Source organism: Typopeltis vanoorti, chromosome 6 (assembly GCF_054136105.1).
Source record: "Typopeltis vanoorti isolate ZY-2024b chromosome 6, IOZ_Tvanoo_1.0, whole genome shotgun sequence".
Classification (NCBI taxonomy): domain Eukaryota; kingdom Metazoa; phylum Arthropoda; class Arachnida; order Uropygi; family Thelyphonidae; genus Typopeltis; species Typopeltis vanoorti.
The window spans coordinates 89186438-89330616 of NC_143554.1; the positions used below are offsets into that span (position 1 = coordinate 89186438).

The 144179-nt window shown below is 36.2% G+C and overlaps 1 protein-coding gene and 1 pseudogene across 1 annotated transcript; one reads left to right on the forward strand and one right to left on the reverse strand.

Annotated features, from left to right (window-relative positions):
* Positions 1-17888: 17888 nt before the first annotated feature.
* On the reverse strand, positions 17889-113908 carry LOC150105683 (zeta-sarcoglycan-like). Its single transcript, XM_090395009.1, has 8 exons — positions 113249-113908; positions 35974-36220; positions 34068-34169; positions 28440-28527; positions 28092-28211; positions 20853-20925; positions 20317-20440; positions 17889-18582 (listed from the first exon to the last, which is right to left on the reverse strand). The coding sequence occupies exons 2-8, from the start codon at positions 36139-36141 to the stop codon at positions 18406-18408; spliced, it is 852 nt and encodes a 283-aa protein (XP_090251135.1). The 5' UTR covers positions 36142-36220; positions 113249-113908; the 3' UTR covers positions 17889-18405.
* A 5089-nt stretch (positions 113909-118997) lies between these two features.
* Positions 118998-119076, forward strand: LOC150105684 (U2 spliceosomal RNA; annotated as a pseudogene).
* The last annotated feature ends 25103 nt before the right edge of the window (positions 119077-144179 follow it).

Sequence of the window (144179 nt, forward strand, 5' to 3'; positions counted from 1 at the left end):
TTCTTTCCATCGTGTGAGAAAGTATGAAGAGTTGAGACGCAAGAGAAATATAGAAGTGGAGAAAGACGAAAGTTGCAGGGGGTGGTTTAGCGTGTGGTTTGTAATACATGGACACTCACCGAACGATCCGCTACAGAATTGCCGATCGGTGACGGAGGAGTCCAGAGGATAGTTAAACGGATAGGCACTTTGGTGACACACGGAAATGAAGAGGGCCGTGGATGGGTCCAAGCTCGTTCTATAACAGCAGATGTATCCAACTTAATCTGCTCCGAAGACTTTATTTCCGTCGTCGAGCCTTCGAGTGCGAAGTGACGCCACATCAGTCCCACGTTATCGCCAGCACCAGAATAGCTCGCGGCAATAAGACAACCTCTACAGTCCCGCTGCACTCCATCAAAATAGCAATGAAGAGACAGCTTAATAAATTTGCCGTCTTCATTGAACCCAGTGCTATATCTCTTCTCATCCATTCCTTTTCCGTCGCTACCGAAAGTGTCATCCTCCTATCTTAACATTTGCAGAAAGTCGACTGTGTGATCCACCAGCGTTTAGGATGCCAATGCAGTCGTAGATTGGAACTGTGTCAGTGGATGGAATATTAAGTATTCCTAACGGAATCTCGCCATCATACGGTAATGAATGTCATGCTGACTAGGAAGGGAGGAAGCTGAATAAATGTAATGTTTAGAAAAAATCGCTTGATAAAAGCCTAAAACCCCCTAATAAGTAGATTATTTCTGTTCAGTTTTACTCGTCTTCTGTCAGCAACTTCCATTCTTTTTGCGACTATTAACTTGTTTATTTATTGTTTGCTATGGAGTTATCAACATTCAACACACTTGTGCTTCGCGTAATGTTGCTTGATGGTTATCCAAATGACGATATTTCACAGCACTTCTGAGCAGTCCTCCAAATAGGCTTAGTCCGACAGGGCAAGGGCGGGACTATAATGGAGAAGTTTGTAATAAGTGCGCGTTTTTGTTTTTTTTTTTTTCCATACCATGTTAGTCACTGATGAGTTTCTATACTTGTTATATATTCATCCTCTCAAAGAAAGAAGATTAAAAAAAATCACCTTCTTTGTGTATGCAATCAGCAGATCGGTTAAGTTTAAGCATCAGAACGTTACTGGGTTGATGGGTGAAGCATAAATGCATTTCATATTCCCCTTTGTCTGTGAGGGAAGTTCTTTGAGTGGAGTGTTATTGAGCTTTAAGCTCGCCCTGTGAAGGCAGTGAGGTTAGCTGTTTTCGACTAGACGTAGGATTGACTTGGGTCTTTTGTATTTGCAGCATTCTGCTTCATTGTAGTCTGAAACTTGCTGGATCAGCGGGTTTGGATGATTGCTTGTCTTGGTGAAGAACTTTTCTGCTAGATCACGAAGAAGGGAGGAGATGTAAGGAATGTTGACTTCTCTGTGGATTTGAGTTTCTAATAAACCAACGGGCATCCAGAATCACCCTCAGGCATTGGTTCTGTATTCTCTGCAATTTTTGAACGTTTGTGTCCGAGGTATGGCTCCATGCGGGGGGGGGGGATGCGTAAGTGATGACCGTGCGTATTATCATCTTGTAGATAAGTAACTTGTTTGCTTCTGCGGTTGATCATGAGGTAGAGTTGAGCAATTACTTTGGATGTCTTCGAGCCTATGTGTTTTATATGATTGCTGAATTGGAGTTTTTTTATCTAGTTACACTCCGACATATTTGACTTCTGTCTGTCATGGAACCTTGACTCCTAAGAGATGGATGTCCTCCTTGCTGTAGACCTTCTTTCTGGAAAATATAATGGCTGAGCTTTTTTTTTTTTTTTTGAAGTGGGGGGGGGTTACTTGGATCCTCCAGTCCGCTAGCAACTTCTCCAATATGTGAATACTGCTTTGAAGTCTTCTGATTGCCAGTTGGGGACTGAGAGAGCTTGCTAGTAGAGCAGTATCATCTGCATATAATATGCAGTGATGGTTGTACTTGGGTTTTATGGGATGTCAGCTACGTAGATTAAAAATAGAAGAGGGACCAAAAGTGAGCCCTGTGGCACACCTGCCAGATTTTGCGTCTGGATGATACAGTTTCATTTGCATATATCTGTCTTTGAGGTATGCATTGATTATTTTCATTAGCTTTATTGGTATAAATTTACGCAGCTAACTAATAAACTATGATTCAGGCCACATAGATCCACTATAGACCACATCATCACCATTAATAATATAGCAGAAAAATATTGGAAATACAACCTGTCCATATACAGTTGTTTTATAGATTTCAAGCAAGCCTTTGATTCAGTTAATAGAAACAAATTGATCACCATTTTAAAGAATGTAAGAATGGATTCGGATATTTTAACATTTATTACAAATTATTATGGAGACACTAAAGCTTTTTTTTAAAACGAACAACATTAAAACCAAGGATTTCAAAGTTGCGAAAGGTGTAATGCAGGGATGCCCTCTTTCGCCTCAACTCTATCATCTTCCTAGAAGAAGTCTGTAAAACCATAGCTGATGAACCAGGTGTAAAAATCAATGGCACTAACAGTAATCACATCAAATACGCTGATGATATCATTATCCTAGCATATTCTAAACCACAGTTAGAAAACACTATTAATATCTTAAATGACTCCTGTAAAACCTATGGTATGAAAATAAATCTTCATAAAACAAAAATAATGAAGATAGGTAGAGAAGAAGAAGAAGAAAATATTTCTATAAATCTCGAAAATCATCCATTGGAACAATTGAATAAATATGTTTATCTTGGCAGTCTCATTCTCAGTAACCTCAACAACATGGAAACAGTAAAACACAGGCTAAACCTTGGTTGGACCAGTATCTATCCCAATGGCTTTAACAGGCCTTTAAGGCCCACAGCCTTCCAAGCATGCTTGGATTTCGTAACCGAAATACGAGGATAGAATGGTCACTCCTATGCCTCAAGGTATTCTTGGCTGTATCTCTGTGTGTTCACGGGGCCGGTTTGCCTGCTTGCGGGAAGAAAAACCCCAGATAAACTAAGAGGGAAAAACCCTGCAGTCCACGCCCAAGACCTGCTAACTTGGCTATGGCTGAGGAAGATCCTTAAGCTCCTCACGTCTTCGACGGGAATCGAACCTAGGACATTCCTTCCCCAGGCATATGGTTGGACCAGTATGAATAAACTAAATAAAATATGGAAAAATAAAAAAATCCTAACAAGTCTAAAACTAAAATTATATAAAACAATTATCATCCCCTCAGCTACCTATGCTTCAGAAGCCTGGAGATTAACTCAACGGCCAATCAAGAAACTTCATGCATTTGAAATGAAATGCCTCAGAAAAATCCACAACACCCACTGGATGCAACACAAGACCAATGATCAAGTCAGAATGGAATTAAACTTCCCAGATGATATAATGGATATAACCATTAAGCATCAGTTGAGATGGTTTGGTCACATTCAGAGAATGGCCCCTCATAGATTGCCATATTTAGCTCTGAATGGATATATAGGAGGTAAAAGACCCCGAGGCAGACCAAGAAGATAAAGACCAACTTGGATAAAGTTGCTGCAAGAACATTCCCATTTGCCCAGCTATAGAGTCATGACCGAGATGGCCAAAGATCGCGATAAGTGGAGAATCTTTCTTCTTAGTAGACTCAACCAGTTACCAAGCGGATGAGATGATGATGAACCATCATCGTATATACATCTTTGTATATTTGACTATAAAATATAGATACATCCATAATGCCCTCTATTTTAATATATTGAATATACCTTCTTCTGATCTACAGTCTCGTAACCATTGGAAAGTCAAAAATATTTCATTTTGTGTTACGTTGGCAAAATAACGATTTGCAGGTTAAACTCTTAAAAAAGTCTAAATTGAAAACTATCGGTCATGTGTTTTACCTTCTAATCCTATTCCTGATTGTAAAATAAATAAACAAACAAACATAGAAGGAAAGGATTACCGAAAAAAAAAAAAAAGGATGGTTAGAAAGAAGAAGAAGTAAATATAAATCTGCGTGGTTGCACATATTTGGTAATGGATGGGGCAAGGCGCGAGACTTATTCCAAGTCGGCCATAATTGTTATGAAACTGAGGGGAGGAAGAGTAAACCTGGGGGGGGGGATAGAAGAAGAAGAAGCTATTATGAAGGTATTTCGGGAGCTATTAAAAAGATACACAGAACCCATTAAAAGCAGGTTGTAAAAAGATGTAAGGAGTTTGAGCCATGAAAGGGTTGCCATACAAAAGGGGTGGAAATTACCTGGGTTTTTGTGAACGTACAGAAAACGTGTGTTAAAATCAACAGCAAAGAATGAGACAGTTTTTAATCTCGTGGTGGCAACACGGAGCTCGAGCACACAACAAAAGGGTGCGCCAACTTCGTCAGAATAGAGGGGAAGAAATAGCAGACGCTTGGGGGGGTGGAACAGAAATGGGGAGGGGGTAGTAAAGAGGCCAGTTTTAACACGAGTTTTTTTTTCTTCGTTGTTCTTTCGTAACGGTGTCAGATGTAATGGCGTCTGCAATTTATCGGCTTTTATTCGTCCGTTAATTACCCCTGGTGGCAGGAATGGACATTACTGCTTGTATTAAAATCATGATGCTGGAAAAAAAAAAAACCATGTCTGCATTGTTACTTGTCCCGTTTTCTTTCATTAAAAGCACCCTCCCTAGGGCCATTTATCTGTGGGTGTCACAGGGAGTGGAGGCCGCATCAGCTCGACAGGATGATGGAGAATTTTCATTGAGACTTTTTGTTCTTATCAGACAATGTCATTATGCTTCTTAGACAGCGAAAGATTGTGACAGACTGTTGCTTCCCTCTTCTGTCTTTCACGGATCATTTTTCACTTCTTTCTGTCATTCGCTTTATTTATTCCTTCTCTTCCTTTTCTTTACGATCCTTCAATGAATAGCATTCGTGTGAATTCCTACGCTTCGTTTCGTATTCAACTCACGCGTGATTCAATTCTCATTAGAATCCAAAACAAAACACGAAATATAAATAAAGCATTCGAAAAGACCCTTTTGATATTCTCCAACGATCCTTATTTGAGAAAGTGCATTACGTTAAACTCACACGTCTCAAAGTTGACGCGAGCGCCCCCTACGATTCTGGAGTAATAAAAAGGAAGCATTGCTTGGCCTCATTATGTTTAAAATCGTCTATGGAATGCGTAATTTCCTTCATCAACGGCTTTTGAAACCTGCTTAATGATACGGTCGCATGTTGGTCTTAACCCACTTACACTTTTCTCTCATTCAACCGATTTTTAGTGGCACCTCTGCAACGATCTCTCTCTCTCTGTGTGTGTGAGATTCGCATAAAGATTCTTTTCTGGCTTCTATAGAAGAAGACCCCTGCTTTTAAGAGGAAGAATTGCATTAGTCGAGGTGCCTATAGAAGTTAGGCCGCATTTTATCATGAATAAACTCATCAATCTTCTTTTGAAAGACGCCATTTTTACCGCGATGTAGTCTTTTGAGAATCCACAAACGTTTGAAAGCCGACAGCCATAGGGCATGTGAACGGAAATGGCAAATCTCTCTCTGCTAAAACGGGAGTAATTATATCCGCATTTCCATCTTAGCTTCTTCTCACATTTGCAGTTTGCCTTTTAAGGAAGAGGGATTAAAGACGTAAAAAAAAATATATATTTTTTTAATTCCCCATTTAATGGTTAATGTTTCAAGACTGATGGGATAATAAGAATGCAATATTTAGAATGCCAAATTTCATCTTTTTTTAAAATAAAAAATAAAAGGTGTTTTATTATTAAATATTTTTATTTAATTTTAAAATTAACTATATAATAACTAATTTTTATTTTCAAATACTGTTTTTCAATTACAATAAAATAATAAATAATTTATTTATGTATTTTCCATCCGCAACCAAATTTCTCGAATTTGTAGTCCCCCCCCCCTCCACCTCCAATAAGACGCTTTTAATGTTTGGCTCGAACAGTAACCAGCAGATTAATGTTAACGAAATATGGTTCCTTATCCATATTTGGTTACTGTAAATTTCTGTTGCATTTTTAATTCATGTTTGTCTCATTTAACAGGATTTTTCTGTTTTTTAGAATTTTGTCCTTCAATACAGGAAAAAAAAAGAAGAAGGAAAATAATGCAATCCCTTGGGATATTGCATATTATTATAACCTCCGCTGTTACAACTAATATTCCATGCTTTTTTTTTTTTTGTGAGATAAGATATTTCCTGGAATTTTGAATATTATTCCAGCAAATTGGTGTGATGCTATTTATCCCTTTTTAAATAAAAAAACATTCAAACTTTTAATTACCGTATTTGCCGGCGTATAAGACGCATCGGCGTATGGGACGCACTCCCTTTTTTTGTACACATTTTTTAGGAAAAAACTGTATCACTGAATATTATAATGAATTTACAGGATTTCAAATATAAAGTAATAAGTAGGTCTACTTTCAACAAATACCTAATCTAACTAGGAAAGAGTACCCACCTTTTAATCGTCAAAACCCAGAAATTCATCTCCAGAGCTAACTGAAGAGACATTTGAAACCTCTTCTAAATCAGAATCTGAGTCCTCATACAACAAATTGTCCTCTGTACCATCCAGTGCATTACTAATTCCACACTTCTTAAATGATTTAACCACTGTCTCAGTTTTCACAGCGTCCCACGAAGCTTTGACCCACTCACAAACTTGCGAAATGCTAGGCCTCTTCCTTCTTCCTGATGGAGTAACCTCAAAATCTGAAGACTGCATCCAGCTGTTCCACTTCTCTTTCATAAATCCCTTAAATGGTTTATTAATACAAACATCTAAAGGTTGAAGCTGACTAGTTAGACCTCCTGGAATTACAACTAACCGACTTTTCAATTCCTTGAGTTTATTTGTAACATCGTCTGTTCTGTGAGAACGAAACTGATCCCATACTAGCATGGCAAGCTTCTTCAACAGTCCACCAGGGCGCCTAAACCAAATTTTATTTATCCATAACTTCATTCCTCCTCAATCCATCCAGCCTTTTGCGTGAACATGTACAAACACTCCTTTAAGCAGTTTTTCTTTGGGTAGCGTCTTCCTTTTAAAAATCAATAGTGGCGGCAATTTTGTCCCATCAGCACAGCAGGATAAAACAATCGTGTAGCGAGTTTTTTCGTGCCCCGAAGTTTTAATAGTAACACTTTTAGTACCCTTGGAATCTACAGTTTTGTTTGACGGCACATCAAAAGTCAGCGGAACCTCGTCCATGTTTCCTATTTGCGCAAGTTCAAAATTTTCTCGTTTCCTTGCGTTAATGACGAATCGATGAAATTCAATCATTTTTTCTTCATATTCGGCTCGCATCTTTTGTGATATTTTTGTTTTAGTCAGCATACATAGCTAGTTTCTCTCCATGAATCTTGACCATCATGATGTTGATTCAGTAAAGTTGGCGATCCCTCTGTTAGTGGCTATCGCTTGATGAATAATCATTTTTGTAGACACTGAAAGTCCTGCTTTTCTGTGGTCTAAAATCCAAGTATTCAGTTCTGCCTCAAGTTCTGGCCATTTTGCAGTTCCACTTCGTAGGTTATGTTTACCGTGAGTTGCTTTTTTTTAAATCCTCTTCCTGATTCCGCCAAGTTATCATTTTCTCAGTTGGGGGTGGTCCGAAATGCCTCTCTGCAGCCCTGTTTCCATGTTCTTTATCATACGCAATCACACGTAGCTTGTATGCAATATTGTAACAATGCCGACGTTTTTCAGCCATAATTTTCCAAGAAATTTAGAGAAAATTTAACGGCAGAAATTTATCACCGTTCACAACAGCGACAACAACTGGAAAGTTTAAACGAACAGGACACAGCTGTGATTATCGATGACAGCGCATGCGCATCCACTGAACTCACGTCAGTGTTTCTCAAAGTGTGGCACGCGTGACCCCCCGGGGGGGTACGCGTTCCGCACTTTGAAAGGTCTTCACGGGGTCCATGGCAATTTTCGGCTATGCATCATTAACGCATAGAATAACATTCAATGTTTCCGTGAAGTTCGAGATCGTAAAACGTTCCTATTGTATCACTGAATAAGGTACAGAGATCTGCAGGCTGTGCAATATGTTTCTCAACAAACAGTGCAATTAGAGACAACTGGGATAAAAACGGCACTAACTAATGGGTCTCATGTCCTCCCTCCCACAGAAAATGCTGTATGACTCAAGCAAAACCATAGGTTGCCGGTGCAACCTATGGTTTTGTTTGAGTGAACGTGTTAAAACGAAGAAATATATAGTGAATGTGTTTCAGATATTATATAAGGAATTCGGTTGAAGAGAATTAGCATTTCAACTCACCTGTCGGCTTGTCTTTGTCATTTAGTAGCACGATCTTTTGTTAATACCGCACCAATCATATGAACGCGGATGTCTGAAGTTTGAGAAACACTGCTCTACGTAACTGGGATGCTCTCGCACACACCGCAAGGAAACAAAGAAATCGCGTAACTCGGAATTTCCAGAAATGAAAAAAAAAAAAAAAACTGAGCATCGGCGTATAAGACGCACCCTGTTTTTCAGACCTATTTCCAAAGAAAAAAAGTGCGTCTCATACGCCTGCAAATACAGTATTTCTTTGTTTACTTAAAATATATTTTATTTTCTTTCGTTTTCATTAACTATTATAAATAGTTTATCAAAACTTTATAAGAATATAGCTCTCAGGAGGTCAACTCTTCCGCATCACGGGATTTACTTAAATAGGTTTTATAGATGATGTATAAAAAATAAACAATAAAAGCGTGATAATCAGAATAAAAATTTAGAGGAAAAAACCAACTAACAGAAGAAAATGATTACTTTTTAGAAAAATATTCTGGTTATCAGTGGTTTATTATACTTGCCAAGAAAGTATATTCTTATTTAGTTCTTTATCCAAATGTAAGGAAACAAAGTGTGCACCTGAAGAGTATCTTCACAACTAAACTACTTCTATATAGGAGAGAGGGAAACGAAATGTGCTTTGCATAAAGTTCAGTTAAGGATTAAATAAGAATGTAATTCCTTGTGAATTATAATTTTCTTTCTAAGTAAATAAAAATAAAATTCTATATATATATATTTTTTTTTTAAGTTCAGGATAATTTAATAATAGGTTTCTACACCTTTTTATTAATTAGATATAGAAAATATATGAAAATTATTGTGGTTATCTTTGAAGACATTAAAAATAAGTTTTTGTTTTTTTCAAAAAAAAAAAAAAAAAGACAATTCTGTGAAAGAAAAAATTAATTGTAGTCTATCATGTTCACTTTGGATTTATGGCTGTAGCAGCGATGGCCAATAAGGCCAATGTGTTATGTCTATAAAGTGCGCTTGATGAAATGCCAAGTCGATATTCTGTGAGGAATTATTTTACCGCCACGTGTTTGACTGGATAACACACCTTCAAGTGAAAAGCACTCATGAAGGTTCTTTGCATCTTTTGTAGCATGTAATTTAAGTACTGAATATTCAAAAAAACTGTGAAATTAACTGAAAACGAACTCAGTTTTGATTACAATTAACAGACATTGCACTTTATACTAAAATGCAAACAACTGAAGATGATCACATTTCGAACAAATTAGGAACTTCCATAAGATAAGGTTGAATTTCAGTTATTTGTGTAAAGTTCATATGAGCCTCCGTAGCTCAGTCGGTATAGACACAGTGGCCTAAAGACGAATTTTTAGGCCTAAATTAAGATAACAGTTGACCTTAAGAAAATGTTATTTTTTATTTATTTTGTAGGAAAATGTAACTCGACATCCCTCTGGCCAACTATCTTCGAAGTCTCATTTACTAATGAAGGGGGAGGGGGGGGGTTCATATGGTTTGTTTATTTCTTTTTAGTTTAGTTTCTCCGTAGGATTTCATATTTTTCGGATTGTTGCTAATTCTACTTTAAAAGTTTTTTTTTTTTTTTTTTTTTTTTTTTTTTTTTTAAGATAGTAACGGATTAGATGTTTCTGTTGTATTTCACTTCTGCCATGATTATCTTTGGACGGTTAGCAACACGACTTTCCTGTGCATGCGTTTACAGTTAACCAGAATTAGTAGGGAAAAGACCGGGGTTTGAAGTTGTTTGCTTCGGTGCTCCTGCTGACTCCTGACGTCATTTGGATGCAACCTATCATTAAAAATGTACTTCCTGTCTTCCCTTTTAGACTTTTCTCTCGCTAGATTTTCAAAGGTGTCACCGCAATATTTCTGTCGTGAAAGAACTGCATTAAGCCAGTGTCGATGGATTGTGATTAAATATTACTCCGAAATATTAATTGTGGACTAAAAAATGTATGTTGGAAATGGGAACGGAATTCTGTTTAAATAATTCACAGGAATCTTAATGAGTGTACACTTCTATAACTTTAGAATAATAAAAATGAGTTTATTTTCTTAATAGTTATGAAAAAAAAAACTTTAATAATTCAAACCGAGAATAGCTCTTTGGTAGTCTATCTTGAAGCTAATAAATAATAATAATAATAATAATAATAATAATAATAATAATAATAATAATAATAATAATGGCCTCTTTTATAGATCGCGGATGCTGATAAACTCATCTGTCATAGAATGGCACACATCATAACCAACAAGTGAATTTTATTCACCCCAGGAGAAAAAAAAAAAATACTAGTATAGACCCACCGTTGTAAACAGCGAATAATAATAAAAAGTGTAAGTCCAAAGCTACAAAACGGAACCAAGTGGTCTCACGAAAAGCAATTTCTCATTTCATTGGCCATATTCTCGTCATAATGAGTTTCCACATAGTTCTCTGTTTTCGAGGTTAATCAGATTCGGAATAACGCTGCCATGAATCGAATACCAGTAGTCGTGATGGTGGTTGGTGTCTAGAACACATCTGAACAGTCGGCGTCGTTGAAAACGCGATACCGATCGATGTCATCCCGTTTCAAACATTCCTAGTTCGGCAAATGTCCAGAAGCCCAACCAGAAGAGAATGCGTAATATACGGCATTCCTCGGTGATGGAAGCAGGAAGGGGGAGGAAACGCATCGTCTGTATGTACTATCCCCCCCCCCCCTTACCGGTCTGTGTCGAATGACGGAAGGGAGAAACTCGGCGATGGGGGGGTTTGTGAGGGAAAAGGAGGGTGACAGTAAGGTCACCGATGCGCTACCGCGCCGATCGCATGTAGAATTTTAAACACGAAAGAATAAAGCCACTTTTATGTTCTTTGGCGTCTTTTGCAGTTTATGATAATGTGATGAACCACGCCGGTGAAGATCCCTCTTTTTCCAGGCCTCCTCTTTCATCGTTTAGTTCGGTGCTGTTGTAACCTTGGCAGTGTTGTTCAGCTTACGGTGTTGACAATTTCGCCGTGTAACAGCTATGCAGGCAATTTAACTAATGTATTTGTTGCAGTTGTTGCTTGCGAGAGGTGTTTAAATTACGAAAAACCTCTCCTAAGAATCATTTAAAAAAACTACCTTTTCTGGTAGCTAAGCCTAAAATAAATATATTGGCTTAAGCCTACAATAAATGTATTAGGCCTATGCCTAACATAAGTAGCCAAACTTACGTTTATAAATTTATTTTATTTTATGCTTTATTTATTAACGGATTGTTATTATGTGATATTATCAGTTGCGCACCCAGTGGGAGGCAGGGGACCCGTGCCCCTGCTCCCCTCCCCCCCCCCAAAAAAAAAAGAAAAAGGAAAAAAACACTACAAAATTTTCCAAAAATCTTTTCCCAATTAAAATTAATTTTTTTATTTATGTTGTGTCTTGTATTCTATTTCTATACTACTTATGAATTAGCTCTCAGGAATCACGGTTACTGTGAACGCAAGGCGAACGAGGTAGTGCTCGGGTGGACCGAGCGTACTTCGTTTGGCCGAGCAGGGCCAGAAGAGATCACGGGTATCATGTATTGGCGATCATTGCAGATGCTGTCATAGGTCGTATGCAATGCGTAGTGTGTATTCTCAAATCATTTACTTAACTTTGCCCTCCTCCCCCTCCCAAGATTAAATCCTGAGTTTTTTTTTTTTTTTTTTTGGATGCAGTAAGTTTACAATAAATATATTTATCTTAAATCTATTGTTAAAAATTTTTTAGACACGTGGCGGAAGAACACACACACGCGTAATTTACAATCACAATACACTGGCCTCATAGCTCTCTTACAAAACGGACAAGTTAACCTTTAAGTCGCACACTTGACTTCTATTCCCAGATGCATTGTAGTTTTGTTTTCTTACTCTGCATAAATCCGTTAACACATGAAGAAACGTAATAAATAGTAAGAAAGAAAACAAAAATTGCATTTTTTTTTTTTTTTTTGAGATTATAAGTAGATTTTCTTTAAATTTCAGTTGTCAGTACTATTTAATGCACTTTTATTTCGTCATTCGCATTTCTCTTTACACATTGAAGAATACTCGACTCGAGAAAATAAGCAGAGAACTTTCTTACCACAAACTTCGGGGGAGTGTGGGGGGGGATGCATGACCACAGGGTGCCGCCATGTGCATTACATTAGGCTTCTACTTTTTTTATTTATTTTTTCCTTCATTTTCTCTGCCTATCCCGGAAATCCGAAAATACGACAGTTATTTCCGGCATTACTCTCTTTCTCTCTCTCTCTCTCTGTCGTACTATTACGTCACTGTCGTAATATCGTCTTACGAAGAGCAGCTGCAGGCGAAAGGATGAAAAGAAGAAAGGAGTGAATGGGACTGACAGTATTGAAAAAAAAAAAAAAAAACTAAGAGATGAAACCATACTCAGTTTTTTTTTTTTTTTTTTTTTTTTTTTTTTTTCCCTTGAAAATGATATTCGAGAGGAACAGTTTTGGTCGCCGGCATGAAATAATAACATCAGTCACAATAAAGGAATGTCTTGTTTGAATAAAAACTTCCTCATTTTTTTTTTATTTTTAATTTTATGCTAATTATGATGCCGTTTCATTGATGTTTATATGTCAATGTAATTTTAGTAATATATATTAAAGCATTGGATGAACTGATTGCAAATATTAAAATACAAAAAATCTTCGAAAGCAATTGAGATCATTTTAAAATAAAATTTTGTGTTTGTTGTCAAAATTAAATTTTAAAAAATCCCCCTCCCCCGTGAATTATATACACCATCTTGTTTTTTCCCTAATCACTAAGGATATCTTACGTTTTGTTTCATCATTATGATGTAGGATAACAATGACGCATCTAAACATTGATCCTCAGAAAAATAGCGGTGACTTTTAGTTTGAATAAAATTTTCGGATATTTGATTTTGAAAAGAGTGAGGCGAAAGGCCTCGTGCGTGTTTGCTCTACGTAATTGAAGAGTAATCCAAATACACACATATATTTGTGTTGCACACGATTTCGGAAATTGGGGATGTGAAGGTAGCGATAATAACGAGATTTTGGTGACTGTTGTCAGCCTCTTATATCTGTCATCCGCTTCTTTTCAGGGAAAAAAAAAACCCTATCTTAGAGGAAAATTCCAAGTTTACTGGCGGGGGGGGGATCCACGTTTGTTTATGAATGAACTTATCCTGTTTTCTTGTTATTTTTTTTAATTTTAGGTGAATTCCACTCACGTAAGGTTGTAACGCTATTGTACATTAGCGCACCGTAAACCCTTTTCTAAAGACCCAAACAGAACTTTCATCTCCCAATCAAAGACATTCATATATCGGATTCGAACTTCCGATTTCTTGTAATAAAAGAGCTACCGACCCGGTACCAAAACTATTAATCTCACAGAACAGATTCGAATCTAAATTTACAGATTACAATACACGACCAAAAAAGGATAATTCGTAATAATAATAATTAATAATAAAACTTATGTTAACAGCAGACTTGCCATCACATTGTATTAGCAAAGCTCATCGCAGTAAACAACATTCTTACTGTTTGAAAGTATTAGTGTAATCTCTAAAGTGATCTGCGACTTGACATTTGACTTTATATTCGATACGTGATGCATAACAGTTCACTTAATTCTTGCCTATATAAGCAGTCTTCGGAAACAAAAAGACAGAGACGTGGAAAATAAAATAACCACTCTAGCTACAGCCAGATTATTGCGAAATAGCATCCTATATATAGAACACAGAAAGTAAAAGTTATACAAAACCTGACAAAATACAAAATTTGTTAAAAGCTATATTCATTTGTTAATTAACATATCACTTAATTGATATATTAATAATAAAACTTCGTGAAATTATTCCGAAAGTAGGATTGGTAACCTGATATAATTTATGGTTTTTATTTCCATACTGTTTTGTTTATAATTAAATGAAATACAAACTGTAAAGGCATATTTAGTCGATGTTTTCTTCATTTGTTTTTTTCACCCTTCCTTACAGAGTAGTTCCACTGTATCACGATAGATGGCGCGTAAAGTAGTAGTGAGTGCCTGTAGATTAAACAAAGTGCTTCACTGTAAAGTAGTTTTCCGCAATAGTAGTTATCAAAAAAGCTCCCAGACTTTATACGAAAACCACACGAAGCCTACCGCTGTTTCTTATTGAGATGATGGATCGCGGCCGTCATTATGTTGTCCTAGATAGCGTTTTATAATAAAGACACTAATCCCCCCTATACACATATTTTGCTTTCTTGCAATCACGAAGGATTAAGAAACGTTTTTGGCTAGTCATTAACATGTCAAAAGACAAACCAGCGGCAGCAGCGACATCTATAATTAGCTGGGGCAGCAAAAAGTGCTTGTTATGCACCAGTTTGGATCTCGTAGCCATTAGCCAGCGAAAGAGAAAGAGCTTTATACACAAGATTTCATAAAGTAATTTAAACAAAGCGATATTTTAAACTCGAGTGAAGGCAATGTTCAGGCCAAAGAGATAAAGTTAACTGAGGGAGGGTGCTTGTAAGGCAACATTAATCCTTTGTCAAAATAAAGAAGAAAAACACGACGAGCGGAATGACAGAAAAATTCAGAAACAGTTCTGTGTTGCAATAGAAATACAAGTATCCCTCGATTAACGCGGTTAATTAATCCCTCGATGTTACCGCGTATATCAAAATCGCGTTAATCAAATCTAATAATCAATGGTAAAAATTACAATTCGTCCATGATCGATTACTGTATTAATAATTCGTTTTATGTGGTACTCTTTTAGTAAAGATAAAAAATGAATGCAAAGTAAATGTTTAATAAATGTTTGTACCTACATTAATTACCGCAATTTTTTTTATCAAAAGAAGTTATCAAGAGTCGTTTGAACAGTTTTAGTTTTTTTTCTTATTGGCATAAATTCTACGATAACAAGCAAAATGACTCTCCAGACGTCGGCAAACAAGCAATAAAACATAAAGAAAAACCACTGCAAATATAATCCATGATGGTACAAATTAAGTGGATATTGAATCCAACATTATTTCATAGCCAAATATAGAAACTACAAGAATTTCGTGCCGAATATATAGAAACTAAAAGTTTCGGCAGATGCAAGCATAAGCAGCCTTATGGGCAACTCGTAGTAAAGGCGGAGTAAGCTCCAGATCACTTTCCTTAGTATTTTCCATAATGAAAAGCACATCTCCTAGAGGAGGTGTATGATAAATAAACCTTTGGCTCTCTATTTCAGTAATACATGATGGTTTATTTATTTTCAGTACAATCTAGAAATTATTGAACAAAGAATAAAAAAATAAATAAATAAATAAACCATACCATAGCGACATCGGAGGTCGCGGTATCTCTCAGATACAATTTATTGTAAAATATCACAAACCAGCTACTCATGACCTCCAAGCTCTACACTGAATTGTGTAAGAAATTGATATTAAACATTTCGCATGTACATGTCAGATTAGCTGCGAGCTCCGCGTTAATCAAAACTCTTGCCGCGTATATCAAGGGATTGCCGCAATTAATTTCGCCGCGTTAATCAAATCCCGCATTAAGCAAGGGATACCTGTACTTCAAGGACACAAAAAGGGCAAAAGAAACCTTGATTTTCTCGTCATAAACACACTTATTAAAGACTAAATACCTCATTGTTATAAGCCTTTTTATTGTTTAAATCCAATTACAATTCATTTTTTATTTTTAAATCGATATTTTTAATTAATTCCTTATTTCTTTTAATTACTTCCTCTTTTCTTTTAATTAATTTCTTTCTTTTTTAATTAATTTCTTTCTTTTTTAATCAATTTCTTTCCTTGTTTTTTTTTCTTTTAATTAATTTCATTTTCTTCTTTTTTTTTTTTATTGTTTATACCAAGCATCGTTCATCCAAGTCAAATCCATTCGTTGTTTAAAACCGTCAACCAAGTTCATTGTCGAAATCAGTGAATGGGAATGGGATTCTTAAAACGCTCTCCGACATCAATTCTTAAGTCATTATCTTGTTTGGCCACGCTATAAAATCATAAAACAGAAAATAAAAATAAAATATAGAAATTAACTCGAAACATCGAAGATTGAACTTGCTTTTGCTCGACGGGGGTGTCATGTGGAATGCATTGGTTTTTGTTTACAACGTACCCATGGAGCCGCCCCCCCCACCCCATGAACTACGACGGTAAGGTCGTATTCGTAGAGCTGAAATGACAACTGCAGATACAATGATTCATATAAAACCGAACTAAAAAGTCCGTTATAGACTAGAACTAGCGACGCCAATTAGTCTAAGCACTTGTGAATTGCAAAGAAATTAAGGAAAGTCTCATGGAACGAAAACTTTGAGGTCGGTTCTATATGAATCATTCCATTCATTGTTACCCTCAGATTTGCTGTTTTTTTTTATTGTTTTAATGCATGTATTAAAATAACAGAAAAGTAACATTCTCACAATAAAATATCAATTTCATTTATATCCATTGTTTAAATGTATTGACATTGTTTCGTCTCCACTCTCTGTTTACATTTTTATTGTTAGAATTCCAAGTGATTGTTCGAAGCCATTTTAATTGTATAAAAAATTCATTTTTAGAACAACTCTATTTTTGATAAGCGTCTTTAATCTATTTTATTGATGTTTCCTACATTCAACACCTTCGTGGTCTCATTGAAGTTTATTTAAAGATTCATTTTCCAGTGTATTCGCGGACCGACAAGGAGAAACTGTAAGAAAGTGATCATTACCTTCTACAAATAGTTCCAAGTAAATTACTTCTAAATGGTTGGAAAGGTGTGGCTCCAGCAAACCGTGTGAGTAATCACTGTCTTGGGAAGGTTAATGTGATTGTAAGATGTTTCCTTTGCATGCCACGTATTCATTTGAAGACAAATCATCGTGTAAACATTATTTGGTAATTATATACAGTGATATTTAGTGTCTACCATTGCACTGTGATCACATGACAAACAGTTTGTTGGAATTCACTCGTTTACTAAAAATACACTTTAAAAAAATAATAATAAAATTATTTTTTAATCCATTTTTAAAAGTGCCTTCCCATGAAATTGCTTTTGTTATCTTCCAACTGCTGTCAGAAAAATGGACATTTTTAATCTCTGTGAAATATTACTGTGGTGGGTTCCCTACGAAGCACTGTTTCTGGTGAATATTGTTTGTCTTCGTCAAAGAGTTTGAAGTTCGAGAGAATAAAAAAAAAAAAAAAAAAAGTATTTACCTTGTAAAATGTTTTTCATTTTTCTGATGGCTAGCAGATGAAACTGGAACGTGCTAACAATGAAAACAATTTAGATTTCAAAGGTTTTTATCCTATAAAATGTTTTTTCATTGTTCAGATAAGAAACTATGAAAAGTAAATGTTCTAACAATTGCATTTAATAACAATATACATATTGTTGTTAAATGTAATAGTAGAGATAGGTCTATACATTTCATTTTTATTGAGTTAAAATCGTAAGGTTGTACATTTCATTTACATTTAGTTGTAAATTCTGATTTGTGCATTTCGTTTGGATTGAGTTGTAAATTTCAATTCATTTCATTTGCATTCAGTTGAAATCCTAATTAGAAATAAAAACAGAAACTGACACATTTTTTTCTCACTATAAAAATATTGTTTTACTGTCCGCTGTTAGGATACACAATTTCTTGCAGTAGTGGTTTTGCTACTGTTCACTGCTATCAGAAGCAATGGGAAGAAGGGGGAGGGAAGATGTCGATTTGTATTAACATTTGCAAACGGACTGTCCTAGGATGCTATTGTTCAATGCGGATGAGTCATTTGGCCGTAAATACAGAACTAACAATCCAAAAAGAGAAATATTTTGATACAAAATAACACGAAAACTCATCTAACTTAGCCACCAGGAAGCACAGTTCAACCTCCACAGTCTGTTTCTTTCCTAAAAGGTTGTTACCAACCGCATTTCGATTTGATTTTCACGCACACACACACCGAACAATGGTTACACCCGAGAGTGGTAACCAGAACAGAAGCTTTTTTTAATCAGAACACTCCACGTTACCTACATACGATGTTATCCGCTTGGCAGTGACCCTCGGGAGGGGAGAGAAATAATCGTCCGTTTTTACATGCACACAGTTGATAAATGCCCGGATAGGAAAGCGAACGCTCTCTGGCTAACGGAATGGCGACGGGGATATTTTTCAGTTCTATTTTGTCCGAATCGAGGCAGATCTGAAAGAGAAAGCGATGGAGAGTTATTAGCTTTCGTTAAACTATAAACAACAAATAAGAACATTAATAATCACCGGAAGTGAAGTAATTGTGTACTTCGCTTCCATCACCCTAAGCGTGACGTCATCCTACTAAGCAGCTGGTGGTGGGTGGAGAGGGATGTTAGCCACCCACAAGGAGAATATTTTACGATTGTTTTGTCCAAAATACTTTTTTTTTTTTTTTTGCCTGAAAAGAAGCGTCAGAGATGTCACACATACTACTTTTAAACTCTTTTGAATATCTCTCAGGAAATTTCGTTTATTTTTTATAAAATGAAAATATAATATATTTTTTATTTAAAATAAATTTTATTTTTTAATTATATTTTAAAGATTTTAGTAATTAAATTTTATATCTTTAAAATATAATACAACTTTAAAAATTTTAAATGACAATATTTAATTAACTAATAGCAAGTAATGAATGTAAGAACTCCGTGTGGTGGCCGGGCTAAGAATAGCGCCGCCGCTGTAACCCATGTATGTCGTAAAAGGCGACTAAAATGGACGCAGAGTTTTCAGAGTTTCGCTCTCTTAGGTTTCTTCCGAAATTTTGCTCCCGGTGAGGGAGGCTTAGATTTCGGGGGGTTTGCCATGAGAGATCATTTTGAGTCTCTGGTGAGGGCGTGACCCGTGTGGGGGGGTCTTGTCGTTGGACGCTTTTCCCTAGAATATGAGTGGCTCTGCTCGGTAGTAGGGTGAGCCTGTCACTGAGTGGGCCAACGCTGAGTTGAACGATCTTTCGGCCACTATCGAGTGGTCTAGAGATCGTTCTAATTTTTAAACAGGGCTTTACTTCACCGCTGTAACCCATGCATGTCGTAAGTGGCGACTAAAATGGGATGCAGAGTTTCGCTCTCTTAGTTTTCTTCCGGAATTTTGCTCTCTGTGAGAGAGGGGGAGGCTTAGATTTCGGGGGATTTGCCCCGAGAGAGCATTTTGAGTATCTTGTTTGAGCAGTTTGTTTTCCCTAGAATATGAGCGGTTCTTCTCAGTGGCGGGGGGGGGGGGGTCACTGAGTGGAACCAACGCTGAGTTGAACGATCTTTTGGTCCCTATGGAGAGCGATCCAGGGATCGTTCTAATTTTTAGAAAGTGCTTTACTTAAAAATCACCACTGTAAAATATACTAACATAAAAACGTATTTTTATATAATTATTCGTGTGTATATAGCTGTCGTGCTTTCTTGTTAAAATTCAGTCATTTTAGTGATATTTTTCAGCACTACAAACCATTCTGACGTCTTTTAGTGCTTTGTTGTAATATGCGACAGAAAAGATTTATTAATAATATGGTTCAAGCGTCAAAAATTCGTTTCCTATAAGCGACTACGTCATTAAATATTGAAAATCATCATTCCATTTATCGTATTGTTTTGCAATTCATTACTAGAAAACGCATTCCCATCAGATTCCAGAAATATTACGAGTAATAATTCACAGCTACGAGAGGCAGGTTTTAGTACTGGAAGCTCTGAATTGATTAGCTTGAGCGAAAATTGCAACAGCGAAATGCTAAATCATAGTCATAAGTACTTCATCTTTTCTCATGCTATATTGCTGTTCTCATTTCCCTCATCTTAGACACATACCCAAGGAAATAGCTAGAACGTATAAGAAAATGCAAATTGAGGTCATAATTTTTTTTTTTTTTTTTAGATTTATCTCCCAAATAGCAAAAAACAATCCTTACCGTTCCTTCTTTTGATTGAAGCTTTAGGTCCTTTAAACTGGTAGCGCTAATATCTCCCGCCCTGGACTCGACACTGACGCCTTTTGGGGCTTTGACGTGAAGGGTACGGGCAGGCGACTCTAATCTGGAATATAATAATAATAATAATAATCAGAGTAATAGGAGTTACAGAAGAGGAAAGGAAATCAAAACAGAATTCTCTGTGTGTGTGTGTGCGTGCGCGCGCGCGCTTGAATATGAAAGACTTCAGTTCACTTTTGTAGATTATTTGAAGTGAGGTTTCATTTACTAGTCTTCTTCTAAGATGGTGGAATGATTATCTTATTGAAATTCGTTCGTTTTTTTTTTATTTTTATTTTATGGACTTTTGTCCATAAAAAAAAAATTCAATCTCAGTCAATCCATAAAAGATAAGTCCATCTCCATCTCAGAACCATAACTAATCAGTAAGCAGTGCGGGAGGGAAACACACACACACACACACACACACACACAGAGAGAGAGAGAGAGAGAGAGAGAGAGAGAAATTGTCATACCTGAGTTGATGGAAGGGTTCGGCTGTGACAAGACGAGTCTGGACTGAGCCTTTAAACTGTACACCACCCTCTCCTGTAAAATATAACAAATTTGCTTTTCGAAAGATAATATACATAAATTACACAAATAAAATGCACTAAAATCAAACTTTTTTACTCATCCTCTATAATAATTCTAGTAAACATAGTTAAAAAGCAGTGTTTTAAATTAGATTAAAAGCATTTCTATTCAATGCATATTTTTGTGATAAACAATATCAATAAAATGTAATATTTATTTCGTGTACTTTATTTATCCTCACCAATGTCCCCCAAAAGATTTGTGTGTGCGTATTGACTACATTTTTTGTATGCTAAGATGAGCCCATGTTCAATTACAACACCAGTCACTAGACTAGATGAATAGTGTAGCGCATGCGCATTAATATCATCTTTGTACCCAGTTCGCAAAATTTACATTTTTTTTTTTTTTGCAGTTGCGTCATAGTAGCCTCCAACCAGTGAAAAAAAAAACTGAGAATAAAAGTCTTTATGACCATAAGGGAACTGTAAACTAGTTACTTTATATGTGGACTACAAGTTACCAATATTCTTTAATTATTTTATAAAATATATATGTAATTATAATGAAAGATATATATTCTTAATTTATGAATTAAATTCTAAATATTATAACATAAAATTTCTAAAATTTTGAAAAGAATAAATACACCTGTATAATTTTACTATTATAATGTTACAATTAATTTATGACAAATATCCCGTGCCGCTGCTAGCCTGACTGTGTGGTGTTAGTCTAATTAGTGTGATAAAGGCTGTAATATAATAATATTTTTTAAACGCTCAAACCACCTAGCACTAACGTACGTTGAATTCTTCATGTTTCCATACTGATGGCCCTTTCTTTCCAGATTACAAAGAGAATGCTTTTGATTTAATAAGGCCAGTGTTTAGCGGGATCCGTTTTTGGTTACAATCTTCGATCCATGTAAAAAGGAGTCTCTCTAATTCAATCGTTATAATACTTTGATTTCGAGTGCATGCATGATCAACTTGAAGCAGCCTTACCTTTCTCTTTATTCAGCAGTTGATTCACCTATCTTTGCTCTGGACTCGCCTTGTTCATTTTTCTTTATCATTTCAAGTTTTTCTTCCAATCAGATTACTTTTCGAATCATTTTCACACTTCTATTTTTTGCTCACTAATTCTTTTACTCGTGATTAAAGGTTAGGAAAATAATTTAAAATTAAAAAGTAAGGAAAACAATATTGTACGAGTTATGATCAGCAAAATGATCATAGTGTACATGGAAATAGCGTAGTATGCCATTAAAAAATAACTTCGTAAAATGTTTCAAGTCGGTAACTAAATTATTTCATCCTGGTGAGTGATTTTTTAAATAGTTAGCCACAAAAATGTATAGATCGAAAAATTTTTAAATCGGTAACATTTATTTTTAAGTGTATATAGGCGCACTAATCGAATTTGGGTATCGAAAACGCACTAATCGGGGGCGCATTAATCGAGGGATTGCTGTATATATATATATTTTCTAGAAATTTACTCAATCACATCTTTGAATTGAGACCTCAAGCTCGAAAGAATAATATTAAAGAATCAAAATTAACTGAGAAGGATTCGCGGTCCTTTTTAATGTATACATTAAAATGCAACCGCGAATTCGGTTGCATATTTATGAATGTGGTTCTCCATTTTTACAAACTAACAGTGATTTATTGGGTACTTTCCTACCATACTACACTTTAGTATGGCTCAGCATATTAGTGGAACAGCAAATAGCTGTTTAATGACCAGTTAAAACAGAAACATAAAAATGTACGATGATTTAGGAAAGAGAACTAATTACACCCATTAAGCCTTTACGTCATAAACACTTTTAGAGTCATTGTTGCATGATGTCTCAACACAGGCGTGATTGGTGATGGGTTGATTTCAAATCAGTTTTCTCCTTTATTTCACTTCATTGTTAAATTATAACAATAAGCTAATTGTCATTAGATCTTGTTATAGGAACTGGGACAACAGTTAATGCCAACAGAGGTCATCATTACCTGATGTAGTATTGTAATTTCGTTTAATGGTAAAGAACTCGTGAAGATTAAAAACAAAACTGGAATGTGGGCTCATTTGCTTGTATCGCTCAGCTGTTGAATGCCTTCCATCTGATAAAGAATGCAGATTAGAAATAATACTACTTGAATCTTTGAGCTAATATTTAAGGATTATGTTGGGATAGCCACCGTAAAATCAAAAAAGTTTACTATTTTTTTAATGAAAATTATAATATCAAGTTGAGTATGTGTTGAATATTTGTTTGTCTTTATTTTGTAAATTGTAGCACGATAAACAAACTTAGCACATTCGACAAAGAGAGAAAGAAAGTACAAGACCGCAGTGATGGTACTGTCGCTCACTTTGAACAATGCCTATTCATCAAAGACTGCCATCGGCTATCCGTCCAAATATCAACAGCGACGCAGACACACACACAGAGAGACGGTGTCGTTGGTGATGGCAATATTCAGCCACTGTAATTTCCTGGTAGAAGGACAGATCGGTGTCACTAGCTCCCGACATGAAAGCACCGTATGACGTGCGCGCGCCATTACCTTCATCTGTACGATGACTCGAACTTAAATATTTGGCCTGCGTAGTCAAGTCATCTAATCCGAGGCAGTTGGGGGGAGAGGAGTGCGCTTGTACCGTTGTCATCTGATAAATAGGATACGTCAGACACAACCCCATGAGATATATAACGGAACCCAATGAAAAAAGTATTTGCACTTTTTTTTTTTTTTTTTTTTTTTTTTTTTTAATAGTGGAGTTATCTGAGGTTGTTTGCTATGATGCCTTCGAATATGTCCAGTTTTACTCAGAAAGCTAACCGAATTTTTTTTTTTTTTTTTTTTTTTTTCGTGTTGAAAAGTAATCATTTGTCACTTTCAGTTGCTAGGATGTGTTTGAGTTATCCCTTTACGCAATGTGTTTTCATTTCCTAAGTCATTTAAACAGTGTAATAATTTTAAAAAATAATAATAAGGATATGGGCTCATTGCAACGGTTTTGGCATCTCTATAATTTCTGTGTCAATCCCCAGTCCAATTGAAGCTATGAGCATAATGATGCTATTTTATAACATTGCGACATCCTCGTTAGCTAAAATTATTTTTCACATTCTTAGAAATGAACTACTCTTTTAAAAGAAACACTTGGGATCTTTTAAGTGCCTTATTATTTTTAATACTGCAATTAGTTATTAAGAATATACTATTATTATTTTACCATTATAACTAATATACCATTATTATATCACTATCATTGTTATATATCATTCATACACTAGACATTGAAAATATATTTGTATATGCATTTAAAAATACGCATTTAATAGTATTCAATTATTTTGTGTTTGAAATGACCTCAAATGTTTTGTAAGTTGAATAGAAGAAAAACGAAGTGTTTTGTGTAAAATGCTCTTTATGAGAAGAGATACGTGGTTATACAGAGGAGAGGGGTAATATGGACAGAATCCATATTACCCCTTTAATTTTTCAAGAATTTTTTCCAGTACATGATTAGTGTAGAGAAAACTCGGGGTCATCTCTAGAAATTAAAGAAGTGTGGTTAGCAAGGGTATCATGTATTTTTTTTCTTTTTCTTCTTGCTTGGAGAGTGGTGAATGAGTGGAACGGGCCTCCCAGAGTTAGCTGTGAGTTGTTTGTCAGTGAATGAGTTCCAAGCCAAATCTGACAGATATTATACAAATGATGGTTAGGTTTAGATGCTAATGGTCTTCCAGCGATACGTCTACAGACTCCATGAAGGTTCCCTTATAGAATTATAATAATCATGATAATAATATATTAAGCAGATAACTTCGCTTAAAACTACCGAAAGCAAAAAAAGAATATTCTTAGACATAAAAAGGAATATATATGATAATACTTTGGAGATTTAAACGCTGGAATTGACAATATAAATATTCCTGGTATATCTCAAAGATATGATGAAGAAATAATTAATGAAAATGGAACGAATCCCCTAAATTGTTGTGCAATTATTGAATGGATTGAAGACGAAATAATATATATTTCAATCACAAAAGGGAACACAAAAAATTATATTGGCAAATATATGAAAAGAGGAATCTGTAATTCGTTACATTATAATTAATAGAGAAATTATAACACGATGAAAAGTAAGCTGATTGCACTAAATAAGATTGTTAAATGCGAACAAATGTCAACCAAAGTAGGAGAACAAACTAATCGAAGATGGATACAGCGGTAAAAGAAGACTTAAAAAAATAAATAAATAAAAAAGCAATTCAATAGCAACCTACAAGGAGTTCAAATACATCAATATATGAATAATATGAAATTATACAAAATAAAATAAACAGCAAGACATGCTCAAAGAAATTAAAGTTGGTTTTAGTGAGGGATGAAATAGAGGGATTGTAAATAAAAGGAACTAGCACTCTATTAAATAAATGGCAATATTATTTTAAATATTATTATAAATGATAATGTGCACACTTAAATATAATGATGCGTATGGCGAACATAATATGGCATTTGGAATAACCGCAAAGATATAATAAAAATCATAACAATATCTAATGACAGTTGCTAGACATTCCGAAAGATGTCAATTAGAAATCAAAGCAATAAATAACCGAAGAAGATAAAATATTTACGAATATAACTAAATTAGATAGAATAAAAAGCCATTTTTATCAGAGTTAATTATGTTATTATCTCGTTATAGAAAAAAACGTCTTGTTTGAGCGAAGTTCTTCTTACTATTTTCACATTTAAGGACGGGAAGAACCTTTTAACGATCACGGCTTTTCGACTGGAGATGAGTAAACCTGTCTCAGGAGGAGGTGTTTCTTTCGCCTATAAACTCGGGTTTGTCATCTCGCAAACAGGCAAAGCAGCCCCCATGAACACACACACACACACGAAATATTTACTGTTGGGATAGCAATGTCACTAGTAAAGTGACATTGCTATCCCATCAACTATCATGAAGAAACTATAAGGAATATTTTTATTTTTATTTAATATAAGAGTGTAACTCATATTATGCTTATCATTCATATCTTCGTTTTCAATACTGTTTAGATGATTCTAAAAGTCAAATAAACAGCTTTAAATATTTCACATTATCTTATGTACTGATAGTATACAGGGTGGTTCAAAATTCCACGTACAAACTTTGAGGGGAGGTAGAGAACATCAAAATCAACCCTATTCACATAGGAAAGCACGACCGGAAACGCCACCCGAAAGTGATAGATGGCGCTGTTCGCGAGCGCTCCAGGTGAGCAATTGGGACTTCCTCATTCAAGCTTTCGACGTCGTACGAAGAACATGCGTCGTTTTACGAACGCTGAGATGGCAGACATGCGCCTCGTTTACCATATTATGTATCGAACTGTTCAGTTACGCCTAATAAAGTTTTTTACACTACTTACTGCCTTGTGTTATTTCTGTATCTTTGTGTCCCTGTTAGTACCTTCCGGTGGCGTTTCCGGTCATGCTTTCCTATATGAACATGGTTGAGTTTGATGTTCTCTACCTCCCCTCAAAGTTTGTACGTGGAATTTTGAACCACTGTATAGTTTTGTAGTACTTTATATTGTATTATATTGAGTATTAGTATATTATACCATAACAACCTTCTTTTAGTCTTGTTTTATTATTTTGTGTGTGTGATGACTCCCATGTACGAAAGGATGTAAGTCCATAATAGTACATTAGTAGCGTGGGCAAGCTAAGATTTTTTTTTTGTTGTTTATTTTTATTATATTGCCTATTTTTTGCATATTTATTTATTTATTACATATTTCGAAAACCTTGCCCTCTACAGACCAAACAGATTTCATGCCTCTTCAGGCTTCCAATAAGCGGGGGTGGCGGCCTCACATCTGGTGATAAAATTTGACTAATTAAAAATTAATAGGAAAAATATAAGACTTAATTAAATATAAAGGAAGACGTAAAGATTAATTAATAAAGTTCTTTAAAGAATTTACAATTTCAGCCAGGAGTGCAAGTTTAGTAATAATAAATGTAAAGATTTATTTAAATTAATTAAAGAATTTTTTTCAACAAATTTTGGTTTAAATTTTTAATCTGGAGTATTCATAAGTTAGCGAATGTGACATCGGTTTGTGAGGGGAGAATTCAAAGTAGGGGACGTTACATTGTGTAAAACAGTGATTGTAATCGTTACGGTTACACACGGAGATCGCTCGTGGACCTCATGAAAGGTGAATCGGTATTATTAATGACTAACGAATTTCCGCTAAAAGCTACGTTGCTGAGATTTTTATTTATTTATTTTAATGCATTTGACGACTTTTGATCGAACAGACGGTTCACAGAGGATGGAGCACAGTCATAACGAAGATTTGAGGCGTCGTGGGGCAAAGATACAAAATTTGGTCTTCCTCAGTCATTTATTACCAATATGATTTTTGTAGTCACGTAAGTAGAAAAATTACCGGAATTCATTTTTCCACCAATCGATGACACTGAGGTGTTTTTTTTCCCTAACTGAATTTCATTTTAGTACATATTATATAAATAAAGAAGAAATTATAATTAAACCCAACTGACTAAATGTGGGTGTGCTTGTGTCTGCTATGTATATTAGAGGCGTATGCAGATTCTTTCGAAAAAGTTGGGAACTTTGGGCATCTATCTTTTTGGCTTAGTAGGAGAAGGAATACAAATTAAACTCATAAAGATAACTTACAAATGCTTTTTTTTTTTTACTTTTTCAACTCAATCAAAAAACGAATATCCAAATACTTAATGCATATAAACAAATATTATTCATATACAAAAATAAAAAAGGTGTATTTACTTTTTAAAATTTTGAAATAGAAAAATTAATAGATTTTTCATTTAATTATAATATCTGATAAGAAATTATATACTTCTTTATTTACCTTATATGTTTCTAATATTAACCAGTACAAACAAATGTATTCACTTAGTAAATGCTTATTAATAGCAGTCTTTCTGATGTGAGTATTTGCCTCTAATATTCATCTGGAAAGTAAAATTTTTTTTTATCACTTTTCGCTGTAGATTTTACTGCATTCTGAGCATGAACTATCAATAAAAAGAAGCAATTTTAATCAGTGGAAGTGTTAAAAAATAAGCGAGATTATAGTAGCAATATAAAGTACCTTTTCTTACCTGTGACCCTTAACCTTTCTGCCGACACCACAACTTCTTTATTGTCTACTTGGAAGAGGAGCCCACCTTGGGGACTTCTTACTATAAATTGTTCGCCTATCGATTCCACAAAAGATCGACCTAAGTATTAGAGAGAGAGAGAAGAGATTACGATAAGAGTAAAAGTGGGTCTTCAGAGTGATTAAAATTTCGCTATCAGGCAATTTCGGTTAAAGTTTTATCACTTTATTCGTATTTCATTTTAAAATCCTTGCATATAGATTATTTAAAAATTACAGATTATTTTTTTTTAAGTCTCTGCGTTGTCTAAATGGGTGGTAAGATTAAAAAGGAGGAACAGTGACTTACCTATAAACAATCTGTTTGTGATATTGCCTTCCCGATTTCTAGCACTGATTGTAACATTATCAGAGGATTCTACTTTTAGAGGCTCCTCCTAAAATAAAAAATAAATATTTGTAGAATAATTTGCGTATGGATGCATCTAAATACATGTTATAATTGTACTCTGTCGAACGAAATATTCCATTCGCAGCAAATGTTCCATTAGTGACATCTAGCGGTAGTGACTAAAATTTTCTACTAAAAATGCTTTATGTGGATAAACTTATACGTTGGTGATACATAACTGTTATTTTTTTCAGGGAAAGACAACGTATACTATTATATTAATTAAACAACTTTAATTAATACTTCCAATATTTCGGTGATGTTACATTACCATCTTCAGGGAACATAAAAATAATGATATGTGCACGCAGGCACTAACGCTGAACAAATATGGCTGAAGACAACAACTGAAGTTGGTCTTAAAAGGTGCCACCTAGTGGGCTAAATTGGGTCCCCCAAAGACCAGCTACTTCCCCTAGACCTACCTGGAGTATACCGGGTCCCTTGTAGTTGCAAACTGTCTTACTACGGCCAAACAGCTATTATCAGGATATCTGAATATAAGGATTATATCCGATTTTTTCCACCAAAACAGCCACTCAGGACTTGCTGACCATGCTTTGGACACCCGCCATAAAATACGCTGGAAGAAAGCCACCTTACTACACCGCAGCAAGTTTAAATATGACAGATTATTCCTGGAATCAGCCTCAGCTCTAAAAAAACTCCCCAAATCTCAACAAATTTGGATGCATGAGACTGCCCAAATATGGGAAACTTGCATTCTTAGAACATCAGCCCAACAGCCAATTAAGCTCACTTGGCGGCACCTTTTAGGACTCTGGGATCGACTTCAGTCGTCTTCACCCATATTTGTCCAGTGTTAGTGCCTGCGTGCACATATCATTATTTTTTATGTTCCTTGAAGATGGTCATGTAACATCACCGAAATATAGGAAGTATTAATTAAAGTTGTTTAATGAATATAATAGTATACGTTGTCTTTTCTTAAGTCCGCGAGGTTAGCCTAGTGGCTTTCTGCTTCGCAGCCATATGCCTGGGGAAGGAGTGTCCTAGGTTCGATTCCCGTCCACGACGTGAGGAGCTTAAGGATCTTCCTCAGCCATAGCCAAGTTAACATAAAAATAATGATATAATGCACGCAGGCCGGTCTTGGGCGCGGACAGTAGGGTTTTTTCCGCCAGTTTATCTGGGGTTTTTCATCCCGCAAGCAGGCAAACCGACCCCGTGAACACACAGGTTACAGTCATAAATACTTACGGCAAGGAAGGAAACGGGAAACCACCTTGCTCATAATCATCTCCCTAGTATGGTAGCATATAGCTACCCCCCCCCCGGCCGTATGGCAGAAGGGAATAGATAGATAGAGTCTTTTCTTAAAAATTAACAGTTAAAATGCTTCACTGACAAATTTCACGCATTTGTTCTTTCCGTTTTAAGGTCCTGACATCACACCTAAGCTTTTGCAGCTAGATATCCTAACTCTACTCTAAAAAAATAAATAAAAATAAAACCAACGGGGGGGGGGTTATTCTTCACATCCCAGGTATGATTCTCTAGCCTAAAGTAACAATATCGTAATATTCATAAATTTCACACACGAAGCACGAGTCCATGTGGCACGCATTTTATTCTCTATGACTTTTCATTAATAATTTTATTTTTTTAGAAATAATAATGTAATTTATATTTTAGTTTAAATATTTTATTTAAAATAATAAATATTTAAAAATTCTATTAAAATTTTAATACACCTTTAAATATTTTATAACAGAAAATATTATACCATACATAATATATATATATATATATATATATATATGTGTGTGTGTGTGTTATGTTATGGAGCGGTGATTAATACCCTTGAAGGGTAATGGATGGCAATGTTGTAGCCAATGAAGTTCTAACTGAGGCTCGGCAATTGCTGTTACCCTTCTGCCATGATCAGAGCTTTAATAGCTCAATAACACCTTATCCCTACACTGTCCTCTACAGATAACGGGGAAGATGAAAAGCATTCTTGCTTCGCCCCTTTAAGCCAGTCCTTATAAGGATAAGCTGAATTATTACAATTTAGTATGTAACTCTGTGAAATATAATGTATTGTTACAATTTAGTCTCTGAGTGAGCACAATAGTATTCTATGGCTGTATTACTCTATTAGCTCTAGAATTAGCAGAGTTATTCAAGTAAAAAAAAAAAGACAATCTAACAAATCGCGACTGTTTTCATTAAGGTTTCACCTTACACTTCTTTGAGGCAAGCATGAGACTATTGATATTGATAGGATCAATCAGGTAATTTCTTCATGTTAATTTTTTAAAAAAATAATCTTCTAACGCCTTTTTATACCCCAAAGAGTGCAGATACAGCTTCTTTATCCTTAACCAACTTTTGGAAATCAGTGGATAGCTGGCCATCAATTATGATTGAGACTTTCATTTAGAAAAAAAAAAAAAAAAAACATCGGGGGGGGGGTAGAGCACAACAGCTTCTGTCATCACATTAAAATTAATTTGAATTTTTTTAGAAATAATAATGTAATTTATATTTTAGTTTAAATATTTTATTTAAAAGAACAAATAATTGAAAATTCTTTAAAATTTTAAATAAATTAAAATACACCTTTAAATATTTTATAAGAGAAAATTATAATTATTATTGTAATAAAATTATAATAATTATAATAAGGAATCAATCGACCGTGAGATGCGGTCGATTGGTTCATTAATGCCCTTGGGGGTGATGGATAGCAACGCGAAGCTGTACCAATGAAGTTTAACTGAGGTTCGGCTGTTGCTGCTACCCCTTTGGGCGAGGAGTTTTTGAGTCCGCTCTCTTAAGGTTTTTACCTTAAGGGAGCACTTTGAGTCTCCGGGGAAGGTGTTCTCCGGCACGGCCCGCTGAGGGGCTTTGTCGGTGAATTATTTTCCTCGGAATTTGAGCGGTTCTGCTCGGTAATCGAGTTTCACTGAGTAGAACCAACGCTGAGATTTGGACGGTCTTTCGCCCACGAATGAGTGGCCTAGAGATCGTCCGTATTTTTGAGATAGAACCTTTACTTACATAGTCGATTGGTTCATTAATGCCCTTGGGGGTGATGGATAGCAACGCAAAGCTGTACCAATGAAGTTTAACTGAGGTTCGGCTGTTGCTCTTACCCACTTGGGCGATGAGTTTTTGAGTTCGCTCTCTTAAGGTTTTTGCCTTAAGGGAGCACTTTGAGTCTCCGGGGAAGGTGTTCTCCGGCACGGCCCGCTGAGGGGCTTTGTCGGTGAATTATTTTCCTCGGAATTTGAGCGGTTCTGCTCAGTGGTCGGGGAGCCCGTCAGTGAGTGGAACCAACGCTGAGATTAGGACGGTCTTTCGCCCACTATGGAGTGGCCTAGAGATCGTCCGTATATTTTTGAGATTTCACCTTTACTTACATAGTCGGTGATTGAATCATTCAATCCAATATCCTTGGAGGGTAATGGATGGCAATTCTGTAGCCAATGAAGTCCTAGCTGAGGCCCAGCTATTGCTGTTACCCTTCTGCCATGATCAGAGCTTTAATAGCTCATTAACACCTTATCCCTACACTGTCCTCAATAGATAACGGGGAAGATGAAAAGCATTCTTGCTTCGCCCCTTTAAGCCAGTCCTTATAAGGATTATAATTATAATAATTAAATAATTATTTGAGTCTCCCCGGAGATTCAAATTGCTCCCTTAAAGGCAAAATGTGCTTGTTGGGATAAGAATAGCACCAATGTAAATCCAAGCATGTCGTAAGAGGCGATTAATTGGACGCTGAGATTCGAGAGTTTGAGTTCGCTCTCTTAAGGGAGCAATTTGAGTCTCCGGGAAAGGTGTTTTCCGGCACCGCCCGGTGAGGGCTTTGTCGGTGAATGCTTTTCTCCGGAATTTGAGCGGTTCTGCTCGGTGGTGGTGGTGGTGGTGGTGGGTGGAAGGCCATCATTGAGCGGAGCCAACGCTGAGATGAACTGTCTTTCGGCCTGTATTGAGTGGTCTAGGGATCGTCTTAATTTTTAGAGATTGGCTTTACTTAAGTATCACCAAATTATTACATTTATTTAGTATGTAATCCTCTGAGTGGACACAGTAGTATTCACTAATAAAATGAAACACTCATATTTCTGTTTATAATAGTGTGTTTTATTTATACGAGTTTTACGGTCGATTTTTTATGCAATCCTGCATTAAAAAACCGAGTTTCCTGAAGAGAAAAATGCCTGTTAGAGCTCGATTAACTAGAAAACGGGCTGAAAAAAAAAAGTTCTCATGGGTGACTAGAATCGAACCTAGAACAGTATTCCTTTTGGTGGTTGCGTTATGAAATTAAGAACGTTACTACAAAGTTACACAGCCACCGACTTAAAAATATATGGTAATAACATAGAATGTATATTGACAAATTCACCATTTCGATTTCCTGATATGTCTCTCAAGTTTTGATAGGATGGTAGGAAAGTATCACGTGATTAAGTTTACATTATTACTCATTTTTTCTCCAGATTGGTCTATCATTATTCCAATACTGTCAGATCTTATAGAATTCTCCCTTCTCTGACTGAATCAATTCACCCAGACAGTCTTCCTCTGGGTTGCTTAAAGATCAAAGCCAGATAACTGACCTTTAAAGAATGCGCAAAAACGACCAGGGCCTCTGACCTTATGTTCAATCCTCACCTTCACGTGATGGGCACCGTTAGTAGGTATCCACTGGATAGCGAACATACACGCGGTCTCTCTCTGCTAGTTTAAACCAAAAATAAACATGATGGTAAAACAGGATGGTCTTAAACTTAACCTCAAAAAGACAAACGTTATGGCAACATGTGAACTTGATGATTTTGAAGTAGATGGGGAGAAAATGGAAGCAGTTAACAATTTTGTGATCCTAGGATCCCGAATTTATAAAGATGGTTATTGTACTGAAGATCTTTAAAGATAAAGATATTAGCCTCGCAACAAAAATCAGAATCATGAAAGCAACGGTATTCCCTTTGGTGCTGTATGGATGTGAAAGTTGGACCCTGAGAAAGAGTGAAAGAAGGAAGATTAGATGCATTTGAATTATGGGTTTGGAGGCGCTTACTAAGAATACCACGGACTGCAAAGCAAACCAATAAAGCAGTGATAGACAGAATAAAGCCAGATTGCTCCCTCGAAGCTATGATCATCAAGCAAAAATTGTCATACTTGGGACATATTATGCGAGCAAATGACAGTCTGGAGAAGATGATGATGATTGCTAAAGTTGATGGAAGCAGGAGAAGAGAAAGATCAGGAATTAGATGGAGGCTAAAGAAGCAACCGGAATGCGCTTGGAAATTCTGAAGGACATGACCAGGGACAGATCTGAATGGAGAATGTATGTTCGTGGAGTCGTAAACGACTCGATGGAACATAACACACAAAACAGGATGAGATTAATGCAATTTATATTTAATTCTACTGAATAACATCTTTGTCATATAACCATAATTTATTCGTATCAGTTAAATAGATATTTTTCAACTTAAAAAAAAAAAAATTGAAAACTTTTTTTTTTTTACTTACCTTTCTGGATCGAATTTCCTTTGCATAGAGACCATGTAAGAATTGTGCTTCTCCGTCTAGCCTCATCCCGTTTGTCACAATACGGAGTTTTCCCATTCCATGCTGAATACAAAGCAACATAATTAGAATCTGCGGGTGTACAGCAGATAATAATGAATTCTTATTTACAAAAAAGGAAAAAAAAAGCGAAGTGAGTGGGAGGGATTAGGTTAGGACGTTGGATGAATGATACTAAACTGCTAAGAAAGTCTATTTCTTTTCCGCAGTTTTAAGGTCGTAGGGCCTGGGGGGGAGAGAGAAGGTGGGGGCACTGTTAGTAACCCAGATTTTGTGGTTCATTGCATTTAATCCGATGCATGAGGGAGACGTAAGATATTCCTGTCAGTTCGCCCGAAGACAGCGTCCATGCGGAATTCTAGTATTCACTTGACTCAGATTTTATCCGAAATCTCTGCCAAGTCTCACGTATCCCTGGCCTTACTTTGATATTACAAAGACTTCTGTCCGTTTTGTGCTCTCCTCCAGGGACGATCGTGGTTTAAATAAAACATAAGCTATAGCCTAGTAAGACTTTCCATTCACGTACTGCTAAAGCAAGGAAAGCTTTGTGCAGAATGACAAATTTTAACATTCTTTTTCAAGAGAAACGGTGCATGTCGGGATAAAAATGTTACTGGATTTACTAATCTTACCACTTTAGAGGTACTAAAACCACTTTACTAGATTATTGCACGCAACAGATTGGTTATGAGACGGTGATGTTTTCAATTATAGTACCTATATTTTTGTATTGGCAGTATAGATAAAAAAAACTGTACTTTTAAAACAAGTTATTGTCAGTTGATGTGTAGTTATCTTGCTTAATTGGAGTATATAATACTTAATACAAAATTGTTCATTTTTTTATTGTTCATGTTTCCAAGGAAACATACGTTTTTTTTTTTTTTCTTTTTTTAAATGTTGATGAGCTCAACAATGCAGGCAGATTTAATTGGATGTGATCTTATTATGACGTGTCAGTACTAGACTCCCAGTTTTTACGTTTTTTTTAACTTTTAACTATTTCTTTATCAATAGAGATTTTTAAGTAAATTTAGATATTAGTTCATAACAATTGTAATTATACAATCTGGAATGTGATAACACGCTGTTGGTTTAAAGATAAATAATGACATAAAGATATCGGCAAGCTTTTTTTTCTTTAAGTGCTAAATGTATATATATAAAGTTTTTGTTTGTTTGTTGATTAAGAGGTGGGGGTTGTTACGTCATGTTCTCAAGGCAACAATAATTTTAATCAACTCGTGTTTCTATTACCTTTCGAAAATATCGATAAATACTATTTTTTTTTTTTTTTAGTTCATTACTTAAGAAATCATATTTTTGTTTCAATAGAATAAAGAATTGTATTCATTGAGTTTTGATTCATTAAATGTAAATGAAATACCCCTTTGAATGAAAATTAATTTATTAATTTTAAAATAATTTTAATTAGTTTAAAACTGTTTAACTATTTGAGATTAAAATATTTTTTATTGCAACTCAGCTCGTTTTTTTTTTTTAGATGCATTTATCCCATTTTAACATTAGGATTCATCCATTTATTTTCTAAGGTTCAATTGCACTGGGTTTCATAATGAAATATAATAACAATCGATTATTACCATATCTACTTTGCAAATATTTATCTATTGTTGATTTATAGGATAAGTTCGATTGTTGAAATCATGTACAACAATTCACTAAAATAACAATAGATAAAGATTATAATATCATACATAAAACAATTAAACAACTGATAGATCTGGTACTTGAGTGATAGTATAATCTAAATGAGAAAAAAAAAAACTTGGTTATATCAGCGAGCATCTCTTAAAATACTATAGATGTGTGTGTGTGTGCTTACTATAGAGAAGTCCATCACCCTCATGATCCAAATAGTTAAGGCTAGATTGATTATGACCATGGTCATCAATAAAATGACCAGAACGTACAGGCAGCGCTTTCTCCATCCATAAATTCCTATTTTATAGAGATGCTGGTTGTGATAGTGATCAAACTGGCCACCATCCATACCCTCTTTTAGGATTTGATGCTCTCCGATGTTGGCGTCTGGGATCAGTTGTCATTAGAATCTACCATCTTTCCATTCACTAAGAAGAGAAACAGAATAGAAAAGTTAATTTTTTTAAAAATTAAATAGATGACATTTAAATACAGATGGAATAGATTTAATTTTAATTTTTAAACGGATTAAGACATTAATCTACGCCAAGAAATTAAAAAAAAAAACTTTAAATTACGAAAAGTCTCGATTATCCGAAGTATCCAGCGTTCGCTTTACTTCGGTTAATCGAGACTATGATTTACTAGAGTGCGAAAGTGACTCCAGAGACTCGCCTAATCCTATTCATCCTCAAAATATTTTGCTCGCGATACAAAGATCGAATGCTAAGAAAGTGAAAGTTATTTTTAGCAAATATTTAGGCAGAATTCTTGTACTAATGAAGAAATCATCGCGTAGAGTTTGCTGAGCAGAAGTGTTCTGTTTATGTGCATATCTTTTCGTTCGCAATTGTTATTTGGACTTTAATGAGTTTCCTATAAGTTTTATGGAAAAGCTCGATGTGTCACTTTTCTCTCTTGTAATGTTTTTGGACATCTCTGCTAGAAATTAAATATTCAGAATGAGAGAAGAGATAATGAACAGCGTCAAATGATAGTTTAATTAAAATAGCGTAATTAAAAATCGTAAAACTAATTAAAATTTTCGTACCTTTCCCCCCATTGAAAAATAAAATTCTTTTACTTTGGCGTTAATTGGAACTTTCTAATTTATATAAGTTAATCATTTCTTTTTATTATTATTAAGTGTAATAAGAAACTTCATTTTGTCGAACGAAACAACAACAAACACACAAATAAAAAAAAAAAACAATAACTTGAAGCTTAACAATGGCTGTTGTAGCTTCGTGTTAGTTTTCATTATCCACGTGGTCGATGCACGTTTCTCGAGTTCAACAATGAATTTCACGTTTGTTGACAGGTGAACAGTTAAAATGGAGGTAGTGGTGTTGTTAACAGACTTGTAGTAACGGATGTATCGCGAAACTCTACAATGCAGAGACCCGAGAGTTTAAGAGTACACGAAAAAAAAAAAAATAATAATCAAAAATCCTCTGGATAAGAATGGGCTCAAAATAGGAATTGTGTTACATCTGTATCGTAATATACATATTTATACACTATCATCTGTTGCTATTTCTTCGGGATATCTAATGTGCATTTAACCGAAGGTGTATAACTTGAATAAGCGACGAATCTCTTTTAGTGATTTGCAGGAACCTCCGGGTCTTGTTCGTAATTTAATGTACCTACAATTTATTATATTTTATCAAAGATAGGGAAAAGAGTAGCTAGGCTATATTTGGACTACGGGGCACTCCTAAACGAAAGCAGGCAAAATAGCCGTAAAAATAATAATTTTTAAGAAGAGTAACATGGGAATTTTCCCAGAAATAATACCTACAATTCTTTTTATTTTGATATCGTATTTTAATATAATGCATGCTTTTTCGATCACGGTTATTTATTATTATTATTAAACAAATCATTTACTAAATTAGGTAGAAATCTTAAAGATGGCGGATCCAGACTTTAGTTTTAGGGAGCAAATGAAAGATTGCGAAGACAATCGACAAATACTTATTAGATTTTCGACATTTCTAGTTTTAGTAATTAACCTCAGTTCGTTCACTATGTGTCATGGGAGGGCGGCTTTCTCTTTTGTATTTCCTCAGGTGTCCGAGGAATCTATACATTCGCCCGCAGTCATCCTCCTGTACGACCTCTCCTCAAGAAGTCATAGTTTGGTTGATGAAAGTGCAAGGCAATCTTGTTCATTTGACAATACAAGAGATCTCACTTCACCTCCCCCCCCCTCCGGCTTTGCCTTTGATGACACCTAGATTGCCAGGCAACATCAGATCAGATCCCTCTCCTTTGACCGACATTTACTTCTAATGTTTTCTCTCAAGCTTCTCACATTTCCTCAGACTCCGAAATGGTCAAAACGGCGTTTTTTACCTGATCTAGCTGCTCGCTTCGTATCAAACCCAAAACGTTTTCCTAAAAATTCTTGACGCGGTCCAGAAGACAGTTCGACTCATATCGCCCCCCCCCCCCCTTGTCTTTCTCCGCCTTTCACACGCACTCATTATTTCATTGTTCAGCCTCCGCAGCTCGGTCGGTATATACAAAGCCCTTTGTTCGGAAAGACCTGAGTTCGATTCCCGTCAGTGACGTGAGGAACCATTATCGTCTCTTTCGACTAAAGGTGAGTTAGCCGGTCTCATACGGAGGTAGGGGTTTTTTTTTCACCCGCAAACTCGAGTTTTTCGTCCCCAGAACAGGCAAACCGGCCCCGTGAACACACACACACACACACACACACATGCGGATTACAGTCAAGAATACTCTTAAGACCCAGCCATAGGCCTGATTCGTCAGTTATGCCGGTCCCGAGCTCGGATAAAATTAAGGGGAGGGGGAGAATGAGATAGTGCCGCACTTCCCCATAAAAGGGGGATTCACGGACTTTGTATCATCATACGTTAAATAAATTTCATTGTTCATTATTTCCTTAATTTTCGCTAAGTTTGTTTTGATTATTAGAAGCTGCCCAACATTCATTCACAGTCCAATTACAAGAGAATTAAGAAGAAAAAAAAGAGGAAAAAGCAAGTTGATTGTCTCCCTCCTCTTTCGTCTGTCTACCCCCATTCTGGGAAGCATTTAATTGTCTTTTTAACGAAGTATAACTTCCAGCTAATCAAAAAAAAAAAAAAAAAAAAAAAAAAAAAGCCCCCTTCTTTCCTAACCATTGTTTGTCCACGGTATAATGTGCTACAAATTCTACAACCGCTCTCTCTGTGTGTATGTGTGTGTGTGTGTGTAATCTTTAAAATTCAAATTTTCATCAATAAATTCGTAATTTTAAAATAATAATTTTATTTTATTTTATTTGAATTTTTGCAGTTTTTTTTTTTCGCTCTTATTTTTTGAGGAAGAAATAATCGTACATCTTTTTGGATTGATTACGCGAGTGAAGGTTTTCCCCAATTATACGATGAATTCCCCAACTTTCTCATCATCTATTTATACAGCATTCAAAATTATGCCTAAAAAAAAAACGATTTTTTTTTCTTTGTTACTTCATGGCACTTGTGTGATCAGGTCATCTGTGAAAACCAGACTATGTTGCATCTCTAAGAACTTTACAGACTTCGCAAACCATTGCTTGCCTGCCTCTATCACACTCTCTCGTTCAACGGGAGAAAAAAAGATTGAGCTTCCACTTGTCTCATTTCTGTCTTTTTTTTTTTTTCTTTCTTGCCTTCTTGTAAACTGCATTTTCTACAGTGCAGCTAAAACATTTTTAGTAATAACAAATAGATTTGAAACAGAGTTAGAAGATAAACGTAGGAAACTATGGAGACAAGCACAAGGACCAAAACTATGTGTGTGTGTGTGTGTGTAGGGGTGGGAAGAAACTTGAGAAGGATGGGGATGAAGAAATGGAAAGAGGGGAAGATAAAGAGAAAAAAAAAGAGAAAGAGAGAATAGAATACCTGCAAGTACCGTTAAGAGAGTAAAATACTGGTGAAAGGCGAAGCGTAGACTTGGCGAATATTCGGGCCACCAACTGTCTAGTCTTATTTTAAGAGAGAGAGAGAGAGAGAAAAAAAAAATTTAATCTTCTATAATGGCTTCTTCTTGGAAAAAGAAAAGCCTGAATAAAAGGGAAACGTTTCTAAAGCTGTGGTGGTAGCGGATCGTTCAAAGAGAAAGAAATCATTTTCATTGTGGAAGTGGCCTACGCCGGACTTATTAAAGGCTTTCCGAATGGTACGTAAGCGAGAAAGAAAGTTGCACTTTTGAGACGATGGGAAATTGTTTATGAAAGAAATATTCTTGTAGTTTGGGCGGACAGCATTCCTAATAACAACACACCTACTGGCAAAGTAGATGGCAGAATTCCGACTACCGTTTAAAAATTGCTTCACATATTGAACAAGTCATGGAATCTTTCAAAGGAAAAAAAAAAGACAAATGTCTTTTCTCTTCTTTCTCTTAATAAAATTGTCCAATTGCCTTGAGATAAAGTGTAAGAGAAAATGCAAGATATTTTCTATAAGTGTAACGTGTAAATACAATCAATTTTTTCCTGAACACATTCTTGTAAAACAAACTTCTACTCCAACTGCGCATGTCACGATACTTAACAATTAACTTTGTTCATTTAATTGAAAGTTGACAGCGAAACATTCGCCACTAGACGGCAGCACCGTAGTCATAGACATTAGAGGCATTAGTAACAGAACAGAAAAGTGTCATGAATGCCGGTTAACTTATTTTAAAGTTATTACACGGAGACAAGTAGAATAAATATTCAACTTATAGAAGGTACGTTAATGACATTGGTTAAACACCACTCAAGAATAGGAATCGAGGTTACTGTTCTATGCGGTAAATATAACAAAATCGTAAAATGATAAGTTTCATTTTTATTTCTTTTTCTTCTAAACTCATTGTAGGTTAAAATAGAGAATGTTATAGATCCATTCTTATTTTATAGCCAAATATAAAAATAATATTAAAAAAGTTTCGAAATTATATCAGCGTGCCTATGAGAAGATGACCTTCGCCATTTTTAAGTTGTGCACACTACATATTAAATGGAAACGAATAGAATATGAATTAAGTATTATATATTATATTTCCAACATTTTATTAAGTATTACTGAAAAATCGTATAAAATATTTATCTTTTAAATGTCATGTTTATTTTCAAAGTGTTGAGTGCTATACAGAATTTTTTTATTTGTACACTCACGACAGGTTGTTCTTTATTAATTCCAAATGCGCCATATTGATTAGTTTAATTAATTTTTAATTATCCTAAATACTTGCAAATACTAATATCATTAGTTTACAAAGTAATAAAGCATTAATGGTTTGGAGAATTTGGATGGCGATGCTATAGCCAATCACTATGTTCATTACTTTGTGTTCATTTGATGTAGACGATGAATTAATTTTATTTTTAGGTGTGAGAATATCAATCTGTTTATTAGAGGCTAAATACAATTATAAAAGCTGTTTCTTTAAAATCTAGATAAGTATTTTTATGTCATAAGTAAATATATAAAATTATCAAAAATAGAGAAAACATCGTTAGCCTCACTATTATAATGTATTATAGATTTATACAAAAACCTTTCACAGGTGGAAGCCACGTAGTTCTATAGTCTTTAAAAAATGGAATATTTTGAAGGCCTCCATTGACTCGACAAAATTCCATGTTTGATCTCTAGAATAGAGTTTTCAGACTACATTAAAAATAAATTTAAAAAAGTAGAAAAATGAAAAAAATATATAAAAAAATTCCAAAGCTTAACCACGGTATTGATGTACTCTAGGTTTGTAACTATTCGTGGGCAAGACAAAAATTTTTCCGAGAAATAAAATTATATTTTGGCTTTAAAATAGGCAGAAATTAAACATATGAATCTGAAAAAAACAAAACAAAAAAACTTTCGTATCTCTTTACAAGTTTTATTTTAAAATACATTTTTGAGTTCGAAAGCTTCCAGATCATATCATCCCCTCCCACTTCCTATCCCTCAACGAAACTTAACCAAATACCCCCTATCAAATACATCCTTTCCGCCCGCTGCCCCTTAAAGATGACTAGCCCTGCAGGAATCAATAAGATCTTCGAGTGTCGACTGATGCTGTGCAGCAGTTTCTCTGCCTGCCTGCCGTCAGAAATCCTACCACCATCTTTCCGTTCACCGCCCGTAATTAGAATTTTAGATGATTACCGATGTGTCCTGTAAGAGTCGCTTTGTACGACAGCTGCTGGTGCGTCGTTTGAGTGTTAATGGCAAACGCAGCAGCTGGGGGATATGGAGATAAACGCCAGAAGACGGACCACAGCATGTGTTTGGTGGCCAGGTAATGCTGTAGTATGCGCTGCTTTGCAACGAGAGTGCAGTTTGATCCCTTCTTACGTTAATAGCGCATTTGGTGCACGCTTTAGAACTAATTCCCATCCTGCACTTTCATTGACATTCGGGAGAAATGACAGTGTGCATATTTAGTTGGAAAAAAACCAAGTTTTAATATAAATAAGTATATAAATAGCGTATTAAAGCTAAACAGACAATAATAAAAGAAAGAATTCTAATAATGAACCGTTTTTTCATTGTTACCGAAAGAATTAACAGCAACAATGTTCTTTTTTTTTTTGTTTGTTTGTTTTCTTGTCGTTTTCTAGTATTGTTCATTTAATTAGATGACAACAAAAACGTTTGATACTTGTTTCATTCAGAAACCACTAGAGGGCGAGCTAATCATTTATGAAACAAAACAAAAATTTTAATTAGATGATATTGTGATCGTTTGGTACGTATTTCATTCGGAAACCACTAGAGGGCGACTTAATCATTTATGAAACAACACAAAAAAATCGGTTTTTTTTTTTTTTTTTTGCTCTTTCTATATATTTTTTGAAAAATTTGAATTAAGAAGTGGGGATGTGTTGGGAATTATCTCTTTATAAAGAGATTCCTTAATTATAGTTCATAAATAGTCGGTTTAAAGTAGAATTATTTTTGCAGAGTTTAAAAGGGATTTTTTTTTTCATATGTAAAAAACCATTTGAGTTTTAAGTATTGATAGTGTAGAGAGCATAAACGGTAGTTTAATGAACCTCAAGTTAATTAATGTAAACATTTGCATAATCACCTTCAATTAACTAAAGGCTAAATTTCCTTGATCAAATATGTGAGTAGCTAACTTTTTTCCCTTTAATTTCTATCATTTAATTCACCTGCATCTCTCTCTCTCTCTCTCTCTCTCTCTCTCTCTCTCTCTCATTCACACTCACACACACACACAGATTTCTTTCAATGTGTTGCTCTTGAATTATTTTAATAACTTCAGAATTTAGTTTTCTTTTTTCATTATTTTTATAACAATTTGAATTACTTTATCTCTCATTTAACTATTCATATATTTCTTTTATTACGAAAAAAATTGCTTATTGCTGTTCTGTGATATTTTCTAGTTATTGATGCACCTACCTGGTAATATGTTTCAAGAATATATTGCTTTTTTCTTAACCTGTTGGACTAATTTTACATAACTGAAAACCGATATTTGCATTTTTTTCTCTCTTTCTTCCCCCGTTATTCAATTTCAAAGCCAGCCTTCATGAAATCTACGAAGTATATTGCATTATTTAAAATCTGACTATTTATTTCATTATCTAAAATCCACTACATACCTCATTGTTTAAAAATCAACAACATATCCCTCATTAATAAAAAAAAAATGTACAAGATATCTCTCCTTGTTTAAAAATCAACATTCTGTAGAAATTTACAGCAGATCTCAATTGTGTAGAAATCTACAACATATATCTCATTATTTAAAATATCTATGTGTGTGTGTGTAGAAATCTACAATTTATTTCTCATTGTTTTAAATCTGCAACTTATTTCTCATTGTTTTAAATCTGAAACTTATTTCTCATTGTTTTAAATCTGCAACTTATTTCTCATTGTTTTAAATCTGCAACTTATTTCTCATTGTTTTACAAATCCACTTCTTATTTTTAAGTGTTTAATGTGTACTGGTTTATTCAAATACTGAAACATGAATAATGACATTACAAGATGCAATAGCCAACTGATATGTCCTGTATCTAGTAGCCATTAAAATGTTGTATTTTTGAGATCTCGATGGGAAATAAATTACTTTAGGAGAACAACAGACAGAAGGTGAGTTGACAGAGGTTAAAGTAACATGAAGTAAGAAAACAAACGTGTCAAGCACCAGGTTAGACGGATATATTTAGACAGCAAGTTTATACCGCATTCTGAGCAAACAAGACAGTATTATACGGACGAATAAAAAATAACTAAAAATGAGAATCCGAAAATCCAGTCGAGGTCGATTTTCATGAGTACACTTCGATCTTTTTGAAAGCTTCCAGAAGTCGAACGTGCTTCATTTCCGTCAAGCCACCGTGCTCCGTCCACTAACAAAAGATCGACACGTCAACAAGGATATGAAAGCCCATCAGTCTGTCATGGCTAGAACTGATCCCTTTGCCGATAAATCGACGCTCTTCTGTCTATTCCATCCCCCCTTCAACCTCGTCCCAACCCCCCCCTAGACAGTCATTGTTCGCTGTCAACTCCACGGTACCCATCCAGAAAATAACCGTGCTGGGAGGTGACGGACACAGAACGGCGAAGAGATGACAGTAGAAAAAGAAAAAGAAGGAAAAAAAAAAAAGAAGAAGAACCACGTCGTGTTGTCAACTAGATCCACACACACACACAGACGCGAGCGCGCACTTACAACCGCCTCTTTTACACCCGTGTAAGATAAGAGACTCAAAGCGCCTTCTTACAATTTTCTTTGGATATTATTTTGCATGTTTAGCGTGGTTGATGTTCGCCGAGTGTGTAACTGATATATCGATCTGCTATTTATTGTGTCTAGAAAACTTTACTGTAGAATTAAATTCCTAGATTCGAGCTTAAAAATAAAATGATTTTTTTTTTTTTTTTTAATGAAAGATTGAAATAATTTTTCGTCTCCGTTGGAAATTAGTGACACCAAAGATGGTATTGATTTTCCGTTTAATATTTCTGGATATTTTGTTCCTTACTTTGGAAAGAAATATAAATGGTTACTAGTGCAGATATATTGATAACATTCCTAAACCAACGTATTTCAGATTTATTATGACAATTTTACTAATTATAAAAACATGTTTCGTTATTTTAATATTTATTGTTTTCATTGTCTAGGAGAATAGCAATATTCATTGTTTAAAACCCTGTCTATTCCTCATTGTTTAGAACATAGACCATCTCGCATTGTTTAAAATCACCGAGATGCTTTTAATCGAATTCTATTTCATAGTATATATAATAGTTTATTTAAATGTTTGAATCAACAAACGGCTTTGCAATAATTACCACCCATCTTTCTACATTGTCGTAAATTACGACAAAAAATTCAACTTTTTTTTTTTTTTTTCGTTTTAGAAAGAGCGATCGTAGTCTTTTGTCAGGGTGGAGATCCCCCCCTTTAAGATAATATAAAATTTTACATTACTCTGCTGATTACAGACGCCTAGTTTAAAGTGAAGTTTACCAAAATCGTTTTGGTAATGGCGAGATTTACTGGGTGACTCATATTCGATATGTGAGTTTGTGCGATGCTATCAATCATCCTTACAAACGTAACTACTACTACTGCAACACGAGAAAATTGTTAGTAGGTGCATGATGCCATTAACCGAACTGTGTGCTCTCGCTAGGGAGAATTGCCTCTAACAGCAACTTTCAACTGATATCAGTTGTTGCCATTGAAAATTACAACTCATAACTTTTTTTTTTTTTTTTGCTAACGTAATCGTTCTTTAAAAGCAGAAACGTTTAAAAAAAAACTGTTTAAATCCCACTATGATTTAAAGGTACATAAACGTATAGCTTATTTGAAAAACATCGCGGTATTCGCAGAAATGCTTTTCATATTCCTCTTTGTCTGTGAGGGAGGTTCTTTGAGTGGAGTGTTATTGAGCTCTAGGGCTCGCCCTGTGAGGGCGTTGAGATTAGCTACAGGTTAGCTAACCAACCTCCTGTGTATGGGCTCAACATAAAAAAAAAAAAAAATTCGCTTCGTTGTAGTCCGAAGCTTGTTTGATCAGCGGATTTCGTTGATTACTTGCCTTAATGAAGAACTTTTCTGCTAGATCGTGCAGGAAGAAGGAAATATAAGGAATATTCGCTTCTCTATGAGTTTCTTATGAACCATGGGGGCATCCATGGTTCATAAGAAATCATCCTCAGTTCTGTATCCTCTTCAGTTTTTGAATATTTGTATTCGAGGTTATGGCTCCAAGCAGGAGATGCGTAAGTGATGACTGGGCGTATTACCATCTTATATATAAGTGGGTTGTTACGTACATCCAGCTTGCTTCTTCTGTTGATCATGAGGGTAGAGTTGCGCGATTGCCTTAGATGTCTTCGAGCCAATGGGTTTTATATGATTGTCGAATTTAAGTTTTTTGTCAAGTATCACGCCTAGGTATTTAACTTCGGTCTGCCATGGAATCTTGACTCCGAATAGGTGAATGTCCTACTTGTTCTGGACCGTCTTTTTAGAAAACATTATAGCTGTACTTTATTGGGGGTTTACTTGAATCCTCCAGTCCGTCAGCCGCTTTTCTAGAATATGAATACTGCTTTGGAGTATACTGATTGCTAGTAGAGCGGTGTCATATGCATATAATGCAGTGATGGTAGTACTAGGGTTTTGGAGAATATCAGCTATGTAAATTGAATATGTAAATTTTGAAAATAATAATAAAGGGAGCTCATACGTAAGTAAAGCCCTGTATAAAAATTAGAACGATCCTTAGACCACTCAATAGTGGCCGAAAGATCGTCCAACTCACCGTTGGCTCCGCTCAGTGACGCCCCCACCACCGAGCGGAACCGCTCATATTCCAGGGAAAAGCGTCCACCGACGAGGCCCCTCACGGGCCACGCCGGAGAACACCCACCCGAGAGACTCCACCGAGATAAGCCCCCCCCCCCGGAGGGAAGAAACCTGAGAGAGCGAACTCTCGAAACTCAGCGTCCATTTCAGTCGCCTTTTATGACATGCATGGATTTACATTGTTGGGACTATTCTTACCCAGGCCAAGGTGAAGAAGAGAGAGCCTTAGGCATACCAGCAAGGTTATCATCACGGTATTAGAGGGTTTTCAATCTTTATAATTTATTATGTATTTATTTGTAATGTGTTATAATAAAACATTTTAATACTAAAAAAATTTAGAAAAAGTTATACATTTTTAAAAGATTTAAATTTTTTTTTAAGAATTATATATATTTTTAAATAAATGATTCAGTTTTTTGCAATTTACATTTGATAAAAGAAAATTATTTCCCTTCCAATGTTATAGAAATAAGTTATACAGAAAAAACAGAATTGGACTTATAGTGCAAGGTTAAGCCACTAGAGGTCACAAATAGTCTGGAAAAATGTCTTCCGCTGGCTTGCGAATTTTGACCATTTTTATAACTCTGACATAAAAAAAAAAAAAAGCCAGAAAAAGTGGTTTAATTCCAACTGTCGACTCCGTCTACTTATCTAGATTTATTTTCGTATCTTTTATAAATAGAACTTTTATTTTTTATTTATTTATTTTATTTATTTATTTTTTTCAAATCGCGCTGTCTGCTCTAGGTTCAGTTTAACCAACAGGCAGCCCAAGCAAGCAAGAGTGATGGACGATTATATCTTCTGATCAATATTGCATTATGGGGTCGATTATTAGACAGTGCCACCTATTGTTGATGTCATGTCATAAATGTCAGCAGAGAAATATTTTCTTAGTTGGAAAACCTTGCTGGAGAATTGTACAGACGTCCGTTTTCGTTGCGAGGCTTTATCACGTGTGATGCATGTGGAAGCATGCACATAAAACATCTGTTAAGTAGAACGATGTCCAGAGAAACAACGCTACGGTTCATTTTTAGGGGTGGGGGAAAGGGGGGGGAAGAGGGGAAAGTGGGAAAAGGTAGATACTGCAGAAGTCTGGAGATAAATGTCTCGGGGGTCGCTTAAACGCATGGGTTTTGCTCACGCGAGTATAGTAGCATTGTTCGTAAAATCGACACTTAGAGGGGACCTCCCGGGAACTGGGCAAAGTTCTATTGGTTTGTTGCACGTTAATACGGTCTTGTACGTAATTGCCCGTCATCTATTTTGCCCTCCGATTTTCTCTCTCGGAGTCATCAGCGAATTTCTGGTTTTGTCCGGACCGCTGGACTTACAGACATTTACGGCCTATCAGCCAGTACGTCAGCCTCGCTATCTCTTCAAGAGCAAAATGGAAGAGATGCTTACGGCTGTCTGCATTGATTGACCGAGTCATTAAATGAATTTTGTGTGTGTGCCTAAATGGATTTGCAGGTTATGGGGCTTGAAATCAAAGCTAAGGAGAAATATAAAGTTTGCGCCGTTTTTACATCGCAGAGGATCGTCTGATCCTCTGCGATGTTCTTTCCGTAGGATATTATCGCAAGATCAGATGATCCTTGATCTTTTCAGAATCGTATTTTCTAGGATCAACGATTACCGGAAAAAAAAAAAATTCTTGATATCAAGGATTAAGGATTATTCAATCTTTTCGAAGTCTTAATCAGGAGATTTTTAATATTTCGAAATGACATTCTCTAGGATCAAGGATTGTCATAAAAATCAGGTGATTCTTGATCTTTCGGAATTTCATTCGCTAGGATCAAGGATTGTTGTAAGATTAACTGATCGTTTATATTTCAAAATGGTACTCACTACGATCAAGGAAAGGATTAACGCAAATCAGGTGATCCTTAATGATTCAGAATTGCAGTCTCACGGATTAAGGATTGTATTTCAGAATTACATTCTCTGCGATCAAGGATTACCTGAAGATAAATAATCCTTGATATTTCTGAACTACATTCTCAAGGATGAAGCATTACCTGATCTTTGGAATTTTGGATCTGGTAATCCTTGATCTTTCAGACTGCATTCTCCAGGATCAAGAATGATCAGATAATAAAGTGAACCTTGATCTCAGAACTACATTCCCTTGGATCAAGATTACCTGAAGATAAAATATTTCTGAAGTATATTACAAAAGAGTCCGCGCTGTTAGCCTAGTGGCTTTGCGCTTCGCAACCATATGCCGGCGGGGGAAGTAGTGTCCTAGGTTCGATTACCGTCGACGACGTGAGGAGCTTAAGAATCTTCCTCCATAGCCAAGTTAGCCGGTCTTGGGCGTGGACAGTAGGGTTCCCCCCCCCCTTCCAGTTTATCTGGGGTTTTTCATCCCGCAAGCAGGCAAACCGGACTCGTGAACACACAGGCTACAGTCATAGGATATAGTACAGCAAGGAGGGCAACGGGGAAACCACCTTGCTCCTAGTCACTTCCCTAGTATGGTAGCCTAGCTACCCCCTAGGCATCTATGCATACCTGACATCCGTATGGATAAAAGGAAACTAATCATCATCATTACAAAATATTGCCTAATCTCTCGGATTTTTGATCCTTAATATTTCAAAAATGCATTCTATAGGATCAAGGATTGTTAGAAGATTAAGCAATCCTTATCTTACAGAATTATTTATTTCAGGAATTCTTGATCTTGAGTCAAGGATTACTTTATCTTAATTCTAGAGAATGCAATTCTGAAAGATCAGGTTTATAGAATCATTCTATAGGATCAAGGATTATCAGAAGATAAGGTAATCCTTGATCTCAGAATTGCATTCCTCACGATTAAGGATTACTGAAGATAAATTATTCTTGATATTTCTGAGCTCAAATTTCAAGGATCGAGGATTACCTAATCTTTCGAATTCTTGATCTTTTGGGATTACATTCCGAAAGATTGTGGATTTTCACCATGTTCATTGACGTCACGGATGATGTCATCTCGCGACTGTTTTTTTAATAATAAAAAAACTGAACAACGAGTCGTTAGGCGGTGTCCTTTTCCATTTATAATTACTGAAGAAATAGTTGCTTTTGTGCATGATGCAAACCATAAAGTAAAAGTGCATTAATTGAAAAGAATTCAATTAATTAGGCAAGGAAAATGCGGATACTTGATAATGACAGGAAAAATAGATGATCGAATTCCTTATTTCGTTTCTGTCAAAGGAAGAAAGCAAGTAAAGGAAAAAGAAAAAAAAAATCCGCGATCAAAGAAGAAGAAGAATGGAATCGTAAAAGAAAGTGCTACAAATTGCTCTGACAATGTTTAGAGGCTTTTCCGGTGAACTAAGTAATTAAGTTTTAATTAATTTCTTAAGGGGGAAAAAAACGAATAAGAAAGGGCAGTGAAGTAAGTAAAAAAACAAAAAAAAAAACATTGAGGTGAGGTTCGAGCCTTACAACAAGACAGAATACCTGAGTGTACACGGTAAACCAGTGAGATCACTAGACTTCCTTTTAATTAAAGAGGAGTGTCTACATTCTCGAGAATATGTATCGATCTTATTTAGAAACCTCGTGGTATCGCTAAAAACTGATGCGTTTTTTTTTGTTTTAAACTTGTCTCTGATAACACAGTTTTTGGATCACATTTGGTGTAGCGCTGGCAGCTACAAGTGATGATTAACAACGAGAAACATGGCCATACATTGAGCTATACTGGCATCTCTCTCTCTTTGCGATTCTAAACAGCATTGCATCAGTCTTAAATCCAAGATACTCCCATTGAACGAGCCTCCTTATTTCAGTCGGTGCTGACGATCTCCTTTGACTGGAAAGGCCTGGGTTCAAATCCCTTCTAATGTGTGAAAATCCTTTATTAGGGATTTTTAATCATGAGTTAGCCGGTCTCATACGGAGGTGGATGGTTTTATTCTACAAACAACCGGTCAACCAGTCTCATACACACTTAATAGGTATCGTCTCATCGGTTTAGTTTCTTAGATCGTAAATCCTTCAGCCCACATTCATATTTGAAGTAAAAGAATCAATTCCTCGGTTTATAACCGATCAATATAACTAATCAATAATATTGAACCCGAAAATTATTGTGTTGAACGAAAACAGAGAATATTTTTCTTGGTAGTTTTGGATCATGCGGGGGGAAAAAAATCGCAATAGTTAACTTTGTGGTTTGACTTTTCTTCCTCTCTTAGCGTATTAGCATATACCAAGACAAAGAAGATAAATTACCAGGCTGTGTATTACCTTCTTTATTCTGTTGTCAGTCTTTAGAGTGGCTATCATTTTGAATAGTTTTCAAAACATTATGGTGCAACATCTCTACATACCCAGACTGATAATTGATAGTAAAGTTATGATTTTTAATGACAAATACATCTTCGTTAGTGTCTGAAGCTTTAAATATTGCCCGTCTGGTTATAATCAGTTAAAATTTATAAACACAGTGACCCGAACATCCTTTTTTTTGCACAGATGTCTAGCTCACAACTCGCATTTTATGACGCTTAATTTATACGCTTGTAGGTCTTGGGAATGAGATTCTAGTTTGTGTGTTTGTCTGGCAGACAGAAATTTAAATATTTGTTTAATTATACGCTATTTGTGAATAAATTTCACAGAGGTGCAAAATATATGATTAAAGTTATTTAGATATTACTCCCCCCCAAAAAAAACAGAAACTCGCGCTCTCTACGGAGGTGCTCTACAGTTTAGAGAAAAGTGGCAAAACTACTTAATAATATAAGGAACTAGGGCTCCATGTATGCATTAACTTAAGAAATTAATGCAATGCGAATATAAATGATGTTTATTATTATTATTTTAATTTCCTAACTTTTTACCATCTCGCATAGCAACCGAAGCAATTAAAGCTATTTATATATTTCGTGTGGGGTTCCCCCCTTTTCCTCATCCACCCCTTAGGACTGGTTGAGCCCTCCAATGAGGGATTTTAAGTATGTATTTTTTGGCTCTAAATCCGTGTGTGTTCACGGGGAGGTTTGCCTGTTCTAAGGGACGAAAAACCCGAGTTTCCGGAAGGGATAAACTCTCCACCTCCGTATGAGACCGGTTAACGCACCTTTCGTCAAAAGAGACCAGATAAAGGTTCCTCATATCATGGAGAGGAATCGAACTCCAGGTCTTTCCAACCAAAGGGCTTCGTTTATACGGACTGAGCTACGAAGGCTCTATTAAGACTATGAGGAGAGTGTATTATGCCTAAATTGATGCTGTGTGTGTGTGTGTGTGTGTGTGTGTGTGTGTGTGTGTGTGTGTGTGTGTGTGTGTGTGTGTTCATTTATGGGAGGAATATCGTATCATTCTCTTTTGTAGATCCTTAGAATCTCAGACGGGATTTGAATCCAGGTTTTTTCCAAACGAAAGGACACGGTGATTATTAACTGAGCTACAGAAGGGTTTATTTTTATGATTGGATACGTTATTACGGCTGATAGATAATGCCGATAACATCTCTGAAACTACCTTGACTTGTGCAAGTTAACAAAAACCAGTTAATCACAAAAAAAAAAAAAAAAAAAAATCACGAAAGAAATGAAAAAATCCGAAGGGTTTAGATTCTCGTGGGAGAATATTATAGGGGATGGCATACAGTAAGGTTAAAAATTTACTTAAGATAATATTAAAGGAGCGATTCGCAAGAATGCAAAAGTAGAGTTGAAGAGGAAGCTATTCAGATACCAGAATGTGTACAGTTTTGTTCATCACTGTTTGAGAAACAGTTTGCATCATACAAGAAAAGTTTAGCACGAGCCACATTTGTAAACATGGTGACTTCTAATAATCTGTAGTCGTATCATATTAATCGGGAAATTACCATAGTTACCACGTATGAAATAATGTAAATAAACTACACCTATCAAAGAACGTCTTTAATGATGTAACGTGAAATAATTTAAGTGTGGGGGGGGGGGAGTGTTGTTAACTCTGAAAAGCAGTGGCGGCTCGTACATAAGCACTGCGACAATGCAGCACCCCCAAGGAAAAAATGAAAAAATGAAATTTTGTTTGTGTTTATAAATAATAACAATGCTTACAACATTATATAAATGCAGTACAACATGTTAAAGGTTACAGCTTATGTTTTGACATTGATTGAATAGTTAATAATTGGAATTGTTCAATTAACGCTTTAGATTACGAAACAAATGCACTGCGATCTAACGCAGTGTCGGAATTATCACGTTCTGCCAATTGCAGCTAATCTCGCCGATATTCATTTGCACTTCTCATTGCACGTTACAAGTGATTCCGACACTGCTCGTTTGGGCAGTGTCGCCTACAGATAAATTGTATGCTTGCGCGCGTTATTTCTGTGAGATACGGATCTTTTATTAGTGGTGTGTTCGTCGTGAGGGTGAAATATTTTTAATAAAGCAATTTTTTAATATGTAAATTTATTTATTAATAAATTGGTTACTGATTAGGATTTTTTTTTTTTTTTTGTATATGAAGCACTCCCCCCCCCCCCCTCCACTTAAAATTTTCACCTGCCGCCACTGTTGAAAAGACAAAACGAAGGGTGCCAGCAAAGGTTGGTCGACTGGTAGAGCCTCTGCTACTAATGGCTCACGTAAAAAGTTAAGCAAGTTTGAGCGTGGTTAGTAGTTGGAAGGGATTCAATTGTTCGATGCTGTTGGCAGACTCTCCCTCGATGAGTCTTTGGACTCCCTGGAGGTGTCACATAATAATAATAATAATATTTGTAACAAGTTCAATAAAAGACTCTCATACCTTGACGCATGCGCACAAAAACAGCTTTACTGCGACCGCGCACACACACACACACACACACACATGCATTTTGGTTTTCAATAAAAGATAATTTACTTATTTTTCTATTAAGTATTTATTTCCTAACTTATTTACAAACATCGAACTTAGTAGTTTCTTGTTACAAGGGAGAGATTGTCGAAGAAGGCAACTTGCTAAGTATTCGCCACTTTAGTGGTCTGTTGCGTTTATTGTTCCCGTCGGGAAGATTTAGCGGTAGCGGTGGAGCACTGCCGTACAGGGCTATTAGGGGGTAACGGGCAGAAAGGTGCTACGGCTAATTGCCTGCAGTCATTAAGAGTGTTCTATAGCTTGGTGGTATTATCTCCACAGTTAAGCCTACGTGGACTCGGAAACCATAGGACGAAAATGAAACTCCGCCAACCCCGCAAGCAATGAGCAAATAAAGGCCGACAATTCAATATTTGCTTGACCTGGCGGTTATTCGTTTGCGCACATAGTTCGCAGCTCTTGTATGGTAAATGAAAGAACTACTGACATACTTGGTGATGTTCACAAATCTAGTTTTTCTTCCTTCGATAAGATTTGTATTTTCTTCTAAGACTCGGAGATCTGAAATTAGATATTTAATTAAGATTACTTTAAACACTATTTAATTAACGTTTTGTTTAATAAGATGGCAATGATGACACGTAAGACACCAATCCCGAACTCAATCAGCCTGAGGAGATTCTACGAGAGAATTCTAACTTTAGGTGACGAAGTTTTCAGAAAGCAGAGCAAAAAAAAAATAAATAAATAAATAAAAATGCGTTGACTTTGTTTGCAATTACATTTTATAAGCGATGAAATGTAAACGTTTGAGTTTAAGGGTTTAAATCAAAATTCTCTAGATATCAAGATTTTATGGATTCGTGCTGAATACGCCAGACACGCTTTATTATCTTTATGTAGAAAAAAAAAAACCTGAATTCGTTCGAAAACAAAATACAGCAGTGTTCTACTTGTCGTTCGAGTTCTGCTACAATAATTCCGTCAAAAATGGGTCGTTTCTGTTCAACCCTAGTACAAATACTGTTGGTGTAGTTCTCCATTGTTTTGACGCGATTTTCCAGTTTGGCTCCACAAGTGAATGAGAGTCGTGGTGCGTATACAAACAGCGAACTCTTTACAGATCATGTTAAGTAAATAAATAATTTTTTATTATGTAAATATTTCGTGTTATGTATCAACGAACAACAATAGGAATTCAAAGAACAGTAATGCTCATGCATAAATTGGAATCTCTCTACGTATACAGTCGCGTGTACCTTTTTTTTAAAGCCATGAACACGTGACTCTATACGTAGAGGGATTTCAATTTAAGCATGCGCATTACTGTTTTTTGAATTCAATTGCTGTTGTTGTTCGTTAGTTGTATACGGATGATGCCTTATGATACATAACACGAAATAGTTACATAATAATAATAAAAAAAAGTTATTTACTCTGGCATACGTGTTATCCTATAGCTAAATAGCTTGCACTCGTATCTCAATGATGTTTTTGCATAACGAGCTTGGTTGACTTCTCTTTAAATATAAAAATCCCATGCTACTGACCTCGTAATTATTATTTATATCTAACACATTATTACTTGCTGAAACGAGTTTTTTTTTTAAATTTTTATTATTTTTTAAATGCATTTTAGGTAACAATTTTGCAGACGTAGGAAGTTGGATTCTCTGTTGGATTTAAGATAGTACCCCTTAAGATAAAAGCGAAAAAATTGTATTATTACTTGAAATAATAATAATTATTATTACTATTACTACCGACCATGAAACACACACTTAACAGATTAATATACCGGCTTCGTATCCCGCTGTTTTAGTCTTTAATGCAGCCAAATCTATTCCTCAGGAAAAACTGTCGAGTTTTCCGAAGAATAGATTTGCGAAAACTTTCCAGTTTCAGACAAGCGCATTTTTTGTCATGTTACTATCAGTTATTAAAATATCTTTTAGCTTGCTACCTTTACATCAGAAGATTAGTTTCACTGACAGGAAATATCTCTTTCTATGCTGGGAAGCTAATTCTATCCCGAGCGGCTTTGCTGAATGCTTAAGTTATTTAATATATAAGGTCAATGGTAAAGATGGATAGACGAACAGATAACACGAACATTAACCATAACTATTAAGCAAATTTATTTGCTAAGCGAGCAGCTGTGGATAAATTCAGTTTGCTATGATAGAAATAATTAAAAACATAGTCTTAAAACGAGTAAATAAATAAAATTAAATATCTACTTTTGTTTTTAAGCGAATATAGGCACAAACTATTGGTGTGATATGTTCGAAATCTTAGTTGTCCTGTTCTTGTTCTCTGCGGTACTTTTCTTTGATTACCAGAGGCACACTTTCATCTTTTTTTTTTTTAACTATGATTTCTCTAACCTTAAGCCTTCATACGGAGATACAAGAATTACTTGGAAAAAATTTCCCCCTCCACAAAAAAAAAAAAAAAAAAAAAAAAAAAAAAAAGATAAATCAGCCTAAGAACACGCAAAGGCGCGATACATTCACTTTCATGGTCTTTGGTTGCACACATGGAAAACATATAGCTTAAAATATCCATATTCAAGTAATATTTTAAAACTAGTCAGGTTTTTCCAAAATACTTTTGTATCGCGTAGTTTGATTTGTAAATACATAAAAGCCGATTTCCAGTAGCTAAGTTGAAAAAAAAAAAATATTTATCTATACATGTTACCTCTTTTAAGTAATCAATCAGACTTTGGATATAAATAATTACGAAATGTGTGCATAGTTCTTGTTATTTGCATTAAACGAAGGAACAGGTGGCGCCCCTCCCCCAAAAATGGTCAGAATAATTTGGACGTTGTTCAAGGCGAGTCGTTTTATCACCGCACACACACAAACAGATCTTTCTCTTTCAACTCACGCACTTGAAAATGTCAAGTGTGTGTGTGCACGTGGTTTCAGACTTGCGTTACCATTAAACCAATGTTGGCAATGACCAATAACTCGCTTTCTACTTTGTCGCTAACGTTGAGATGAAATCATATTAGCTTTTTTGTATTTGTTGCTTTTAGTAAGCGGATATAATGCAACTACACATCAGATTATGGGGTGGAGGTGGGGGGAGGAAGATGTTTGAAAGAAGTCTTTATAGTAGAACGACTAGAAATGGGCCTATCATCGGATAGGATTTTTATTTAGTTTTTCAGTTAGGAAATTAACTAACCGATGATACGTCGAATAGAAGGTTGATCGGTTTAAATACCTAGACAGTATCTGTAATAAAGATGGAAGATTAAAACAAGATATTAAATCCAAAATTACACCTGCAACAACAGTATTCCAAAAAACTAACACCGCTGACCTAATTAAGCAGTTACCAACAGATTACGTCTTATTCAAACACCTAGAACAAAAATGATATTAAAGCAACCGATATAACCACAAGAAAGAACATGTCTTATAACTCTTTAACTCCCATGTTCCATCAAATTACAACAATTTGTTCTTTTTCTTTTAGGGATTATAAAAAGACACATCAGAGGTTTTGAAAAAATTCGAAGACAGAAATGCGGGCCGTCATCAGGTTTTTCCTCTGCAAAAAGAGTCCGCAACTGCGATTCACCAAACTTGATGTGAGGCTTCAAGGGACTGTGTCTCACCATATCCAACAGTTTCCAAGTGGGTGGCCAAGTTTAAAATTGGGCATCCTGAGACGACAGATGCCCCAAGTCAGCAAGACCTTCCACAGCTATCACACTTGAAAACGTCGATGTAGTGCATGCCATGATCCTTGATGATAAACGAATACCACCCCCAAAACATTGCAAACACTCTGGGTATATCCATGGAACGAGTTGGGGTCATTATCCTCCAACATCTGATATTCAGAAGCTCTCAGTGAAGTGGGTCCCCGAATGCCGACAAAAAGAGAGAGAACGTATGCTGTCATCTCAAGGGATTTTGGGTCATTTTGAGAAATCAGGTGCACATTTTTTGACTCGTGTTGTGACTGTTGATGAAACATGGCTTCATCACTATGACCCAGAGAGCAAACAACAGTCAATGGAGTGGAGACACAAAAGGCTCTTCATGGCCAAAGAAGTTCCGACCCCAAAAGTCAGCAGAGAAGGTTCTTGCCATTGTCTTTTAGGATATGGATGGTGTAATCATTACCAAGTACCTCAAAAAAGTCAAACTGTTACAGCAGCACTGAAAGAATTAAAGGAGGTACTGAAGGAAAAACGCCGCGGGAAACTGCCTCACCCACCATATTCGCCAGACCTGACCCCAACTTACTATTTCCTATTCCCAAATTTAAAGAAACAAAATTTACCACAGATGATGAAGTCATATCTGTAGCTGACTGGTTTGTGCAACAAGGGAAAGGCTTTTTCCTTAGAGGATTGCAAATGATGCAGGAGCATTGCAACAAGTATATAACACTTCATTGGGAATATGTAGAATAATGTGTAAATTACATGGTTCTACTTTCTACTTCAATTCTTTCTTGGTGATTATCACAACTTTTCAACACACCCTTCTATATGTATGGAAGTGAAAATTCGATACGTAAAAATCAAAAGGTCCATTTACCCAAACGTTGATTTTAATAGTCCTTATAAGTACTGGCTTAAAGGGGCGAAGCAAGAATGCTTTTCATATTCCCCGTTATCTGTATCTGTAGAGGGCAGTGTAGGGATAAGGTGTTACTCAGCTATATAAAGCTCTGATCATGGCAGGAGGGTGACAGCAATAGCCGAGCCTCAGTTAAAACTTCATTGGCTATAGCATTGCCATCCAAGGGTATTAATCATCGACTGTTTAAGTAAAGGTGATATCTCATCTCAAAAAATCGGACGATCTCTAGGCCACTGCATAGTGGGTGAAAGACCGTCCCTATCTCAGCGTTGGTTCCACTCAGTGACGGGCTCCCCGACCACCGAGCAGAACCGCTCAAATTCCGAAGAAAATAATTCACCGACAAAGCCCCTCACCGGCCCGTGCCGGAGAACACTTTCCCCGGAGACTCAAATTGCTCCCTTAAGGCAAAAACCTCAAGAGAGCAAACTCTCGAAATTCATTATCCAAGAGGGTAACAGCAACAGCCGAACCTCAGTTAAACTTCACCGGTACAGCATTGCCATCCATTACCTCCAAGGGTATTAATGAATCAATCATCGCAACTCACGTTCGAGTAATCTTCCTACTATCTCTGCCCAAACGTTGATTTAACATTAACATTAACATTTCTGGCTAGATGGGTGAAGCAAAATTGCTTTTCATATTCCCCTTTGTCTTGTAATGGAAGAACTTTAGTGGAGTGTTTGTGAGCTATATGCTCGCCCATTGAGGGCAGTGAAGTTAGTTGTGTTCAGCTGAACTTAAAATAGATTTTGGTCTTTTAAATTTGTAGATTTCTTCTTCATTATATTCCGAGGCTTCCTTGATTAACGGGTTTGGATGGTTACTTGTCTTGGTAAAGAACTTCTCAGCTAGATTTATGAGAAAGGAAGAGATATAAGGGATATTAACTTCTCTATGGATCTGGGTGTTTCTTATGAACCAGGGGGCATCCAGAATCATCCTCAGGCACTTATTCTGTAATCTCTGAAGTTTTAGAATGTTAGAATTTGCGGTGTGGCTCCAAGCTGGGGATGCGTAAGTGATAACCGGTCTAATTACCATCTTGTAAATTGTTAATTTTGTTTGCATGTCCAGTTTACTTTGTCTGTTGATCATAGGGTAGAGTTGTGCTAAGACGTTGGATGTCTTTGAGGAAATGTAACTAATATGTTTGCTGAATAGGAGTTTACTATCAAGAATCACTCCAAGATATTTAACTTCAGTCTGCCATGGAATCTTTACTCCCAATAAATAAATATCCTCCATGGTATGAATTTTCTTTCTAGTAAACAGTATGGCTGAGCTTTTCTGGGGGTTAACCTGGATCCTCCAGTCTGCCATCCACTTTTCTAAAGTGTGTATGCTATTTTGTAGTCTTTTAGTTGCCAGTTTTGGGCTCAGTGAACTTGACATCAGTGCAGTATCATCAGCATATAATGCAGTGAATGTTGTTCTTGGGTTCAGAGGGATGTCTGCTACATAGATTGAAAACAGTAGAGGTGCCAGAAGAGATCCTTGAGGTAGGCCTGCCGAGATCCTGAGTCTGGTCGAAACCGTTTCGCCTACCCTGACCTGCATGTATCTGTCTTTCAGATAAGAATGTATTACCTTTATTAGTCTGACTGGGAAATTAAATTTTTTCTACATAAATCTTTAGTATCCAGGTTATATAAAATTACTAAAGGCGTATTAAATTTTATTTAAAAAAATTAAAATATTTAAAATTATCTGTTTAATTATTTTATAATTTAAATATAAATTATAAACTGCATTTTTTTTTATAGCAAATATTAAAAATATTAAGGATAACATAAATCGGGTTGGTAACCCTTAATAAGTGTGAGTATGAATTAACAGACTTGTTATTTTGATTCATTTTTCAGGCATTTTATGGAATGGAGATAATAATACACGTTAAATTATTTGAAGACACTTCTTGTCTATCAATATTTAGGAAGGAAGTTAATATTTTTTTTCAAATTCCTTATGAAATAGCGAGCATCGTGGACTCGCTCTTGAACATCTCCAATTCCTTTCTCAGCCAGTTGTAAATTTTACCAGAGAAGGACAAAAAGAATAGTCAGGCAGAGATTGCTAAAGTCGTGATGAACAGTCTGATATTTATATTAGACTCTTTCTAAAGAGAGGGGGGGGAATGGGGGAAGGTAGGCATTAGTGGCAATTAATCTAGCCGACAAGCTCCAAAATGGTTGGGATTGGCTAACACACTGACAGGCGTCAGATCCTTATAATTTATCAACTGTTTGCTGACGCCAAAGAAATCCATTAGCTGCTAAAATATCGATCGCTCCTACTCTTTAATAGTTGCTGTTAATCTACACTAGAGGCGCTTCTTTCTTTAGTGCCTCGACGAGATTCTTTTTAAAAACAGGCACAATATTCAGATTTGTCTTTCTTTGTAAGAAATGAGTTAAAAGGGAATAAAGAAAATTATTTTCCCTTGTCTAGAATTAGAAAACGGAAACTTGTAGACTATAATAGATGAATAAAGTTCTGAGTGAATGCTCAGATTTATTCTAAACTATAATTCTAACTAGGATGGTTTCATTCTCTAATGCTTTCTGGAGAATATGTGTTTAAATTCTTAGAAGATTAAATCGCTGTGCAATCTGGGAAATTGTGGCCTTCTGGGAAATTTCAAAGTCAAGAGGCTCTTAGCTTTATATTTCTCTCTCTCTTGACTATCAACTGCTAGTTAATCAGCATATATGAGAATCTATGGAAAACAGTAGAAAAAAACAGAGTAGGCTACATTTAAAAGAATTTTTTTTTTCTTCATCGAGAGAATCAAAAAATAATTACTTTTATAACTAAGGATATACACGCTAATTTCTCATTTTCCTATTTGATTCATTTCTTTCACTTAAATGTTGAAATCGTAGAATTTCATATCTTGTGCATGCCACCATGGCGTAGTCGCGAGAATACTTTTACTTCAAAAGAGCTTTGTTTCAAACCTCTCAAGGATCAGAGGAATGCTTTGGATTTCTTTTTACGTGAGGCGAGTTAGTCCGTGTAGAACGATGTGAAGACTTTTCTTTCCAAAATAGATAAAAACAGACCCGAAACAAGCAATTCACACACACACACACACATTACACTCGTTCAGTCTGGAAAGTCAATTCTAAATAACAAAAAAATAGAAAATACTTACTTTTTTAAAAAATTTAAATCATTGTTGGTGGTTATGAATTTTTCTAATTTACTTTTAAGTTGTTATCATTCACAAGAGGATACTGATATCTCGTCTCTCCCATTGGTGACTCACATATTGTATGCCATTCCTATAATTGTGCTTTACAAAGCCATCGTGTAGGAAACAGTTATCCAGGGAAAGTCTCCATACTCTTCGTTCTTTCCTACGTCTTCTGTTTTTCTTTTGTTTTATAGAACCATTTCTGTTCAAAACTAGCGAATAATGCTTTGAAACAGCGATTTTAACCGTCATTTCTTCCTACTTTTGACTAATCTCACTGCTATCAAGACTTTATGATTCGATCTAACTGACGTCATAAATCACGTGATGGGTAAAAGGATAATGCTGATGTAGTATTATGCAAACAAAACTTATATTCCTTTATTTGTTTAAGGAACCCCCGGTTGAAAAGGGACACAAAAGAGACTTGACAAGAATGAAATGTCAAAGAATAGAAATGACAACGACTACCGATAAATAAAACAAGATCTGAACTTCGAACAAACCGTCAAACACTTCTGGCTAAAGTTTAAAAAAAAAAAAAAAAAAAAAAAAAAGATTTTTCCCTTGCAGGATGCTTCGTCGCAGCTTATCTCAACACTCTCCTTTTTATCACAACTAACTGAAAGTTTGGGCCGCAACTATTCGCATTAAAAGTCGTTATAGGTGACGGGATCGTACAAAAAGGTCAGCGACAGAGAGAAGTAATCTCCATTTCGGTACGCCTAAGGTAACCTTTCGTGTCTGCCTTGGAGCACCTTCCATTCTCTCCAGAGCATCTGCAAATCACTGAAAACTATAGCAAGGGATGTTCTGGCTCACGCGCGATATCATCGGTTCCCTCACACGCAGAAGTTTACGAGTTAACAGAATAAAATAAAATAAAAATGCCGAAATTACGTATCTTGGTTGTCGAACGGTTAGAAGGGGGGGTTTGGGAGAATATGGGGTGATGGTTGCCCTGGGGTTCGACGTGGCATCAATAAGCTAGTTATCTGGATGACAGTTTTTACAAGCCTCATAAAAGTATGTGTGGAGATAAGACATGGAATGACTCCTTTGTTGTGAACCTTGCAATTCCTTTCTCTTCTTAGCATCGGGAATGGCGCGAGAAAGTAAAAAAAAAAAAAACACGTTTATCACATAAATTTTTATAGCAGAAAAAACAAAAACAAAGATATTCCCTTAAGGGACTCGGAGGATGGTCGTATTTCATCATTACGGAGCAAGGCCAGAGAATAAGTTGCATCGCATGCGAACTAATTATGAGAAGAACAACGTAAGATCACTTCCGTTTCTTGGAAAAATGGGCGAGTGGGAAAAAGATAGAGACCAAAAAAAAAAAAAAATGAGATTAACGTTCATTGTTTTGTTATGCAGTTTCTGCCAAGGAAGAAAAATAAGCAGATAAACAACTAGACAGATAAAATGACCTTTTTTAAAGTAAGAGTGACACTAAGACGACCTCGACCAAATAAACAGCAATCTTTTCATTATGAACGTACAGCTGTAGAACCAAATTTATACAGTACAATTCGCTAAGTCCTTATAAGGACTGGCTAAAAGGGGCGAAGCAAGAATGCTTTTCATCTTCCCCGTTATCTGTAGAAGACAGTGTACGAATAAGGTGTTATTGAGCTATTAAAGCTCTGATCATGGCAGGAGGGTAACAGCAATAGCCGAGCCTCAGTTAGAACTTCATTGGCTACAGCACTGCCATATTTAAAGGTAAAGCCGTCTCTAAAAATTCGGACGATCCCTAGGCCACTCATTCGTGGGCGAAAGACCGTCCATCTCAGTGTTGGCTCCACTCAGTGATGGCCTTCCACCCACACACCACCACCGAGCAGAACCGCTCATATTTCGAAGAAAAGCATTCATCGACAAAATCCCTCAGCGGGCCGTGCTGGAGAACACTTTCCCTGGAGACTCAAATTGCTCCCTTAAGGCAAAACCTTAAGAGAGTGTACTCAGACTCTCGAATCTCTGCACCCCTGGGGGTGACAGCCGAACCTCAGTTAAACTTCATTGGTATTGGTACAGCATTGCCATCCATTACCCTCCAAGGGTATGGTATTATTCTCATCGACCCCTCAATTCGCTAAGTCCTTATAAGGACTGGCTTAAAGGGGCGAAGCAAGAATACTTTTCATCTTCCCAGTTATCTGTAGAGGAATGTGTAGGAATAAAGTGTTATTGAGCTATTAAAGCTCTGATCATGGCAGAAGGGTAACAGCAATAGCCGAGACTCAGTTAGAACTCCATTAGCTACAGCATTGCCATCGAAGGGTATTGGATTGAATTGAATGAATCAATTAACACATTTCACGGTCGATTGATTCATCCTACGAATTCGCTAAATAGTCCTTATAAGGACTGGCTTAAAGGGGGCGAAGCAAGAATGTTTTTCATCTTCCCCGTTATCTGTAGAGGACAGTGTCGGGATAAGGTGTTATTGAGCTATTAAAGCTCTGATCATGGCCGGAGGGTAACAGCAATAGCCGAGCCTCAGTTAGAACTTCATTAGCTAAGCATTGCCATCCATTACCCTCCGAGGGTATTGGATTGAATGAATCCTAATTCCCTAAATACTTGTCCTTTAGATATTAGTTGCAGTATGATTAACAAAATAATTTGGTGTTATTGTATAATTACTAATTTCTTGTTTAATTTTAGCATTTACTTTGAAAAGTTATTTTATTTTCTACTTTTTATTTAACTTTCTATTATTTGACATTATAAAATCGTAACTGCTCTCAGTTATTACGCAATTATAAATGTTTTTTTGTCTCTGTGTACAATAATAATATTGTTTGTTTGACGTCACCGATGTGAAGTTTTTATTTCCATGACAACAGTTGGTTTTCTCATAAACAATGAAATGGAAGATATGTGTAGCTGATTGGTGAATCAGTTGCACTTATGCTAATCACTACTTCCGATCACAGTTTTTGTTATTATTTGTTTGCTTTATTCAACGTGTATTTATGATTCGCTAATGCCAAACTCGCGACTATTGCTTTTTATAATTAATTAGATCTATCAAACGATGACCAAAGATTCTATTACTGTTATGCCAACATTGTTTAATAAACGTACTCGTGCTAAACTATCGCAACCTTAAACAAATTCTGCAGAATATGAAATTAAGAATCCATTTACTGACAAAGATAAGTAGTTGATGTTAATAATCGAATGATATGGTCTTCCCGCAGACATAAGTTTTTTGTGTCTCTTTCATTACTGGAATGGCGATGTCCTCCAAAGCATTCTTTCCAATAACTTCTAATCGCTCCGGAGATGTTCTTTACTTCCCGAGGAAATTACTTTATACGAGTAAAAATGTTTCCGACGAATGATTGGATTCATCAACGGACCCTTGTTTATTAACTTTAACGTAGTTCACATCAACTAAACAAGCATCGCACAATAACTTTTAAGTGTTTCTCCGCAGTATAAAAGGTTAAGTCGCGTGTTACGGCGCATGAAAATTGCCAAAGCCATTTATGGATTATGATGCGAATATGTGGGATATAAATAAGGTTGCGCTGTTTATTGGGGACATGCAAACCGAAGAAAATCGTTAAGGGGTTCATACTGGTTCTTGAGTGTTAGCTCTTTTAGTATGGATGGCCCGTACCCGGTCGAAGTCTTCGAAATGAAACTACAATTGACCCTTGAACAACTGGGGGTTAGGGACGCCGACACCCCACGCAGTCGAAAATCCGCGTATAACTTGATCTCCCCCCCCCAAAAAAAAAAACCCTACTAATAGCCTACTGTTGACCCGAAGCCTTACCTATAACATAAACAGTCGATTAACACATATTTTCTATGTTATATGTATCATTACACTAGTGGCCAAAATTGTGGAAACCTTTTGGAAAAAGTGTATTTCTGAGGTTTGATGGCTCATAACACCACTTTTTTTTTAGTAATACCATAAAATTGTATATCAATGAAAAGATAATTTAATTAAGAATGTAATGCAATAACATTTATGAAGGATTTTTTTTTTATTAGAACAGCAGTTACAAAGAAGAAAAGTGAAACAAATAGAAAAAATGAGATATCACAAAAATTCTCACTTTGTGAGTTAATACTTAGTTGGGTAACTTTTAGCATTAATTACGGCCTTGCAACGCCTTCCCATGAAGTGAACCAAGTTTTGTAGTTCTGCCGCTGTTATAATGTGAAACCAAGATTGAATTATTGCTTCTATTAATTGGGTTTTATTATTAGTGGGTTGCTTCTGACTAACAAGTTTCTTTAGTCGGTTTCATAGATTTTCGATTGGGTTAAGGTCTGGGCTATTCCCAGGCCATTCCAGCAGTGGAATAGGATTATCTTGAAACCACGTTTTGCACACAGCAGCAACATGACATGAAGCTGAATCCTGTTGAAATATAAATGCTTCATTATCTTGGAAAATATCACGTGCGGAGGGCTTCAGTTTGGACTCAAGTATTTCATTTATGTATTTTTGGGCATATATATTCCCATTAATCATGCAAATTCTGCCCACACCTTTTGATGTCATACAACCCCAGATCATGACACTAAGTGGATGTTTCACGGTAGGTGTGATGCAATTAGGATGCAAATCTTCTTCGATTCTTCTCCTCACGTATTTTATGCCATCACTACCAAACAGGGATATTTTGGTCTCATCACTCCAAATAACACTGTCCCATTGTTGCGCTGTCCAGTTAACATGGGGTTTAGCCCAGTTTAATCTTTTCAACCTTTGTTTGAGAGATAAAAATGTTTTTTTTTTTTTTTCGTGGAATTCTAGCATTTAGACCAAATTCCTGAAGTCTGTGCCGAACAGTCCTTGCACTCAACTTCACATTGTATTGCGCCATTTCATTTTGTATACACCTAGATGATTTTGTTCTGTCACGTAGGCACAGGCTCTCAATTTTTCTATCATCACTTGCTATTGTACACCTTTTCCTGCCTTTACCAGTCTGGTTTTGTAGTGACTTAGTCTCCTTATACCTCTTCAAAAATTTAGAAATGCCACCTTTGGTTAACATTCCACCCATTGTTCTTCTAATTTCTTCATAATTGTAGCCTTGTTCACTTAACGGTACTATTTTACATCGCTTTCTGGGTGACCAGTCAACTATTTGCGCTATTTCTTTAATTTTATTACGTTTTACAAGCTCACTAAATGAAAGAACACACAAAAAAAAAACCAACCAGCTTGATAGCAATCGCATAACACACTGACAAATGTCCTCCTCTCAGCTCCAATACATGACATCAATAGCTGAATCCTACTGTGACCTTATTGCAGTGTTTCTCAACTGGAGGTAAATTTGAATATTTTTGGGGAAATTTGAAAATGTACATGTATATATTTATACATATTTATATTATACTTTTTCAGAACTTGGCTGACTATTATGCTAGGGGGGGGGCATCAAAATCTTTGAAACGTTGAGGTGGGTGATGATCCAAAAAACGTTGAGAAACACTGCCTTATTGGCTCATTGCCAAAACAAGATGACACCTGATTAGCTCTCTAAACACTCATGCTCACTGGCTACATTCAAACGAAGGAAAGCTACTTCATATCAACCTAAGCAAGTTGTGCTTCTTTTTTCTAGTTATTTGGCTATAACTTTTCATAGAATACAGATTATTGAACCAACGTTGTTGCATTACATTACTGATTAAATTATCTTTCCATTGATATATAATTGTATGGTATTACACCAAGAAAAGTGATGTTATGAGCCATCAAACCTCAAAAATACACTTTCTCCAAAAGGTTTCCACTAGGGTATACTGTATCGTTACAATAAAGTAAGCCATAGAAAAGAAAATCTCATTAAAAAAATCATAAGGAAGAGAAAATACATTTACATTACTATACTGTATCTATATCATAAGTTTACGTTGTCTGTTTAAAGATGAATTGTCTTTCTATAAGTAATATTGTCTTATATGATACAAAACACTATAGATGCTATACCTATTATTAACACTAGACGTAAAAAATGAAAAGTTAATATGAAAAAGAAATTATTCATATTTATTTGAGGTATAACGATTCATGCGTTGTAAAGAAGAAACGCCAATAAGATTGCTTTGTGGTAGCCTATACACTAATGAAAGAATCGTTATAAAATTTATAATTTTATGCTAATTAATTAATTAATAGCAGTTAATTTTAAGCAGTTATGATTTAACTGCATATTTACGTTTGTTTCCATGTCTGTCTACTGCAAATGGCCATGTACGGGCTGTGTAAATAAATCTATCTGTGCATAAGTTTTGATAAATTTTCACTTTTTATAATAGATCTGTGCATATGATAAAATAGGCTAGTATCTACACATATTTTATATATTCATGATATACCTAACTTTTTCTTACTTTTTTCGATATTTCTAACTACGAGGTTCGTCTGTCAGTTTTTTCAAATTGTCGCAAATCTCCAAAAATATTTCCAATATATTTATTGAAAAAATCCGCTTATAAGTGGATCCGCGCAGTTCAAACCTGTGTTGTTCAAAGGTCAACTAACGATCAGGTCACTCAATTTTTACTGTTTTCATCTGGTGGTCCAAACTAGTGTTCTTCTGACATATACTATAGTTTTTTTTTTTGACATATTCTGCATATTTCTGTGTAAATATTGTCAATGTGATTATCACACTTGGCTAAGATCGTCGGCATGTTATAATTTTACCATGAAGTTGTAAGAAAAATGGAAGAGTGATCTCCACAGATTAGTCCTTGGACTCCTTGGAGGAGTCACATAACAATAATAATAAAATAATAATACTCTCGGTTAATTCATTATTTTAGACACAAAATAAATAGTTTTTCAGCGAATGAAATTTCTTTTATCAGTATTGTTACTTTGTTAGTAGCAACAAAGTCATTGTTGTCTTACTTTAATTGTTGAAAAATATTTTTTCCCCTCTGCTTCTTATAAACATTATCTACAAAAATCGAATATTTTATTACGCTTCAGAAGGGTATGAGATGAGGATAATTAGAGTACCGTTTCAGGTAACAAAGGTGTTATATCACAGCATTTTTGTACGTAATTTCATAACCCAGTTTTTTTTTTTTTTTCATCCTCTCCTCTTTCATCTTTTCCCCGTCATATTCTGATATCTTAATTGAGATCCCCAAATTTGCATTAAAATTTCCCTCCTCATTGAACCGAGTTTTCCTAATAATAAGCCTAATATATGCATAAAAGTTTCGTATACAAAATCCGAAAATGTTTTATTTTTATAAAGGCAGACTTTGTTAGTCATTCTGTCATTTTCTCCATTTATCTAGATTTTATTTAATAGTTATTTGATGCTTTATAGAAAAATGACAATCCTTAAATTTTAGATTAAAATTAAGAAAATAAATTATAAAATGAATTATTAATTATTTCATTTAACATACTAACATACACCATAATATTTTTAATATAACATTTTTTATAATAAGAACATACTAATAGAAGTTGCTGTAGCTAATGAAGTACTAACTGAGGCTTGGCTATTGCTGTTACTACGGTTATATATATATATATATATATATATATATATATATTTTATTTTTGTTAAAACTTATATATATAATTGATTTTTTTATATAAGTTTTAATTACAGTTCAAAATGGCTTCCAAACGTTTCTCTGGTACAGAAATAATCTTTCTTTTCTGGTAACGTCAGGAAAGAAACGGTAATATATCCAGGGCCGTCCCGTGCGGTGGCATATTTTTTTGCTGCCCCTTCTCCTTTATTTTTCGCATAGTTTATGCCAACTTTACCGCTCCCAAAAAACTTGTCGCCCCGTACAAATGCATGTCTTGCACCGTCGGTAGAGCCTGCCCTGAATATATCATCGGTGAAAGGTAGTTTGTGATGAACTAATTCGATCGAAGTGATTAGGACTGGGAAAAAAAAAAAAAAAACGATAACAAAACCATCGCATGTCAGTAAAATCATTTTATTTCTTAAGTTGCTAAAATATTTGAAGATTTCTCTTTGAAGTTGTAAAAAAAAAAAAAAAAATGCGCTGAAAAGACCGAAGAGAGGTTTGAAGGAGTTGTGCTTAGAGAATTACTGAAGTCCATTTTTACTTACAATCGTCAATTCCTTAAGGTGTTTACAACTTTCTGAAAGACTCGACGATCATACTGCACTAAGTCAAACATAAAGATTACTTATAAAGTTTGAAGAAACAAAAAAAAACGAAAACTAAAAATAAAAAATATAAATTCACGAAAGCTTGTTTGGGTTTCAGTAGTCTGTGTTTACACACACACACACACACACACAGAGATGAAATGTTTAAAAGAAAAAAATTAAGTCAACAATGTCTGGAACTGATAGTGTAATTTAATTTCGTTAAGAGTTGAATTATATCGGTTTTTTTTTTTTTCATTTGGAAACTATTATTATTTACGATAATAAAGAAGAAAATAAATCGAATACATACTTAAATTATCTTGATGCGTATGAATCAATAACTTTAAATTTATCTTAAATGTAATGTGGGATTTTTACATACTTTTTTCCCTAAATTTCCATTTTAAAATTTGAAATTTAAAAAAGGTCACCACCCAGTCATGGAGTAAATAACGTATCGAAAATACTACGACAGAAAAAATTATACAAACGCTTCAGCTTCACGAGCCTTACTCCATCGTTAGTCTTTTTCTGGTAATATTTTGGCTAATTTTACAACCAGACAGAACGGGCAACCGAAATTGCAAAAATAGTGTGAGAAAAGGGGAGTGCAAACATTAGACTGAATAGCTCAAACTCCCAAAGGTCTTCTACAGAGTTAGGTATACTGGAAGTTTGAGCTGTTCAGTCTAATGTTTGCACTCCCTTTTGTCAAATCACATTGCCATCGTTCTTGTCCTTTGATAATGGTGTATTATCATGGTGCTCATTAACTTCTTCATTTCCATAGAACCAGCGAATCAGTGGTTTTCGTATAAATACATTTTGACAAGCGGGTTCGCTGATTATGTCGTAAGAATATAGCGTGTGTGTGTGTGTTGTGTGTGTGTTATTTGTCAGTGATTTGAAAACCAGGTCCCAAATCCAATACTGTAGCTAACTAAAATCATTTAGCGTGCATCTCTTACCTTTATACCTTGCTATGTCACGTGATTTATTACCAGGTATATAGTTTTCAGAAAAACGAAGATTGTTCAAATAATTTTTACAATGGGTGTATATATCTAATTTTTTCCAGTTTTTTTTTGTGAAATTAATTTCAATTAACTGTTTTTTTGTGATTAATTTTCTTTAATTAGTAAAAGAAAACTGGCAACCATCCACCAAATTTTAAATAAATACTATTTGAAGTTTTGCTTTGTAAAGTTTTTTTTTTTTTAATTAGATTAATGAGTTTAAGAACAATTGTGGTCTGCGAGTATCACTTAAAAAGCCATTCCAAGTGTGTGTGTGTGTGTGTGTGTGTGTGTGTGTGTGTGTGTGTGTGTGTGTGTGTGTGTGTCGCTATAAAAATAACCAAAGTTTCGTGGATGTATGGAATTTCATTTAATACATGATTGGATCACGACAAAGAAACCTTCTTAACATCAATTTAAAAATGTTCAGTTGGGTTAAAGAAACATTTATAAAACGGTGGTGGATGATTGGTTTCTCATATTGTTAAAAAGGTTTTTTGTTGAGCTTGGAAAATTAAAAAAAAAAAAAAATGCAACTGAAAGGAGTCGAACCTATTTTTCAGTTGTGAGAATGCCCAAAATGTGAAGATTTCAGTTATAGCCGAAATACACTTCGGCTTTTTCTTATAATTATTTTTCTCCTTACCTTTAAGCATCTCAAGAGCTCATTGTTCTCTCTTGTATTAATCACTATCTTAAAATAGATTTTTATAAACGTTACATTGGCATCAAACGACTCCATGATTCCGTTCGATATTCCTAAGGAAATTCTCAGATGCAATCGTTGTCTTTAAATACATCATGAAGTTCACATTTCATTTGAAAAGCTTAAGGCTAATGAGTTCCCATTACCTCGAAACAACAAATGAATCATTACCGCTAGAATACTTAGGGGGTTACATCGCAATGAAAGTTGAATGGCAATTACAGTAATGAATACTCAAAGTCTGGGATGATCTCTTAACTCTTCAGCTCACACGACATGACCAATCCCCGTCCCCCCCCTCTCAGGATGATCACTTTACCGCTCTTTCTTCCGCTGATTAGACACATCAGTGACAAACCACACGTACGGTGAGATTGAAGGCCTGTTGGCAGTGAAGCGTGGCAGGCGGCAAAGGAAGTTAGCTGCTTATGGGATGTAGCAAATATGTCTCTTTAAATTACTCTCCAGTACAAGATCAGAATATTAGATCCGTTGCTAACAGATCCTTTCCCCTCCCCGCTTGGTCTCTGCTACGGTCTAGAAATCAAGAAAGAAATATAAACCTTAATAGGTCAACTTTATTTCCTTTGTCCCTAACACTTTTTTATAGCCATTTTTTGTCTACTAACACTTGACTATAAGCATTGATTTTATAGCTTTATGTAATTCTAGCATACGCCTGCATTACTATGAAATTGTGCACTTCAAACATTGAAAACTCACAGCTGCTGATTTATAATTTAAGCCTAAGAATATGCACGCGATTTGTCTTTCCTAACAGCTCACGAAGCCACTGTACAAACACTCAGTTCTTACTGACGAGACGACCCTTAAAACTGGATTCAACTTATATACTTTGATGCGATGTTGTAGACAGAAAATTCGGATCCATTTGAAATTTTTCTCTCTCCTCAAACGTATTCTCAAATTATTTTTCTTCGACCCATCCGTTACTTAGGAACGGGCGGAGTTCCCTGATCAGGAATTGCGAATTCACGAGGCTAATTTGAGTGATTTTTTTTTTGTTTTTTTAAAGGGGAAAAACCCTCTGCCTTCGTACGAATCCGGCTAACTTGTCATTTGATTGAAAATGACCTGATAACGTTTTTTTTTTTTTTTTTCAAGACGGGATTTGAATTTGAACTCGGGTCTTTACAATCAAAAGGTTCCTCTATACCAGTGTTTCCCACTCTTTGTCAGTCGCGATCCCTTTTTTTAATGGCCAAGTAAGCTGCGACCCCCGCCGCTACATTTGCATACAAAGGCATTTTTAATAGGTAAAGAAAACATATTAAAAATATATTTTTCAGAACATGATTCTAACCGGACATTTAATGCGATGGTGCACCAACTAAAGGTGTTTTTGACCACGGCGTCCGGAGAAAATTTTCCAGGGGGGGGGGGGGCCGAGCAAAGCTTGAAGACAAATAATAACATCAATAAATTTTTATTTAATTATTTAATTTCTTGGGTTTTTTTCACAAGAAGATCCCACGGGGGGGGGGGGGGGAGAGTGCCCAGTTTTTTCCAAACTTCGCGCCAGTTTGCATTAGACGGCCCATCGCAGATATTATTGAATTACATCATAGCAAACATTGGCGGCGTCAGCAAAACATAAGGGATGATCTTCAGCTGCGTTAAGATTTAACTCACCTTTATTCGACGGCCCGTATTTGACAGTGTTCTACAAACGTCGAGACTCCGATTAAAAATGAATTTTCATATTGAATTTGCATCATAGTGAATATTTTTTTCAGTTTACTATTTGTAACATAGAATTTTATTACCATAGCAAATAATTAAAATATTTAATATGTACGATATTTAATAATACACGGTAGGCCGTTGATATTTTTTAGGTATCCGTCGCGGTGGACCTTTAAGTCACTTCCCTTCATTTATCAAAAATCAGTGTTACAACCACTGACAGAATATTGCAGTGTAGCAGTGGCGATTTAATCTTGGGGGTGGGGGAGGGAGCTGAGTAGACGATTTGAGAATACACACTGCGCATTGCATACGATCTATGATAGCATCTGCAATGATCGCCAATGCATGATACCCGTGATCTCCTCTGGCCCGGCTCGGGCGAACAAAGTACCGTTCGGTCCGCCCGAGCACTACCTCGTTCGCCTTGCCTTCACAGCGGCCGTGATTCCCGAGAGCTATAGGGTATTTCTACCTTATGTGACCGCTAATTCAAAAGTAATACAGAAATAGAAGACACAACACAACATAAATAAAAAAATTAATTTTAATTACGAAAAGATTTTTGGAAACTTTTCTGGTGTTTTTTTCCTTTTTCTTTGGGAGATGACAAAGCCCCCTCTCCTACCCCTTCTAGGTGCGCTAAAGAGGGGCCCTGTAACCATGTTGAAACAAATAAGTGTTGAAACCCTTGAACATTTTCACTATGAAACATCAAAATGATTGTAATACAGTTCTGGTGATTAAAAAGAAATTAAAAAAAAATGAATCAAGTTTGGTGCAATGGAATTATCTGATATTCTTTTCAGATCATTGGATGCAACAAGTAATTTTTCTCCCCAACTGCTCTTCTTACAACCCAACAGAATGTGAATAGCAAAGAACTCCTCACAAATAACATGAATTTTATACGTTTGACTCTTTAAGAAGTTGTGCAACGACATGCCAAGGTTGCTATCAATAAAATATCTTGTCCCTTCTTACAACACACACACACACACCAATCGATGCTTGTTTACCGGTCCAATACACAATGCCCGGAGATATGTATCCTCTTTCTTTGAGAAGAATGATATGGTTAGCTACAAGTATCGATTTTAAAAGAGCAAGCCAGCAAGATTTCAAGAATCTCTTTATAAAACTTTCACGCTGGGGAGATCTAAATTCGTTTCTGTTGCTATGACACGTTTTTATAATCTCACTATGCGACATGATCCAAACTATCCCATTAACATAATTTTCAGAAAAATTCTTAGAAATGAATTACCAGTATCGCCATCTAGTGAGCAATTTTTTTTTGCCTCCTAATTTCTACTACTTTAATATAGTTTATGTTGTCGTAGTATAAAAAAAAGAAGGTTTAAAAAAAGGAGAAAAACTTATCAGGTTTTTAAAGAACAATTGTTAATCTTAGAATCGGGGAAGAAACGGTTTGAGCGAAAAGGTCGACTCAAACAAGTTGATTTACCGCGTACGTCTGTGCGATATCCGTCTTCAGCGGAGGTTCTCTTTGTGTGAATGCCAGATGACAGACGAACTACAAGCAACGCAAAAGTCACGCTCTTTGTTTACAACTTACATGTGAGCCGCAACAGTCCCTGAGGTCAAAATGCCCAAAGTTATTTATATTACTGGAGCCAGTTTATTTTCTTTGATGGTATATTTTCTGAAGAAATGTTAACAAGGAAGTGCGTGAAGCCAACGTTGGAAATAAGTAGCCAAAGAACATATTTTAGAGGTAACGGAAGAAATGAATGACATACGTAGGCAGCATTGAAAGAATTCGAATATTTACGATTTACACTAGGTGGCAGTAGTGCTTCTAATGATTAAAAAAAAAAAAAGTATGTTAAAAATATCTTTTTTCATTTGCTCACCAGGTGGCGAATGAGTCATCAACTCGTTTATGAAAACGAATGTAATAAACTGTAAAACAAAAAAAAAAAAAGGAGAAAGAAATTAACTATGTAAGGGATTATACCCGATTCTAATTATCATTGTTAAGAAGATAAAAAGCAATAATTATAGGAAGGCAAACAATGAAAAGAAAATTGTGAATTTAAAAAATGAATCAAAACCGAATTCGTTTGCTTTTATAGCTGCGCGTGTATTAAAGCAAACAATGGATAGAAATTGACATTGCGGTCTGTAGGTTTCTAATTAAACAATGGATTGAAACTGACATTATTTGTTTCATATCATTAGGACTGTGTACAATAATAATAATAATAATAATAATAACATTCTATACAGATAAACTTAGAAGGATTTTTCGTAATACGACGACACCATAAGCATTTCCGTATAATCCGAATTATACGGAAATGCACTCATTCTACTTTTACGGACGGACGGCAATCGTAAGTAAAGGAAACAACAGTAGGCCAAGGTAGTAGCCAGATCTGCAGATTTTTCGATTTAGCTGTGACGTCTGTAGGTCAGCATCTGGGAACAAACAATTGGATATTATCGATATAACGGTTGGTAATAGCAACGGACTGTCCATCCCATCACGGTCGCTTATGATGATTGCTTCCTGGCACTGGCCTAACGACAATCATACAGCCTCCACTCGTACATCACCAACAGTGATAACAGAAGTGGGCACGTGCACGCCGAAATAACCCTTTGCCGTGATATGAGTATTATTAATATATATCATTTTTTTTTCTTTCTTTCAAATCTCCCAAATGGCTTTAACGAATGCTCTTAAAGTATGTTTATTTGCTAGGGCTTTGAAACCAGATCGTAATTCATCTGAATGAAGAGAATGCCGTTGGGCGTAACTGAATAGAAGAGATTTTGAATGGTGGCTTCAATGAAATGAAATGAAAAAACATAATAATTAAAACCGACATGGTTATATACGATGAGACTGTTGTCTCTCAGATAAGAATATTTCTCGGCAAGTTTGTTTATACGTAATGAAAACTCACTTTGTCCGAGAAAATACATTCCTGTCTAAAATTTTTCTGTCTTGCTTTCAAAAAAAAAAAAAATCGAAGTTTTTTGTTTATCTAAATTAATTTATAAAATAATCCAAGAAAAAATGATGTAACTTATATTTCATCTTATAATTTTAATTTTTTAATTTAAAAAACATCTATACACCTTTAAATATCTTACATAACAATACTACAATAGAACTACACCTTTTTATTAAAAAAAAAAAAAAAAAAAAAAAAAGGTTTCGGACTGATTCATTCAATCCAATACCCTTGGAGGGTAATGGATGGCAATGCTGTGGCCAGTGAAGCTCTAACTGAGGCTCGGCTATTGCTGTTACCCTCCTGCCATGATCAGAGCTTTAATAGCTCAATAACACCTTATCCCTACACTGTCCTCTACAGATAACGGGGAAGATGAAAAGCATTCTGGCTTCGCCCCTTTAAGCCAGTCCTTATAAGGACTTAAAAAAAAAAAATGTCCCTAGCTTTTCCTTCAACCTGGCTGATGTAATCTCTACACATAAGCCAGGCAAGGACCCGCACCTACCTAAAAATTATCGCCCAATCAGTCTTATCTCCAACCTGGGTAAGTTTGCGGAGAAGCTCATCCTCTAACGACTCCAAACCTCAGTAAACGACTTAAACATCCTCCCTAAAGAACAGTTTGGTTTTCATTTTCAGTTTTTTGCAATACCATAGTATTATGGTATTGCAACACCATAGCACTATCCAGCAAATCCACAGAATTGTGGAACACATCGTCACCAGCTATAACTGGCGCCAGTGCACAGGAGCTGTTTTTCTAGACCTATCCAAAGCATTTGTCAAAATTTGGCATTTCAGACTGCTATACAAACTTATCTTAGCCGGTACGTCACTAAAAATGGTTCATCTAATCCGTTCATATATTCAGAATAGATCAATACAAGTCAAAATCAATGGTTCTACCTCATCCCAGCGCCATCTTCGCTGGAGTGCCGCAGGGATCCCTACTAGCTCCATTGCTGTTTTCTATATACATGTCGGACATCCCGCACAATCCGATGTCTTCCATCTTCGCCCTGTATGCGGACGATACGGCAATACTAACCAGATCTCTCCGACCCCACTTCGTTACCAGAAAGCTTCAAGAAAACTTTCTAAAGCTGGAGGGTTGGTTCTCCAAATGGAGATTGGAAGTCAACCCCCAAAAAAGCTCAGCCGTTCTTTTCTCGAAAAGGCCAATGTCTCCTGCAGGAGATGTGTTACTATTCAATACTAAAATTCCTTGGCAGACAGAAACAAATTACCTGGGTGTAATTCTCGACAAAAAGTTATCTTTCAACCAACATCAAATCTGCGTGCACAAAGGCATCTAAAGCCATAGCTGAGATCTATCCGCTAATTAATAGAAACAGCAAGCTCAGCAACAGAATCAAATTGCAGCTATACCAGATGACGATTCGTCCTATAATCACCTATGCCTCTCCAGCCTGGAGCCACACCTCTAATACTAACATTATCAAGATACAACGAGTGCAGAACAAGTGCTTGAGAATGATTGTGAACGCCCCGTGGTATGTTAGAAACAATCAACTCCACAGAGACACAAATATTCCCTATATTTTCTCTTTCCTACAATCTTTAGCATCCAGTTTTTCCTAAAGACGTCCACACATCCCAACGATTTGGTTCAGCAAGCTGCAGCATACGAGGCAACGGACATATTCAAGTATAGAAGACCAAAACTGTATTAGCATCCCATAGCGATGCATAATCTCCATGCCCATTCAGGGCGAGCAAACTGCTCATAAATTTTACCCTCACTGTAACCACAACAGATAGCGGGGAATATGAAAAGCAACTTGCTTCATTCCTAAAGTCATAAATGTCAATTGTCAATAAAAAAAAATTTAAAGGCTTTAATAATTAAATTTTTATTGAATTTATTAATAAAATTAAAGTTTATTAAATTAATAATTAATTTGATAAAATTGTTAAATTAAATTAATTAATAATTAAATTTATTTAATAATTATATGATTATTTTATATTAAAGTTTATTAAATTAATTGAAAATATAATTTTAATAATTATATGATTATTCATATTATTTTATATGTCTGCTTGTAAGTTTCAAGCAATTGTTTCTTCAAGTATTCTAGCGTTATACTGTATACACAATTATATATTTAATGAAATAAATTTTTTTGCAAGTAATTCTTAGAAATAATAATGTACTTTATATTTTACTACGGAATTAATATTTATATTTGAAAAATTTTAGAAATTTTTTCAAAAAATTCTGAAAATATTACATACTCCATTAAATATTTTATATAATAATATAATAAAAGAATCCATAATTCCTAAAACGAATGCTCACCTACCTCACCTGTTGAAATATATTCAGAAATTTAAAAATAAAAAGGTTCCTGGATCCGACGGTATCTCCAACAAAGTTATAAAACTTCTACCTCGCAAAGCTATTCTTCATTTGGCAAACATAATCAACTCCATACTTCACTACAAGTATTTCCCTTTCTACTGGAAATTGGCGTACATTGTTCCAATTCATAAACCTGGAAAGGATCCCACTCTGCCACAGAATTACAGACCAATCAGTCTCATCTCTAATCTCGGAAAAATAGCTGAGAAGGTAATTCTTACTAGGCTTCAAGATTCTGTACTCCGGTTAAACATCCTGCCTGAGGAGCAGTTTGGTTTCAGACAGTTGCATAGTACCACACAACAAATACACAGATTGGTGGAACATATCATTACAGGTTTTAACTGGCGCCAATGCACTGGGGCTGTTTTCCTAGACTTAGCCAGTGCATTTGACAAGGTTTGGCATTATGGTTTACTATACAAGCTTATATCATCCGGTGGCCCAATCGGAATCATTCAATTCATCAAGACGTACCTCTGCGATAGGCGCATGCAAGTGAGACTAAGTGGAGTAGTGTCCTCACAGAAACACATCTTGGCTGGAATTCCACAAGGGTCCTTACTAGCACCGATCCTATTCTCCTTATACCTGCATGATATACCACACAACCCATTATCTTCAATTAAAGCTCTTTACGCTGATGACACAGCGATATTGGCCAGATCATTAAAGCCTCACTTAGCCATCAAGAAACTGCAAGAAAACCTACTGCAAATAGAGCAATATTTTGCCAAATGGCGACTCCAGGTAAATCCTCAGAAGAGCGTAGCCGTCTTATTCTCTAGAAGATCAGCGCTTCTCAAAGAAGATATTCTCCTCTTTAACACAAAAATTCAGTGGAAAATAGAGATCAAATATCTCGGTGTAGTAATGGACATTAAACTGACTTTCAACTCCCATATCAAGATTCTCTGTGCAAACACATCCAAAACCATAGCCCAGCTCTATCCGCTAATAAACAGAAACAGTAAACTGAGCACCAGAATCAAACTTCTCATATACAAACTGATGGTTCGTCCAATACTCACTTATGCCTCACCGGCCTGGAGCAATACTTCAAACTCAAATATCATTAAATTACAACGCATTCAGAACAAGTGTCTTAGAATGATCCTGGGCGCTCCATGGTTCATCCGAACTGTCCAACTGCACCGCGACACGGAGGTCCCCTATATCTACACCTTCATGCAGACTATAGCAACCAAATTCTTTTCAAAGGCAACTGTGCATCCTAACAGACTGATCCAACTGGCCGCTGACTATGATGCAATGGACTATTCTAAGCACAAAAGACATAAAGCCATCCTCAACGCCCTCACTGAGGATTAATCTCCTAGCCCACTCAGGCCGAGCAATATAGCTCATAAACTCTTTCTACTCACAGTCTCTGTTAAGCCAGAAATACGAAAAGCTTTTGCTTCACCCGTTAAGCCAGTAATTACTAGTTATTACTAAAATGAATGCTAATCACCGTGCAACACTAAAAGAACGGATTGTACTTATTTTCTTGCGAAATTCAAAATTTTCTTTAAAATGTGTGTTCGGATTAATTTGTTCGCCAGTGTGTGTACCTCGTATATTAATAACGTGAGTAGGATAAGGGATTGGATGACCTATGGATCGAATGTGTGTGTTAACAGCTTCTTCAATCTATGTGGAATATCATGAAATCCTGCTGTAGAGAGAAGAGGATTGACTTCGTCCAGTACAGTGTCAAAGATGACAGTTGAATCATCTACCACCTAGGGGGGACTTTCGGAAAGTTCCATCCCACATGTAACTACAATGCGAACCGATTCTGCGGCCTTGAGCGTATTAATTCCACTAGCTAATTAAAGGCGATTAATGGGCAGGTAATTTTTTTCTTACTACTTCCGAAATATATTAAAGATAAAATTAAAAAGACTCATAAAATATAAGATTGTATTTTTTTTAAAATTGTGTTGTATTATATTAATATACCGAAAAAAACATATGAAAGTAATTTAAAAAAAGGGGGAGTCAAAGTCAGACAGATGACAATGTCCGCTATGACTCTGGGAAGAAGAGAGAGTTACTCAACTTCTTCCCCCCCCCCCTCAGACCTCTTTTCGTTCAGCTGTATCCCATTTCCTTTGAATCGCTTTCACTAAGACTGTTAGATGGCGCTGTTGATGTTTTCTGCCGATAAACTGGTGAACCGAATAAAGAATTCTGCTCGCATTTCACTTGTGTGTGGTTCACCCAATAAGCGAGTGTCCGCATGGTTTTTCTTTCAACCCCCCATTTTTAAAACAGTTTCACGCTAAAAAATTCGAGGCATCTTTAGAACTCTGACCCTTTGACTTTATCGCCACGGCAGTTTGTTTTGCAAAATAAAGCCTTTTAAATTCCCTCGTACTTTTCCTTCAAACCGCTGACTTTGCATCTTTTGCTTCAACTCCTTTAAGAAACATTACGTCTTATCTAGCGTCTGACTCAGAACGTAGCACTCATCACGTGACCCAGTCCTTGTTAAGCCATCTTTCACTACCGAGTGGCAAAGGGGAAGGTGGGGGGGGGGGGTGTTGTTCATTTGCTGATAAGAACCCGCATATTTTCGATAAGAGAGTTAAAGCACCAAGTGGTGAGAAGCCACTACTTTATCAGTGTTCAATCACACATTTCTGCTGTTCCGTAGGACGGGGACAGACTACTGTTATTGTAATATCCACCGAACTTCCCTTGTATGTTTGAACTGGCAACGCTCTTGAAGGTTCATTATTATTTTCTTAGAATAATTTACATCACATAATATAATATAATATAAAAATATTTTTTTTCTTTCTTAGAATAATTTACAATAAAACAAATCTAATAAAATTCCAGAAAGCCTCATATATTATTTTATCATGCTTATTGCCAACAACTCATTCAAAAAAATCAAAAGATTTTCTTATAAAAATCTATTGTATCATTATTATATAAGATATTTAATGGAGTATATAATATTTTCAGAATTTTTTGAAAAAATTTCTAAAATTTTTCAAATATAAATATTAATTCCGTAGTAAAATATAAAGTACATTATTATTTCTAAGAATTACTTGCAAAAAAATTTATTTCATTAAATATGTAATTGTGCAGTATAATGCTAGAATACTCAAAGAAACAATTGCAAAGAAGAGAAAAAAAAATTACAACTTGATTATTTAGAAACTACATCAAAGTTAAATTCTATTTAACATAATATTAAATAGAATTTGTTAAATTATATTATATCATATAATTATATGTTAAATAGAATTTAACTTTGATGTAGTTTCTAAATAATTAAGTTGTTATTTTTTTTCTCTCACTAGAGGTCATGCCAGTAGAATAACCCGTGATCAAATCATTGTTTCTTTAGCTTGCTGTGTGTAATGTAACTCAGCTTGCCCTGTATATTTGTATATACTCCAGATGATGAATTTAATATGAAGATCGAAATGTCGGGAAAGTAAAAGTTATTTATAACACGGTTGGAAAATAAGTACAAAAATTAAACTCCAACTTACCTAATAGTTTATATGTGCTCCTCTGTTCCTATTAAGTTCATTAATTCGCTTAGCTATGGACTCTATCAATGTAGAACTCTATCAATATAGTTTCTTATTTCTGCATCTCAAAACCATACTTTTATAATTAGTTATATTAAATTATCCTTTGTATCGCCATTTAATTTTCCAAGTCTCATTTTCACTATGGCACAAAGTTTCTATTAGGTTAATGCCAGGAGTTACCTGGCCATTACAGCAATTGGATGTTGTGATTTTTGAAGAACTCTTTCACTTTTTTCAAGTGTGGCATTAGAGCGAGATTCTATTGAAAGATGAGTCCTTTGTCTTTTTGGATCTGTGGAACCACTTTTCTCCAATATTTTTATGTACTGGTCACACTTATCTTCATACCGTCAACAGGCATAAGTGATCGTGGACCGTCATGTTTAAAACAACCACAGAACATTTTTTTTTTTTGATGGGTGTTTAGGAGCTTCTTGAAGATGGGAAGGAGAAATTTTTCTCAACTGCTGATTTGCGACCATAGGGTACTCGCTCTCCTTAGACAAAGAGATGGCTCTCATCTAATCATATGATTTTCTTTCACTCCTCAACAGTCCAATCTTTGTGCACTTTTGTCTACTGGAGCCTCTTTTCTGCATAGCCTTCATCAACAGTTGTTCCTTTTTTGGTCTGTGGACAGTCCTCCCTGCCTCCAACAATCTGCCATGTCAGAAACATTAATCCCATTAGCTGCCAAGGTCTATTTAGTCTACAGAGACCATCTTGGATTCATTTTGCTTTTCCTAACTAGTAAACGATTTTGAATGTGTAGTTTCCTTTTCAGTCAGGAGAAAAGGTACCTCTCTTCCTAAACCTCTTTAAATCACATTAACAGTACCCGAGCCAACGCCACACTCGTTAGCAATTTATCTTTGAGTCATGGATGTGGGCTGAGAAGGGGGTGCATGTTTTTGAACGCTTTCTTGGAGATGTATCCATTTGATAGCTACACAAAATGAATAAACCACTACGAATCTCAATCTGTTTACACTACTGAAAACGCAAAGCACTATTAATGAACATCGTAGAGACAGTTAAAACACGCAACACTCAACCAAAATAGTGAACTAAAACCAAAACCGAAGATAGTAAACCTAAACGGAAACCAAAAACGTGACGAAAATTCGACTTGTACGGATTCATTTGTTCGCTACTGTATTTTGAACCATTTTACTGTTCTATAATGAAAGCGTCGCCATTTTGACCAACTCCCATTTTACTTGCCTTGTGTAGCAGTACAGGCTACTGCGATACGACTTATGCAGTTTCTTCAGGGAATGAATCTTAAATGTGAGCTTCAAATGGCATCCTTGGGTGGCCTCTGATCTAAAATGGGTTTTGTATGAATTGTTTTATAGCCATACAAGAAGCTTCTCTATGCTATCCGCAAGGGCGCACCAGTAGTGTCGGGCGCCTGTGTGCAAAACTTTAGTTGGCGCCCCTATACCCCTCTCCCCAATAAAAAATCACTTTATAAAAACGTTATTTTTAATATTTGATGCCAATAAAGTGAGTATTTCATTTTGAATTTTATCTCCTAAATAGGAGGGCATATTTTTAGTCAGGATCATTAGCAGCATGTCGCGTGTTTAAGACAAATCTATAAAATATAATTAAAATGTAATTTATTTTGATATAATTAATGAATAATATTTTTTATTTTAAGTATTTCCTCCTCGCCTGAAATCTTTGGCTCCTTTACTATCCTGGCGCCTGTGTGCGTCGCACACATTGTCGACGCGCCCCTGGCTATCCGGAAGACTTCTAGAGTTGCTCATTCTTGAAAAGCTAATCAGTAAAATCTCGGATAAACCTGCAGCTCAGGTTTCTTAAAGAGAGACCACTTTGACTATTCGTGAACCTACACCACAGAGTAACCTTTGACGAATGCATGATCCACGTTTTCTATAACTGCTTTTGAAACGGATTTCATTTTTCCAACTCATCTTACAAAAAAAAAAATAAAAAGACTTCAAAGAGCAGTTGATGATGATAAGTGACCGTCAGAAAATACACTCGATCTGTAACATTATCCTCATTTTATCATTTATTTAATAAGTGACAAGTACGCTATAAATAATTGAAATAGTTATTATTTTTGCCACATACTTTCTCATCATTTTAATATCCACTTCTAGAAAGTAATGCCGCCATTTTCGTCAACATCATCGGCTTCCACATAGCTAAGTCATACAATGCAGTTCATGCCCTTTCAGTATTACTTTAGCATTCAGTTGCACTGTGTACAATGAGTAAACGCAGCTGTACTCAATGCTGACTTAAATACATACACGATACATTTTATGTACACAAGATGCTGACCCAAGTGTAGGCAGACCCATCTTAAGTAGATGCCTACCCCATTAGAAGGCAGGACACATCTTGGTAGAAGATGCTGACTCATTTATAGGAAATTATATATCAATTTCACAAACAATAAATAGATCGTATAATGCAATAGCACCGTGTGTGGGATGTTAACAGAGTTTTGTTTGGGGGGGGGGGGAGGAAAGACTTGACATTTTTCTTGTAAAGCTAGCTTATAGTTGTGATGGAAGACTGTTCCAGGAACAGAAGCGGATGAAATAAAAGCGAAAGAGGACAAGCAATTTGATTCGTTTGCAGTTGGATTGTAATGGAAACGTCGCGCACATACTCTTCAACAAGCCAAAGATAAGCAGAGGAATGGTGGATGCTCAGAATATACGTAGAAAAGATGATGACTTATAGGATGCATCCTGCATATAAGGGCTGTTATCATGTGAACACGCTGATTACTTATATATTTTTGTATACAATAGCATCAGGCTTTCATTTCCAAGACGTTTAGATAATTTGAGGGTATTCCCCCCCCTCCCCCTTTAACGGAAGCATGACAAGATTTAAAGATTCTTTCTTATGAACGCATATGCGTTGTGCGATTTGAGAATTGTTATTAGCAGGGGCGGATCGTGCATAGGCACTGAGGAACTGCAGCACCCCCAATTTTTCTCGATATATAAATATATTTATTAATATTTGCTTGTAATATTTAATTTTACCATCAACAATCCTATAGAATTCTTTTATTTTGTATAAAAAATAATAAAAATCCATCTTGTAGCACTTAGGAGGGCGAAGGACGCTAACAGCACTGTGTTTACCACAGTGTCATATTGCTACGCGCGCAAGCATATGCACGTCATAGTGTGATGCGAGCTATTAGCGTAATACGGCACTGTCCGTCGCGCAGTTCCACTGTTGTTTATATGTAGTTTGCGCCAGTAGTCGAGTGTTCGTAGTGCTTATCGTGTTTACTCCGTCTCTTTAAATATTTAGACATTACAATTAAAGAATTTAATTGCAATGTCCAAAAATTGTAAATCCGTTCCTTTAATTACAATTCCTTTAGGAATGGATTTTATTTTTAAGTAATTTTGAATTATACCAAATTGTATAATTTTATCGATAAGAAACAATATTTTTTCATGTTTCATTTTTTTAAAATTTTTACCATAATACTGTGTATACGTGTTTGGACACGTATACACAGTACTTACAGTGTGTGTGTATATTTCGAAAGTTGCAGCACCCCCCACGATTTCAAGCCACGAGCCGGCACTGGTTATTAGTAATAAAGTATTTGCAGGTCAAAAGTGACATACTACTTATTCTTGATGTGTTTATCAAAAAATTATGGATATATAAAGCTTAATATTATGATAACAAAATAAATGAATAGATAAGATGCAATAGGACTAGCGAAAGCAATTGTAAGTCGCGAATTATCGCCAGTTATTGGCTTACCGGGAATATTAAGAGGCAGTTTGGCCCATTTCGACATAGCTACACTGTCCACAGTAATGTTTACACGAAACCTTAAGGCACTGTTGTATTACGTAACTAATGGTCTAGATTGAAGTCACGTGTTTTTTTTTGTTTTTTTTTACCTGCTGCTATTTGTAGAAGCATGTGTGTGGTGGGGCGGGGAAGAACGATGATCGGTTCTCAACAACACCAGTTAATATGACATTTGTAGGTCAATGCTACTGCATCACATCTAAGCTGTACATAATGCGAAATTAATCACGTTAAAAAACGAACTCTTGATGAAAACGTTTGCGGAACTTTAAAAAAAAAATCAATAAAACGGAGAGAAAAAATCAACAAAGCGTAAAAAAAAAAGAGGAATTCAGCCACGCTTGGCTAACCTGTATTGGAATATTTTTGCTATCTACATTATATCGTGAGCTGAATTTTTTATGGATGACGTTTCAATGACGTCATTCTCACACGCATGCGCGTCAGAGTGTCTATTATATATGCATTGAGTGGATAATACAGCCATGTTTAAACGTTATTTTTTTGTTTTTTAAAAAAAGATTAAATGATCTATTACAATATCATCCCTTAATATTAGATTTCTTGAACATATAATAATTTCTGTGTGTGTGATCTTCATCTTAAACTATGAGGTTCTTCATCAGTCCCGCTGTATGAATCCGTCAGGTTTACGGTGACATGCCTACCCCCCGTTTGAAACACATGCCGATCATTTACATCGTAACGCATATGTAAATTGCATCGCACGATTAGCTGGTGCGCATCTATTATCCTATTGTAATACCCGAACCATCTGATCGTCGCAGATAACCTTGCCATCGAGTTATATTTAATTAAAGCTGAGTTATGGAGGCGAATGGGTGCTGTTGAAGTCAGCGAGGGCAACTATTTACTACCTCCAAAACGACCATCGATGGAGTCATTCGCTTGATATTGGCTCATCTTAAGTATCTTTGACCCTCTAACAGAACATACAAGCGGACATTGTAAGTCATAGACAAACTAATCAATCACTTTTGCCTGGTCACTTATCGACAGTGAAAGGGGAGATGGGATGCTCTACTAGTAGACACATTGATGACAAACATCGTAAACTACGAACTCCTGTTATGAGAATAAAAACAATAGTAGTGTTATCGGAAAGGTCTCTAAACACATGGCTCAGACATCTCATGAGAGATGATTGGGGTTAAGAAGAAAAACAGTTTTTATTTTGAGATACTCTGTATCCGTTAATTGCTTGGTTTATCGTATTTTGGATAGCACAATCGGAATTATAATAATCAAAACCTTTTTCACAGTGCGCAGGCTCGTTCGCAGACACATGCATCTATACGTGTATGAAATGATATTGAAATAAACAAGATAATCATCCAGGAGTCAATGTCCTTCCTTACTGGACTTTGCTATTGGAATCTGTAGGGCTTGTTTAGGCTTAACAGATGGCTTGCACTTACTCGGATTTCATACATCAGTCTATCGCCAATTACTTGATGAGTTTTTCGCTTTTGCGTGCAAGAGAAAAGGGGTGTGTGTGGGGGGGAACACTTGCACGGACTTCGTGATTATAAGTGACAGGGTTAGGGAGAGGTTGCACTAAACTAGAGCAAAGTGTTGTTGAAGAGAGTGTGTGGGGATGAGTAGAGAGGGTGCATAGCAACAATGATATAACCTAATGAGAGTACAAACGTTAAAAAGACAGCCATACGAGTCTTCATAACCTCAATGAGACCCCAGCGTGCATAGGAGGAACACGCGACCCTTCAAAACAACACGATTTATGAAGCTTTGATGGAATTTTACTCGCTATTTAGGAGACTCCCTTGAGTACGGAACCGAAAATGAATTCGGAGCTGAAAGATGTTGATTTAACAGGCCGTTTAATTCTTAAATCCAACGTAAAACAAAAGGTGGATACACCAAAGCTTAATAGTTACTATAGTAACAGGACTTGCTTATCGAAGTGCCATCTGGTGTTTATTCTCTTAATCCATCTGAATCATTTCCAAATGACTCGCTGGTTATATTAGGGCATTATTTGATTTTTTATTTACAAGACCGCTTTCTCCTAGTGCCATCTGACGGTAATTCTAGTCATTAATGATAATTTACTCAGGTGTTAAAAAGGCCGGAGAATAATTTAAAAAAGTGCGGGTGCTATCTCTGCGCTAGATTTAGCGATCTTTCTCTGTTCATCTTGGTCGATAGAAGTCTACGAGTTAATGATGTTAAAATATAAAACAAAATTCTCGAGTGTACATTTTCTTAAAAATCAGCAACAGTCGAGTGAAGAGAAGAAGGTAGAAAAAAAAAAAAGAGAGAGAGAGAGAGAGAAGGCGAGATAGCTTCCCATTTTTATCATAAATAGCCAGGCAACCGTCTTTGTTCATTCATATCCATGCCTCATTAAACAAACAATTATCTTTGTCACTTACGTAAAGCCGACATCCTCCAACACCACACACACACACACACTGCTAGAAGGACCGAGAGAGTCACGTGACACTCCATTATATACTGTAATTGTGAAGGAAGGGAACTTCCTACGTCTCCACTAAACGAACTGATCCATTGCTCAACCTTCTCTCCTTCACACACATGCAAAAAAAAAAAAAAAGTTCGACATAAAATGGATGTCAGCAACGCCAATAAACGGAAGCATAAAGGGGGTGGCATAGAAGAGGGGGGAGGCTTTTCACTCAGCTCGCATTCCTTCGTCTCATGTGTTGGAGAAAATAAAATACACCGTTAATCACCAGGCGGCCATCTTGGCTCGCTTGTCAGGCTATAGCTTGTAATAAGCTATAGCCTACTAGCAACCGTTCTCTACCTTGTTATACTTTCTGTGTCGTTCATCGGTAATGACTCTTACGTTCGTTCTTTCGCTCGTGCTTAGTACCGAAGATATTTGACTAAGGAAAGTAAAACGTAACTTGATTCAGGCAAAAGATGATGCGGGACGGGGGGGGGGAAGTGAGGACGGATTACTTCTGCAGATTTCAGATCGCTATAGAAACAACCCTTCTTCGCTGAAATAATGAGAATGAGAAACAAGGTGGTGGAGTGAAGAAGAGTAAACAACTGCATGATTTGTTTACAATTCCCAGATTCTTGAATGTCAAAGATGAACAAGAAAATAATCTAGTAAGATCTCTATCTTTGGATAGTCTTACGTGTTTTATGTTTTTCTTTAATTTCCCTTTAAAAAAAATTAAGCTTATGATCAATTGATAATAATTTTTATATTTCATCTAATAGAGAATTTAGCGTAATAAAAAGTGACAAAAATTATAAAAGGATATTTTTGTGTGTTGTTATTATTATCTGTGGGTGCAGAGCTGAATAAGATTAATTTTATAAAAACTGATAAAATATTTTTATAGTACGAGGATGTTAAAAACTAATATGGTATTCTCATCATCCTCCCATTTTAAAAATGTTGGTACTGTCTTAGAACGCCATCTCGTGGTCATAAGATGAAATAAACAGTACAAACGCTTTCTTCACCTTCCATTCTAAGTTCTCTAATGATGCTGTGTTTTCAAGTGTAATGTTCCTTATGGTGTGACCCTCTCTCCCGTCCTTATATATATATATATATATGACTGTAAATTCGTGTCTTCACGGGGCTGATCTGCATGTTCTGAGAAACGAAAAACTCGAGTTTCCGGTTGAAAAAAGCCCCTTTCTCCGTATGAGACATCATAGACTGGAATCGAACTCAGCTCTTTACGACCAAGCTCTTCGTCTATGCCGATTGAGATATTGAAGCTCTTCTTGCATGAAGATAATCTCCTACAATTTATGGTGTGTGTCAATAGATTGTAAAAATTTTCAATTTGAATAGGATAAATAGGATTCTTTCAGGGCAAAGCAGGATTCAATTAACATTCAATGTTAATTGAATCCTGCTTGAATTGAATCCACGTTTATAAAAATCTCGTTGTGATACGTTAATATCACAATCACACTTCGTTACTTTAGACTAGGGCTGTCCAACCTTAGGTAATCCGAGGGCCGCATTAAAAAAAAAAAAAAAGATTTATCCGAGGGCCTCATCCAGAATAATAAATACAGTACATATATTAAATTACTTGGAGAGTCCTACCGTTAGTTAGTTTTTATTGAAAGAGTAGACAAGAAACAATAATTGTTTATTTTTGTTTATTTCATTTTAGTGAGAGCTCTTCAGTAGTTCGGCTTCGTTTACCAAAGTACCACTATCAATTTCGATGCTTGTAGTTGCCAATCGCAGTAAATTTGCAAGAGAAATTATCTGTCAATGAGCATCTGTACTATGATTTAATGAATTTCAGAGTCGAAAAAGCGCTTTCGCAAAGATATGTGGTAGTAATTTTAAAACTTCTTCTCCTTTTTTACTTCTGTTAGTATTAAAAAAAAAGTGTAAGAACACTTCTTTGACACATCTAATATTTAAAAAACACGTGGGTATATAGTGATGTAAAAACACCAAATAAAATTACCAACATCGAGATTATCGATTACTGATAGAATTAAAATATCTAATACGCATTCGATTCAAATTGTTATTTTATTTTTTCGCTCGTGAAAATCAAAATATACAGGCGGGCCACACAAAATCGTGCCGCGGGCCGTGTTTTGGACAGCCCCGCTTTAAACCATTACTCAGTTAATAATATGTGCTCTTTAGGTATTGTTGAGAATCTCGTTGCCATAGCTACAGTTGTTCTAATGCTTACATTTCACGAACAGACCGATAAACTAAGTATTTGATTACACGTATTTTATACACAATGATAGCAATACTAGTAACATGTTGCGTAAGAGGTGGTTACTCTTTCTTAGTACATTTCAGATTGTTCACTTATTAGACTCAATAACCTGTCATCGCGGCCAAGTAACTGCGCTTTATAGAAACCTACATAAACACACTCTAATAGACTAGTTAAGTAGTTTATGTGCATTGTTTGATATGTATGTATACTTGTCAACTGCACGTATTCTGGAGACAGTTAATATGTCTTAAGAGATAAAAAAAAAGTTTTCTGAGAGGGGTGGGGGGAACTCTATAACCTTTATATAAAACCGGCTAACTCACATTCAGTTGAAAAGCTGTTAAAAACGTTTGCATTGTAAACGGGATTAGAGTCCAGGGACTATTTAACCGAGGGGTGGTGAAAAGAGAGAGACGCTGAGGCTTTATGTTGTTGATTTTCTTTATGATCTGCTTCCTATACAAGACTACGTGATTTTTCTCATTCATATTGGATTATTTATATTGTAAATGAACCGCATTCAGATAACTGTCATGAGTAATTCCAAAGATGGGGAAAAGATGCTTCGGACTGTAGGAACTAATCTTACTTCAATTTTACTCCGTTTTCACTTGATTAAAAAAAATTAAGATTCTAATCGTAGAATCAAGTATAAAACCAAGTACAAACTTCTGTCCAGTGCCTGGTATCTGCTCCGTGATTCTAATGCACGTTTCACTCATTCCTTCTTTCTTTTTCGTTTTTTTTTGTCAACTTTTATGCCATCATTATCTTGTAAGAGTGCAAATAATGGGTTTATATGATCACTTCAATAAAAGGTTAGTTCAACTTACCTTTTAGATATAAAACTAAGTTGCATCCAATGTGGAAAAAGTCGCACATGCCTGAAACGATCCTCCAGTCGACCAAATACTAGATTTGCTGTCACACAGCGGATAAATAATAAATGACCAATATATACAATAGGTTACTGCACGCAACTACATACTACGTAGAAGCCTCTTGCATCTATAGATAAATATACTATTAACTATCATTCAAAAAATAGGACTACACTTGGCAGTTTTACTATCTGTTTTTCCACTTTCATGCAGGTGGCCATCAAATAAGATCTCCGAATTCTTTCTACTCCTTCAACATTTTTTGTATACTCGCGCGCGCGCGCGTGTGTGTGTGGCCTACATTCAACTTGCATCAAGGGCGCTTTCACGAATATTGAACACCGAGAAGGTTTTTGCAACCTTTCTACAAAAGCGAGGGATCTATTTTTATCTTTTTCCCCCTTACCTGTAGCACAAATCTCCCTTCTTTTTTTTTTAATTCCGTCCCTGTCAGAAAGGTCAAGCTGTGGAGAAATCTAAAAGAAATACTTGAGTGACATTCCGAGGAACGAGTGGACGAATGCTGTTCATTTAAAAGTTGATTACTTGACAGCGTGCGCTAAAGAAGCACGAGCGGAACGAAGAGGCACGAAGCCGCTGTCATGAGCACGGAGTGCAGCGGCTCCATTAGCCCGAAAGATGTTCAGTCCTCTTGGGAGACTGGAGTATTGAGTAAACAGAGCGAGCGGAAATAAGAGAAAAACATTTCCCTTCATGACCAGGGTAACCACCGAGGAGGCAAAAGGGATGCAGACGGGGGGGGGGGGGGGAAGGCAGCTAAAGATCTACAGTTATTAGTTGGAGATGCCAAGAGAAGTACGGAAAACTCTGTTAAAAGATGTACGTAGATGGATTACTTGCTCCTGGTTCTGTCTTTTGTCATGACGCTAGCTGCACTTTATATCTCTTTCTATTATATAGCGTTATCTGTTCTCTCTTCCATCTGTCTATTTATTGGGGAGATACTATTAATCTTTACGTTATGTTCAAATACGCTTTAAAGTGAAGATTGTTTTCCTGCACATCACTAGTGTATTGCAGGGAAGCATCGACACTATCATCATGTTTTTCTATAACAATTTTTTACTCTTTTATTCGAATACTTCTAAGATTGCAGTTATAGATTTCATAAAGTGCTAAAGGCTTCAGCATACATTGAATAAAAGCTCTCTATTTATTCATAAGTCTAAATATAGATTATTCACAAAGTGATGACTTTTGATAAGCGTAATCCATCCGTAAGGCTTAATTGGAAATAATAGCTCTTGGGGATTAAATATAATCTCCCGGATGATGGAAAAATTCCGGAATTCGTCCATAAAACAATATCTCACTTCGATAAATTAATCTTGGTTGCTGAGAAGCGCACTCCTCCATCAATTGCGATAATTTTTCGGAGGATAAGACCGACATTCTCTGTTGCCATGGATACCCGGTAGATTACTCCTGTCCAAGCTGTCACTTGCTCGTCCATAAATAGAGATTTAATAGAGATATAAAATTATGTCAACATTTAAACCGCATCCTCCAAATCTGGTGTCTGAGATAAGGCGGAACGTCCGTAGTAGGATGGGAAGGTTTTCCTCCTATCCAAAAACGACAAAAACCATCCTCATCGACAGAACGACACTAATCGAAGATGACAAGAAGTGTGAAAAATTAGGGTGCTGGATAGGATGAGGTTGTCGTCAAGGGATAAATCTCTCTCTCTCTCTCTCTCTCTCTCTCTCTCCTTCATACTTCACACACACACACACATACAAAAGGCATCCAGTGAACCAATAATGGGAGAAAAGAGCGGTGGCCATAACTTCCAACTGCTGTATGTTGATGATGATTTCGGTGGTACTTTGCAGGAACGTCATCGCATTAAACTAACTGCCTGACATCAACCGACAAGCATTCTCTCTCTCTCTCTCTCTGTCTTTTTTTAACTACTTTTGTGAAGAAGAAAATAATCGATTTTATAAATATGAAACATTTCATTATCATAAATCTTCCTTAAGTGATCAATGGATCGCGATATTGAAATGCATCCCGTAAACAACGAATAAACATTAGCGCTTCATTTAACCTTTTAACTGTCAAAAAGATAATTTTTTTTTTCATTTGCAACAGAAAGCAATCTACGGTTCAGGTAAATGATGAATTAGAAATTGCACATTCAGACCACATCGAGTCGAAAAAAAAAAATTTTTTTTTCGAGTTTTGTCAAACTTAAGAATTCTTACATCATTAGAGACTATTATTTTTCTCCATTTTATTAATGATTAACACTAAGATTGAGGTAAATATTTCAGGTCAGCGAGTAACAACTTACAAACCCGTCAGTCGGTTATTTACCATTTAGGCTGCTCGCACACAATATTGAGAATCGTAATTCCCAAAGACACAAGTTTTCGTAGCCTTAATTTGAAGTACTTGCTGTTCAATGGATTAGAAGGGAAAGAGAAAAGAAGTGGCTGATCAATTCGACCAAAATCTAATATTCTTACTAAATCAAATAATACGTTATTAGCAAGATTAGTTACGCTCATCAAGTGCTTAATGACAAAAATCATGGATGGTGAATTAAGGAGTAGGGGATGCTCAGTTCAGTGCTTGCACTTTATCATAAGACCCTCTGAAGTAGCAACAAACCCTTTAGGCTGAGATGCGAGTATTACACTTAAAGCTATTAATAAGGAGAAAGTTGTGCTAGCAAACAATTATCTGAATGATAGAAAGTGGGAATAAATGATAAGCGGTTCAATACTTTCTTTTAAAAATGCAACGGCATTCTGAAATGGAACTTAAGCCATCGAAAAGAAAACTTCAATAAGCTCTCAATGATGTTGCCATGACACGAGATACGACTCTATCGACATGACAGGGACTTATCCCAAGAAAGAGTCCTTTCCACAATATCTTTGGTCATTGCTCACCAGTGTTTTCATGGCAAAATCCTTTTGTGCAAAATGAATTAAAGAGTCCAATAGAGGTTTTTCAGACACCGATGCGTATCGAAGTAAAAAGAGGAAGAGTGGACAGCATTCAACAAAACCCTTTTGTTTACTTCTCCGAAATGAGCTGGTCGGAACTGTAACTATCACATTCAACTTTTATAGAAGCTTCTAAGAAAGAATTCTTGTTCTCTTTCTCTACAAGCCGTCATAAGAACTTTACGCAAAATGACAACGTATTTGGTGATGAATTACACTATGATACGATGCGATGGACCGTCTAGGTAAAAATGAAAAATTGTCCATTCAAAGCATGTTTTAGTAATGAGACATTTCCTTTCAGTAGGATGATGGACGGGTATGAAACTGAAGAATGAAAGGCGAAACTCCTTGCTAGATGATTGAACACATTAAACCGAAAGTTGAATGTGTTTTGAGCTCTGACCTATGATACCCTATATCAACCCTTCCTCTTCAAAAATAAATTATCATATTGTGAATTTATCTTCCCCAACTGCAAGAAGAGGGACCGAATACTGTTTACTGACAGAATGGTAAACATCCACATGCACACGAGCAGAGGCGGCTCGTGCATAGGCATTGCAGCACATCCCCAATTTTTCTCGATATATAAATATATTAATTAATTTATTAATATTTGCTTGTAATATTTAATTTTACCATCAACAATCCCATACAATTCCCTTATTTTGTATAAAAAATAATAAAAATTCATCTTGTAGCACTTAGGAGGGCGAAGGACGCTAACAGCACTGTGTTTACCACAGTGTCATATTGATACGCGCGCAAGCATATGCACGCCATAGTGAGATGCGAGCTATTTAGCGTAATGCTGCACTGTCCATCGCGCAGTTCCACTGTTGTTTATATGCAGTTTGCGCCAGTAGTAGAGTGTTCGTAGTGCTTATCGTGTTTACTACGTCTCTTTAAATATTTAGACATTACAATTAAAGACATAACATTTGTTATAGTTTTTATTTTAGAACATTATTGGGGTTATGATAATGGATTTTATTTTTAAGTAATTTTGTATTATACCAAACTATATAATTTTATCGATAATAAATAATACTTTTTCATGTTTAATTTTTTTTTTAATTTTTACCATAATTTTGATATTTTATCCAAACACGTATACACTGTACTTACAGTGTGTATGCATATTTCGAAAGTTGCAGCACCCACGATTTCAAGCCACGAGCCGCCACTCCCCACGAGTTACAATATTCGTAAGAGAAAGAAAGAAAAAAGAATGCAGTATTTGTTTGCTGGTCGGTTTGTCTCTTCTGTGTGTGTGTGTAGAAAAACCCGAGTTTGCGATTGGGGAACCCTCCCACTTCATATGACACTAGCTAATTCTACTTCGACTCAAAAATCTTAACGAGACTCGAACTCAGATATCTTCAGCCAAAGGGCTTTGTCTGAGAATCTTCCGATGAAGCCTGACCCCGTACCCCCAAATAGAATGCCAATTTAATTCCATTACAATAGCAACTGATTCCAAGATATTCCTTCTATCGACATAAGAGTTTCATCTTTGTATGTGTTTATTTTTTATTTATATTCTATATATTTATTTATTTTTGTAAATAACATTTAAAACAGCCCAGATCACTACGTTCCACCCCCCCCCTTGATGGCGTGTTAATTTAAGAAATAATTGAAAATTAAAATAAATCTGAATTTAGTAGTCCAAAATGCAGTGGTTTTTCCTCTGTAGTTCTCGTTCAAAGGAGAAAGGCAGATTTTCCAAGTAATCAGATCAAAGCTGATTATCTGGAAACATTGACTAACCACTGATAGGAAGAAACAGAACGGAGTGTAATAAATCCCACAGATGATGGTGAAAAGACAAGCACAGAACATGACGAGAGGATTTAATACTAAGCATATACAATGGGCACACAAATAGATCACCTGTTGCACGGATATGGTTTAATGATGACTGCAGTCGGTTGCTTGTTTATATAGTATTCCTCCCACCCCCAAGCAATTTGTCGGTCTGGGACTGTGCTGTATGTTGGTTACTTTCGGTCTCCGTTTTTTTTTTTTTTTTTTTTTTTTTTCGCTCTTACAAAAAATACCGATTTTAAACATATTTGGCAGTACTTGATATATTTTGTAGTATTTGTGCGCACTGTGTTTTAGGTCCAGTCTATTCCATTGCCGCTCTACACAGACTTAAATCTCCTGATTAAAAGCCAGTAATAACAATAATAAATTAGCGCTATTCAGAGTTGGTTAGGTTAGTTAGTTATATCAAAGGAAGATTCAGAGGACGTATCATGGATGGATTCGTCTTTCTCATCTCACAAAGAAAACTTGTAATTCAAGACTAGGTAGACTATTCAGTCATTGTTCTGAAACCACCCTTAGGATATATATATATATGCGCCGAATGGAACTCGCACACACACACACGCATGGGGGAGGGGGGAGATGATAACAAAAAAGAAAAAAAAAAGTGGAACCAAATTCTTTTTTGTAGATATAGTCAAGCGATGTAAATAGATACGAAACGAGTACCGCTAGAACTGCCGTATTCAGCGAAGAGGTAACTGATTGACACATTTCAAGGGTTGTGTCTTTTAATTTTTCCCTGTCTGCGGGCCAAACTTGCGTGTCCCAAATTCGAACTTTTGGAGCAAAGTTTCGACGAGGTTGGGCACGTTCATTGCGATATCGTTTTAGCCCGCAGCCACATCATTACCTTCTGTCACCTGAGTGGCGACTCGACCCCGAAAAGCCTAAATAGGGTAACGTAGATAAGGAAAGGTACCTACTTTTTTTCTCCAAGGCATCATCAAGAAGGGCCACTTGCTGTGTCTGCCTTTTGACTTGCCGCTCGTTCATTGCACCACTCGGCACTTGGAAATGGAGTGTCACGACAAGATAGCGCATCTTTACGGCAATGCAAGAACTTTCTCTGGACATCCATGGAAAAAAAAAGGGGGGGGGGCAGCGTGCATACTTTTTGGCAAAGTTGTTTTTGAAAGTTTAAGCGTTGTTTTGTTGAGATGTTGCTTGGAGAGATGTTTACGTCATTGCGCAATTGACATCAATATACTTAGCATATTCAGAAAGAAAGATCGGACGAAGAGGAAGTGAATGCGCAGAATCACTAGCTAAACATTTGTTGACAATTTTCAATGGATTAATGTAAAAAATGAAGCGTTATTGTTCAAGATAGGCTTAATTTCATACAAAAGGTTCGACATACAAATCCTATCCTGAACCTTTTACCAATCATATTGTTACAAGTCTGTTTAGACTTTACGCATGTGCATTTCTATGCATGCTTTTTACAACTCCATTTTTTGTAAAGATTAATTTGAAAAAAAAAATTATTTTAGTGAATTTACATAAGAAAATTTATAAAATAAAAAATAAACTTTGAACTTAAATGAAATATTAAATATTTCTAAATAAACAAAAATAATATAAGAGTTTAATATAACACCTTTTTTCTATTAATATCATATTCATTATATAGAAACGTCTAGAGGGATGTTCTGAACACGATATGACCAGGTAGTCATTGTGTTGTAAACAGGGGACTTTGATAGTTGATATAAATTAAATAAAATGTGATTTAAGAATAAAATGTGATTTAAGGAATTTTGACTAGTTAATTTACTAGTAGTAAGTAGTTTTACTACTATAAACAAATGGTTTATTTTACAAAGAAGTCTTTTTTATACACGAAAGAATCAACTACATAGGTAAGTCAACAAATTTCAAAACAAGGGCCATACGCTAGGCCTACTGCCATTGTTTCATTGCTTCATTCACTTCGTTAGAAACTGTCTACTTATTATTGTGGTAAGGGAAAGACATGTCCTGCTCTACAGAACAAGGCTTCGGTCTAGCCATGCACCGTACGAAGAACTTAATTTTAAACAGCTTCTGGTAATATTTAAATATGTAGGCAATTTGCTTCACACTAAATGGCCAGGAAAAGGTTGTAGTTCATGAAATAAAAGAAGTTGATACAGATGACTCTCAACTCTTAGAACTTCTTCAAGACAGCGCTAGCGAAATAGCAACAACTGCTGAGGATAATCCCCTTACTGACCACACCGATTATCAGGAGGTTCGCGCTCGCAAAACTGCAGCCTCTGAACCACCCAATGCGGATGGAATGGAAGAAGATGGTCCTGTCCCGGACTCTCCTACCTCCTCAAGGGAAAAGATACCCCCGATTATTCTGCGTGAAAAGAATAAATGGATGCGCTGAGGACTACGATTATCCAGATTATCCTACAGAGGAGGCGGCACTGCTATTTACATTAAAAATTACATCAATCATCGCTCTATAAATATTCCATCCACCATTAATCTTGAGATTACAGGCAGAGAAATTCCCACGTGCACAGTGGGAAAACTAAAGATTTTCGCAGCATATAATCCTCCGCAAAAAACATCACTGTTTTCAGATCTGAATGCTGTACTGGTCAACAGGGAGCCTGTCATCATGGCTGGCGACTTTAACTCTAAGCATCCTGACTGGAACAGCCGTTCCACAAATAAAAATGGTCACATCCTCGCTAACTACTCTGGATCCAACAATGTGGTTGTGGCAGGCCTCAAAATGCCTACCTATCACAACACACACAGTCGGGCTGATGTACTAGACGTAACTATCCTACAGAATGTAAGATTCCAGTACCTAGTGTAGTGACTCTAAATGATCTTTCATCTGACCACAATCCCATTCTATTAAAGCTGGGAAACCAGGATAACCTGGCTCCTCCCCCCCCCACACTCATATATACCTTGGGATAAGCTATCCAAAGTATTCCCAAAATATATCGGTCCTGTACCATTGATTACATCCACAGAGGAAATTGAAACAGCTATGAAGGATCTAACTAAGCAAATCAACACTGCCGTTGCAGCAGTAACTATTTCCAGAACTACCCTCATATCTAATCACTTGCCAGAAGACATTATGAGCTTGATCAGAGAAAAGAACAGAGCAAGAAAAAGATATCCCAACAAGCGAGCACCTCAAGATAAAAGAATCTTGAACAGATTCAACTCTGCAATTGGAGATGCCCTCACAGCGCACAGAAATCAAATTTGGGAAGGAAAATTGAATTCTATCTCTCCTGACAACCACTCCAAATGGAATCTTATCAAAAACATCAAGAATAAAAACAAACCTCTTCCTCCTCTCCAAACAGATACTAGCCTTATCCAGATGCAGACAAAGCCGAGGAAATAGTAACATCTCTAGAAAAGCAATGCAAACCCTCATATGACCATCTCGACTTCAATCACATATACAAGGTCCATCGACATGTTAGATCTTCGCTTAAACTTTCTGTCACATGCCCTAGTCAAATTGCACCCACATCACCTGTAGAATTATACGACATAATCAAGAACTTTAAAAACAAAAAGGCTCTGGACCTGATGGAATCACAAACAGGGTGATAAAACTAGTACCCCACACAGCTATTGTGCATCTGACTAACATTATAAACTCTATCTTACACTACAAATATTTTCCTTCCCACTGGAAACTAGCAGATGAAATTCCAATCCGTAAACCTGGAAAAGACCCTCGATCACCTCAAAACTACAGACCAATTAGCCTCGTCTCTAACCTAGGCAAAATTGCCGAGAAAGTCATTCTCACTATTTTCCGAGAACTAGTGCACAAACTAAACATTCTTCCTGAGGAGCAATTTGGATTCCGACAATCACAGTACCACACAACAAGTATACATATTAGTAGAATATGTTACCACGGGATTTAACTGGCGTCAGTGCACTGGGGCTGTTTTTCTTGACATAGCCAATGCATTCGACAAAGTTTGGCACTACGGTTTGCTATATAAAATGATAACATCTGGAATGCCATTGGAAGTGGTTCACCTGATCAGATCATACCTCTATGATAGGCGCATGCAAGTTAATTTAAATGGCACACTCTCCATACAAAAACGCATCTTGCTGGTGTCCCACAAGGATCACTACTGGTACCAACTCTTTTCTCCATTTATATGTGATATCCCGCACAACCCACTGTCATCTATCAAAGCTTTATATGCAGATAATACAGCGATATTAGCCAGATCTTTAAAACCGCACCTTGCAATCAAAAGACTGCAGGAAAATCTACTGATAATTGAACAATATTACACCAAATGGCGACTCAAAATAAATCCTCAGAAACGCGTAGCCGTACTGTTCGCCAGAAGATCAATGCTTCCTACTGGAGACGTTCTCCTGTTTAACACAGAAATCCCTTGGCAGTCTGAGATCAAATATTTTGGCATATTGCTGGACAGAAAATTGACTTTCAGCTCCCAAGTCTCAATGTCTAAAGACATCAAAAATCATTGCACAGCTCTATCCGCTAATAAACAGAAACAGCAAATTGGGCACCAGAATCAAACTACTTACATATAAATTGATGATAATTCGTCCTATACTCATCTACGCTTCTCCGGCTTGGAGTCATACCGCTAATACTAATATCCTCAATCTACAACGCGTGCAGAATAAATGTCTCAGAATAATCCCGAACGCACCATGGTTCATACGCACTGTGCAACTTCACCGGGACACAGAAGTCCCCTATATTTATACCTTCACGCAGACTATAGCAACTAAGTTCTTTTCAATTGCATCTGTACATCCTAATAATCTAATTCAACTAGCTGCAAATTACGACGAAACAGATTACACCAAGTACAAAAGACCAAGAGCTATTTTAAACTGCAACCTCAATGATTAATCCTCAGGGTGAGCAACAGGCTCATTAATATTTTCCCTCATCAGACAGCGGGGAATATGAAAAGCATCTGCTTCACCCTTTAAGCCAATAAAGTTGAAGTTCTGAGCACTTTGATCAGTACTTGTTAATCCAGTTGATCCAATTGAATCATTTGTCAAATAATCAGCTCGATCGTCTTTGCACATTATCAAAGCATGATGATGATGCTTTTTTAGGTAAGATGTAGTGAAGGAATTAATCTTTTATCTTATGTGATCCACGCAGTTATATACACAGAAATTCACATTTTATGCTAATTTGCATATACAGACGTGGGTAGTTTTACGAGCAATCTCAAAAGAATTTCTTGTTTAATAAGACTGTAATAGCACCATCACACGTGTATCCCCCGAAAAAAAAAAAAAAATTGTACAAATATTTCGTTATGCATATCGGAAGACATTATCGCGCATGCGTTAAATTGGAATCTCTCTATACGTGCATTCACATGTTAGTCAAATGAAAAAAATTAAAAACAATTGAGATGAAAATGATAATTAAAATAAGGTAATTACAGTACGAACTTTTTTAATACAGTTGAGGGTAACAAATTACCAAAATTTAGAATAGCAAGGCAGTCGTTAACGATTAAGGTTTGGTCGATGAAGTAAGGCTTAAGCACTTTAGTTGTATTAACGTTCACGTTTGTACATAGATCTGTGTAACAGTTCGGTGTTTTTCCATTGGATCCTGTGGCTTGCGTTTTCAATTTCATGATTTAATAAGTCGAATGTAATCTTGATGTTAACAACAATTAAATAATAATTGTAATAATCAAAAGTATTACATTCATAATTACGAAATTCAAGTATTACGTATAGAGAATCTGAAAGAGCTGAACACACGAACAAAACTATATGCCACAATAACCATTCCCCCCGCCTTTTTTTTTTTTTTTTTTAACAGCTTTCTCTCCAAATTCCCCTAGAAAGATCCATTCGAGTGTGTACAGTTTGCACTGTACGAAATTATAGCATTAAAATATTTGCTGTTGCTCTGTTTGTTACTAGCAGATTTTCAAGTTCGCTTGTAATCAGAAAAGTTATTCTAAAATGAGTAATGTAGAGTCAGTAAAAGAGAAAAGTCCTATGAAAACCCCTGGAAGAGAACACCAACTCAAGGCAATATGACCTCTAGAGAGTTCCCACTCAGGTAAGGACACTTCACTTCCCTCTGAGTTTGAGACCAGCACTGTTAGTATTGGCCAATACATTCAGATGAACAAGAGAGTGTAATCAACGTATCGCTGACATTACTACTTGGGTAGCGATGTACCTGAGCAAACTGAATGTACGTCTTCTTCAGAACATCGCTTGCAATACAATTATGATCACCTGTGGGGTAAAAACCTGTAGGTTGCAATGCACAACTTAAATGTAATAAAGAAAGCATATCCTAGACCATATCGCAGACACTTCGACAACATCATCGCACTGAGTTAAACCAAAATGCGAAACGTGTGAAAGAAATCTGAGTCCTGATTAATATTGTTCCAGAATATCATATAATTAAATGATAAACCCAAAGGACTTGCAAAGTGAAGGTTAATAGTATAAGCGTGTTTGGGATGCGGTATCAAACACGTGTACAGTTCTTCCATAATGCACTTATCAGATTGAAACGAGGGTTTGGTGGGCGTCGTGGGAGGAAGCTCCACACTTTACGCATCGGTACTTAAGCGGGTCTCCGAAGCGTTGGCGAGGAAGACGAATCAACGCAAAGCATCCTCCTTCCCATACGATTCCGAACTTAGATCCTTCCAGTAGAATCCAGATACAGCAGCTCCTGAATTGGCGCAAGTGCCGTGATACACGCGGCTGTTTTTCTTCCCCCCCACTTTTTTTTTTGTGAATGACAGTCAACATATCTTCGCTAAGTAATAACAGAGTTATGTAGGGGGGGGGAAGGCATTTATTTATAGCGCCCTCTATTGAATTGCGCTGTTTATAGATGTGGAACGTGCATTAGCAAACAAGGAAAAACCCGTAGGTGGTTGACCTGCGGGGTAAAAGCAAGTGGAAAATATTCGCCGAACCCTTGAAGCAATATTCACCTTATTAAGGGAACAGGAGCTGGAACAAGACCAAGTCGTTACGTTCGCGCGTGTGTTTTAGTAACAAGATTTACACGGCGAGCAGAGCTGGCTCCAAAAGTGATAATCGAGATGGAGTTCTCTTGCATCGGAGTTCACCAGGAGAACGGAGAATACACGGACTGTTGGGCCACTGCCAAGTAATTCTTCGTGTAGGGATGAATGGGAGAGAGACATTCGCAGTCCTGGGAATTCGGTCAACTCTTTGTACACATTAAGCGTATTGCTATGCACAAGAAAAAGGAAAAGATTAAAACGCACCACATAATAAAAGATGGAAAACTGATGCAGATATATTAAAAAATTCCAAACGAATCTGGTTTATGTTTTCTGACATTTGCAGTTCTTAAAGCTACATGAGTTTAAAATCTGGTTTTACATTTTATCTCCAATTTTACAGATGAGCTTCTTTTCGTAGTTTATCTTCAACGGGTACTTTTTCTTCATCTTTAGAATGTTTTCTCTTCATCCTCATCTTCAGAAATGCTCTTTCTTCATCCTCATCTTCAGAATGTTTTCTCTTCATCCTCATCTTAAGAAAATGCTTTTTCTTCATCCTGATCTTCAGATGCTTGTTACTTCATTTCAATTTTTCCAATAATGCATTTATCTTCGTCTTCATCTTCTGATGATTCTATTTATTTTCATCTTCAGTGGATACTTCTTTCTCTTCATCTTCAGTAGATGCTTTCTCTTTCTTTTCGTCTTCAAAAGATGCTTTTTCACTTCATTTCAATTTTTCTAATCATGTGTTTATCTTCATCTCCATCTTCCGAGAATGCTTTCTCTTCAAAGGATGCGTTCTGGATCACCATCTTCAGAGTATCTGTTTCACTTCATTTCCATTTTTCAAATGACGTATTTATCTTCCCAGGATGTTTCTTTTCATCGTCATCTTTAAACGATGTTTCCTCTTTATTTATATTTTCGGAACGATGCATTTATCTTCATCTAATATCTTTCGAGTGTGCACTTTCTTCATCCTCATTTTCAAAGGATGCTTTAACTTCATTCCACCTTCAAAGGATGCTTCTTTCTCCATTTCCATTTTCCAATGATGCATTAATCTTCATCTGTATCTTCCGAGGTTATGTTTTTCTCTTTCTCTTTAGAAGATAGCTTTTCTTTTCATATTCAGGGATGCTTGTTTCATATCATTCATCTCATCTTCACACAGAAAATGCCTTTTTTCATCTTAGAGATATGTTAGTATTTAAAGTGCTGATCGCATAAATAGAATAGTTAAAATATCAGTTCAAAGCTAAAAGAGACAAATATGCAACGAATGACCGTTCTGGGGATAATTATTTTCATTCAATAAACAGTTTAAAAATATGCAGCAGCAATTGGATTTCTTAAATTCTTTTTATGTTCTGTTTCATAAAATAAAAACTGTCATTAAATTACCGTAGTTTGAAATTACTTGTTCTTTTAATAGCAATACCTCGAAGGATTGAAGGTTATAAAGGTAGGGAGAATAAGTTTGTGAGGTGAGAGGTTAGAATGCTTGCAAATTGTAGTATCTTTGAAATACTTTTAAATGGGGGGTTCCTTCTACAAGACAAACTGATTGGTTGATCCGAAAAGCGGTATGAATTGAGTTCTGAGCCTCCTTAGCTCAGTCGGTATAGACGAAGCCGTTTGGTCGAAAAGACCTGGGTTCGACTCCCGTCCATGGAGTGAGGAACCGTTATCTGGTCTCTTTCGACGAAAGGTGAGTTAGCCGGCCTCATAAGGAGTTAGGGTTTTTTCACCCGGAAACTGGGGTTTTTTGTCCACCAGAACAGGCAAACCGGCCCGTGAACACACGCATCGACAGACGTAAAATACATACTTAATCCTTCATTAGGAGGGATTAAGTATGTTCCTCAACCAGTCCTAAGGGACTGTTGAGGAACAGGGATAACCCCCACACGAAATAAATAATTGAGTTCTGCTGTCGAATTTCAGAAGAGAAAGAGAAGAGAGAATTACTTGCAAGTTCGGTTCCTGTGAAAGTATGTTCAGAAGGAGCAGAAACTGAGCATTTGTTAGGAGAGAGAGAGAGAGAGAGAGCAGATTCTGATCGCTTTTTACTGGATTTGTGAAAGAATGCCCTAATTGGAACCCGTCACTCAGGACATACGTTGACCCATCGCACGCCTCCGGGGGAGTAATTAAATATCTACTCTGGTACACGGGATACTCCTTTGTTGAAGGGAGCATTTTAGGGACTTTTTTTCATGTTGGGGGGGGACGACTTGTACAGTATTAACAGCAGTTGCTCATTCGCTACTGTATACAGGCTTTTTTCTACCATTTGGTTGGAAAGATCCAGGTTCGAATCCACTTGATGACGCAAAGCACTTGTGTAATGGCTTTTCAAGTAAATGGAGGGTTCGGCGGTTTCATCGCAACACAGGAAAACCTTCTAGAAGAAGAAGAACAGACAAAATGTTTTAGTACGCATAAGATTAACCGCCTGATCCTACCAAAGACAGTTGTGAAAACCGAGGAAACTACAAAAATAGTTTAAAATATTAAAAATAGTGTGTGTGTGTGTGTGTGTGTGTGAGTGTGTGTGTGTTGAAGGGGGGGGGGATTTATCTACCAATCTTTCGCCCACCGCCTTCCAGTTGTACATATGAACAATCTTCTTTCACAGCCTGCAAACTCTATTGATAGTTTGCAGTCATCTCTAATGTAACAAGATCACAAGGCTATTCACAACCATGATTAGATTAAAAAAAAAAAAGATCTGGAAGAAATGTTCTTAGCGGCTTAAGATGTCTTCCTCATTTATTTGACTTCTTTGTCGTTCTACTTGTTTCTTACTTTTCTAACAAATGAGAAACACAACAGCTCTGTTTCGAACACTCTCTGACTCTAATCTATTAAGAATTCTCTGCAGTTACTGTAATCTTTGTTAGGACGTCTTTGTTTTTTCATCTGCCTTTTAGCCGATATTTTGTTCTTGTTTTGGCATTACGAAAAATCTTAATGTTTTTCGTAATTATTAGGACAATAATTAGGTTCTAGAATCCGTTAAGTGGCCGTAACAAGCTATTAGGCCTAATACGAAAAGGAAGATCGTAACTGTCATAATAGTTCTGTTAAAACAACTGGATTTGATTTTCGGACCCCCCCCCCTTATTAATCTTACCTGGTGTGACGTAATTGCGACTTATTCTTGAGACTTGCAAGCATAGTCAAAAACTGAATGTTTTCCTCGGATGCGGCTTTTAATTAAATGATGGGGTATCAGTTTATGCCTTTCTCTTCCCAAACACGATCTCTGTTTTGTTAAGAGTCATGCTGCAATGACGCCACCTACTGGACAAAAAAAATTATGTGAACCGATTTACTAATAGAACAGCTACTAAAGAGACATAGAAACCTAGGATTCGCTATTTGCGTTCCTTCTGGCCATTACCAAGACTGTAATATCACCTTTGTATGCTACAGCTACAGCTAATACATGTATCTAGATCATGTATATCTATATATATATTTTCTCTCTCTCTCTCTCTCTCTCTCTCTCTCTCTCTCTCTCTCTCTCTCTCTCTCTCTCTCTCTCTCTCTCTCTCTCTCCACTAATTACCGCTTCCGGTCTCTCAGTGAATAGCACTCGAAGTACTTCCGCCGTAGCGCGAGGTACCTCATGCGGCCAATAAAACGGAAGTAAGATCTGTTTACTGTTACATCAGATGGACCCCGTTGTAATTCCTTAATCTGCTAACACCGGACAATGTCGACTACGATTTTACCAGAAAAGCTGATTATGGGAAAGAGGATTAATGGTGCCATTGTAAGTCTCGAGGAGAATCCACCGACATGTACGTAGAAAGGCGGGGAAGGAATAAAAAGGAAGACAGGGATTGGGTTGGGGAGGAGGGGGGTTGTTGCGAGTCGCTGAGCAAACAAATAGCTTCTACTGTAGGCAGTTATTGTGAGGTTCACTAAGAGGTAGCTTTGATTTCTCCTTTTAGGGATGCGGGTTGGCGCGTGAGAATGGGAATGTTATTGGGAAAAGATGCAGTAAATGATGATTGAGACACGGTTCTTTAAAACGTAAATATTTCTTCTCCCCCTCCTCCCGTATTGTTTTTCTATTGAAATAGTTGAATGTATTGCTAATAATGCTCGTGCGTCAACAGAACATGCAGAGCCGCCATGTTTTCTATAAATGACAAGAAAATTGCTTCCAGGACGGTATCATCCTTTAGGATGATGATACCGTCGTCATCATCATCTTATCATCTTAGGATGATGATAATGGCTGTGATGATGGTAATGACCATCATCCTGGGATGATGGTGTGATGGCTGTTTGGTGATGATCACATCATCATACCACGAGGATGATGTGATGATCGCATCATCCTCGTGGTATGATGATGATGATGATGATGACTTGATGCGCTGTCCGTGATCACTATTCTTTGATTTCAATGCCATAATTGAAAAGGAAGAAATTGTAAAGACACCGTTGGCGATCAGAGCCTTCATCTAATATCTAGTGGCAATGCGGTAAACCTATCACGTCTTTGGTATAATCTAATTGCAGGATGCAAACCTTTAACGCAGAGAAATACACGACAGATAAATAATATGACGTATGTATAGCAGATGAACAGTGCCATAAAGAAATTCAAATAATAAAAGACATAAAGTAGTATTTGGAATGTAACCACGGTAGGAGTATTTTGTAGTATAAATCCTATTTATTAAATGAGAGTTTTAAAAATTAGAATAAGTACAATATAGAAAAACTTTAAAATAGTGAAACGAATGTCAAGGAAATGAAATAAAAGAAACTGAAATCCAGAATGACAAATATAAGTGACAATGATGACTTACAACTATATAAGGTGAAGGAATAAAAGAGAAATCTTTAAGCATCAGAACCCTAATTAAACTGAAAAATTGCTATAAAAACACCAAGAGATGAAAATTGATGGATAAGGAAAAAATAAGGAAACTCGACATTGCCACAGGATTAAAAAAATAAAAATAAAATAAAAAACTGCAGAAACATACGAAATATCAGCCTGCAATAAAACAGTTAGGAAGAAAGAGAAGCAAAAATTACGAATTATTAATAGTATAAAAATAAATAAATGAGAGTTAATGATGGCGTATGAAAAGACTGAATGCCAAAGGAAAATTTGACGTTCAAATGATATTATACGAATGAAGTGGAGATCTCTGACACAAGCAGGTGAGTTAGTCGGTTTCATACGGATGGGGGGGGGGGATTCATCTCCCTCAAAGCGGGCAACCCGACTAGAACTGAAGCAATTAAGTCATACTATAGTGGCCTCATAGTCTTAGTTGCTTCGACCAGAATTACAAACGACAACAACAATAATCCGATCCAATGCTGTGAATTGTTTCAAAACTGGAGAATAATAAAAGCTGAAATTCAAGATGGAATCGTAGAACAAATCGGAATTGGAAGGGAAAGTTTGTGAAATTGGTATGATGATTGGTAGGAAGCCACACCTTCACACTGGGTAGCTTCATTCGTACTGCTAATGTGTAAAAAATCGGGGATCTCACTATTACTACAAATTATAAAATACTATCAACATCCTGATAATTCTAGGATGATCCCCTGGGATAATTCTGTAACCAATAAGAAAGGTACTTGAAAAAACTGAAAATAGGAAATATAAAGAGAAAAAAAACCTTTACACTTCCTTTTCTGATTTTCACAAATGTATGTAGCAGAAAGAGAAAGAAAGAGAGAGAGCAGATATCATATGAATATTATTGAGACCAGCAATGTCTTTAAAAGATTCCGTGTTTAGTATTTAGAGCTGACTTCTCGAATTATCGAACCCTTGCTTCATCTACGGTTCCAACGTATCGTGGATTGACAATCTTACACGGGAAGGATTCAGATAAAAAGATTTACAACATCAAAACTTCTTGTCTGCATAGTTTGAATTTGTCAGATTAAAAAAAAAAAGAAAAAAGAAAGAAACCTGAGCATTCCTGTGGCATCTGACCACGAGAGTATTTTCGAAGATGCAAAGTAAACATTATGGACCTGCCAGTGACAGGTATGTCATCACGAGAAGAAAAGATAAAGTGTCACAGGAGAGAGGGAACAAATGCTTATAACAAAGAGGCTTACAGATGTTTAATGCTTAAAAAAATATATTCAAAGGGATTAATTATTTCTATTAATTAAGTGACATTAAATATGTCAAAGAGCGCGAATTTATTGCAATATACTGTTAGTATTTGAATAAGAATTTGGATCATGGATACTATCTAGAGCAGAGCTTCCCAAACTTATGGATGCCACGGTCCCCTTGGAAAAATTAAAATATTTCACGGCTTCTCATCGAAAAAAAAATCGTAATACAGGCATATATTATTATAATATTTATTGTATTTATATTCAATACTACTTATATTCAAGATTTTGCGTTTGTAATCTTTTTTCGTGTTTCTTATCAATACCTTTAAAATGAAACTTATATGAATCAGCATATATTTATTAATATTCATTAAGCGCCGAAATACGCAGGAAGCAAAATTTGGGAACCAACACCAGTGCGTGATTTTTTCCATTAAAATATAAAAAAATAACAAAAAACAAATAATAATTAATAGAAATTAAATACGTTTCTTTTAAGATTAAAAAAAGAATTACTTAGTCTTAAAACATTTTAAATTTGTTTTCATTATTTCACGGCCCCATCAATAAAACTTGCTTCCCCCCCCAAGGGGGGCTGCGGCCCACAGTTTGGGGAAGCGCTGATCTAGATAACCAATAAAAAATGATACAAGAAAGTGCAGCAAAAGATTGAAACCCAAACAATGAATGGAAATGCACAACAATAAAAACTGAACAATGAACAACAGTATATTCAACGATATAATATATACGAACACGTGAATTTGTTTATATTGCATAAAGTAGGAAGCATAAGCACTCAATATTCTTGCTCTATGGGAGGATTTTTTTTTTGGGGGGGGGGTTTGTTTTTTTAGTAATTAAAATATCTCAAGTCACCATAGGCTTAATGTCGTCAAAATTATGCAAATTATGATTATAGTTACAGAATTATCCATTATGTAACTTCATCTCATTCTAAATATCCTCTTAGTAAAGTAAGAATTAATCAGGGTATACTTTTTGTGGTAAAGATGAGGCCTAATTCGACATTATTAATCCACTTTATCTCACGTTTTCCCATTTGTATTAATAATTCAAATACGATTGAACTATCTTTAACTTGGACGAATTAAAAAAAAAAAAATCTGTTTAAGAGTGCCAAGTGACGTCACCTCACTTTTTTTTTTTTCTTTCTCTGTCTGTTGGATATTTATAGATGCTTCAGGCTTCGGCAAGGAACATTTAAAGGCACCCTGTCTGCCTCTTATGACACTACCACATGAGGGTAGGCAGCTAAAAGTACTTCAAATCCTCCGACATACGCCTTCACGATGTGGGTTATGTTGGTAATATTTGACTATGGACGGAAAAAAAGGGAGGGGGAGGGGTTATGATCACAGGGTGTGAGAGGAGTGTAGAGAAGAAAGACGCCGTGTATACGTACGAGTGCTAGCCACGGAATTTGACGATAATTTCGTAGGCACACTTGACTCTTTGTTCCAACCGTTGTCATTCGGATGGTTTTGGAGCACTAAACCGGAAATGACGAGGATCGTTTCCGTCACATGAGAAAGCAGTCAGCCCTCAATGGGATTCATTTTAACTGAAGGGTTAGTGTAAAAAGCACGAGGCCAGAAATAAAACTGTCTGTGACACTAAATAAAAATAAAAGAAAGGGATATTAATTTTTTTTTTTTTCTGCACGAATTCGCTAAAGCGTGTCAATTCGATTCTTATTTCAAAAGCATTCTTTGAAGGATTAACCCAGTCGAATTTCTTTTGCTGGATTTAGAAAAGGACGCTCTACAATGGATGCAGCTTTCTGTTTAAAACTACTTATAGAAAAGAAGAGAATTTAATTTGGAAACTCATCTTTTGTTTATAGATTACGAAAAAGCATTTGACAAAGTAAAAAGATATATACTGCTTGATATATTACAAAGAATAAATATACCTAATATTTTACTACATGCAATATTAAATATATATAAAGATAATGAAATAAAAATAAAAATAAATGAAAAGTTGTCTAAAAAACAATCTATAAACAAGGAGTAAGACAGGGATGCCCTCTGTCTCCAACACCTTTTCAATATTTACATTAATGAAATATTAATACAGTGGAACACCTTAAACAATCACGGTGAAGAAATTTCCCGGAACATCAAAGTAAATACGCTATTATTTGCAGATGATCAGGTAATAATATCAGATAAAGAAGACAATTCATAAACAGCAATAAATATATAATTTAAACATTATAGTAGAACAGTTTGGAATGAAATTTTCCACATCATTATAAAATGACAGATAAAATTAAAACAATGGCATTTTGTGGACAAACTCCAATTAGAAGCAAAATAGTTATTAATAATAGAACAGATAAATACTTTCAGTTATCTTGGATGTGAAATATCATATGAAGGAGAAAAAGACATAAAATTAAAAACTTCAAAATTTTTAGAGATTATAGGCCTGATAAATAGAACATTCAACCCAAATATAGTACAAAAAGAAACACGCTTGAAAATATGCAATACTTTAGCAGTGCCCACATTATTATATGGCACTGAAATTTAGACAATAAACAAAGAATAAAAACAAGTGAAATGAGATTGATGAGAAGAACTGCAAGATGCACATTATTAGATCAAAAGCGGAACGAAGACATTTTAAAAGAACTAAAAACAAAATCAATAGTAGAAAAACTAAATAATTATAAACAAAAATGGATTGAACATGTAAACCGAACGGCCAACACCAGATATCCTAAAGAAATACTAAAATATAAGCCAAATGGAAAGAGAAGGCAGGATAGACCTCAAAAAAGGATATTGGATGGATAATAAGACCGGAACAGACCAATATGGTCTATACCCGTAATTAGTGTTGTGATGATGATGAATTTATTTTGCCACCAGGGGGCACTACTATTATTACTGAATCTAAAAGTGCTCATTTGTTCCACTGAGTTTCATACTCATTCCCTACTTAGGATTAAGGCTAACTGGTCTTTATTATTATTATTACTATTATTACGGGCGACTCCAGGGAGTCTTTAGACTCATCGAGGGAGGTCCTAAACATGATGTCCACACAACTATTCGGCATTCTCACAGTATCTATTATACCTTGCCTTGAACTCACTCACCGTCATAGCATACACAACAGACTCTGGCAGCTTATTCCACTCATTCACCACTCTAAAAGTAAAAAACCCAGCTCTAACACCCTTACTCACCACACTCTTGCCCAGCTTCCATAGATGTCCCCTAGTTCTCCCACCACCAGTCCTGATCTCAAAAATATCGTCTGAATTAATCCTATAGAAACCCTTGAGCAATTTGAATGTCTCAATCATATCTCCCCTTTTCCGCCTATCAACCAATTTCTGCAACCCACAAATCTTCAACCTGTTCTCATAAGGTTCATTCCATAGATCTGCTATCATCTTGGTCACTCGCCTCTGGATCCTCTCCACCTCCTTCCCATCAAAAAGAAACCTAGGTGACCAAATTGGGCACAGTAGTCGAATCTTCACGTTTCAAATTTTTCTATTATCAGCATTGAATTGAGTGTAAAATTATAATTCTAGAAATACACATAAAAAAACAACAACCGAACATTTAAAATCGTTCTACAGAAATCCAAACATAGAAAAGGGCAATGTGTAGTTAGGCTTAATGAGATTCTGTAGGAAATATGGGTAGTATGGGAAGCTACCATTATTAATTGGTGGAATGAAAACACGTGGTTTGTAATGTGATATGACCACGTGACATGACGCAACACAACGATGAAACAAACATATCAGCCAGAAGACAATTATGAATTTTCTATGAAAATCAAAACGAAATTGACAAGCTGAACTGATTCTGTAGATTGCTGACAACACGTGATTATTTTACAGCTAAAACAACAATAAAAATGAAACTAAATTGAACTATTCTTTACCAGCTTATATTTCGTAAGATAAATGCAAACATTATTGCTTTTAATCATTCTTCAATTTAAATACATCTTACCTTCCTTTGTTTTTGATCGAGACGGCAAGAACTCTTATGATGTCGACACACCAAGTCCACGTGTTCTCGGCGAACTAGAAAATTCCGCCAGTTTCTTGTTGTCCGGTAAGCAGAGGCTCCGGAAGCTGGGGGTTACGAACTTTTTATCCCCTAAATCTAGGGTAGACAGCCAGGCATTCACAAATTCCGTCGAACAAAGAAGACGCTTGCTTGGAAGATAGGGTCTTAAACAGTAATTGCCTACGACGCCCTCTCCGGGGGGGGGGGTGATAAAAAAAGATTTTTTTTTTTTTTTTTTATCTTCGTCTATTCGTTCCGTCAGTTAGGTCCGAGCAAGGACGTTGCATGTGCTTATAAATCTGCTTGTAATTCCTAGAAAAGAAACGTGGGTTCGGGATTTAGGGGGGAGAACAATTTCTGAAGGCAAGTTTTGCAATGTCATTGTGTGATTAGCGCTTCCATGCAACGGGAAATCCTCACTCCCGTAAGCCAGTCAACTGTTTGCCTCAACAAAGTCCGGAGTCGAGTAATGGGGAGGCGTCAAAACGAACGGCCTCCCTGATGTGGCGTTTAGTAGGTGTGGCCTTTCGTGCGTCGACTAGATGCACATGTGCCGGGAGCGTCTTGGCGTTCCGCTACAGTTTACTTACCAGACAGATAGAGAGAAAGAGAAAGAGAGAGAGAGAGTTGGGAATGTCATTGTCCGATAGAGGTCGCTTATATTGCATTCTGGCATCGGTCCACTGTTTAAAAATAGGTACCTCAAAGGTAAGGAATGAGGTATTAGACAGAACACCCCGGGGTAGCCACACACACACACACACACACACACACACACACACACACACCTTTGGGGGGAAAAAAAAAGCCGCAAGTCATGAATACTCAGCATTTCTAACACCGCTTTTATTTATTTATTTATTTATTTTATAATCGGAATCGGATGCGGTCTCTTTGTAGAAGTTATTCGTATTTTATTCAAATACACCAACAGAGGGCGCAGCATGAAATTTCGAATACGTAGATAGATTTCATTTGAACGAGAAATGAGTAAGATGATAGAAAGATAGACAGTTTCCTATATGAGTAACATAGGTGAATAAGACTCAAGAAAGGCTCGAGCAGTATCATGCATAGCAATATCAGTAACTGGTATTGCTATGCAAAGTAATGGGTGTATGATGGGAACATAGTTTAGATAGATTCCCGTGTTTTGCTGTGAATAATAAAATACATATACTCATATATTATGAAGAACATATAATATTTGTAATAAAAACTATATATTTTGTTATAATAATTTAAAACGTTGTTTTTTTTTTATAGAAGTAGAATCATACGCCTGTTATTTTTTAAATAAAGAGCTTTACAAAATTCTCTATTCTTTGGTTAGCTTAATCAATGAACACGTATGCTGTCATTGTCAACTAAATTTCTGTTTTATTTATTTATATATATACTGTATATTTCTTATTTTTCTCTCTGCTGAATGTCAGCGCCATTTTTATGCTCAAAAGCAAATGATGAGAGATTTGAACTCAAAATATATATATTATAAATATATTATATATAATTGCTCAAAACAATTAGGGGATATTTTAGTTTCTGTCGGATAATAATAAATTTCTGTCGGATAATTATAACCATTGGGTACTTTATACATGAATAAATATTTCTTACTTATGGACACGGTGTAATTGATGAGATATTGTTTAAATAATTGATATTTATTACAAATGTAACAAATTATACATTTTAGCGTGAAATCATTTTAACAAGAATAACAACAAGAATATCCCCTAATTGTTTTGAGCAGCATACATTATTGTATCAACATATATTATATAGATAGGTATAGGTATTATTTGTGGGAAAATTCCCATGTTATTATTATATTCCCATATATTATATACATATTATTATATAAACATATAGTATACATAAATATATAATGCACAGCCTAACACTGCGTTAGTGTGTAACGGTCAGTGTCTTCCCCCAATGAGTCTTGTAGTTCCTTGGATCTACCCAGTTAAAGATTTGAGACTTGAATTAATGTGATGATGGTAGGAAAGGTTGGAAGAAGTTGTATGTAGAAAATATTTAATATTGATACGGGACATCCTACTTTCTTTCTGTTCCCATAACCAACAAGCATTCTATGGTAGTACCAATATAAGATTGGTGAAAAATAACTCATTGTTCCAGACAATTAATGAGAAAACTTAACTTTGTATATTAAGGAAGATATATGTAGGGATGATTTGTTTATAGCAAACAGTTATCACGTTGGGGCCAAAGATTTAAATGATGATAAGAAGGGCTTGTCGTGGAAAAATAAAAATAAATCGAGTTTCGCAATTCATCATGTTTGATGTTATTGCTTCTTACTGAAGATTGGCATTTAGCTTAGAACTGTATTTATAGACCCTTGGAAAAGGTCACAGACACAGAAGGAAGATGGTGAAAAAACAAAACCCTTCGGAATGCCGTCATTAGTTAAGAGAGTTTTAGGATAAATATCCGTCTACCATCTCACACACAGTGAAACTAGAAAAAAAAAGGGGGAAGGAACTAACCTAATTTCAAAAGACAAATGCTAGAGAATGTAAAACTAGACTTTACATAGGAATCTTGTGCCAGTCCAATCTAACGCCTTCAGTGTCTCTGAAATTGTTCGTGTCATTTGTCCAAAGTTGGGACAGACGAGCAAGCTCCCGTGTGGATTGATAGCAACACAATTTATATTGGCAATCAATGAGTTAGTGATAAAAACTTGTTTTGCTTTTAAGGAGTAGGCTGGATATGAAATTTCTACTCTAGGAACGAATACAGGAAAAAAAATGGATCTTGTATGGAATGAAAAATTTCATCGGAGAAGATTCTTTAAAAAAATTGTCATCCTGCTCAAAATTCAAAGGAAAAATGACGTTTGAGATTTGCCTACGTCAATAAAGTAACTACAATTTCTCTGCATTATTTTGATATAGTAAAATCATGTTAATTTATAAATGGTGTGAATACAAAATACAATATACAGTTTTTAATTAATGACTTTAGCAGTTTATCATTTTATTTATAATTTGTTTTCATTATTTCTTCTTTTTTTTTATAGAAGAGTTGATTTGATAGTGTACTATTTACGCAAAGCAATATAGCGGCCTATCGAGTCTAATTGTAAATAATGTCAAAAATATTTTTTCATTTAAATATTGTATAATGAAATACTGATAATAATCTAATATTTTTTAAATATAAAAATCCGATATTGAAACTAAGAATATTGGTACGAATTATTTTCTGACAGAGCTTATTCTTATTCCGGATAGTTAAGGTCATTTGATGGGAAACTGTGCTAAACTGATTAGAAGATAATGTGGATTAGTTGTTCATTTGGGGGTAAATGAATAAACTTGAGATAATGAATGATAGCAGATGCTTAACTACCGAATCTCTCATCAAGTTGTGGTCTCAGCGGTGTCCTGCACATCTCATTACCCTTCGATTCTCCCCAGACGAGATCATTCCGAAAAATAGCGTCCACGTGATTCACTTTGTATCCTGATTGCCGTTAGATTGTGGATGAATTTTGCCAAAAGCGAATCTAAATATCATTATCTATATCTCATTATCCATTGACGAGCATATTCATTATGCATGAAAAGTCTAAAAACAATCATAAAAATAAAAATATTTGATGATAATTTATATATATATATTTGTGAGTTCAACAAATCTTCATCATCGGCCTGTGGAGTAAGATAGGCTGAGAGTCAGCAGATAGTAGGAGAGGAAAGAAAGATAGAGTGCATAGTGGTAGGGTAGGTTAAAGAGGCCTCAGTTGACCTGTTTTAGCTGTTTGCCCTCCAGGGGCGTTTCTAAAACGGTCGTTGATTTTTCACTTACAAAAAAGGAAAAATCCTAAAAAGGAAACATGTAACAAAACAAACAAAAAAAAAGTACAGAGAAAAGCAAAAATTGAAAGGTAAACTTAGAGGTGGAGGAAGGATCTGGCCCGAGTGATGCAGCTCACAAGGAACTGCACCGCCTCTGTAAGCCTTCGCCGCTCGGGTTCTCAGGTCCTCCCCCACCTGTGATAGCTGAAACCGGTGAAGCTGTGTACAGAAACCCCACAAGGTGGTTACTGTGTCTTTCTTTTGTTGTGGGCAGTTATTATTCTTTTGGCCACCTCACTTCCCTTGGCCATGTCTAGTTTGCAGAGAGCTATGAAGAACGCCGAAGCTGCCTCCTCGTCTATATCCAGGGCTACCTCTACTTGCTCAGGGGTGATTTTGCTGATGTCATCAACGAAGAGGTCACCCCATTTTGCACTGACGATGTCGGGTCCATATTTCCCTGTGAGGAGGAGTTCAGGTTCTCCTACTTTATCTATTGCCTCTTTAAACTTTTCTGCCACCCCGGGCATACCTCTAAGGAGATGTTTTAGAGTCTCCCCTGCTTTTGCATGAGGGACTTCTGGGTGTTCGGTTTCAGATACTTTTGCTGTTTTGAGATTTGTCAGCTCTTCTTCCTGCGGACTTAATGGCCGTTTGGAAGTTTTGGTGTTCGTGTCCATCTCTACTTCAGCTTCTTCTACGTTATCTGAGTTGGCGATGTCTGTATTGGCAGTGGTAGCTCCGCTTTCGTCCGTGAGAGTTACCACGATGGTTTCTGCATTGTCAGTCTTTTCTGTTGGGATCGTATTGCTGGTCTCTGCAATTCTGGTAGGTTTCCCTCCCTTACGGGACCTTTTCGTTGTCTTAGACATGGCGGCATGATCAGGAGTGACCTCAAGAGGCGGAAACTCTTCCTGTGTTGTGACCTTTTCATTACTTGGTTTTGTTGCTGATGTGACTGCACCACCCATCCTCTCTGCGAGGGTTCTGGATGGGCAGGTGTCGACTTTGTGGTCAGTGACCCCACATTTCAAAACAAGCTGCCTCACATTTTTCTTGGTTGTGGCCAATTTTTAGGCAGTTCTTGCATTTTATGCGAGGGCAGTCTGCCCCAAGATGATTGAAGGCACTACATCTATTTAAATCACTGCTTTTTGACGCCTGGGTAATTTACCATTACCCGGGCAGATCCTATGAGGACAAAGTTAGGAATTTCGGTCCTCATTTCAAGAGAAATAGTTACCTCCCCTGACTTCCACTCAGGATTGTCTGCGTCATTGTGAACCTGGATTTCCCGTACCACTCCCCACTTAGAGAATACGCTGTGAATTATATCGTTGTTCTCTGCGTATTCTAGGGGAAATCGTGGTATCTTAAGTGTTCTCAGGATACTCCCAACCATGAAGGGAGATACTTTTACTTTACCACAGTCAAACCCTTTGATAAGCTTTTCTCTGGTCTCCATATTTTTGGTCACTACCTGGTATCTTCCTCCCCCATAAGGGGTAAATCCAAAAATTTTCTCTGCGCCGATGCAGTCTATGATAGCTTTCGCCATCGCCCTTGCCGGTATTGTGGCGTCAACCTCAATTCCGAGGGTATGCACACCCGGCCGAATAGAGGGCATGATCAGATGGGGGAGCCTAACTATTCCCACCACCAAGTGTATGATATTCCCCCCCATCCGGGGTTTAGGAAGTTCTGCAAATTTCCCGTTAAATATCGTGAAATCCGATGGGACTCGTACCGATATTAACTGTTAAGAACAGAAACTATACACTATATCTATCTACTACACACTTGATCTAAGCCAAAAGGCCGAGAAGTGATAATATATATATATATATTATATTATCGCTTCTCGGCCTTTTGGCTTAGATCAAGTGTGTAGTAGATAGATAATAAAATAATTTGTGAGTTCAACAAATCTTCATCATCGGCCTGTAGAGTAAGATAGGCTGAGAGTCAGCAGATAGTAGGAGAGGAAAATAAAGATAGAGTGCATAGTGGTAGAGTAGGTTAAAGAGGCCTCAGTTGACCTGTTTTAGCTGTTTGCCCCCCAGGGGCGTTTCTAAAACGGTCGTTGATTTTTCACTTTACAAAAAAGGAAAAATCCTAAAAAGGAAACATGTAACAAAACAAAAACAAAAAAGTACAAAAAAAGCAAAAATTGAAAGTTAAACTTAGAGGTGGAGGAAGGATCTGGCCCGAGTGATGCAGCTCACAAGGAACTGCACCGCCTCGCTGTAAGCCTTCGCCGCTCGGGTTCTCAGGTCCTCCCCCACCTGTGATAGCTGAAACCGGTGAAGCTGTGTACAGAAACCCCACAAGGTGGTTACTGTGTCTTTCTTTTGTTGTGGGCAGTTATTATTCTTCTGGCCACCTCACTTCCCTTGGCCATGTCTAGTTTGCAGAGAGCTATGAAGAACGCCGAGGCTGCCTCCTCGTCTAAATCCTGGGATACCTCTACTTGCTCAGGGGTGATTTTGCTGATGTCATCAACGAAAATGTCACCCCATTTTGCACTGACGATGTCAGATCCATGTTCTCCTGTGAGAAGGAGTTCAGGTTCTCCTATTTTTTTCATCGCTTCTTTGAATTTTTCCGCCATCCCTGGGATACCTCTGATGAGATGGCTGAGAGTCTCCCCTGCTTTCGCGTGAGGGACTTCTGGGTGTTCGGTCTCAGATACTTTTGCTGTTTTGGGCATTACCAACTCTTCTTCCTGTGGGCTTAATGGCCGTTTGGAGGTGTTAGTGTTCACCTCCATCTTTCCCTCTTCTATGTCTACATTAGTATCTATATTGGTATTGATGGTTTCAATAGTGGCTGTTTCTTCTTGTTGGATTTTACTGCTTGTGGAAGTTTTTTTTCCCTTACGGTTTTTCTTAGACGTGGAGGTATGGATTTCTGTTATATCAGGATCAGCCTCGAAAGGAGGAGAGGCTTCCTGTGGTGCGTCATTTCCATTGCTTGGTGGAGTTGCTGGCGTGATTGCACCACCCATCCTCTCAGCAAGGGTTCTGGATGGGCATGTGTCCACTTTGTGGTCAATTACGCCACATTTCAGGCAAGCTGACTCACAGTTTTCTTGGTTGTGGCCTGCTTTGAGGCAGTTTTTACATTTCACTCTAGGACAGTCCGCCCCAAGGTGAGTGAAAGCACCACATCTAAAACATTGTTTTTTTTACACCAGGGTAATTTATCATTACTCTGGCGGATCCAATAATAATGAAGTTGGGAACGGGCGTTTTCATCTCGAGGGAGATGTGGACTTCACCCGACTTCCATTTGGGGTTTTCTGCGTCATTTAGGACTTCCACCTTGTGTATAACGTCCCATTTCCCAAATATTTCGTGGATGATCTTTACATCCGTTTCAATATATTCTGAAGGGAATCTGGGGATTCGAAGTAGTTTGGTAATGCTCCCTACCAAAAATGGAACTATTGTTTTTCCATTACACTCGAATCCTGCAAGTAGTTTGTCTCTTGTTTGCTCACTCCTTACTACTACTTGGAAGCGGCCACCACCAAAGGGAGTAAACCCAAAAATCTGCTCACCGCCGACGCTTTCGATGAGGGCTTTGGCCAAACATCGAGGTCGTAGATCAGCTTCCACTTCGATTCCAAGGGTCCGCGTACGCGGCAAAGCCATGCTGGTGAGGGGGGGCCTAAGCTATTCCCACCACCACCGAGTGTGCTGTTCTTGCCCCAGTCTGGGGTTGATTCTGTATCTGCTGCTGTAGTTTATTATCAAGTGCCTCTATGAGACGCTTTGCCGATAATAACTGAGCTAACATATACTATACTACAATTTGCGCTTAGCTAAACAATTTACTAGTAAATATATTTATTTTTATTCGAATCAAATCGCATACCATTTAATAAAAGATATAGTGCTAATGATAGAATTTATGATAAAAATTATCATATTTATGATAAAAATATTATCTCGATATGGCAATTTCTTATATAATTTCTAAGTAAATTCTTAGTAAGTGTATGAGTATAATAAAAAAATATAGAATTTAAATCAATTAATTTTCAATATTATTTAAAATTTTAAATAGAATATTAAATATCCATCATTATTTTATAACATAATAAAAATAATACTTTAAAAATTTACTGGGATGAAACCTAAGAAGAAAAACCTGTATTCAATTCCATGTCTCTAACATTGAAGTGAATGCTAGAGAGTTATATGCATTCTTCATAAGTAAGCTCTCGGTAAGGATACTCGTAAAGCTATCAATTACCACAAATGGTTTCTGTAAAGTGGAATTAATTACTACAATACTATACATTCAATTATATATATTTAATTAATGCAAGAAGAGACAGTTTTCAAAAAGTTCTTTTTGTCTTTATTTTTACGAAGTTTTAAATAGAAACGAAGGGATAAAAAAAAGTGCTTTTGGCCTCTTTGATTTATAAATACTGCCATCTAAACAACGTATTTACTTCCGATAATTTGTTAGATACTAATTAACGGTAATCTCCAGCCACCGTGTGGCAACCTTTAATTAAAGTCAAACATTTTGTAAAAACAGAAAACCCCTGATGGCTTTGTTTACTTTGTTAATGACTTGTGTTTATATGGGATGTTGTGGCTACGGGGTGCAAATTAAGGAAACCACCGCTCTTTTACGGGGGATATTGACTTTGAAATGATAACCCCTTCAACCTTCCTGTGCCGTTCCTTTTCTCATAGCAAATGATGAATAGTTAATAGGAATTACAAGAAAGATTTCATGCAGTGGTGTTGTTCTTTCTCGTAAGCTAAGTTTAAACAGATTATGTCATTTTAACACCTTTGCGACTTGTTTATCTTCACCTCCGGATTGTTTTATTTCGTTAAATTCGTGTACGTTTACAACTGTAGCTTAGTAATAACAGATGGGATATTCTAAGAACAGAACATTCAGACGGTATTTATTTATTTATTTAATTGGCTCTGTAACAAGGAATTGTTACAAGGAGTTTGATAGCGTGGATGTTGTTTACAGAGATTAGTCCATCCTCGTCCATCCATTGCAGTGTTACCACTTGCTCAGTAGTAAAATCACTCTTACTTTATGGCCCAATAAGCTCAACAAGAAAAAAAAACAACTACTAAAGTATGGAATTACTTAATGTGTCAGTAAGAATTCTCGTACATTCATCTCCTTACTTACTGCAATAACAAATGAACAAAATATAGAAAGGAAAAATAAAATAAAATAAAAAAGCAACAATGAAACTCGGTTGCTTAGCAACGGGTGATGTTTTTCGTGGCAGAAGATAGTGCCGAATTACAGATGGATTTCTCAGATAAATAGAAAAAAATAATAATTGCACTTGGTTACCTAGCAACAATCAGATGGTTCATTATCGTTTGGACAAGATCATTTCCGGGACTTCCGGTCAAGTAGAAAGATGTTCAGATTTCAAATGAGTCTATGGATAGACGAAATAATAGCACCAAGCATATTGCTCGTTATAATGTTGGATACCTATCTTGTTAATAAATGGATTATATTTTTACCATAATCTTCATAATCTTTAAAGTTAAAACGCAGGCCCACACTATACCATGAGGACCTGCGAAACTGAATCCGTTCAGATTACGATGGATAATCTATATTGTCGTTGTCTTCTATGTCTCTTAATTGCTTGTATTCCCTGGACACTTTTCAAACTTTTTCATATCATATGAATTATCTTTCTATATTTATTTTTTAAAAAAAATTACTTGTTAAAATTTATGATTTATTAATAAAATATGTTATATTTTATATAAATTTGCAATTTTGTTAAAATATTTAATTTATAACCTTAAATTATTTGAAAATTATTAAAAGATTTTAACACACCTTTAAATATTTAATATCATAATGATACAAATAAGCTATATTAGATAAATTTTTGATTGTTAGTAAAGCTAATTATCTGTTCGTTGTGGGATATAATACTAGGCATTCCCTTCCTAGAGACCCCAGTGTTGCAAACCGAACACTTAATAGAAATGTGTCGCGAAAAACTCAAACCCTTCAGTCCCAACTACCTATCATTCGAAGGTAGAGCAACAGTTATCAAAACAGTCCTAAAACGATGTTACTGCACACCATTAACATCACATACACACAAGACAACGCCATTCACAAACATGTCACTGATTTTTTCTGGAGCAACAGGAGGCACGAGGTGCGCAGGGCTTTCTCCATCTTCCCCCCACACAAGGGGGATTCGCCCTGCCAATCCTCAAATACTGCCACCTAACCAACACTGCTCAGACCATACGGAAAGCACTGGCATCAAATCACCGTTCCGGCAATCTGATTAAATACTTCTTAGGATTTTTCCTACCCTACTTTGGGATCACTGGCCACGCCGGACCATGTGCAGAGACGGTGCCAGAGTGGTACTACACAATATGTAAACTTTTCAAAAAAATGGCAACGGATGCAGTTCGAGTGCTTCAGCTCAGCCCAAACAAGCTGTACTGGAAAATTTTTGACCACTTTGACTGGGAAAAGCCCGATCTGGGCACAAACGAAGAGGTGCTGTTCACCAACATAAAAAACAGCTGGGGGCAACCATTTCACCGGGACTTAGCCTGGAGAATCGCCTACGGCAGACTCCCGGTGAAACTGGTAAAATCAGCCTACAGCTCGCGACCGTGCAACCCCTTCTGCGGCGCGGTAGAAACCGTAGGGCACTTTTTCTTTCACTGCCCGCCAGTACAGCGTATTTGGCACAGACTGGCTGAGGTGCTTGCGATCCCAGCGCTCACATTCACCGAAGTAATTTTGCTACATTTTCCTCCCCCAGTTACCAAAAACAAGAAACACCTGATTTTCCTAATAAATGTGATCAAACACCACATTTGGAAAATCAGGAAAAAACATCTTCTTAACGAGGAGGATCGCATCTATCTCCGTGTTAGGAACTCTCAGCCTACCTCCGCCGCTTCCTGGAGCAGGAAAGGTGCTTACGTGGTGAGGAGCGGTTCCTGAGGAGATGGTGCGACCCACCAACCATCTGCTAGATCATACAGGGGGGGGGGAATCCGGTTGTGTCTGCTCCTATAACACCCCTTCAAGTTGTAGGTGTTGACGCTATCTCGATCTTCCTTCCCGATCAGCGTTTAACCCACAGGTATGTCTAGTCCTTTCGCTGTTGAAAGTTTTTCTGTCCCCCAGGTTGGGGTTGACCTGAACAAACCCGGACTGCGAAGGCCAACATCGAGGTGGTCCCAAGCCCTTTTCAGGGCGGGGTCTTCCGGGCCAGGTCATCTCCCTTCTTTTCCTGATTATACTGTTCTGGGTTTGCTCGGCAAACTCATTCCTCTATAGAATTGTCTTCCACATAGTCTTTAGATTTATTTACACTTGTTAAATTTCCTTAGTCTCTCCTTTTTTTCCTTTTCAGGATTTTTCCTTTTTTAAAGTGAAAAATCAACGACCGTTTAAGAAGCACCCCTGGGGGGTCAACAGCTAAAACAGGTCAGCTGAGGCCTCTTTCATCTACTCTACTACTATGCACTCTAACTTTATTTCCTCTCCTACTGTCTGCTGAATCTCAGCCTATCCTACTCCACAGGCCAATGATGAGATACGTTGAACTCACAATTTATTATTATTATTAATTATTATTTATTAGTGGGACTTACATTCCACTAATCAAATTCCAAAGAATTGTCGGAGTTCTTTAGACTTTTTATCTCGGCCTTTTGGCTTAGATCAAGTGTGTAGTATAGTTCGCGTTTTTTCGTGAAACAAACTGAGCATCTGTTCATAACCGTTGATATCGGTACGAGTCCCATCGGGCCTCACGATATATTTAACGGAGATTTACAGATCTTCCTAAACCTCGGACCGGGGCAATAATAAACACTTGGGGGTGGGAATAGCTAGGCCCCCCTCGCCAGTTATGGCCAATGTTTTGCCGCGCACGCGGACTCTCGGCATCGAGACTGACGCTGATCTGAGACCCCGACTTTTGGCTAAAGCCCTGATTGACTGCGTCGGTGCGGACCAGATATTTGGATTCACTCCTTTCGGTAGTGGCAGATACCAAGTTGTAGTTAGGAGCCCGGAGACTAGGGACAAGTTGCTCAAAGGCTTTCAATGTAACGGAAAGGACATTTTTCCGTTCATGGTGGAGAGCATTATCAAACTGCTCAAAATCTCCAGATTCCCCTTGGAATATATACAATGTGATGAAAGAATAATCCACGAAGTGTTTGGGAAATGGGGTGTTGTTCGAAACATACAAATCTTAAACGATGCAGACAACCCCCAATGGAAGTCGGGGGAAGTAAACACCTCGCTCGAGATGAAAACAGCGGTTCCAAACTTCGTCAGCATCGGATCCGCTAGGGTAATGGTAAACTACCCTGGCGTTAAGAAGCAATGCTTCCGATGTGGATCCTTCGACCATCTAGGAGCGAACTGCCCAAAACTGACATGCAAAAACTGCCTGACGACAAGTCATTCACTAGACAAATGTCTCATGGCGTGCCTCAAATGCGGGTGCAAAGACCACAAAGTTAACACCTGCCCATCAAGAACGCATGCAGAAAGGATGGGAGGTGCTATTATACCAGTCACAGTCTCCTCAGTAGAGAAGCCTACAGCTACTACAGAACAAGAGTCGGAAAACACGGATTTTCCAACTATAAACGAGGCATACGGCAAAATAACGGCTATAGAAGAAAAGGCAGCCGCCACAGAAACCATAGCCTGCACACCCAAGAAAGAGAAGAAGCGAGAAACAGCCAATAAACAAGCTGTGTCACATGATGAAATCACTGCAGAAGGAAAAGTAAATAAAACAAAAAACATGAAGGCAAGCAGCGCCCCCTTCAAAAGACCTCTGAGTCCAGAGAAAAAAGAGATGAAAAAAATAAAACCAGCAGAAACAGAAGAATTGGAGACTCCTCATGCAAAAGCAGGGGAGACTCTAAAGCATCTAGTTAAAGGTATCCCTGGGGTGGCAGGAAAATTTCAAGACGCAATAGTGAGAATAGGGGAACCCGAGCTCCTCCTCACTGGGAAATATGGTCCAAACGTAGTTAGTGCAAAATGGGGTGACTTATTTGTTGAAGACATCAGCCAAATCACCCCTGAGCAAGTGCAGCTAGCCATGGACATAGACGAGGAGGTGGCATCGGCGTTCTTCATAGCTCTCTCCAAATTGGACATGGCCAGGGGAGGTGAGGTGGCTAAAAGAATAATGACTGCCCACAAAAAGCGACAGTCACAATAACCATCCCATGGTTTCCTGTCCACAGCAATAGCTCTCTAGTTCCAACAGGTGGGGGAGGGCCTGAGAACCTGAGCGGCGAAGGCCTACAGCGAGGCGGTGCAGCTTCTTGAGAGCAGCATCACTTAGGCCAGACCCTTTTCCCCATCTTTTTTTTTGGTTTCCAGTTCTTTATATAGTTTTATTTTCTCTGTACTTCATGTTTTTGTTTTTGTGCCATGTTTTCTTTTCAGGATTTTTCCTTTTTCTTCTAAAGTGAAAAATCAACGACCGTTTTAGAATCGCCCCTGGGGGGAAAACAGCTAAAACAGGTCAACTGAGGCCTCTTTTACCTACCCAACTACTATGCACTCTATCTTTATTTCCTCTCCTACTATCTGCTGACTCTCAGTCTATCTTACTCTACAGGCCGATGATGAAGATTTGTTGAACTCACAAATTATTATTAATCAGAGTATAAATTCCGACTGGGGCAAGAATAAGCACGTGGTGGTAGGGATTGCAGTCATTGGTGATGGTAGAGAAGTGGGAAAGTATGGACTTGGATGCCGAAATGAAACAGGAGATAGACTTTTGGAATTCTGCCACCAATTCAATCTGATCATTACTAATACCTGGTATGAGGTACCAAAAAAGAAGAAGGTATACTTGGAAAATGCCAGGGGATATAGGAAGGTACCGAATAGAATATATTATGACAAGAAATCGATTTAAAAATCAAGTAAAATCATGCAAAAGTTACCGGGGAGCTGATGTTGATAGTGACCACAATTTGGTTTTATTGAAATGTAATCTGAAATTTAAAAAGTTGTCACAACCAAGGAAAAAGCCCAAATGGAACACAAGTAACCTGAAAACAGAGGAAAACCATAGAAATTATAAACAACAAACTGATGAAAGCATTAAAACTAGAGAGAGGGAAAAGAAAAACATAGAAAAAAAATGGACTCATTTGAAGAATACAATCATCAACGACTGCATGGGATTAAGGAAGAAGCAAATAAAAAAAACATGGATCACTCAGGACATTCTAGATCTAATAGATGAAAGAAGAAAATACAAAACCTCCCTAAAGGAAGAAAGCAAAGACAAATATAAACATATAAAAAATATGATAAATAGAAAGTGTAAAGAAGCAAAAGAACAATGGTTTACAGAGAAATGTAAAGAAATAGAAGATCTAACAAAGACTGGAAGAATCGATAAAGCTTATAACATCATAAAAGGAATAAGCCAGCAAAACAAGACACGAAGTACAATTATCAAAAATAAACAGGGGAACATACTTATAGATAAGGAAGAAATTTCGGAAAGATGGAAGGAGTAGTTAGAAGATCTATATAGTGGAAAAGATCTAGATGCCAAGGCTATAGAAGATGAAACAAGACTTGATGTGGAAGAAATTGGTCCAACTATATTAAAAGATGAATTTGAATGGGCACTGAATGAATTGTCAGCCAACAAGGCACCAGGCACTGATAACATCCCCTCAGAATTAATAAAATACTCAGGAAACATAACTAAGTCATACCTTTTCAAGATCATAAAGGATATTTATGAAACAGGGATCATCCCCAAAGATTTTACACAATGCTCTATCATACGCATTCCTAAAGTAAATAATGCAAACAAGTGTGAAAATCATCGAACAATAAGCTTAATATCACATGCTTCGAAAATACTACTCAAAATTATACAAAAAAAGACTAATAAAGAAGGTTGAAGAATATGTTGGCAATGACCAGTTTGGATTCAGGAAACAGCAGGGGACAAGAGAAGCAATCCTAGCTCTAAGAACAGTTATTGAAAGAAGATTGGAGAAGAATCAAAATAGGCTGATAGTCTTTCTTGACTTGGAGAAAGCCTTCGATAGTATTGACTGGAATCAAATGTTTCACTTCCTAAAAACAATAAAGGTAGATTGGAGAGATAGAAGGCTCATATTTAATCTTTACAAGCATCAAGAAGCCCTAATAGAAGCAGCCAGCAATACAACAAAAACCGCAAATACAGCAAAACTACGCAGTTTTGCTATATTTGCATAAAAAACAATAGCAAAAATACGCAGAGGTGTAAGACAGGGGTGCTCTTTCACCCATATTGTTTAATCTGTACATTGAAGATGCAACAAATAAACTGAAAGAACTAACAGAAACTGGAATTAAGATAAATAGAATTGATATTAACTGGCTACGGTTTGCGAATGATATAGCAGTTTTAGCTGATAACGAAAATAAACTGAAAGCCACCCTAGCAAAGATGGAAGAAATCTTCACACAGTACAGCCTGAAAACTAATTATACGAAAACAAAATTACAAGTAAAGCAAATCCAATGAAAATAAACCTGGAAATAAATAATAACCTACTCCAACAGGTATCCTCTTTTACATATCTTGGAAGTCTTATCACAGAAGATGGAAGAAACCAATCAGATATTAAAGCACGAATAATCCTAGCCAAAAAAGCATTCTATAACAGAAGAAACATTTTTAGCAGTAAAGGACTTAGCATCCAGCTCAAAAAAAGGCTAGTGAAAACATACATATGGAGCATTGCATTATATGGTTGTGAGGTCGCCTGGACTCTAACAAACACGAAAAAGTTGGAGGCATTTGAAATTTGGTGCTGGAGAAAGATGATGAAAATTAGTTGGACAGAGTTCTGAATATGGTTCATGAAGAGCGGCCATTAATGAAACACATCAATAAGAGAAGAAAAAGCCTAATTGGACACCATTTGAGGCATGGGGGACTGATTACAGAAATAATGAGGGGACTGTAGAAGGAAAGAGGCCACGAGGCAGACCAAGAATTTCATATATAAATAACATATGACTGGTGCTAAAAGTTATGAAGAGATAAAAAGAAAGTCACAAGACAGGATGTTGTGATGTGCTGCTATATTTACCAATTTTCGGATTGATGCACCAAAGAAGAAGAAGAAGAAAGTGGTAGGGATATCTAAGGAACCCCCACCTCCCTGTCCTAACGCGCTTCCGGACCCTCGGCATCGAGGTAGATGCTACCATACCGACGAGGACGTTAGCAAAAGCTCTGATGAACTCCGTAGGTGCAGAGAATATATATATATATATATATATATATATATATATATATATATAATATTCATCAAAGCTTGATTTGCTTCCTCAGTCTTAAGAAAAGGCTGGTTATATTCCACTAATTCGAGCCCTACCCAAGGGCCTATGAGTTGTGGAAATACTTTCTGAAAATGAATGCTGTGCCGAACAAAGCGGCCTTTTGCAGCTGCCCAAATTTTAATCCATCTAACTCGAGTGCTTCTAGATGTTTTTTCAATGTTTTAGGGATGGCGCCTAAAGCACGTATTATTATGGGAACAACTTTTGTTTTCTTTTGCCAGATTCGTTCAACTTCGACTTGCAAATCGCGATACTTTGTAATTTTTTCATTTTCTTTGTCGTCAATCCGACTATCTCCTGGTACTGATATATATATATATATATATATATATATATATATATACATATATATATATATTTGGTTTTACTCCTTATTGGGGAGGAAGATTCCAAGTGGTGGTTAAAAATATAGAAACAAGCTACTTGAAGGTTTAGAATGGGGGGGGGGGGGATGTCTCCCTTCATGGTTGGGAGCATTTTAAAAATGCTAACAATCCCCAGATTTCCTTTAGAGTACGCAGAAAATAAAGATATCATCCGTAGTGTGTTCTCCAAATGGGGCGTCGTACGGGAAGTTCAAATTTTGAGCGTCGTCGACAACCCTCAGTGGAAGTCTCTTGAAATGAAAATTGCCGTCCCGAACTTCGTCCTCATAGGATCTGCCAGGGTAATGGTAAATTACCCTGGTGTAAGGAAGCAGTGTTTCAGGTGTGGCGCCTTCACCCGCCTTGGGGCCGACTGCCCGATAATCAAATGTAAAAATTGCCTGACTACGGGTCATGCACTAAACCAATGTCAGGCAGCTTGCCTGAAATGTGGTAACAACGATCACAAAGTAGACACCTGCCCATGCAGAAAGGATGGGAGGTGCTGTCACGGTAACACCAGCAGAAAAGGCAAATGGCACAGAACGGGAAGAATTCCCAACCCTGAAGACCGCGCTTGATACAACAGCATCAGAAAGCTATGCCGCCACCTCCGAAACTTCAAAAAGAAACAAGAAAGAAGCTGCCATAACTGCAGAAACAACCAGCAAAGATACAACAGAGGAAAAAGAAACAGTCAAGGATAAAGCCACCACCACAGAAACCTTAGCAGAAAGAAAGAAAGAAGAGAAAAAAAAAGAAACTAACAGATTCAGAGGACCAGTGAAAACTGCAGAAAAACTGTTTAGAATAATGTGCAAAGCAGGACAACCAGAATTTATCAAGCTGTCTGAAAGTAAACGTACACGCATGCACTGGACTACCTTATTCGTCCGCGACATAAACACTGTTGTGCCGGACGACATAAAGGGACAAACAGACCTAAATGAGGAGGAGCTAGCACAGCTATGCAACACCTTAAATGTGCTAATAGACTCAGATGTCAAAGAGGATTGCTAAGTCGGGGAAATAATAATCCTTCTGTCTCTCCTTTCTGACTTTAACGTTTTGTTCACATAGGAGAAAGTTGGCCTGAACAAACCCGAGCAGCGAAGGCTTACAGCGAGGCGGTGCAGTTCCTTGTGAGCTACATCATTCGGCCCAGGCTCTTCCCCCATCTCTTGGGTCCTTCACATGATTTTTTTTTTCTTTTCTGTAACATACCCATAGATCTTTTTTCCACAGTCTTTCTACAGTTTCCTTTTCAGAATTTTTCCTTTTTCAAAGTGAAAAATTAACGACCGTTTTAGAAGCACCCCTAGGGGGGGGGTCAACAGCTAAAACAGGCCAGCTGAGGCCTCTTTTTTCTACTCTACCACTATATATCTCTATCTTTTTTCCCCCCCTCTCCTACTATCTGCTGAATCTCAGCACCTGTCCTACTCCACAGGCCGATGATGATATATATTGAACTCACAAAATATATATTGATGATATTTTTATTATATTTAATAAAGACGGGACCAACGAAAAATTACGTAAATGGCAGGAAAACGTACATTGTGGGAAAAGAACGTAAAAACCATCTGTGATATATTATACATTTATGTACGATTGCAAACGTATTAGATGCTGTGGTTGGTCTCTGCTACTTACTATATTTAGCACAACTTACGTTGAAGAAAAAGTACAGATGTGTATTTAGCTCAAGTTACGTGGAACAATGATCTTGATATTTGCCGTTATTAAGTTTTGATTTCGTCTACTGAGGATCAAGAATGAAGTGGGTTATGAGTATTAACTGTCTTAAGAGTTATCTTCTGAATCCTCACTCCGATTTCGGACCTTGGACCAATCTGTGAGATGAATGTCGGTATGTGAGATCTCTTTTTCGTACCTAAGTTAATACTTGCTTATATTAATAGCTATGAGTAAAATTTTCACCTGTTTTCTTGGCTACGGTGTAATAGATTCGAGATTAACAAAGTTACACTAAAATAGTAAGTAATCATCAATATCTACAATATCAATAATTACTTTGATGCGTTTAGCAAGTTTAATAAGTTAATAAAAACTCAATAAGAAATGAAACCCAAAGTTATAAGGAACGACTCTAAAACCTCTCTATATTCCATTTATGGAGTGTACCTTTCCTACTTTAAAAAAAAAAAAAAATCTTATTTCGTTTACTGTCGGACTACTTGATTTTGCATCAGTTTCCACTAAAGAAAATTAAATAATAATAATAATAATCAAGGCAACAGTATTAATATAATTATGAAATCATCATCTAGTTATGAAAATACTCATACATGTTGCAGATAAATGAAGAATCTTGCGTAGTCTGAAGATGTTTGTTTTTTTCTTACTTAATGCTTCTCAGAACTTGGTAATGAAGTTACTAACTACGAACAAAGGATTAAAAAAAGAAGAAAAAACATCTGAAGACTTTGTGTTCATCAAAGGAAAGTCAATGGTAATAATACTATCCGATAATGGACTATAATGGACAACCTGGGTCCTCTTTGTAGGCTTTTGGTGATGACATCAATGTGTTTTACCGCCATAAAAGGAAATCAACAAAAAAAGACAAGGAGAAATAGAAATCTCCAGAAGATATATTAAATGCTTAGTTCCTGCTTGTTAATAGATAGGACTGGCAGGTAGTCCATTAAAGATTGCCCAGACTCTGAAATGAAATATGAGAAACCATCTTGCTGGTGGCACTGCAGCTAATTAGCTAACAATCAGCGTAACGAGATAGCGCGTGGGTTGTCTATACTAAAGATTCGGCGTGTAAGCACATTAGCGTATTGTATATTGCGCGTGTATCGGCGAATTTAGGTGACTCAACATATGTTTGAAACCGTAATGGACGAAAGAAGATAGGAAAATTGAGATTTAGGTAAAGAACAACAAGTACATTGATAGTGAGTGCTTCGGATAAAATTACAAAGTATTCTATATTTAAAATGCCGGTAGATGTCGCTAGTCGTAAACAATGAAATATAACTCTTCTGTTGTGAAGTGCAAAAAATTCCATATACTTCATTGTTTACGACTAACGACATCTACCGGCATATTCAATTTCTCTTTAAATCCATTAACTGAAATTGAACTTGTCGATTTTATGCGATTAAATATAATTATATTTATATCTCGTATTCTTAAGGGTATATTGGAAGGGGGGGGGGGGGAGCTATCTTAATGATAATGATGTTCAGACTTTTTCACTTTCTTTTTTGTATGAGGAAATAAAATAAATATTTCTACATTCATTCTTTTATTTTTATTTCTTGATCCACCGCAGATGTTGCACTTTAAGAGATTAGAAATTAGAGATTATATCACGTAGCTGTATTCTTAATGCAAGAGCTCGAAAGTAGTTACTGCTTATCTACTTTAAATGTATATTTACATAGTTGGGAACTAACAAGATTTTTCTTTTGTGTCAAGCATCGCAATTAGCTTGCAATTTAAAATTTCACGAAATAAAATAATCATGATTCTTTACGATCAGTTAAATCATTAAAACAAAAAAAAAAAATCTCGAAGTCAAACATAATACTTCGATTATGTCAAAAAGTATTTATAAGGTTTATTTTTTTCTTCGATTGTAGATTTTTTACTTTGGTAAAGGATTAGAAAGAAATATAATATTTTGTCATATATAATTTAATTTGTTAATAAATAAAAATATGCTCTAATACCTATTTTATTCTATAAAATTTTAATAATAAGTTAGTACACCTTTTATATTTATATATAGAAAATATACGAATAGTGCATTAATTTCATCTTGGTGAAATTTAAGTTTTGAGTTTATCATTTACCAATTTTCCATTTGAACGCGTTTTTATAATGTGCTTTGAGTGTTTGCTTTTTATAATCTTCTAGTTAGAAGCTTTTCTCTAGCAATGAATTCTCCTCCTCTTGCAACTGGCAAGGTTACATCACTCAGTTGCTATAGCAACAATCATATCTTTCTGACTTTAGCGGCTTTATACTACGATGTGGACAGATAGATAATAATCAGTTCTTTGAAGAGTTGTTTGATGCATGGCTTTCCTTTATCAGGTTCGCTAACAAAATTCAATATTCTTCTTTTAAGGAGTGAGGTTTGCTGCTTTATATATATATATATATATATATATATATATATATATATATATATCCATTTACGTTATCATAAGGAGATACTCTATTTTGTACATTAATTTATACTATAAAATAAAAAAACTTTATGTATTTCAATACGTTTTGTATATATATATTTGAAGGTTCCTTCCCTCAAATGGTATTATGAATGTACAGGAATACATTTACCCCTAAAACATAAGTAATCCTTTTTGCAACACTAACGAACTCTTCTTTTGTACGATAAAGATGTTTTAAATCTTGAAATTGATCACAAGGGACTGAATATTACCCTACATTACGTCACTGGATGATGTACAAAGAACTGAAATTAACCTATTACGTCACGAGTAGGTGATGTAAAGTCATTGGTCGAAAAGATGAAAATATCAGCATTGTTTAGATCAGTGAATCTTCTTTGTTGTGTGAGGGTAATAATTTAATGAAATAAAAACCAGTTCATGACGACACGTGACATATTGAATAGGTTTTATCTCTTCTTGGTAATAATAATAATAAAGATGTCTCCCTGATTTTTTTAAAATAATACAGTAATAATAAAAAACATACAGTAGAAAGTACCTTTATTATTTGAATAAATAAATCTATTAGCAACAGTAGTATTAATACCAATAATTAATTTTTTTAAGTGGGTAAAGATGGGAAAATATAATTACGGTAATATATATATACCATATATAATTTTTTTTAACACTGAAAAAGTTTATTATTCTTATCACGTATACAGAATATTTATAAATATACAATTCAAATATTACCATCATATTTTCTGTGATATTAATACTAATTTGATATTATTATTAGATTGATATTAATTGATACTAATAATATCAATCTCTTCCCCATATAAGTAATATCTTCTTGTTGACAATTATTCCCAATAATAATAAGTGATCTCTTCTGCTCTATATAATATATATTATAATAATCATCTCACACACTTCTGTTTAATAACCATAATGCAATAAGCAATTCTGATTCTAACAAGAATTTACTGGATTTGTTTTTATTATTTATTTATTCATTTTTTTGGCGTTGCTCAAAGTCTTCTGAGAACTTCACATAATTGGAATAAAAGGGAAGAATCCCCCTTCCCTGCAGATACAACTGGAGTTGCCATGTGTTTTAAATGATTGGTGAGCCTTCATAGCTCAATAGGTATAGAGTTATAGACGAAGCCCTTTGGTCGGAAAGACCTGGGTCCGATTCCCGTCTGTGACGTGAGGAACCTTTATCTGGTCTCTTTCGACGAAAGGTGAATTAACCGGTCTCATACGGAGGTAGGGGTTTTTCATCATGCATTCTACAGACATAGGACTAACCACCTTATTCTCGAGACGTAAGTTTTGAAGGGCTAAGGACAGCTCCGCAACAGGCCACTAGGGGCCTAATATGTGAAAAGAAAGAAGAAGAAGATAAGTGACTGGTTTATCTTAAAAATAAAAAAAAAATTAAATCTCAATAACAATTGCTAAAATAAAGAGCCAAAAATGGCTTCAATTTTCGGCGATACAAAATTACATAAGCAAAGTGGATATCAAAATGGACTAATAAAAGGCGAATATATAGCACTTGGGCGGCGCCTATGTCTTTTAAGTAGTCTACACTAAGACAACTCGTGAATGCCGAGGATTGTATTCCCGCAAGCTCTCAGGTCAACTTACGAAACTTTCCTAGTTTCTACATTCGGTATTGAAATAATCTTAAAAACAATGTGAGAAAATTATATTGTGAGAAAATTATATTGAATATTGGAAAAAGAGAACGTTGGATGCATTTTATATATTAGCTGCTGTCGACAATCATTCTCTGTTTCAATTGTTGAGAATTTGAATTCGCGTGTGAAATTTCAGTAACAGCAACAATAGTTCCATTACCTATTAAACAATAATGTCAGCCAAGAAGCCGTTTCTAAATTATCGATAATTTCGAAGCAGCTCAGTGCTTTGGTTCATTTTCTACATAACAGATGGTTTGTTGCTGATAAGTACTAATTATTACGCTACTGCAGAGTTTCCTAATCTTGCCAACTCCCCCTCCCCCGTCTTTTTTTTTTTTTCTTCAGTTTAGTGGAGAAATATCCCCGTTTCAAGTAGGAAAATTCCTATCTATTCACTCAGCCTCACTTGAAAAAAATAAAAATAAATAAATAATAATAATGAATAAAATTTTTCCTCACAGGCAAGATTGAAACTGGATCTCTTTCCCCCATGGAGGAAATAAGTACGGAAATAGAAGTAATAATAAAATGAAGAATATCTTTATATGTTTAAGTTTCAATTTATTACATTCTTCCAAGCTTATCAGAAATTTGTCAACCTGATTTATTGCCATGTCTCTAAACATCCCAGATTAGCATCCTCTCGAACAAATCGCCAAGAGAGAAGACTCCATCAATGAAATATGAACGGACTGATCGTATTAAGGGAAAAATGATAACGTTTGTGGCGACTGAAGGAGAAAATCGATTTGCGAAGGAAATCGCTACTTCGAAACCATAAAGAATTGGCATCTAGTTAAAGCTGGTTATTGACGGCCACGTATACCTCGATGCCAACAGTTAGGATTGGAATTGTCTGTGAGAAGCATACTTCTTAGGCGTCACATGGATTCAAGAGAATAATATACAGCCTTCGATCGAACTGTTGAAATTTATTGGCAATTTACTTTATATATAGTAGAATATCCATAAAATGGACGATCTTTTAACTAAATTCTCTGACTAAACCTACATGTCAATGTCTTTTGCTAAACTTACATTTCATTGTTGTCTTCTAAACCTAATTATTGTCTGCTAAACTTACATTTCATTGTTGTCTCCTAAAACTAAATCTCATTGTTGTGTGCTAAACTTATATTTCATTGTCGTCTACTAAACCTAAATCTGTCGTCTGCTAAATCTAAATGTATTGTCTTCTGCTACAAATAATTTCATTGTCTTCTACGAAACCAAAATTTCATTGTCGTTTGCAAAACGTAAATATTGTCTTCTGCTAAATGTGATTGTCATCCACTAAAATTAGATTTCACTGTCGCCTTCTAAACCTAAATTTCATTGTCTTCTGATAAACCAGAGTCGCATTAAAATAAATACGTCTCACAACGAAATAACGCAATCCGAATGAGAAATATAGACGTAGCTTATAGGATTACCAGAGTATCAGAGAAAGTAATAATAACAGCATTTCATTGATCCATGATGGAGTGCAGGATAGAAGACTTATTATAGAAAGAAGTCAGCTGATAAGCCACGGTCAAATGAAATCATAGATGTACGACAATACATCAGGATCGGATAACTGACAGCAACTTCACTTCCCCGATGCTTACAACAACGAAAGAAAGCCAATGAATCCAGAGAACATGTTAATCTCAATTAGAAATCCGCAATGACAAGTTCTGTTCGTCTCCAGTTTGTATAGTGTTCGGGTCCAACAGCATAAATCCCCCACTTTGAGGACAATCAATGACATAATATGCAATCCTAGTGATAGATGACACAAACACACGTCTATAAAGATGGCAGTTCAGTATCAAAGCAAAGGCGTCATTAGTAGCACTTTTGATGCCATCGCTAATGGGTTTACAATAGCACACCCGAGCAGTCTTAAGACACGTTTTTATTGCCTTTAAATCTGCGTAAGAAAACAGAAGGGAGAGGGAGGACATCGTTTTTTTTTTTTTCCCCCGTACATTACAATCATAGCCGATATGGGATGGGACACTACTAAATTATACAGTATATACCAAAAGATAGTCACTACACGAATGGGAACATGTCACGCCATCTGTCGGAAACATGAGTTACAAAACTTGACATTATATTTAAGGGTTTTTCTTTTTTTTTTTTTTCTTTTCAATTTCTGAGCTATTTTATCCCAAGTTTTAGTTCTTTACTTAAATTAACTTTACGTGTATTAACTTTACTTTGTTAATACACGTATTCGTTTCCAAGGCCAGAATAAATTGTGAGTAGCACGGATGGGTCTACTCGTGCCTAACGGATGTGTGTGTGTGAGAGGAGAGTTACATTTTAGGTATCATGGAAATCTCAAGGTTTTTGAACTGGTATTCAGATGATGATGGAAAGAGAACCGATGCGATATAATCCCTTTGGTTAATATAAATGAATAAAATTAGAACTGATCACAATCACAGCTAAACACGTAAGCAGAGAAATGTTACTTTTCTAAAAAATAAATCTGAAAGAACGAAATAAATAAACAGTATGCTCTGGTATAAATAAGCTTCAATAACTAAATTTAGAGCCTCTGTAACTCGGTTGGTATAGACTGAGGTTAGAACGACCCTGCTGCTGGCCATTGAAGATTTTCTAAATCTAAAATACGTCCTTATAAGGACTGGCTTAAAGGGGCGAAGCAAGAATGCTTTTCATCTTCCCCGTTATCTGTAGAGGACAGTGTAGGGATAAGGTGTTATTGAGCTATCAAAGCTCTGATCATGGCAGGAGGGTAACAGCAATAGCCGAGCCTCAGTTAGAACTTCATTGGCTACATCATTGCCATATTTATTTAAAGGTAAAGCCGTCTCTAAAAATTCGCACGATCCGTAGGCCACTCAATCGTGGGCGAAAGACCTTCCACCCACACGCCACCACCGAGCAGAACCGCTCAAATTCCGAAGAAAAGCATTCACCGACAAAGCCCCCTCAGCGGGCCGTGCCGGAGAACACTTTCCCCGGAGACTCAAACTGCTCCCTTAAGGCAAAAACCTTAAGAGAGCGTACTCATAACTCTCGAATCTCAGCGCCCCTGGGGGGTAACAGCAACAGCCGAACCTCAGTTAAATTTCATCGGTACAGCATTGCCATCCATTATTACCCTCCAAGGGTATTAATATTACCCTCCAAGGGTATTAATCATCGCACCTCACGGTCGATTTAATAAAATAATAAAACACATGCTATCGCTTATAAAATAAATACTCTAGACATTATAAAATTAATTTAGTGTACTTTTATTATGACAAAATGTCTCTAAGTAATCATTTAATATCCTTTATTATTAATCTAGTTATTAATAGTATTAATTTTACTTTTTTATTATATTATAACTAAATCCTTTAAATGCACTTAGTACGAAAATCCACAAATACATCTACAAATACAAACACGGTTAACCCATAAACGTTAAGCTTTAAAAGTCAAGATCTTTGTGAAAGTCGCATTTTGTTTAAATACCAACAAACGGTAAGATAAACTTCCTAACGAATGACCCACATGACGAGATGAGCTCACTCTTCCAAAATGCAGCTCTTGTCGGAAATAAGCAACCGAGTTCATTTTGCTTAAATACTTCAGCAAACAGTTCCTGACATAATCCTCTTAATACCGTCAAATTCGTCACTTTATTTAGAGAAAGTGAGTAAACAAGTCAAGATATTATTAAAATTAAAATCAAAAGGTCACATTTTATTATGCACATATTTATTTGACATTAATAGCTTTAGGGGTGAAGCAAGATGCTTTTCATATTCCCCACTATCTGTTGGGACTACAGTGAGGGAAAATTTTGCGAGCAGTTTGCTCACCCTGAATGGGCATGGAGATTATGTATCTCCATACCAGATCGCTGCAGCACATATATTTACATATATACATATATACATTTTTGACAACCACAGAAGGATTAATTAACTTAGACTATCATATTTTATTATTAGTATAAGTGCATAGAAATAGATATTTTGTTAACAGTTTCTTATAACTCTAAAATTAGAGAATATAATGAAAAATATTATAGATACACTCATATTTTATAGTTAAATATAAATAAAATATTAAAAATTTGGAAATATATATACAAAAACTGTTTTACAAAATTCAACGTATCCTTGGAAACAAATCTATGCTATTGTCAAGATTCGGTAATGATTTCATGTATTATTGCGAAGTATATCGACCAGCAAAATTAAATAAATTATTAACAATGAGTAATACTTTTTTTGAAACAATAAAGACGCCTTGATTGTTCATTGTTCATAATGTAAATCTCATTAAGAATGTTAATTACTTACTGGTGGCCATTTAAATGTGATAATTGCTCTATTCATTACACTAATGAATTATTCGCAGTGCATTGAGGTTATCTTGTTGTATACCAAAGATAACCACTCCATTTTAAGGAAATTAATCTCAGAGCTTTCCTAAAATCCAGAATGTTTTTTTTTTATATCTCAAGGGTGTATTCCGACATTGCTGAATCTTTTACGCCTGATGGTTTCGGCACCGATGTTATAAGGAAAAAGACTGAAATGAAGAAAAGAGAGAGAGGGAAAAAAAGGGGCCCACACCAGATGTAACCATCTCTCAGCTCTTACACAAATTTCTCCAGAGAAAAGGATACTTTGATGACAGTACAGTTGCTGTGAGGAAACCCTAAGTAACGGATGAACAGCGGGCTAGTTCGTTGATTTTTTTCTTCTTTCTTTCTTCTTCGATTTAGCGTGATCGAAAAGGAGGAAGACTTAAATACCTCTGTGTAGCTTTACAGTAATTTTTTTTTTATACTTTCGTTCCATCAAAAGAAAACACCAATGTGCCGAAAATTAAACTTGAATTACGTTTATCTGTCAGTAAATATGCTCTTTATCAGTCTATCTATTTTCCTTTAAAAAAGTACGCATGTAGAAAATATTAAAGCAGATTTACGTAACACCCTCAATAGAAATTTAAATCCAAGTTCAATTACGCTTCCACCTGGATATATTTATGTGACCGAAATTCTAATTTAACTTATATAAATAAACGAAAAACAATTATAAATATAATAACTATCACGTATAAATATATAGTATTTGTAATTATTTAGAAAATCCTCTTTATAAAAAAAATAAAATAAAATATTGGGAGAAGTATTCCAACACCTTTTATAAATTAATATAAAATACTTAATAAATCAAAATTTTCGTTGTTTTAGATAATCCATTTTGTTTATGAATTAATTTTGTGTTTTCGAACATTTTAGGTATATATTTAGAATTCCAAATATACTACGGATATAAATAATAATTTAGAATTTTAATAAAATAATATCAAAAGATCTCCATTAATTTTAAAAATATAACATTTTTATTATGTTATGTTACGTAATATACTTGTTTTCAGTTTTACTATTACAGTATACATAAGTTGGCATGAAAATATATTAGAATATTTCCGCTTTTCTTTACGATTTTTATATAAAATATATTAGAATTTTCCCTTTGTTCTTAATTTAAATGATATTAATAATAAATTCTCCAAAATAATGGATTACTCGTAATGTACTCTACCTAAGAATAGCACGTGATGTGTGTAAGGAAGTTAGTCTCATGAGTCCTTTCAGACATAACAGAAAAATAATCTAAGCCTTTTATTCACTAAAAAGAGTAGATGAGGCCGTTTAGCCCTGGTTAACTAATTCTGGAAACTGAGAGAGCCAGCAAGTCTCCACTCTTAGCCAATCATAAATAGATGACCCAAGACGCAATGCTTTTAAATGCCATCTGAGGAATTAGAGTGCGGTAAACAACAGCCGCTATCTTGTGGTCCCTGATCCTCAGACTATATAGGATTATCTGGAATAGTGTCAGTTCCAGTGGCGCACCCAGGAAGGGGATCCTGGCCCCACAAAAGAAAAAGGAAATAAACACTAGAAAATTTTCCAAAAATCTTTTCCTAATTAATAAAATTCATTTTTTTTTATTTATGTTGTGTCGTGTCTTCTATTTCTATACTACTTATGAATTAGCGATCACTGCAGATGCTCAGTTATAGGTCGTATGCAATGCGTAATGTATATTCGTAAATCGTCTACTCAACTCGGTCTACTCCACCCAAGATTAAATCTTGAGTGCTCGTCCCCCCCTCCCCCCAGATTAAATCCTGAGTGGGTCACTGGTTAGTTCTACGGAAATTTTCTTGTTTTAAAGATTAAGACCAGACCCAAATTTCCGTGAAAAAAAAAAAAAAAAACGCATACCTGTGCATGAGTTCGGCTATCCAGGGAACCGATCGAAAGAAGGCTCTAAAAAAGTTCCTGTAGTGGGCGACCAGAATCGAACTAACAACTGTCTTTTTTCGAGCGGCCTATCGCTCTGGATACAAACCATTTCCAGAGGACTACACAAGCCTTTAGAAATAAGATAGTTATCACAAACTATTCTTTATGCATCCGATTTCACAAACGAACCACTTCACAGCGCAAACATTCAGACATCCAACTGTTGTGTATTTGTAGCCGAGTACAGGCACAAGTTGCAACTTGTTAAATTCTCTGCTTACACCCCCTCCCCCACTGTAAATAGATATTTGACATTTGCTTCTAGCCAATGTCAGATATCCATTTTGTTTGCACGGAATGACAGAGTGAGAGAATGTGTGTTAATATTTCGGCGCTAAGTCTTAAGGACAACGGGCGCTAATTGCTAGCATATCAGGTGTACAACAGGGCGAGGTGTTGTGTTTCGATTCATACGGTAGGCCTTTGTACGCGGACGAAATATTTACGAAACTTTTAAATTAAAGCGAATATGTCTGGCGCAACACTTTGTTAGGCAACTTGCTGAGAGGAAATTTAATATGATGTCGAACGCCAAACTCGTTGCTAAGATTGAAAATCACAAAAGGTCGTCAAAGCATGCGTGTGTGTGTGTGTGTGTGTGCTTAACTTTGGATGTGTATTTGTCGTCAAGCTCGGATTTCTCATCACTTTCTAGAGAAACCATATTACCGTAGTTGGATTTTTATTCCCCCCTCCCCCCTCTTTTACTAGCGCGAGTCTTTGAGGTGTCAAGTTCGGTGATTTTCCGGAGCTAGCTGGCTGTCAATAGACTTGTTGAAATACATGCAAGATGACACCCAATTCGGAATCAACACTTTTATCATCCCTAAACAATTCTAGATTCGTTTTCCAAACGTGTTGCAAAATTAACGACAGCAAATTCTATCAGAGAAATGGATGTTGAAATTATCTGTAAAAGTATTTTTTTTTTATCCTACTTTGGATATTTGCTTTTGTTCGGGTAAGCAGAGTGTGAAAATTGCAAGAAGCATCATCTTTAACTTCGATTTATTTTTGACAATGTAAATATCTTTGCGATGTAAATACTGAAGAAGTTTTTTTTTAACATGTCATTTTGATAGAATAAAAACCAAGATTAATAAAAAAAAAAATTTATTTTTGATGTTAATTTCATCAGAAAAACATTCGGTAATTTTCAACAATTACTACAGTCATTGTTACGTCATCGTTAACGTTTTATGCAATTGACATATTCCTAATTGTTTAAAAAATTTCCAACAGGAAATTGAACAACAGTGTCTCGTCAGTTGCAGATGAACAAAGTCTGCATGTAGATTCCAATTTAGGTCGATTTCAACAAATAGTAGTTTGTTTTCGATTTCCATGTCAACAGTTTTTGTGCAGAATACTTTTATATTTCTTCTTCTCTTTTATCCGTTCTGTTCTGCTTCACTGTATACTTAAATTAGCCATGAAAAATCGAAAAATATTGAAAAACCATATCGTTTATTTAAAAAACAAGACAAAAGAAACTTCCGTTCGCGGAATATACAGAATTCTGTATCTCCTTCAGTTTTCCCAAAGTAAGAATGTTTTTCTTGTCTCTCTTCTGCACGCTGTTGGTCATATAACGAGTTTAGGAAATCGATAAAGATAACAGTATCTTGTTACGACAGCGGAGGACTTCGTATAACCGGATAACTGTTGTTACTTCTGCGGAGATCTTCATGAAAGCTATATGTCCTGCAATCCACTCCCACATAAGCTTGTTTCTTCTTCCTGTCCTCCCCCACCCCCTGCTGCATTTCATATAGCACTAACCCCACCTAGCGGTTGATGCAAGAAGCCATTCAGGAAATGATTACAACAGTGGCTAGAGTAGTGTGTACATAGTTTATTGACGGCATTCCTTTAGCCGAAATGAAAAGAGAAAATCCCCGTAAAACTTATCTTGTTCGTGTGTCAGTCTTCGCATTTTTCTGACTCCGAAATGAAAACTGAATATCCGTTGCCCTTCTATCGCACAACAGTTAGCTCAGTAATGGGTTAATATCGCAGTAAAATAGACTCTTATGGG

Excerpts from the sequence above, each read along its gene's own strand:
- LOC150105683 (XM_090395009.1), bottom strand. The coding sequence starts at position 36,141 with ATGGATGGTGGCCAGTTTGATCACTATCACAACCAGCATCTCTATAAA. Across the intron at positions 20,926-28,091 it reads AGAAAGGTTAAGGGTCACAG|GAGAGGGTGGTGTACAGTTT; the intron begins GTAAGAAAAGGT and ends TATATTTTACAG. Across the intron at positions 20,441-20,852 it reads GAACCCTTCCATCAACTCAG|ATTAGAGTCGCCTGCCCGTA; the intron begins GTATGACAATTT and ends ATTATATTCCAG.